This window comes from Leucoraja erinacea, chromosome 19 (assembly GCF_028641065.1).
Source record: "Leucoraja erinacea ecotype New England chromosome 19, Leri_hhj_1, whole genome shotgun sequence".
NCBI classification, from domain to species: domain Eukaryota; kingdom Metazoa; phylum Chordata; class Chondrichthyes; order Rajiformes; family Rajidae; genus Leucoraja; species Leucoraja erinaceus.
The window spans coordinates 28,848,993-28,993,171 of record NC_073395.1 but is presented as its reverse complement, the minus strand read 5'-3'; the positions used below and the strand labels follow the sequence as shown (position 1 = coordinate 28,993,171).

The following is a 144,179-nucleotide window of genomic DNA, read 5'->3' as shown; positions in this document are numbered from 1 at the left end:
CATCTCAATATTTCAGAAGCCAGAAGCTATTTAAAAATGCCAAGCTAAGAAGGTTCACAGGGCATTGCCAACAACCCTGTCATGAAAAAGGGTCCCGACCCAGGGCGTCACCCATCGTTTTTCTCCAGAGATGCTGCCTGACCCGCTGAGTTACTCCAGCACTTTGTGTCTTCCTTTAGCCAGGAATGTTGCTCTGTTCCACCGATCATAAAAGTTATTCAGAATGAGATGACTTCTGGTAGATAATGATCATTCCATTTTAGGCACGGGGGAAGAAATGTACCTGGATAAGACCAGCACAGGGGTGCAGTTAGTAGAGTGGTGCAGTTACTGCCTCATAGCGCCAGAAACCTGTGATCGATCCTGCTCTTGGGTGTTGTGTGCGTGCAGTTTGCATGGTCTCCCTGTGACCGCGTGGGTTTCCTGCAGGTTTCCTCCCACAATCAAAATATGTGCAGATTTGTATGGTTATTGGTCTCTGTAAATAGCCCCCAGTATGTAGGGAGCGGATGAGAAAGTTGGATAACATAGACCTGGTGTGAATGGGTGATTGATGGATGGGGTGGACTCGGTGGGCAAAAGGGCCAGTTTTCTAGCTTTATTTTTCAATTCAATCCAATCCATTCCTGGATGCCTTGATCACAAAACTGTCAGGAATGAGCTGATGCTCAGAAAGGCCAAGGCAAATCTCAAATTCATTTGAATACACACAGTCATAGGAGCAGGGAGATTCTACTGCAGTTGTACAGGGTCTTGGTGGAGTATTGCATACAGTTTTGGTCTCCTAATCTGAGGAAAGACATTCTTGCCATAGAGGGAGTACAGATAAGGTTCACCAGACTGATTCCTAGGATGTCAGGACTTTCATATGAAGAAAGACTGGATAGACTTGGCATGTACTCGCTAGAATTTAGAAGATTGAGGGCGGATCTTATAGAAACTTACAAAATTCTTAAGGGGTTGGACAGGCTAGATGCAGGAAGATTGTTCCCGATGTTGGGGAAGTCCAGAACAAGGAGTCACAGTTTAAAGATAAGGGGGAAATCTTTTAGGACCGAGATGAGAAAAACATTTTCCACACAGAGTGGTGAATCTCTGGAATTCTCTGCCACAGAAGGTAGTTGAGGCCAGTTCATTAGCTATATTTAAGAGGGAGTTAGATGTGGCCCTTGTGGCTAAAGGGGGTATGGAGAGATGGCAGGTACCGGATACTGAGTTGGATGATCAGCCATGATCATATTGAATGGCGGTGCAGGCTCGAAGGGCTGAATGGCCTACTCCTGCACCTAATTTCTATGTTTCTATGTCTATGTTTCTATGCATAATTTGGGAGCAAAATATAATTTTTGAATAGCAACGTGCTTCACTGTAAATAATTTGGTGAGGCTACAGTTACACCTCAGGATGGAATTAAAGCAGAACATGATGTTAATTGCAGAGCACCTGGAGAACATGTAGTTGTACCTACTAAATTTGCGCCATGGAAATGTGCGTGCGTTGAGATCCAATTTGGAAATTCAATCTGTCATACATTGTGTAATTAGTCCATGCATCTAAGACTTTAGATATCCAGCAGAGAAACAGACCCTTTTGGCCCATCGAGTCTGTGCCGACCAGTGATCACCCCGTACACTAGCACTATCCCACACACTGGGGATAATTTGTCATTTTACTGAAGCCAATTAACCTACAAACCTGTACGTCTTTGGAGTCTGGGAGGAAACCACAGCATTTGGTAAAAACCCATGTGATCACAGGTAGAATGTACTAACGCCGTACAAATGGTACCCGTGGTCAGGATCGAACCCAGGTCTCTGGCGCTGTAAGGCAGCAGTGGCAGCAGCAGCATTACCGCTGTGTCACTGTGCCGCACAAAAGCAAAACCTTGAGGAGAAACATTTACCACCAGGTCTTCCTACATGAAACAACACACAGGTAGAAAGATCTGAAATAGAGAGAAGCAGGGAGAATATAACAGATAAAGGAAGCAGTGTATGGTTAGAATCAATACCGCTTTGAGGATTAAATGGACAATATCCACAAAAGCAGAACTAACAAAATGGACAGGAGCCTGCTCCGGTAGTTGAACAACCTGGGAGAGGATCCTGCAATATTTGTCCAAGTTAGTGCCTACCACGACTTTGCTCAATCTGGTTTCAGACCATCTCTGATGTTTATGTGACCTTCATGTGGGACCTATGTCCATGTTCAACTCCTGACTTCACCCACAGCACCAACATCAATCTGAAGAAGGGTCCCGACCTGAAACGTCAGCTATTTTTTTTCTCCAGAGATGCTGCCTGACCCGCTGACTTACACCAGGATTTTGTGTCTAGCTTCGGTGTCTACCTGCATCTTACAGTTCCACTGGTCTGCCATTGCTGAAACGAGTTCTCAATATCCTTCCTAATCACTAGAGCCAAGATGTTTAGGCGCTAAAAAACTCTGAAATAGGCAGGCAAAAAGGCATAATAAAATTACAAAAAAGGCATGAAAAAGGCTTTTAGCGACAAAAAGGGATAAAAAGGCATGTATTTCCACCACCCAAAATATGATTAAAAATGATAATATAAAGGTATTCTACATAAAATGACCAAAGTTGCCTGGTTGCACATAATTATTAGCAATTTGTTCAAATTATCTGGTTTTAAACTGCCGTCTGTCAGACAGAATATGCTTCAGTTGTGAAAAACCTCTTCTACCTCAGCTGAGGTCACTGGTGCATACCCGAAACAAGCTACTGACTCTATATTCATGTCGATATCTTGTGCATTACAACTACCTTTGAGAACTTTAGCTATGTTTTGTATTTCTTCAAGATCTTTGTTAACTAAAATCACTCTCTCACACTCAGGAATTTTACTGATATCGTCAGTTACTTTGTTGAAAACCTGCAAGTTATTCGCATGTTTCTCAAGGGAAGGGATAGCTTGTGGGAAGTTTGCAAAATTGGAAGCAATAAACACAAGATCGCTGTGGAGGGACATTTTCTGCATGATTTCACTGACGATCCTGACTACAGCAGATTCTCTTTTTAAAAACAGTTGACGATTTATTTTATCTTTTCAAAATTTGCAGCATTGTAGAGTACAGCAGTGAGTCATGTACCCCACCAAGTCAAAATGGGCTGAGGAGGTAGCGGAATCGCAGATGCCATTTCCTTGAACAACTGCACATGTGACTGTGCTTTGAGGAAATTTTTCTTGATATTGGAAACTAGGCGATCGTCATTTGGAAATAAACTATTTCTTCTTCTTTCGTGTGGCGTGCACAGCCTAAAGTTGTTGGACAACTTGTTCTATTTGATCTTCCGTTTGTGCATGTCGAGTTGATTGCATTAGTCGAAATAGGGCGGACCACGTGAAGGTTGCAATCTTCCACCTCGAAACAAACTACGTATGTGCTTGACAACTCTATGAAGTCCTTGTGCTAAGCATGTCAAATCCAACATTTTGGTGAATAAAATTTTAAGAGCACAAGCAGCTTTTTTTCATGTACGGAGCTGCATCAGTCACAAACAGAAGAACATTCTCGTGTTTTATACCTTCTGGCCAAAGTACAGCAAGTGAAGATGTAAACAACTGAGCAATAGTTGAGCTGTTTGACTTCTCCAATACTTCCAATGTCAACAAATACTCCTTTGATGGTTGACCTGCCTCCAGTGTACCGATGACCACATGGGCAACATATCTCCCTACACCATCGGTTGTCTCGTCTATTGAGATCCATATTTTGGTGCTTGCAACTTCATCTCTAATTTTCTGCACAACATTGTTGAAGTCGCTGTCAACATAATTTTTCATTAATGATGACCAGCTTGGTATATGTTCCTCTGTGCATTTCTCTATAAAACCTCTGAGAGGCTTGTTTTCCAATTTCCACAGTGGAATTCCAGCATCAATGAATGCCTTGCACAGATCACTCGAAAACTCAGATTTGCGGCTGGAGCCAGCAGTAAATGTAGTGAGGAGACAAGCTTGGGTATTTCGCTTGTGTAGTCTACACCCCAACGGTATCAACATTGACTACTCTAATTTTAGATAGCCCTTGTCTTCTCCACCTCAACCTTCCGAGCTCTTCTTCTAGTCCTACTGTCTCCGCCTCTTCCTTTCTTTTTCCCACCCCCCCCACATCAGTCTGAAGAAGGGTCTCGACCCAAAACGTTGCCTATTCCTTCTCTCCATAGATGCTGCCTCACCTGCTGAGTTTCTCCAGCATTTTTTGTCTACCTTCGATTTTTCCAGCATCTTCTGTTCTTTCTTAAATAGATCTTGGAGAAGGCTGAACTAGCGTCAGTGACACGAACGAATGAACGACCGGTGGTGGTGCCCCCGATTTTGCCCTGGTGGTGGAAATTTTCTTGTAAGTTATACTATGTTAACACGTTAATAATAACTTATTAATATTAACGTGTTAACATAGAAAACGTCATTGTAATCAGCACTCTCTGAGATCTTAAAAAACTCTTAACAAGCCAAACTACAGTTAGTTTGCGAATCAGTTTTCAGACGCAGTCAGGATCCTTTAGAAATCTCTATCTGGAACTCTCTAAGCCCAGCCTTAATCTAATTCTATCCCACCACAAATCACATGAAACAATGTATTTAAGAAACAATTGTAGACATTGTACATCTTGCACATTATCATTATCTTATCTACTATCCCAGCAACTGCAATTTCCACAGCGTTGGAAAACTCTGTTTCTTTTCTAAGCTGTGGTGTGAAGTGCTCACTCAGTATCCTAGTCATGGCTCCTGCCACCATTGAGCTCATGTGCAAACCCTTATTAACCCATCACTCATCTGACAAACCTTTCACCACTAACATGCCAACAGTTTCCTGTTAATACTTGCAACTAATCTATTCTCACTCTGTCTTTGTCCCTTTCATTTCCTTTTTCCCCCATTTAGTTACTTTTTCACAGTCAGCCTGATATATCCATGTATTATTCACCTGATAGCGGTCAGATGCCTTATTTTCCTGCTTCCCCTAATTTCTTACTCCCAGTGTTGGCTTCTGTCTCATTCCCCCCCTAAGAAAAATATTTGGAATTGTATTAATACCATGTCCATTTATCGGGAACATGTTTCCTGCCTCTAGCGTGTCCAAACCCTTAATAATCTCATTGTTCCCGATGTTGGGGGAGTTGAGAACCAGGGGTCACTGTTTAAGAATAAGGGGTAAGTCATTTAGAATGAAGACGAGGAAACACCTTTTCACATAGAGAGTTGCAAGTATGTGGAATTCTCTGCAACAGAGGGTGGTGGAGGCCTGTTCTCTGGACACTTTCAAAGGAGAGCTACATAGGGCTCTTAAAGATAGCTGAGTCAGGGGATATGGGGAGAAGGCAAGAACGGGGTACTGATTGGGGATGATCAGCCATGATCGCATTGAATGGTGGTGCTGAATCGAAGGGCCGAATGGCCTACTGCACCTATTATCTATTGTCTATTATAAGGCACCTTTACAATTCTGTACACAGAGTTTTGATGTTTAATGCATTTGGATATGATCCCTTGGAAATTTGTTCTCCTTTGCCTAAATATTTCTAATCACCTCCTTAGCTAATCTAAACATAAGGAAGTTAACAGTGATTCTGCATAAAACACTTGAAACAACTGGAGTATACTGTCCATTGCTGGGCTCTGGAAGGTGGAAAGGAATAGAAAGTACAGGAGTCTGAACAGGTTTACTACAATGATGGCGCGGAGGAGAGATTTCAGTTCGATGGAAAGATCAAAGATTTGGCATCATTGTCCTTGGAGCAGACACGACTGAATTATTTAGTTTAGCCTATATGGCAAAGGGGTCCTGGAACTACCTCTCACTAGTCTAACAGAGGAATACAAGTGTTCTAAAGTAAGACTTCAGATGACACTGAGGGACTCTAGAGACAAGACCATCAGTGCTGTTGCGCCACCCCTAGTAACTGGCCGGAAGTGGACACCATCTGATGCAGTACAGCAAGCTTCATCAGCCCTGAGGCACAAAGACATCGTGGGGAAAGTCCAGCAGGGAAGAGGAGGCTTTGGCCTTACGACAAGTAAACCAACTTGGCGAAAGGCCACAACATCAGAGCGGAGGACATTGGTGGACGAGGAGGTGCGGCGACAGGAGGAGGCCGCAAGAAGTGCAAAGGCGGTCTCTCTTGCCAAACAGGGGCAATGGATGCAGTGGGAAGGTGTGGAGCGGAGGAAGATCAGCTGGAAAGAACTATGGGAAATGGAAGCAAGCAAGATCAGCTTCATCATCAGAGCGACTTATGATGTGCTTCCAACACCAAAGAACCTCCAGCAGTGGTACGGCGAGGATCCAACCTGTGCCCTCTGCCCAACTCCAGCAACCCTGAAACACATCATGGTAGGCTGCAAGACCAGCCTCACGCAAGGGAGATACACGTGGCGGCATAATCAGGTACTAAAAAGCCTGGCATCAGCCCTTGAGAACAGGCGGTGTGCGACCAACTCCTTGCCTCCGAGAGCAAGCAACCCCCCCCCGCCTAAGGGCAACAACCTTTGTCCGAGAAGGACAGAAAACATCTAAACATCCTTCCACCAGATCAGAAGAAGGAAACCTATGCAGGGCCCGTGACTGGAGGATGCTGGCGGACATCGGCCGACAACTAGTTTTTCCACCTGAAATTGCTTCCACCAACCTCAGGCCAGACTTGGTGTTCTGGTCCCCTTCACAGAAGACTGCTTACATCATAGAGCTCACAGTTCCATGGGAGAACTGTGTTGAGGAGGCCTATGAGCGTAAGAAGCTGCGCTACGCAGAGCTTGCAGCAGAGGCAACGCAGTGTGGCTGGAACACCAAAGTCTATCCAGTTGAAGTGGGATGCAGAGGATTTGTTGCGTCATCTACAATCAGACTGCTGAAGGAGCTTGGAATCCACGGTCAGGCTCTGCGGAAGACCATAAGATCACTCTCAGAGGCGGCTGAAAGAAGCAGCCGGTGGATTTGGCTCAAGCGGAAAGACCCATGCTGGGCCCCAAGTACGTCAGGGTGAATCTTTGGGATGGTTTGACACGGGACACGCGCTGAGGGCTGATCATCCTGCAGCGGGCCGCCCTTGTGGAGGGTGTATAGTGTTAAAAGGCCGAAACACCCAGTGATGCAAGGGTACATTACTGATGATGTGTCCTGTGCCCAACTATCCTGAAGGTTACCCAGGCCAAGATATGTGTATCCCCCCCCCGCCCCCCACCGATGTTGAGCGTCTACCACTCTCAACAATCAACGGATGTCGTGAAATGCTCCCCACTTATTGGCACAAGGGACTTTTAACATCTAGTCCTGTGTATTTGATTCTGTCATAGATTCACAGAGAGATACAGCATGGAAATAAGCCCTTCTGCCCATCAAGACCATGGTGTCCACCCATTTATACTAATCCTACATTAATCCCATTTTTGTTCTCTCCACAGTCCCATCAATTCCCCACCCCACCATGAGAAGGATAATATTCCGTGGCCAACCCCCAAGTCTCTGGCATGTTAGAAGAAACCAGAGTACTTGAATGAAACTCAGGCAGTCACAGCAAGAACATGCAAACTCCACACGGACAGCACCTATGGTCAGGATCGAACCCAGTTCTCTGGTGCTGCTATTCAATGGTCTACCAGCTGCGCCACTGTGCCACCCACAGTAACTAAGTTAACATTTTAAATGGTGTTGAATGACATGAAGGGTCTGGACGGGGTGGAAGATTGCAACCTTCACGTGGTCTGTTTCGACGAATGCAATCAACCCGGGGTGCACTATCAAATAAGATCAAATAGAACAAGTTGTCCTACAACTTTAGGCTGTGCACGCCATACACAAGACGGAGAAGACGAAGAAGGGTCTGGACAAAGAGAAAGAGTGTCCATTGGCAGAAGGGTGAAGAAGCCGAGAAAAGAGATTTAAGGTGGCAGGGCAAGAATGAAAGGGGATTTGATGAAAATAGTTTTCTTGCACAGTCAATGCTTATGAGCAGCAGCTCATTGTCAGAAGGAGAGGTGGAAATAGATCCAAATGTAACTTTCAAAAATAAATTAGGTTAAATTCTTGATAGTAAAACAAATTATGTGTAGGAAAGAACTGCAGAGGCTGGTTTAAATCGAACGTAGACACAAGTTGCTGGAGTAACTCAGCAGGATAGGCAGCATCTCTGGAGAGAAGGAATGGGTGACGTCTTGGGTCAAGACCCTTCTTCAGACTAAATATTATATATTTATGGTCTTATAATTCAATGGATTTTATTCCTCAGGTCCAAATTTAGTTTAGTGTAGAGATACAGTATGTAAACAGGCGCTTTGGCCCACTGATCCACGCCGACTAACAATCACCCATACACTAGTTCTACATTATCCCTATTTTGCACCTTACACATTTGGGGCAATTTACAGAAGCTAATTAACCTACAAACCTGCACGTCTTTGGAATGTGAGAGGAAACAGGAGCACTCAGGGAAAACCCATGCGGTCACAGGGGAATGTGCAGACTCCGTACAGACAGCACCGCTTGTCAGGATGGAAACCAGGTCTCTGGTGCTATAAGGTGGCAACTCCACTGCCACTTTCTCCTGGTCATTTCACTCTCCTTAAACAAAGTCGCTGCCTCTTATTACTATGTAGGTGTGTAAGGCTTTCAGAAATGAAATTGCCTACGCACTTTAGGAAAAATAATATGCTGGTCTACATTTTAAAAAAACAGGGGAATAGGAGCTGTCTGTATCGAAGGCTGGCATGCACTAAATGGGCCAAATTGATTCCTTCTATGGTTCTGTGATTCCATGATTACAACATTACCAAAGGTTTGTTGTAGATCTTGGTATGGTAATTCTATGTTATGGTACAGTGAAAAGCTTTTGTTGTATGCTAACCAGTCAGCGAAAAGACAATATATGATTCCAATCGAGCCGTCCACAGTGTACAGATACATGATAAAGGGAATAAGATGAATAACCTTTAGAGCAAGATAAAGTCCAGTAAAGTGGACTATGGGTGCTGTCTGTACGGAATTTGTATGTTCTCACCGTGACCGGCATGGGTTTTCTCTAAGATCTTCGGTTTCCTTCCACACTCCTAAGGCGTACAGGTTTGCATGTTAATTGGCTTCGGTATAAATGTAAAATTGTGTGCAGGATAGTGTTAATGTGCAGGGATCGCTGGTCGTAGAGGATTCGTTGGACCGAATGGCCTGTTTCCGCACGGTATCTCTAAACTAAACTAAATAGTGAAAAACTTCATTTTGCACACTATCCAAGTAAAAAAAAACATGATTTTAATCAAAACTATAAATGAGTACAACAGGTAGTGCAAAGAGAAAGGGAGCAATGCAGAATGTAGAGAAAGTGCACATAAAAAAGATAGCTGTTGGGTAGGTTGGAGTATGGGAATACGGTACTTCCCTTCATTTGGTGGAAATAAATTACTTGCCTCATTTTCTCCTTGGCTTCCTCAAAGCTTTCAGACAAAAAATAGGCTTCCTGGAAGGTGGTAATGAGACACTCCTGGGTACAGGTTGTCTTTGGATCAAATGGTTTGACGATCGCTTTGTCTGACAACGCATGCTGTGGGAGAAAGTCAATGAAAACTGATATCCTGTCATGCACTCCAACACACTGTACTGTAAGTAGGAGAAAAAAAACCCATCTTGCCTTTAGTTCCCCGATAGATGACAAAAGCCCAGCACCATAAGCACGCAGTTGTCCTTCTTGCTTACACAGTCCAAACTCAACAGTGAAGAAATAGCACTGTGGGACACATAAATAAGACATTACTAAACTTATTAACTCAATTATTTAAAAGGTTCTTGAATTGAATAAATGTTAAGCAATTACATGCAGAATTTATGATGGTGTTGCTGTGGGTCCAGGGTTTTAATTACGTATCAGTAATGATAGAGCAAGTAAACAGATGGGAGCAGCTGCCTCGTCAGAAGTACTTAGTTTAGATTTGTTTAGATTAGAGATACAATGCGGAAACAGGCCCTTCAGCCCACCAGGTCTGCACTGGCCAGCGATCCCAACCACAAATACTGTCCTACTAGGGACAACTTACAATTTTAACCAAGCCAATTAGCCTACAACCCTGTGTAGGAAGGAACTGCAGATGCTGGTTTAAATCGAAGATTTAAATTGAAGACCTGAGTCTGAAGAAGGGTCTCGACCCGAAACATTACCCATACCTTCAGAGATGTGGCCTGTCCCGCTGAGTTACTCCAGCATTTTGTGTCTAGCCTACAAACCTGTACGTCTTTGGAGTGTGGGAGGAAAACGGAGCACCGGGCAAACCCACACAGGACACAGTACAAACTCCGTACAGATAGTATCCGTAGTCAGGATCGAACCCGGGTCTCTGGCGCTGTAAGGCAGCAACTCTACCACTGCGCCACCGTGTCGCCCTCATTCTCTCCCATCTGAGGAACACAGTCTCATTACAGAGACCACACCAATCACAAGCAACATAACCATGAATTACCAGCACTGAATCTACTCATCAACAACTGTGATCATTACCAAGTTTTTTTAACAATTATTCACATTCACAAATGCAGAGCAATCAGAACTAAAAAGGCCAAGGTAATTTGTTCACAGACATGATTAATCAAGAGTAGTATTGCATTACTGTTATAAGGAAGCTGTCAGATGTGACAAATTAATTGATAGTTCTGATTATACCTGTAACAATCATGTAAGGACCCAGCAAAGATATAACAAAATGGATCATTTCAAGAGTGAAACATCACTAGTTGATTTTATTAAACGGGTACTTTTCAGAATGGCAGGCAGTGATTAGTGGGGTACCGCAAGGCTCAGTGCTGGGACCCCAGCTATTTACAATATATATTAATGATTTGGATGAGGGAATTGAATGCAACATCTCCAAGTTTGTGGATGACATGAAGCTAGGGGGCAGTGTAAGCTGTGAGGAGGATGCTAGGTGACTTGGATAGGCTGGGTGAGTGGGCAAATGCATGGCAGATGCAGTATAATGTGGATAAATGTGAGGTTATCCACTTTGGTGGCAAAAACAGGAAAGCAGACTATTATCTGAATGGTGGCCGATTAGGAAAAGGGGAGATGCAACGGGACCTGGATGTCATGGTACACCAGTCATTGAAAGTAGGCATGCAGGTGCAGCAGGCAGTGAAGAAAGCGAATGGTGTGTTAGCATTCATAGCAAAAGGATTTGAGTATAGGAGCAGGGAGGTTCTACTGCAGTTGTACGGGTTCTTGGTGAGACCACACCTGGAGTATTGCGTACAGTTTTGGTCTCCTAATCTGAGGAAAGACATTCTTGCCATAGAGGGAGTACAGAGAAGGTTCACCAGACTGATTCCTGGGATGTCAGGACTTTCATATGAAGAAAAGCTGGATAGACTTGGCTTGTATTCGCAAGAAGTTAGAAGATTGAGGGGGGATCTTATAGAAACTTACAACATTCTTAAGGGGTTGGACAGGCTAGATGCAGGAAGATTGGTCCCGATGTTGGGGAAGTCCAGAACAAGTGGTCACAGTTTAAGGATAAGGGGGAAATCTTTTTGGACTGAGATGAGAAAAACATTTTTCACACAGAGAGTGGTGAATCTCTGGAATTCTCTGCCACATAAGGTAGTTGAGGCCAGTGCATTGGCTATATTTAAGAGGGAGTTAGATGTGGCCCTTGTGGCTAAGGGGATCAGGGGGTATGGAGAGAAGGCAGGTACAGGATACTGAGTTGGATGATCAGCCATAATCATATTGAATGGCGGTGCAGGCTCGAAGGGCCGAATGGCCTACTCCTGCACCTATTTTCTATGTTTCTATCTTTCTATTAAGCATCATAACACATCCATATGTTTCAGTTTGATTATTGGGACATTCGTTGACTGATTGACTGAATGATACAGCATGGAAACAGGCCCTTCAGCCCACCAGGTCCAAGCCGACAATCGATCACCCACTCACAGTACTTCTGTACATTTGCTCCCACTCCCTACACACTTAGGGCAATTTACAGGGGCCAATTAACCCACACCCCTGAACATCCTTGTGAGGTGAGAGGAGGAAACTGGGGCACACAGAGGAAGCCCCAATGGTCACAGGTAGAACATGCAAACTCCATTCAGACAGTGCCCAAGGTCAGGTTCGAACCCAGGTCTCCTGCTCTGTGAGGCAGTAGCTCTACCAGCTGTGCCATTTTGCTGACCCGTTAGCTTATGTAAAATAATTCAGCAAGAATTGCTTCAGGTTTCCTATTAGCTGAGTGTCACAATTTGCTTCCCAAATTAGTAAGTGTTTCATATATGTATTCCACACAGCCAATGCTTGACATAACATTTGTTATAGCAACATTTGCTATTCTAAAGGTCATTAGGAGAGCTCAGACTCAAGTAAATGAATTCCTGTCTGAAAGTGTAGCTGCAGGCGAGAAATACACACAGTGGCAGAATATGCAATAGTGCATAAACTTCACACATGCTGAGGCAACGTTCCCAACTGAACATCAAGAAGGGGAAGTAAACGTTAGCCTTGTCTGAAAATACTAGTCACGTTAAAGAATGGAGTATTGCGTACAGTTTTGGTCTCCTAATCTGAGGAAAGACATTCTTGCCATAGAGGGAGTACAGAGAAGGTTCACCAGACTGATTCCTGGGATGTCAGGACTTTCATATGAAGAAAGACTGGATAGACTCGGTTTGTACTCGCTAGAATTTAGATGATTGTCTTATAGAAACTTACAAAATTCTTAAGGGGTTGGACAGTCTAGATGCAGGAAGATTGTTCCCGATATTGGGGAAGTCCAGAACAAGGGATCACAGTTTAAGGATAAGGGGGAAATCTTTTAGGACCGAGATGAGGAAAACTTTTTTCACACAGAGAGTGGTGAATCTCTGGAATTGTCTCCCGCAGAAGGTAGTTGAGGCCAGTTCATTGGCTATATTTAAGAGGGAGTTAGATGTGGCCCTTGTGGCTAAAGGGATCAGGGGGTATGGAGAGAAGGCAGGTACAGGATACTGAGTTGGATGATCAGCCATGATCATATTGAATGGTGTTGCAGGCTCGAAGGGCCGAATGGCCTACTCCTGCACCTATTTTCTATGTTTCTATGAATTTATAATGAATAATGTCTTTATAATGAATTCCTGTCTGAAAGTATAGCTGTAGACAGTGAGATGCACAAAGTACCAGAATATGCATAAACTTCACACAAGCTCTGAAAGGTGAATATTTTGGCAGGTTTTAGTCAAACTAGATCCAAATCCAAAATTACCTTCATGCTTGATGTAAAACAATTAGATGCAATGTGACGGAATATCATCTTAGCCCAGGCTGCTTCAACAACATGTCTTTCCTTGCTGCAGTATTGTTGGCACATTCTCAAACCCTCGTAACACCAGAACCTGGACAAACTCAGGTTTCCTTCACCTGAAATGTAGCAAAGCCAAGCCAATGCTCTACTGGTCCCATCGGAACCGCCGAGCCAGTCCACCCATGGATAAACAAGTGTGTGATTGCTACAGTGAACCCGGGTCAAACATTAAACTTCCCCCCAAATCACTCTTGACCCCATAACCTTTTCTCTATTCTTTAACAACGCAAAAAAAACTGCAAATATTGGAAATCGAGATTAGAAAAACAGCAATGTCTTGGAGTACTTGGAATGTCAGTCAGAATCTGCAGATGGTGAGCCCGAGTCATTTCAGGCCAAAGACTACTTTGGAACTGGCAATTAATGGAGATAGATTACAATGCAGAGGGGGGAAGGGGGAGAATTAAAAAAAAGTATGATCTGTGATAGGGTGAAAGGCAGAAGGAATTAAATGGCAACAAGGTTTTGGCACAAGGTGATAAAAGTCTAGCCAGGATGCGAACTCAGAAGGATTAAGTGAAATTTACAAAGGGATCCTGAAACTCAGGAATAGATACACAGGAACACTGGTTCCCTGAAATTGTTGGACCTGGTAGGTCTAGCTGGCAGCTTGTTTTATTGATTTAGTATCGGAGGTTGAGTGCAGAGGGGACAACATGGGACTGGGATGGATAATTAGATTAATTAGAAGCACATGAGCACACTTCTGAACAGAATAGAGGTTTTTGCAATGGGCTCATCCAACATATGTTTGGTCATTGACAAAAGCTTATTTTTGACTGTCCACACTGTCAAGATCACACACCATTGTTCACAGCGTTCTTCTCTGACCCTTTCGTGCCACCATATTGTAGCATTATTGCTGGTTCCATTTGCACAAGGTAACATTTCTTGTTCTTGCCCAAGTTATCTACAAGTTACTGGAGGCTGTTGGACAGAGGCCAGTGAGTGGAGGGGAGGTGACAAAAGTGCAGGCAAGGCCAAGGTGGAAAACGTTCAAATTCAACAGTTTGATTCACTGCAGAAAAGTGCAGATTCTACAGTTCCAATGAATAATACAGAACTGTATCTGGGAGTGGTGATTAATTCAACAAGCAAGCAGAGAAACCATTAAAACATCCCATCATGTTGCAGAACCAGCTTCAATTTTTGGCAAAACAGTGAAAAGAGGGTGCATGAAGGAACTGCAGATGCTGGTTCACACTGAAGATGGACACAAAATGCTGGAATAGCTCAGTGGGGCAGGCTGCATTTCTGGAGAGAAGGAATGGGTGACGTTTCGGGTCAAGACCCTTCTCAAGACTGAGAGTCAGGGGAGAGGGCAACAAAAGATGTTGAAGCACAAGGTATGAAAAACGAGAGCAAAGGGGACACATATCAAGGAAAATATAGAACAGATCATTGTTAGCTAGTGGAAGTTGACAACGAAGCATACAAAGTCAAATTTAATCAGGAGGGCAGTCAAACACGGCGGAAAACTTAGATGGGGGAGGGATAGAGAGAGAGGGAAAGCAAGGGTTATTTGAAGTCAATATTCATACCGCTGCGTTGTATGCTGCCCAAGCGAAATAAGAGGGGTTATAGCACAGCTGGTGGGCACATTAACACAAGATCGTTCCTTGTGTGGATTACCACATTAAACTTGCAGGGAATTCCAAAAACAAGCCAAATCTTACCGTGGCCAATTTCTGCACATCTTCATCTGATGCGGTCAGGGATACAAGGCCCAATTCTTGTGAAAACTCTGCAAAACTTGGTTCTGCCAGTAGGGGCACATGTCCCAGCAGCTCATGACAGGTATCCCTGCAACATACACGTTAAAAAGACAATTCTAACATTCACATGAAGAACAACCTGCATTGGCTAACCTAATCTGAGCCGAACATGCATCCTTGATCATCTACACTGTAATACAAAGGAACTGCAGATGCTGGTGTATACCAAAGATTGACACAAAAGGCTGGAGTAACTCAGAGGATCAGGCAACATCTCTGGAGAAAATAGATAGGTGGCGGTTCGGGTCAGGACCCTACTTCAGACTGATTGTGGGTGAGGGAGGGGGGGGAAACTAGAAGCAAGAGAAGACCAGGCCAAATCAGAGCGGGCAACAGATGACCACAGGGAGGGTGGTTCCCTCATAGACCAGTTGTTGGCTAGGGGCAATGTGATCCCAAGAAGGATACATCATTGCAAACTGTGGAAATGCTTACCTGACTTTTAGATTCAAGATTCAAGAGAGTTTGTTGTCATGTGTCCCAGATAGGACAATGAAATTCTTGCTTTGCTTCAGCACAACAGAATATAGTAGGCATGAATACAGAACAGATCAGTGGGTCCATATACCATTATATAAATATATACACACATGAATAAATAAACAGATAAAGTGTTGGGGGAACAGACCCAGCGGGTCTGCACTTGGTCTAGTGGGCTATTAATGTTCAAAGTTTTGTTTGAGTTGAGTTTAATAGCCTGATGGCTGTGGGGAAGTAGCTATTCCTGAACCTGGATGTTGCAGTCTTCAGGCTCCTGTACCTTCTACCTGAAGGTAGTGGGGAGATGAGTGTGTGGCCAGGATGGTGTGGGTCCTTGATGATGATGCCAGCCTTTTTGCGGCAGCGACTGCAATAGATCCCCTCGATGGTAGGGAGGTCAGAGCCAATGATGGGCCATGTTTACTACTTTTTGTAGTCTTTTCCGCTCCTGGGGGCTCAAGTTGCTGAACCAAGCCACGATGCAACCAGTCAGCATGCTCTCTACTGTGCACCTGTAGAAGTTAGAGAGAGTTAATGGAGGAAGAAGAACAAGGAGGACAGCGGGAGAGGGGCGATGGGAATATTTATATAAATTACCTAATATGAAAGGTCAATGTTCATGCCACTGGGCTGTTAGCTGGCCAAGCAAAATATGAGGTGCTGTTCCTCCAATTTGTGTTTGACCTCACTCTGGCAATGGAGGAGGCCTAGGACAGACTGGTCAGTATGGGGAATGGGAAGGGGAGTTGAAGTGGTTAGTAACTGGGAGATCCAGCACGCCTGACTGACTGACCCCAAGTGTTCAGCAAAATGGTCGCCAAGTCCATGCTTGGTCTCGCTGATGTACACGAGCACACATCGGGAACACCGAAGGCAGAAGATGAAGTTAGAGGAGGCGCATGAGAACCTCTGTCTAATCTGGAAGTACTGTCAGCATCCCTGGATGGAGTAAAGGGAGGAGGTGTAGGGACAGGTGTTGCAGGGGGAAGTACCTGGGGAGGGAGTGGTTTAGCTGGGAAGGGAAGAGAACCAAGGAGTTGCGGAGGGAGTGGTCTTTGTGAAAGGCAGAAAGGGTGGAGGTGGGAAGATGTGATTAGTGGTGGGATCACGTTGGAGGTGACGGAAATGCCGGAGGATGATATGTTGGTTCTGGGTGAAGGGGGAGCAAAAGCAGCACCACGGGACACAGAGGAGACACATGTGAGGGGACTATCTATGACAGAAAGGGGGTAAACCATGTTCACTAAAGAATCATATTTTATTAGCCAAGTACATGTTACAACATAGGAGGAATTTGATTAGTCATACAGTCATACCAATAAAAAGCAATAAAACATACAAAATACATTTTAAGATAAACATCCACCACAGTGACTCCTCCACATTCCTCACTGTGATAGAAGGCAAAAAAAAGTTCAATCTTCTTCCCTTCTTTGTTCTGTTGCGGTTGGGGGCCTCGAGCCTTCCGCCGATGGGATGATCTTGGCTACCGTAGCCGGCAGTGGTGCTCTCCGCATCGGGGCAATCAAGCTCCCACATCGGGAGGGATCTCAGCTACGCCGTGCCGGGCGATCAGATCCCGGGTCAGGGCTAGTCGAACCTGCTGCGACTTTGGAGCTTCCCGACATCAGTCTCTACCTGAGACTGCGAACTCCTCGATGGTGAAATCCGCAGGCCGCTTTTGGAGCGTCGATCCCAGGCAAGGAATCGCAGGCTCCGATGGTAAGTCCAAAGCCTCACTCAAAGTCAGTCTCGAGCAAGGCTGCCAGCTCCATGATGTTAGAATGAGGATATCTCGGATGCCCTTGTATGCAAAACCTCATGTTGGGAGCAGACTGTACACACCACACTGTAGTTGTGGAGGCAGCAGGAACTTTGTGTTCAATGGTTGCTCAGGAATGTAGAGGTGGTTTCAAATACTCAGACATTGCTTGCTCGATTGGGCTCACATGATGGTACTGAGGCACTCGATAATTGGTGATACTGACACAGTTTTAGGTTGCGGTGTTCCCGAAGGTGGGAGATTACATCCAATTCGCTGATTCCTCTCCATGGAATTTTTATTTAGACAAAAGAGAAATATGAAGAAGAAGAAAACAACAAGTGATTAAAACACCAACGTGCAGATTGTTTTCCTCCCTCCGAGTATAGAAGTTGGGATGTCATGTTGCAGTTATATAATACGCTGGTGAGGCCACATTTAGAGTATTGTGTTCAGTTCTGGGCACCATGTTATAGGAAAGATGTTATTAAGTTGGAAAGGGTGCTGAGATTTACAAGGATGTTGCCAGGACCCGAGGGTCAGAGCTATAGAGAGATATTGACCAGGCTGTGGCTCTATTCCTTGGGGTGCAGGTGGATGAGGACTGATTTTATAGAGGTTTATAAAGTCATGAGAAGACTGGGTGGACGCAAGGAGTCTCTTGCCCAGAGTGGGGGAATCGAGAACCAGAGGACATAGGTTTAAGGTGTCGGGGGAAAGATTTCATAGGAATCTGAGCGGTGACTTTTTCAAGTGGTGGGTGTATGGAACGAGCTGCTGGAGAAGGTAATTGAGGGAGGGATTATCACAACCTTTATGAAGCACAGGTACATGGATAGGACAGGTTTACAGTGATATGGGCCAAGCACATGCAAGTGGGCTAGTGTAAATGGGACATGTTGGTCAGTGTGGGCAACTCGGACCAGTTTCCACACTATGACTCTGCGCATTGATTCTGTTGCTTTTAATCCGAGGCTATTTTTCAGGTAAGAGGTTATTGGCCAGATTTACTTTCTCTATTGAGGCAAAGGGACGAGGACACAGAGAACGTACAGACCGATAATGGATCCGATAAGGAACTAAGTCACATCACCAATAAAGAACTATGCCGAATTCTGAACAAAACACAATGTGTTGGAGGAACTCAATACAGCATCTGTGGAGGGAATGGACAGGCAACATTTCAGTTCGGGACATTTCTTCAGATGGTCTTCATTCCATTCCCTGCACAGATGCAGCCTAGCTCGTTGAGTTCCTCAAGCACTTTGTGTCTTGCTCACGATTCCAGCATCTGCAGTTCCTTGTGTCTTCCAAGCAGAATTCTGGCCTGTTTAGCTTTTCCTAATAGTTGCGACCACTTTATTGAGAAACAACCTTATACTAGAGGCATTTAAGAGACTTTTGCGAGGGAACGGAAGGATATGGATTATGTGCAGGCAAATATGAGTTGGTCTTGGCATCATGTTCGGCACAGACATTGTGGGCCAAAGCTCTGTGTTTCTGCTGTACTGATTTATATTCTATGTTTTAGAAGCTACAGGATAAATGGGCAGAGAAGAAGAAACAATTCTGCCTGTTGGTGCTTTCTATCAATCTCTGCCCATTTCTCCCCAGCTTACTCACTGATTGTTGATCAATCCCTCCTCACCTGAATCTGCCTATCACTTGCTAATTCTTGCCACACCCCCTCCCCCACCTTTCTCTACCAGCTATCTCCCCTCTACACCCTCTTTAGACTAAGAGGGTCCCGATCCAAAACAACATCTCTCCATTTCCCTTCACAGATGCTGCCTGACCCGCTGAGTAGCTGAGTAGTCTCCATTCAAGCAACAGAAGCATGGGTAAAATTACTTGAAAGGTAATCTTCTGTGTTATCTATTTTATATATTACTAAATTGTATATATTACTAGTGATCTTGACCACTTCCTGGATATTGTTCTGTATATTGATTTTGGAAAAAACGCTTCCACTTACGACTGTGATTTTTGGCCATCTCACTCAGAGCCCCCCTCCGCTGCGCAGGACAAGAGGAATTTTCCCATCGATGAAAAATTAAAGAGTTATTAGCGTCTAAAAAATGTTGAGATTCTCTCTCCTGTCAATCACACCATGAAGGCCACGCCCCTTCTGGTGGGAGGGACTATAAAACTCAGAAGTGTGGGCGTGGCTCAGTCTCTGCAAGATGGAGGAGGGAGAGGTCACGACTCACTGTCTTTAGTGGCCTTGCACCCTGCTTGAAATGGTATGAAACTGCACTTGAATTTGGTGGCCTTGCACCCTGTTTGAAATGGAATTTCAAGAAATAGCCGCGAGTCAACTGCCAGCCCATCAGTTGTGATTGAGTGAGCTGCCAGCACAACAGGCTTGAGTGACTGAGCCACCAGCCCAATAATCCATTTGGCCGAAAAATGTCCATACTAGCCCTCTGGAAGTCAGTCCCTTCAGCCCACAACACCCATACTAGCACTCCAGAAAGCCGCACACCTCCCCCCATGCTAACCCATGCTAATCCATCTCCTTCCAAATTTCGACAATTGTTGTTTTTGTTCCATTGTGCCAATATAAGTTTCAGAATCTAGACACAAACTGCTTGAGCAACTCAGCGGTTCAGGCAGCATCTCTGGAGAAAAAGGATGGGTGACATTTCAGGTCAGTCTGAAGAAGGGTCCCGATGCGAAACGCCACCCATCCATTTTCTGCTCGACCCGCTAAGTTACTCCAGCACTTTGTGACTATCTTCGCTTATATACCAGCATCTGCAGTTCCTTTCTTGACACTACATGTCAGATTCTGTTGAACAAACATTAATCTGGAAAATATTCATGTCTAAAAATCGCTTATTGTGCAACAAACAGTAATAGCTCTATGATGTAATATCTAAAATACAGTGAAAGTTTCTTGAAGTGATTCCAGGTTGCAAAATCTCATGTACCTGACGATTGCATTAAATTAATCAGACTCTTTGAAAACTTAAATTAATCATTGCAAAGACAGAACTTAATGAACTATTCTTCAATAACCTCACTTAATCTTGCAAGAGTTACTAGAAAGACTTGTTCGAGGGTAGGTTAGTCAGGTAAACGGAAACTCACGGTTCTGGCGTGTAGAAAGGATCGGAGCCATGGCGCACGTACTGAGTGCAGTGGAAAACTCGAAATGCTAACCCCGCTAAAAAGTCTCTCGGTGACAAATATCCCGCCACCGGCCGCAGCAGAAAGCCTGATCGCTCTGCAACATTCAGATGTTAAACCGCTCCTTAAATTCAATCCATTAGCAGAAAGTCCACAAACAACCATTAATTAGTAAGGTAGACAGAAGTGCTGGAGAAACTCAGCGGGTGAGGCAGCATGCTGGTTGATGCTGCCTCACTAGCTGAGTTTCTTCAGCACTTCCATTTACCTTCAATTTTTTCAGCATCTGCAGTTCTTTCTTAAACATTAATTAGTAAGGTGTAGGAAGGAACTGCAGATGCTGGTTTAAACCGAAGAGACACAAAAAGTTGGAGTAACTCAGCGGGACAGGTAGCATCTCTGGAGAGGAGGAATGGGTGACCCTTCTTCAGACTAGTCAAGGGAAAGGGAAACGAGAGACAGCGATTTAGAGAGATATAGAACAAATGAATGCAAGATATGCAAGAAATTAACGATGATCAAGGAAACCGGTCATTGGTAGCTGTTTGCTAGGTGAGAACGAGAACTTGGTGCAACTTGGGTGGGGGAGGGATGGAGAGCGAAGGAATACCGGGGTTACTTGAAGTTAGAGAAATCAATATTCATTACCACTGGGTTGTAAGCTGCTCAAGCTTAATATGAGGTTCTGTTCCACCAATTTGCATTTAGCCTCACTTTGACAATGGAGGAGACCCAGGACAGAACCGTCAGTGTGGGAATGGGAAAGGGATTAAAGTGTTTGACAACTGGGAGATCAGGTAGGTCCAGGTGGACTGAGAGACGGTGTTCAGCAAAAACAACCGCCCATTAGTAAAGACCTATTTTTGAGATTGAACCTCAAAATATTGTGGCTGAGAATGAAAAATTGCACATTTACTTGAGATAATTTACAAATGTTGGGAAGAGTATTTGTTTCTGGGAGAAATAGTTTAATCTAGGTATTGTAAAAACTGTTTCTATCACTTTAATTCATGCTGCAAAGCATGTTACCTTAGTAACCACTGTACATCCTGGTGCAATGCAGTTTCCCTCTCCAACATGGGGATGGGTTTGGTTTGGGTTTTGCTGCAGAAACAGGCTGGGGTCAGGATTCAGTGAGTGGGCAGCAGATATCAAAAAGCACCTGCAAGTCATGCAACAACAGACCTCCTTACAAATTTGATTGGGTCTTGATTGTGTTTTTTGAAAGGGTGACTAAAAAGGTTCATGAGGGCAAGGACATCCATACACATACAATATGATAGAACCTTATTTATCCCAGGAGGGAAATTGATCTGCCAACAGTCATAAAAACACAAGATGCATGAAACAGGAAATTAAAGTGACCAGTGGAAATGCTTGGGGGATGTGCAAAGATTGGGGAGGGGGAGTCAGTCTCAGTCTACCCCACAACAGAAGAGGAGGAGTTATAAAGTTTGGTAGCCACAGGGAAGAAGGATCTCCTGTGGCGTTCTGCCCTGCATCTTGGTGGAGACAATAGACATTGTCTATACGGACTTCAGCAAGGTTTTTATAACGTTCTGAATGGTAGGCTACTCAGGAAGTTTAGATCGTGTGGGAGCCAACGAGAGCTAGCAAACTGAATACAGAATTGGCTTCATGGAAGGAAGCAGAGGATGGAAGGGTGTTTTTCAGACTGGAGTCCTGTGATGAGTGGTGTGCCTCAGGGATGGGTGCTTGGCCCTTTGCTCTTTATGATTTATATCAGCGATTTGGATGAGGGTGTACAAGGCACAATGAATAAGTTTGCAGGTTTCTTAAAAGTGGGTGGTATGGCAGATAGTGAATCTGGTTATCAAAAATCACAGCAAGCTCTTGATCAGCTGGGCAATTGAGCTGCGGAAGAGCTGATGGAATTTAATGCAGCTAAGTGTGACCTTGCGTTAAATGTTATTCCCTTATCATGTATCTATACACTGTAGATGGATTGATTGTAATCATGTATTGTCTTTCTGCTGACTGGTTAGCGTGCAACAAAAAGCTTTTCACTGTACTTCGGTACACGTGACAATAAACTAAACTGAATGTGTTGCATTTTGAGGAATCAAACCAAGGCAGGACCTTCACAGTGAATGGTAGGGCCCTAGCGTGTGTAGTAGAGCAGAACGATCGACGATTAAAGATACATTATTGTCTGAAACTGGCAACACAGGCGGCAAAGTAGCTTTCGGTACATTGACCTTCAACTGTCAGGTTAAATTGTATAGAATTTGGGACGGTTGTACAAGATGCTGGTGAGGCCACATTTGGTGTAATGTGCTCAGTTTTTATCACCATGCTACAGGAAGGATGTCACTGAGCTAGAAAGAGTGCAGAGAAGATTTACCAGAACCTGAGGGCTGAGCTATGGAGAGAGGATGCGCAGGATGGGACTTCATTCATTGGAGCACGGGAGAACGAGGGGTGATCTTTGGACATAGATTTAAGGTGAGAGGGGAAAGATATAATACAAACCCGAGTGGCAACCTTTTCATTAAGAGGGTAGTGGGTATATAGAATGGACTGCTAGAGGAGGTAATTGAGCCAGGTACTATAAAAACATTAAAAAGACACTTGGACAGGTATATGGATTGGAAAGGTTTCGAACGATATGGGCCAAACATAGGCAAATGGTGGGTTACACAAAAAAGCTGGAGAAACTCAGCGGGTGCAGCAGCATCTATGGAGCGAAGGAAATAGGCAACGTTTCGGGCCGAAAACTTGCTTTGATAGGGCATCTTAATCAGCATGAACAAGGTGGGCCGCAGTTTTTCTACTAGGTTTTTCCTAGTAGGACTCCAACACAACAACGTCATCACAGTGCAATTTGTTTTGGCTGGGAATTGCACACTGTTCTCCCGAGTGTCCGGGGGGGGGGGGGGGGGGGGTTCTCCTCCTGAATTAGTGAAGCTGACAAATACCTTTCAGAAATGCGGACACATCTTCCAGCTGTGGGATATTATCCACTCTGTAGCCACAATGCTTTGTGAGGAGAGGAAAATTCTTGAGGTACTCCCGGCAGGCGTGAGTGGGGTAAAGTTTTGTGAGCTCTCTGAACACCATTCCCCAAGTCCTGATTTCTTCCTCTGTGTATTCAACTCTGGGGATGGGCTGTCCACTAGAGGGCAGTAAACAGACATGTTAGTGAACCGAGTGATGCAACAGGGAGTCATTCCAAATCTCTCGTCAGGTTGAAAGTTTAATATCTGTTCACCCACCAGCTGACTATTATAACGTTGGATACATGCACTGGAAATTCATGACTTGATATTCCTCATTACCACCAACTAATGCATCTACATGAAGCACTGCTTCAGGAAGGCAGCATCTATTATCAAGGATCCCTTCCATCCAAGGAGTCTCTCACCCATGAAGTTCCACATCACAAAATTCAGCAATAGCTCCTCACCTATAACTATCAGCTTTGTGACCTGACCTGCCTGGTGGAATAAAACTGGGTGCAAAAAAAGTCTTTACCTTCCACTACCTGCAACCTCTAGCAACCACATTCAACTAGCATTGCAACCGGCTTTGACTAAAAAATTACCGATTTTTAAAACGGCAACCTATTTTTTGTCACAGCCGGTTTCGAATTTTTTGAAATAATCGCCGGAACATAGAAGAAACGGATCCCTACTTTTGACCATTAGGGAGACTGACAAAAACCTCCGGGAACCTCCGGGAACTGCACGGAAACCTTGGGTGGGGTGCAAAGTCTCCAGAGGTTTCCGTTCAGGTTTCCTAAGTGGGGCAGGGGCATTACACACCAGGCATTGCCATCATGATCAAAGCCACAGCGAGTGTGAGCACAGCGTTTAGACTGGAAGCAGCCACCGGAACCAGCTGAGGCTCTGTGGAAGGACCTCAGCATGAAAGCCTTCTGTTAGATTGTTTTCTTTTCATCGTAACTTTCAAGTGCAGAGCAGTGTGACCAATATCCAGGCATTTGTGTGGTATAATGAACTGCATACGTTTTATTCTTGGACAATTCAAGTGTTCTTATCTGTTCTACGGTGTGACACAAACATTTAATGTTATACGTTTATGTCATAAGTGCTGGGGATAGACACAAAAAGCTGGAGTAACTCAGCGGGACAGGTAGCATCTCTGACTGAAGAAGAGTCTTGACCTATTCCTTCTCTACAGAGATGCTAGCTGTCCTGCTGAGTTACTCCAGCTTTTTGTGTCTATCGTTGGTTTAAACCAGCACCTGCAGTTCCTTCCTGCACATAAATGCAGGGGAGTTTGGAGTGTATTTTCTATTGTTCATTCTTTGTTGTTGTCTACAAATGGAGGATCGCTAGCTGAAGGAACATTGCTGGTGCTGATTACATGGTGAAGTGGACAACAGCAGGAGATATAGGGGAAGGATCTACATTCAGATAAACTTGCAGCAGTCCCCAAAAAACTCTTTGCCTGAATTCTTTGGATGTTTTAGTTTCCGGAGACAAACACACACCATCACTTGCTCAGGGGGACATGAAAATCCACATGTATCACCAAGAAACCACTATATGTGAATTAAATTGATTTTCTTTTAATCAGGAGCACACATAACCTCAGCGACCCTCGTGGAATTATTCTTTACATAAGACCAAATGAGTTGTAAAAAGCCCAAAGCCTTCACTAGGGCATAGCAGCATTGATATTTGGCATTCCTATTTACCTGCCATCCAAAATCTCACAGCAGATCTACCCCACGGCTCTCTGGAACAACTGGAGAGTAGCAGGTTAAATGGATTCTCCCATAAACAGGAGACTGCCTCTTTGCTTGCAAGAATCCCCCTGTAGGCCATAGTAATAGCCTCTCATTAAAAAATGGCAAAACTGTCAAATAAATGAAAGGTAGACACAGAATGCTGGAGTAACTCAGCGGGACAGGCAGCATCTCTGGTGAGAAGGAATGGGTGGCGTTTCAGGTCGAGACCCTTCTTCACACATCTCTCACTGTCAAATAAATTATCTGTAAATCAGGACATAGCCATTGTAAATACTCTGAAACAAACAGGTCTACATACTTTTAAGTAAGTTCTGGCATACCAACACTTGACTTGATGGGCCGAATGGCCTAATTCTGCTCCTATCACTTATGATCTTATGACTTACATTTTGTAGTTCATGGCAACATCCACAAAATACTTTCTTCGTCTTCTGTAGACATTATCTTTAAAGCCCTGGGAACACAAAAGAATCGAAGCTCTTATTACAATGGCGTCAGTGAAAAACTAAAGTGCTTCATGTGGGGGGTGAATATGGCAGTGTAAATGCAACCCAAAACTCAGCATTGTAAATAGTATCATAGAACAGTCTGAAGAAGGGTCCCGACCCGAAATGTCATCCATTCCTTCTCTCCAGAGATGCTGCCTGTCCCACTGAGTTACTACAGCTTTTTGTGTCAATATTGGATATGGCATGCTTATCAGAGTAAAGAGTATTCCCACATTAAAGAAAACAGAGGTGGCTTTTTATTGCACAATGGCATAAATAAAAAGATATTTCTAGTCTCTCATATTTTAATTATCTTCAAGAAAGTCAAAATTTGGATTTCCAAATTCAGATACAGTGAACTGAATGGTAAAAATGGTAAGAATAGGCCTTTACATTTTAACATTTATATTTCCATTGTTCAATGTGTTGCTCTAACTATATGGGGCTTCAGTGGGATCACACAAAATTACAACAGACAGCTTTGGACTCATTTGGACAAAAGAATAGACTTGCCTTGAAGGCAGTGCAGATGGTGTTCAGAAAGTTGGCCTTTGGCTGAAGGTGATAAAGAACAAAGTGAATCGGGACAATATTCTCTGGCTTAAAATAATTAAAATGTTCTGAAACCTATGATTCTGGGTCTTGGATCATGTTGAGCCCAGGATGGGAGGGTGGATGCGAACAGGCTGATTCCTACCTCTAAAGGACACACAAGAGTCGGGAGGTCATGTTGGAGTTTTATATAGGTTTGGCTAGGCCACATTTGGACTATTGTGTTCAGATCCAGTCAGCACATTACAGGAAGGATGTGGAGGCTTTGGAGACGGTGCAGAAGAGATTTACCAGGATGTTGTCATGATTAGTGGGTATTAGCCATAAGGAGAGGTTGGAAAAACATAAATTGTTTTCTCTGAGAGGAATCCTCATATGAGTATATAAAAATATAAGACATAGATTGGGGACATTCAGAAATTCTTCCCCCCCCCCCCCCCCCCCCCCCGAGTGGAAATGGCAAATACGTGAGGGCATAGCATTGAGATCAGAGGGGAAACGTTGATAAAGGATGAGCTAGCCGTTTGTTTATTTGCACAGAGAATGGTGGGCTGCCAGGGGTAGTGGTGCAAGCTGATATGACATTTTCTTTCAAGCTGAATTTAAAAGGCTTTTAGATAGACAAATGAATGTGCAGGAAATAGAGTTGTGTGGAACACATGCAGGTAGATGAGATTTGTTCAATTTGACATCACATTCAGGGGCCAAAGGCCCTGTTTAGTTGCCGTTTTAGAGATACAGCATAGAAACAGGCCAATCGGCCCACCAAGACAATGCCGACACTAGTACTATCCTACACACTAGGGACAATATACACTAGCCAACTAACTAACAAACCTGCACATCTTTGGAATGGGTGGGGAAACCAAAGCAACCGGAGAAAAACCCACGAGGTCACAGGGAGAAAGTATAAACTCTGTGCAGACAGCACCCGTAGTCAGGATTGAACCTGGATCTCTGGCGCTGTAAGGCAGCAACTTTACCCCTGCTGTTCTGTTCCTGTGCTGCACAAACTGTGCTGTGTTATGTTCTATGTATTATGTTCTGACATTGCACTCTGCTCGTGCAATGGAAGTCCAGGCCCACAGTTTGCAAACCCATCTCTGACAGGGTACAACTGGGACCTCAATAGAATGTACTAATAATGCACACCAGAAGAAAAATTAGAAACAAGGAACTGCAGATGCTAATTTAACAAGGAAAGACATAAGCTTGTCAAGCAGCCATCCCCGAGAACATGGATAGGTGACGTTTGGGGTCTGGACCCTTCTTCAGAGATGACCTGCCATGCTTTGTACTGCCCCCTCCACTCTTCTAGCTTTCTTTCTCCCCACCCCTGAAATCAGTTCTATCCATGTTCTCCACAGATGCTGCCTATCGCGCTGAGTAACTCTAGTACTTTATCTTTTCATCGTGAAGTTTTCAGTTGTTGTATAATCCATGTCTCTGGAGCAAGGTTAGGAAATGAAGCTAGTGGGGATACAGTGGGATAGATTTAATTCTTCTCATTGCTGGTCAGCACTGATTGAAATTAACTAGCCTTATTTTGGTTTTTCTTTTACGTGGACTACTGGGGCAGCACGGTGGCACAGCGGTAGAGTTGCTGCCTTACAGCGCCAGAGTCCCGGGTTCGATCCTGACTATGGGTGCTGTGTTGGAGTTTGTATGTTCTCCCCATGATCACGTGGGTTTTCTCCGAATGCTCCGGTTTCCTCACACACTCCAAAGACGTGCAGGTTTGTAGGATAACGATAAAAATTGTCCATTGTTTATACGAGGATATTGCTCGTGTATGGTGATCATTGGTCGGCACAGACTCGGTGAACAGAAGGGCCTGTTTCCATGCTGTATATCTAAACTCTACAGACAATGTTAGACACTCAATGGAACCAAATTGGTAGTTGCCCCAAAGACTGATCTGTGAAATTAGCAGATCTTAAGTCAGTAATAGATTTTCAATGTTATTTTATTTTGGTTTTCCACAAGTACTCACTGGGTGGTCTGCATCAAGGTCAGAGCCATACATCAGGACTCTCTGGGAACTCTTGTCTAATTCAGAAATCTTTTTTGGAAACCAAAGAACTCCGCTCAGCTCTGGAAAATACATTGAAATGAAAATATTAGCACAGTTAATCCATCAGAATCATTCAATAACTTTCTAATTATGAAACTGTTCTTGCTTTGCAAGGCCATTTTACAAGTTGCAGATTTTGGCAGCTAGGTCAGCATTTATTGTCCATTGCCACTGCCAGGGAGATGTTGGTGATGAGCTACATTGAGCAGCAGTCCAAGTACTTCCAGAGTGATGTTGTATTGGCCACTCCAGGATTATGGACCAGCGACAATGGAGGAAGAGCAATGAATTTCTAATTCAGGAGTAGTGTATGACTTGTAGGGGAATAATGACAAATATTACCATGGTCTTCCTCTAATTTCTCCACATGGCACTCTGAGTCGGGAAAGGAACAAGATAACCAGTGGCACATCTCAAGAACCCACTGATGCCAATGTACTGGGCACCCTAGCAACTGATGCCAGTTTTGGTTGGTGTTACCACTCCCTGCAACTGGCACAAGAGATGCCCACTATCCACTGCAAAGGAAGCCATTCCTTACTGAACCATTGTTCCATGTGTCCTCCCATTAAATGTATCTGCAAGATTTTTTCTTTTGCAACATCAATAAGGCTCTCTTCTTAAACACTCAATGAGCCTCTGTTCTGACTACAATTACAAAGCAGCATGTATGTCATGAGTGGGAACAGAAACAATACGGCATTTGACCTTGGCTCGGTACAAGATCCTTCTACGGAGTCAGGTGAATTAAGTCCCTTCTTGTGTGAAGAAACAAGGAACTGCAGATGCTGATTTACAAATAAAAGACACAAAGTGCTGGAGTGACTCAACAGGTCAGGCAGCATGCCTGGAGAATATGGATAGGTGAGGTTTCTGGTTGGGACCCGTCTGCAGAGTGATTGTGTGAGGTGGGGGAGGGGAGAAAAAGTCAGTGGATATTTTTAAGGCAGCGACAGACAAATTCTTGATTGGAATGGGTGTAAGGCAGCGACAGACAAATTCTTGATTGGAATGGGTGTCGAAGGTTATGATGTTATGAGGGAAATAGGATTAGGAGGCAGAGATCAGCCATGATGGAATGGCGGAGTGGACTCGATGGGCCGATTGGCCTAATTCTACTCGTGAACTTGTTAACTTCTTCTAAGCAGGCATCCCTTGAGGGGATTTCATAGTGGCTTTGATTGCTGCTGAAATCACCATAAACATGTAGTCATTGATGAATAAAATGGTAAAATATCACATTGTAATGAAGAAGGGTTTCGGCCCGAAACGTTGCCTATTTCCTTCGCTCCATAGATGCTGCCACACCCGCTGAGTTTCTCCAGCATTTTTGTCTACCTTCGATTTTCCAGCATCTGCAGTTCCTTCTTAAACAATTAGTCTTAAGCACTGCTGATGGGAAAATGGTAACTGTGAACTGTTTGTTCTTTGGGTCAGGGGCGGAAATCCCGGGGGGGGGGGGGGGGGGGGGGGGGGGGGGGGGGGGGGGGGGATGGGGCCCTCCATGTTTCCAGAGGTGGGAGATGATTCCCCCCCCCCCCCATGTTTTGTGAAACATGTATTTTGCAATCAGTTCCCATCTGACTGTGCTCTGCAGAGTCATGGCCGTCTGCATGGTCAGCTAGCTCAGACTCTGAAAATATTTAGACCACTATGCTGCCCACTTACATTTGCCTTCCTTACAATCTTGGTAGAATCCACTTGTTGAATGGCCTCATTCAGTGTGATAACCATTATATGATTCTACGAGTGTGCAGGAAGGAACTGCAGATGCTGGTATATACCAAAGATAGACACAAAGTGCTGCAGTAATTCAGATGGTCAGGTAGCTTCTCTGGAGTTAAAGGATGGGTGATGTTTCGGGTCGGGACCCTTGTTCGAACAGGAGGAAACCTACATGGTCAGAGGGAGAATGGGCAAACTCCACACAGATGGCACCCGAAGTCAGGATTGAACCCGGGTCTCTGGCGCGTTGAGGCAGCAGCTCCAGTGGTTGAAGTCTGAAGAGGGGTCCCGACCAGAAACATCACCCATGATTCCACGACACTGGTGGCAAACTAACTTTCCAGAAACTGAATGATATGCATATAATAATGTAGCAATTCACGCTTTATAAAAGCTGTTTTTGATTGTTAGTAATTACATCCAATTTAACAGGTAATTTCTTCCAGCGATCCACAAGTCGACAACACACCTGCTCACAACTAAACCAGAGGACAAACAGGTGATGAGTGCTACTGAAAATTATACCAACAATGATGGTTTCTTCATTGGTTTGTTAGCTTTCTTTTATATGTGCCATTTATAATACTTGCCATTACGTTTTAACTCTTGAAATAAAATAGCCACCTGGATTCAATCACGATCAAATCAGTCTGCTACATTTCAGAAGGAAATCCACCTTAGGAAAAAGCTTCAATGCTTCTATCACAAAGCACCTGCATCTCGACTAGTGGGAGCTGAAGACTCGTTGGGAAATTAAAGGGCCTGTCCCACACATGATTCTTTTCAGCGACTGCTGGCACCCGTCACTAATTACCGTCCACAGGGCCCACGGTGTGTGTGTGTGTGTGTGTGTGTGGCTGAAGCCTCGTGTGTGTGTGCGCTCGCACATGCGCACGCTGCTACCAAGAAATTGTGTCCCCCGTCTCCCCCATGTTTTGATAGCGATTTCCGTGCCTGCTTTGGGTGCAGGTGATGATGTGTGCACAGATCACTTTCTATATACTGGAGCTCAAGGGGAACAGTGTGTAATCTCTCCATGATGGCCATCCTTTCAATTGATCATGAATGGGATAAAAGCTGTGACATTTTGGAAACAATGTGTACATGTTTTGGTCAGACCACATTTGGAGTATCATTTGCATTTCTGGTCACTGCACTATAGGATGGATGTGGAGTCTTTGGAGGGTGGGTAGAAGAGGTTCACCAGAATGTTGTGGAAGGAACTGCAGATGCTGGTTTAAACTGAAGATAGACACAAAATGCTGGAGTAACTCAGCGGGACAGGTGCCTGGAACTTGCTGCCCAGGGAGCTGGTGGAAGCAGATACAAGAATAACAAGACTTAACAACCATTTAGGTAGCCACATGAACAGGTAGGGAATAGAGGGATTATGGGTTAGTATCTCAGTCAGCGCAAAAACCTGATGGGGCGAAGGGCCTCTTGCTGTGTTGTACTGATCTGTACATCTGTACCTTTTCATATCTCTAATTTCCCACTCCCCTAACTCTCAATCTAACGAAGGATCTTGACCCAAAACGTCACCTGTTCCTTTTCTCCGGAGATGCTGCCTGACCCGCTGAGTTACTCCAACATTTTGTGTCCAACTTGCAGTTCCTTCCCACACTGAACTGTTCTATGTTCTATGTTTTATATTCTATTCACTTGACATAACTTATGAGGGGATAAATTAATCCATGTGGTCAACAATAGCAACTACTTTAAACGTTTGGATTTAAAGTAAGAGGATAATAATTTGATGCCCACTGCATCCGACAAAAAAATCCCCTTAGAGTAGACTATTTGGGGTGGGAATGCAGTGTGTGTTCACACTATTTGTACGTCAGACCAAAAAAAGGATGTTTAGTTCATGCTGTTGCCCCTTGCTGGCTGCCGAATGACAAAGATAGGTAACTTATTTGTGCCTAAGGTGCTTGGAGTAAAGAGAATGTTTGGAGGTAGCATGGACCTGACCATTGCTTCGCTGAATTGCAAAAGACCATATTGGCCAATGAGTTGATTTGCGCGAGTTGAAAATATGAAAGCTTTTGAAGATTGACTCTTTTTTTGTCAGTATATTTGGTAACATTTGAAAATACAAATTTGTTTTTCATTGAAAAGTGAAAAACTCTGAACAATCTAACCACTGAAATCTGAACTCAGCTCTGAAAGGTAAAGATACATGGTCCACGTTCTTCATAGTACCCGACTGCTTTGACTCACTTCCCCTGCTCACTTGACAATTACAAACACTAGACCGAAGATGTGACGTGTACCTTCCTCTTCCATCCAGTTACTGGTCAGTAGATTCAATGAAACAATGTTTGCCTGGGCCCTCAGTAACTGAATCAGTTCATTGAAATCTTCTTTAGTGCTGCTACAGTCGACAAATATCTCCACTTCAGAATCTCTCCTTTTTGACCTTCTGGACTCAATGTGAACAAGGCTGATGTGCTTCTCCTGAAGAAAGATAATTAAGTTCAACATTTAAAGTCTGCACATGACATTGTATCAACTTTAGAGCAAGGAAGACAATTAAATCAAGGAATACAGAAGCAATTCAGAATTTTAATCTTGTGCATTCTACACTTTCATCTTGCATTCTATAATTTCATTTTGTCAGTATTAATTCAATAGCAATTGCAGAGAAAATATAAAAATTTGACTGGATCTTAGGGGTATTTTTGATAGATTCAAGATAAGGACTTGGGCAGCATGGTGGCGCAGCGATAGAGTTGCTGCCTTACAGAGCCAGAGGCCCTGGTTTGATTCTGTCTACGGGTTCTGTCTGTACAGAGTTTGTATGTTCTCCCTGTGATGCGTGGGTTTTCTCTGGGAACTCCAGTTTCCTCCCATATTCCAAAGATGTACAGGGTTGTGGGCTTGATAAAATTGTAAATTGTCCCTAGTGTGTAGGATGGTGTTAGTATGCGGGGATCGCTGGACGGTGCGGACTCAGTGGGCCGAAGGGCCTGGTTACACGCTGTATACCAAAACTAAACTAAAAATAAGAAAGTTGAAGGGGGGAAGGACATCTTTGGTTGCCAGCAACAAGCCTGCACAAGAACATTGGACACTGGCTCTATTCACCAGTGCCCAGTCAGTTCCAAAGCTTCAGTGGGCAGGAGATGAGTCGCTAATATCACCCCAATCACTAACAATTGATCTCTCCCTGGAATTTTCAAATCTCAGTCACTTTAGTGCTGCACTGACAGCCAGATGTAATTACAGCATAAAATACGGAATTAGGCCATTCAGCCCATTCAGGTCTACTCCGCCATTCAATCATGTCTGATCTATCTTTCCCTCTCAACCCCTTGCTATTCAAGAATCTGTCAATCTCTACCTTTTAAAAAAAATCCAATGACTTGGCCTCCCAGCCTTCTGCGGCAATAAATTATACAGATGCACCACCCTCTGACTCAAGAAATTTGTCCTCATCTCCTTTCGAAGATATATTAGCCTTCAATAGGTCAATGTTACTCCTTCAGGGACTGTAATTTTCTGTATTGTCTTACTTGAAAGATTTGCAGGGCTTTCACCAGTCCACCAACTTCGTTTTTCAAAGCAAAAGCAAGTGTGGCTCTGGAAGTCTCATTCTTGCCATTTTCTTTGTCACCTTTCTTCTCTTCACATTTTTTAGTTATCTGCAAAATGTTTCAAACAACATTATTCAACGCTAAATGAAAGAGAAGTATTTTAGTTGTCACAAACATAAAAATCACTTAAGTATTCTTCCCGCGTACTTTGGGGATTGTAGAATTTCAGGATTTTCAGGATTCGGTTATATTAATATGAATATGAGCAAGTTACTGCTTACTTGAAGTGACCTTTTCCTGACTTTTTTGTGGCAAGAATGTTATTTGTAAATGATCAGCCAAACAATCTTTAATGGATCATGTTGAACAAAGACTGCTTTATATTCTGGGAAAATACAATGACATAATTTTACTTTAGTTTAGTTTATTGTCACGTGCATTGAGGTAAAGTGAAATGCTTTTGTTGCATGCTAACCAGCCAGCAAAAAGGCAATGCATGACTACAATCGAAGCATCCAGCGTCTCTATAGTACTAAAAGTCTGATCTTAACCACTTCCTGTTATTCTGTAATAACACTGAACACATGTCTACTAAACTCTGAATGGTTTTACTGACCTGTCAGTGCCCTTAATGTGGTTTGAAAATATGGTTTGGAAATATGGTTTGGAAATGATAAAGCTGTGTTGCTTTTCGTTTGGAAATGCTAAAGCTGTATTGCCTAATTAAAGTTGCCTTGCCCAATTAAAGTTGCCTTGCCCAATTAAAGTTGCCTTGCCCAATTAAAGTTGCCTTGCCTTCTATATAATTAAAAGTCTAATCTTGACCACTTCCTGTTTGTGCTTTGTAACCATATAACCATATAACATATAACAATTACAGCACGGAAACAGGCCATTTCGGCCCTACAAGTCCGTGCCGAACAATTATTTTCCCTTAGTCCCACCTGCCTGCACTCATACCATAACCATCCATTCCCTTCTCATCCATATGCCTATCCAATTTATTTTTAAATTATACCAACGAACCTGCCTCCACCACTTCCACTGGAAGCTCATTCCACACCGCTACCACTCTCTGAGTAAAGAAGTTCCCCCTTATGTTACCCCTAAACTTCTGTCCCTTAATTCTGAAGTCATGTCCTCTTGTTTGAATCTTCCCTATTCTCAAAGGGAAAAGCTTGTCCACATCAACTCTATTTATCCCTCTCATCATTTTAAAGACCTCTATCCAGTCCCCTCCTTAACCTTCTGTGCTCCAAAGAATAAAGACCTAACTTATTCAACCTTTCTCTGTAACTTAATTGTTGAAACCCAGGCAACATTCTAGTAAAGGCATAGATCATGCGAGTCTCAGCTTATATTGATTTTAGAAAAATCGCTACCACGTATGGCTGTGATTTTTGGCCATCTTACTCAGAGTCCCCCTCCGCTCATCAGGTGCCAAGGATTTTTCCCATCGAGAAATAAAAGAGTTATTTGTGTTTAAAAAGTGATGAGATTCTCTCTCCTGTCAATCACACCATGAAGGCCACGCCCCTTCTGGTGGGAGGGGGGAGGGACTATAAAACCCAGAAGTGTGGGCGTGGCTCAGTCTCTGCAAGATGGACGAGGGAGAGGTCACGAGCTTGAATTGGTATGAAATTGGAGAGGTCACCTGCTTGAAATGGTATGAAACTGCACTTGAATTTGGTGGCCTTGCATCCTGCTTGAAATGGAATTTCAAGGAATAGCCATGAGTCAACTGCCAGCCCACCAGCCGTGAGTGAGTGAGCTGCCAGCACAACAGGTTTGAGTGACTGAGCCGCCAGCCCAAGAATCCATTTGGCCCACAATGTCCATACTAGCCCTCTGAAAACCAGTCCCTTCAGCCCACAACACCCACACTAGCACTCCAGAAAGCCCCCCCCTTTGGCCACCAATATTGGAAATGTTGGAGAGGTGGAATATTGCCACTTGGTCTAGTACATGATAAAGGGGAATAACGTTTCATGTTTCATGAATCATTTCCAGTCCTACCACCCAGCCCGTATGCTGATATGCCTGCTATTAAAATTGAGGTTGAAGGTGTCAAGAAGTTATTGCTCAACATCAATACCACAAAAGCAATTGGACCAGATCAGATACAGAATCAAGCCCTCAAGATCGCAGCCGAAGAACTGGCTCCAGTTTTGCAGTTCATTTTCCAACAATCGCTTGACTCGGGTTATGTTCCGCTGGATTGGAGGAAGGCTAACATCACTCCTCTCTTTAAGAAGGGTTCAACCACCAACTCAGCGAATTATCGTCCTGTTTCATTAACAAGTACTTGCTGCAAATTGCTGGAGCATTTAATTAATAGTAATCTGATGCGACACGCGAGCAAACATAACATTCTTGTTGACTACCAACATGCATTTAGGAGGCATAGATCATGTGAGTCTCAGCTTATCCTGACAACAAATGACCTGGCCAAGCACCTTGATGGTAACGTCATCACGGATTTAGTTATGCTGGACTTTTCTAAAGCATTTGATGTAATCCCAAACCAGAGACTGCATCAGAAGCTTGACTTCTATGGTATTCATTCCAACACGAAATGATGCATTTCCAGTTTCCTGACAAAACGTCTTCAGTGTGTGTGTGTGAACGGAAAGAGCTCCAATTGGCATCCAGTGTTGAGTGGTACACCTCAGGGCACAGTACTTGGCCCACACCTATTTTTGCTTTACATAAATGACATCCATGAAAAAGTCGCAAGTACGACCAGACTTTTCGCTGATGATTGTTTGCTGTACTGTCCAATTAAGTCAGCTGATGATGAAGATGCTCTCCAAAAGGATCTCGATACTATGGTTGAGTGGTCACAACAATGGGGCATGCAATTCAACCCTTCCAAATGTGAAACTATGCGTGTCACCAGAAAGAGGAATCCAGGCGTCACATCCTACAATATACTTGGTGCCACCCTTGAAGAATCCAAACAAACCAAGTATCTTGGCATCAAATTGCAGAATGATCTGCGTTGGAATGGTCAGACTCATCATGCAACGGTGAAAGCAACAGGTGTCCTAAACTTTCTGAGGAGCAACTTTCATCATTGTTCAACTTCTGTCAAGGAGAAGCTGTACTTCACCCTCGTTAGACCTCATTTGGACTACGCAGTTGCAGCATGGGATCCATACACAAATAAAAAAATGTCTTCCATCGAACGTGTCCAAAGACAGGCAGCTCGATTTGTTACTAACACCTATGTGAGAGAAGCGAGTGTCACCAAACTTCTGAACTCTCTGGGGTGGAACACTCTCCAAGACAGACCTGAAGCTCACCGTTTGACCTGTTTTTACAAAATGTTAAATGGTCAGCTAGACATAGACTACAAGACCTACACCAAACCCAAACCAATTAGGAGCAGACAAGGGCATTCGATCCAATTTGTGATCCCAGCTACAAAGACAGATGTATACAGCAATTCGTTCTTCCCCCGCACAATTAAAGCATGGAATAATCTCCACCAAACTATAGTTACCCAAGATGCAACTACATTTAAAGTAGCTCTTTCTTCCCAATAACCCTTTCTGCCTCTCCCTTCACCACCTCCAGTTTAAATTCCATTTGGAATATTTTAGAGGACCAAGAAACCAAGAGCCAAGAATGCAAGGATTTAAGAGGGAATATGATTGAAGTATGTAACATAATGGGGTATAGAAAGGATAGAACAGAAAAGCTTTCTCCATGGACTTTAGACATACAGCATGGAAACAGGTCCTTCGGCCACTGAGTCCACGCCGACCAGCGATCACCCACTACACTAACATTATCCTACACGGTAGGAACAATTTACAATTTTACCAAATCCAATTAACCTACCAACCGGTATATCTTTGGAATGTGGGAGGAAACCAGAGCACCCAAAGAAAACCCACGCGGTCACAGGGAGAATGATCAAACTCCATGCAGACAGCACCCGTAGTCGGGATTGAACCCAGGTCTCTGGGGCTGTAAGGCAACAACTGTACTTCTCGCCACTGTGCCACCTCTGCATCAGTGGTAGATAAAAGTAGAGGACACAGATTTGGGGCAAAGGGTGAGATTTGGATGGGAGCTTCTATCACCAGAGAGTCGTATGTTCCTGGAATGCACTGGCTGAGAAAATGGTTGAAACCAGGTCGCTGAAGTGTCTAGACCAACTCTTGAATCAACGAGACATAGAAGGCTAAGGATAAACTGCTGGGATTAACAAAAATAATATTAATCCCACACCGATATCAAAAATGTGAGATTTCACAAGGAGCCAGTTGGCAACCTGAGATTTTAATATTTCTGACTGCAACAGCCTTGCTTCACAATTTGTAATTTAAATGACGAGGTCATCAATTATTGTCCCTCCCTTGTTACCCTTGTGGTGGTGGTGATGGTGAGCAGCCTTCCTGATCTGCAGTGTTGCTTCTGGTGAAAGTACTCCCACAGCACTGTTGGCTGGAGCGTTCCTGGGTTAATGACCCAGCGACAATGATAGAACAGTAATGTGTTCCACTGTGTGCAAGGAATGTGATAGAGAGGAACTTGTAGGGAATGGCTGTTCTTTACAAATGTGTCCCTTGTCCTGCCAAGTGGCTACAAGTTTGAGACGTGTAGCTTTGCCAAGTAACACTGCAATGCATTTTGCAGAAGTTGTGTAGATTTGTCCACCAGGGTCCTTCACTCTTCATTTATGGCTGGGATCCTTAGGAGGACTAATGAACACTTCCAATTTTCAGCTTCCCCATCTGTTTGGCTACAAACTAACATCTGCAACTTGTTAAACAACTTTGCTCCCTCTCACAAAGTTTAGATGCGTTTGCCAAAACAAAGCCTACATTAGACTGAAGTCTCTCTGACAGCAACAAGCCAAAATACAGCATGGTCATAAATCACTTAAAGTGCCATACAGACAGTAACTAACCAAAGCTTTGTCACAGCCTGCATATCAGTCGTCTTGTATTCTGTTGTTGTATTTCTTCTTTCTACAGAAAATCTTAAAACTTTTGCTACTACCATCTCTTAACTCTGAAGATGAGACCTGATCTGAAACGTCACCTATCCAATTTCTCCAGAGTGCAGCCTGACCTACTGAGTTACTCCCGCACTTTGTGATTATCCTTCGTATAAACCAGCATCTGCAGTTCCTTTTCATTATATTATACCTCATAATTCCATCCTTAGTTTAATTAGTGTAGTTAGATAACGTTAGTTTAGTTTAATTTAGTTTAGTAATAGTTTAGTTTATTGTCACGTGTACCGAGGTACAGTGAACTTTTTTTTATATTATCCAGTCAGCGGAAAGACTATACTTGTTAACAATCAATTTGCCCACGAATTACAGATACAGGATAAAGGGAATAACATTTAGTTCAAGATAAAGTCCAGTAAAGAAAGTCCGAGGGTCTCCAATGAGGTAGATGATAGGTCAGGATCGCTCTCTAGTTGACAATAGGGTAGTTCAGCTGCCTGGTAACAGCTGGGAAGATACTGACCCTAAATCTGGATGTGTGTGTTTCACACTTCTGTACCTCTTGTCTGATGGGAAATGGGAGAAGACAGATTAAATGTACTACAAAAACCTTTGACTTTTTCCTTCACTACAAATATCAATCAGAGATGATTTACTATGTTCTTTCTGCAGCTGTTCAGTACCTCCATGTGGTGCATTTATCTCAAAGACATAAATGCTTGACCAAGTTCCCCTGGCATCTCCATAAAAATCACACCCAATTCTATACCCTGCTGGGCTACCGATGTAATGGTTGCAGGGTTCTCAACAAATTTAAAGCAGTACGTTAATGTTAGGACACAGAGCAAGACACTTATTAATAACTGAGATGCAGAATTCTGTCTCTGACTATCGACTGAAATATATTTCTAATTATTAGAAACTGTTTGAAATGCACTAATGTCTAAATTTCAGTTCATTTCAGTCCAGTTTAGTTTATTGTCATGTGTACCGAGGTACAGTGAAAACTTGTGTTGCGTGCTAACCAGTCAGCGGAAAGACAATACATGATCACAATCAATCCATTTACAGTGTATAGATACATGATAAAGGAATAACATTTAAAGCAAGGTAAAGCCAGCAAAGTCCAATCAAGGATAGTCTGAGGTTCACCAATGAGGTAGATAATAGTTCAGCACTGCTCTCTGGTTGTGGTAGGATGATTCAGTTGCCTGATAACAGCTGGGAAGAAACTGACCCCAAATCTTGTGGTGTGTGTTTTCACACTTCTATACCTTTTGCCTGATGGGAGATGGGAGAAGCGAGAGTGGCCACTGTCCTTGATTATGCTGCTGGCCTCGCCGAGGCAGTGTGAACCAAATAATAATTGATAATTTACTAGAATGTTGCCTGGGTTTCAGCATTTACTAGAATGTTGCCTGGGTTTCAGCAACTAAGTTACAGAGAAAGGTTGAACAAGTTAGGGCTTTATTCTTTGGAGCGCAGAAGGTTAAGGGGGGACTTGATAGAGGTTTTTAAAATGATGAGAGGGATAGACAGAGTTGACGTGGAAAAGCTTTTCCCACTGAGAGTAGGGAAGATTCAAACAAGGGGACATGACATGACATGAGAATTAAGGGACTGAAGTTTAGGGGTAACATGAGGGGGAACTTCTTTACTCAGAGAGTGGTAACTGTGTGGAATGAGCTTCCAGTGAAGGTGGTGGAGGCAGGTTCGTTTTTATCATTTAAAAATAAATTGGATAGTTATATGGATGGGAAGGGAATGGAGGGTTATGGTCTGAGCGCAGGTATATGGGACTAGGGGAGATTATGTGTTCGGCACGGACTAGAAGGGTCGAGATGGCCTGTTTCCGTGCTGTAATTGTTATATGTGGTTATATGGTTATATATGGTTATATGATATGCACTTATTTATAACCTTTCATGTGTGCCCGCCACATATTACCAGATGCAAGCTGTGGTCAAGTATTCCTGAAGTTACACAACATACCTGTTCCTTAGCAAAATTAAAAAAATAATTCTGGATAATTTTCTGCAATTATAATTCACTGAACATTCAGGCAAAGCAACAATAATCTCAACCATAGTTGATGAATTACATACAATCTTGTTTCTAATAGATTATGACTTAACTAATTTTCACCTCTCTCTCTGTAAATATTATTCAGAACAGTGCCAATTATTTATGCCAAACCTCAGATTAAACATTAAATAACATAAATCTATCAGGTACGATTTTTGCTTGTTTGGTAACTCGTTCATTCCATCACAGATAAAAAGAATATTATAAAAATGTTATCAGCTGTAACGTGTGTAATGCAATGTTAACTCCACTTTAATTATTAGAAGTGTTCCTTTTCCTTTTCTGTTGATATGTGTGGATGTCTATTTCACATCCCCCTGCCGATCTCAATGTCACCCTATTACTGGTAAACCTGCTCTAAATCAAAGACTAGCAATTTCAATACTGGTGCCTGATTTGCTTTAGGATTAGTCACTAGTTTATTTGAGAAAAAGTACTGCGACACATCTTATTTTGCCGGAATCTTGAGCAAAAAACAAAGTGCTGGACGAGCTCAGAGGGGGTCAGAAAATGGACAGATGACATTTCGGGTTGGGTTGGGACCCTTCTTCGGTCTGAAGATTCGTCCTGACCCAAAATGCCGTCAGTCCATTTTCCCCACAAATGCTGCCTAATCCACTGAGAAAAAATACTGTTCAGTGAGCATTGGTGTGGTCCTAGCTACATTAATTTTTCGAAATCGGTCAAGCAAAAACGTACTTACTTTTACTCAAACATTTAATATGATTTTGCAACAAAGGACAAGTTTAACAATTCAACTATGAATCAATTAACTGACAGCAACCGAGGTGAACCAGTTGTTTGTGCTTTGATTTCAATGCATGAAATACCATGCCCACCATAACCAATTCTTACAGGTGCCAGTAGTGTCCTTCAAATAATTTGATATAAACAGATGAGAGATGATCAATTGAATTTGGCAATATCGCCACTCATGACACTCTCTCCCAGAATAACTTAAAAGTGAAAACAATTTATATGTGTAGGAAGGAACTGCAGATGCTGATTTACACCAAAGATAGACACAAAATGCTGGAGTAACTCAACGGAACAGACAGCATCTCTGGATAGAAGGAATGTGTGACATTTCAGGTGTAGACCCTTCTTCAGACGAGTCTGTCTACAGTCTGAAGAAGGGTCTCGACCCGAAACGTCACCCATTCCTTCTATAAAGAGAGTCTGCCAGTTCCGCTGAGTTACTCCAGCATTTTGTATCTAAAACAATTTAGATGTTCCAAATGGATCTCTCTCTGCTGCTATGTGATGAACCGCATTTTAAGAAATGGAAAATAAAAAGAGAATCAGGGCCGAAATTCAACAAAAAATTATTTCAGTCACCACAATAATATTAATTGATCACTCTTCTCAAAGTTTACTTTTGGTTTATGATTGCACAAGCCACCTACAATTAAATATCTAGAATTTAATGCATTAATTGACATGGAGTGGGATATATCCCCAGCTGGCCATGTATTCTCACCTGATTCCCTTCCAATAAGGCTGAGTCCAGCGACATTCCCCTCTTTGCCCAGTATTTGTTTCCGATCATCATCTTGGCAACGTGTTTGGGAAAACAGGATCACTAGTGTGGAAAACAAAAAGGGAGAGCGTGGTTCGGTGGGATCCGACTGGGCAATTCCTCTCTCTTTCAGTTCTGTGACTTTAAATAGGCTTCAGCGCTGATGGGGTGATAAGGGATGTGCTGTTCTGCGCGAAGCATCACGGAAACACAATCACGGCACTGCCACCCTCGCCTCCAGTCAATTGCGCAGAAAGGGTGCATTAATGAAGCAAATATGAAGGGTCGCTTTAACCCTGTATGGTGCACTCTGGAGATCAGATTGCAATGACACCTTTAAAGACATCAGGTCAAATTCAGTGACCCGCCTCTCAACACAGGCCTGGGAAGCAGATTTTATTTGGGCTGTTTGGTGCTGGAAGAAAAATAATGTATTGAGACTGGTGCTGGAAGATACTTTCTCAAACATGGGCTGTTGTGTAAGCGCCAAAACTTTACACGTGCCTCGGGTCCCGGGAACAGTTGTTTGCCTTGAGATGTTATTTCCACTTTGCAAGCTGAACTAATGCAAGATTTTCGACTGGTTTTACTTCACACTGCAGAATACTATTTGATATTTGGGGTTTCCCCTTGCAAACTGTGTAGTATAAAGAGGCATACTTTCTAAAAACGTCAACTATATTTTTTTATAAAAGCAGAACAATGTTTTTTTGTGCCAAGATTAATGCCACTTTTTTTTTTGCCCAGAGAATAAATGGAAGCTAAGTAGCAATGATTTAGAGATAGAATTATATGTCTACTTCTTAGCTGATACCAGACTCCGCGCCGTGGGATGATTCCGGCCACGTTTATCTTTCACTCCTGTCCACTCATTGATCCTGCCCCCATTAATCGGTCGCCAAATCCCTCCGTTTGATCATCAGTTGTTGTTTGAATGAAATAGCGCTCTGAAGATTTAAAATAAAAGGTAAAACCTATCAAAGACTTATACGGTGCCACCTCTGACAGCGAGCTCACGGTAATTCTATGTTACTTTTTTCTTCATTGCTCTTTTAGTTCGTGATCAGTATTGTTCAGTTATTGTATCGCTCTCCGGTTTCATTGTGTTCGGCTTATCTAACCCATCTCTATAGTTTTCGCTCGTTCTGCATCTTTTCTCGCGACTTTGACTGCAAGGGCGTCTTTCTTTCCCTTTATAAACTAAATTACCCCGATGGAGATCATTTTAAACCTAATTTGTTTGCATTGACAAAACATTCTGAAATTCATTCGATCTTTCGACTCAATAGTTTCAGTACCAATTGTTTGTAAGATAACAACACGCGTCGATGCAATTTGGAGAGTTCTGCAAGTTTTATACAACTACATATATATTCTCGCTATTTACAGACATTCTCCCTTCGACTTTGTGCCAGATAACCAGTTTAACAGAAAAAGACACAAAGTGCTGGAGTAACGGGTCAGGCAACACCTCTCTGAAGCGGGTCAGGCAACACCTCTGAAGAACATGGAAATGATTCAGTCTGAAGAAGGGTCCCGACCCGAAACATCACCTATCCATGTGCTCCAGAGATGCTACATGACCCGCTGAGTTACTCCAGCACTTTGTGTCTTGTTTTGTAAACACATATCTGCAGTTCCTTGTCCAACCCGTTTAATGGGATTTGTGTCGGCCACGGTAAGCAGTTTAGATGATTTGGGGAAACGGGAAATTCAGAAAAGGAGGATGTGAGTTATTAATCACAGCACTAATGAGTTCAAACTCCAAGAGAAAAAAAAAATGACTTCAAATGGGAATGGAGATTGGAGTTTGTTCGGCGCCATTGTTGATGTATCTTAAATTCAGGCCAAACTGCATAATCAGGAGTTTCAAAAATTAACTTCCTTCAATCCGGAATTATTGGATAACCGGCAATATAGATGTTATTTGTTTATTTGATCTTTATTTGATCTTAAATCAATTGTCTGCCATGCACTTTGAAATATATAGGAGTGATGTTTCAAATAATAATCCTTTAAAATTAAGGAGCAATAGTCGAAAACGTTTCAAACATGGACGATAAAAGTAAATGAATCAAACTGGATATATGAAATTCGAACTGAATTACACTCATGTCTCGACCCGAAACGTCACCTATTCCGCCTCCATAGATGCCGTCTGACCCGCTGAGTTACTCCAGCTTTTTGTGTCTATCTTCGGTTTAAACCAGCATCTGCAGTTCCTCCCTACGCTAATGTAGTTGGAATTAAGGGGAAATCAGTTTACCATAGTTACGTAGGTCCCTGTGTACGGGACAAATAATGGGGCAGCTGCTGGAAGTTTGGAAACAAGGGCTCATCTGGACAGTGGGGAGGATTGTCACTGTACTTTTTACCTTTGTCTTTGCTTTAAATCTAACAGCAGAGAGATTGGGTGGGGTGTGCCACATGATCGGAGAAATGTTTGGTTTGATATTACGCTTGGTTGACATTGTTGGGCGAATGACCCAACAGCTACAAGGGGAGTGACGCGCACAGAAGGCTGCAGAGAATAAAAACTTAAAGATGTGGTATTGTATCCAAGAATACAATGGGTTTTGTTGTACTGGTCCTTTCTCAGTCAATTGAAAATGAAAAAATGACAACAGTGGCGTTGCTCGCTCAGTGTCAACACTACATCCACGGGTAGCTCTTTCACTCTTCAGAAACTACCTTGTGGGTTTAGTGTCTTAAGGGATAAAGTATGTATGCTGTTGGTTCTAAGTAACAATTTGTCTTTGCCAATGGTTTTGGAGGGACATGATGGCATCGGTGTTGGTACATTTATAATGTGGCAGTGTTCCTGGCAGACCTGAGCCTCTGAAATCCACAGATGAGTCAAGAATGGATGTGAGAAATGGCAGCAGGCCTGATTTAGAAAAGGTATAGGGAAAGTATCGAGTCCAGGTTCATGCACTGTGAGCTCCCAATGTTATGTTGGAAGTGAATGGAAAAAAGAATGAATAGGCTGGGATGACATTATAGACCAGATTCAGGAATTTTGTGGACCATATCTTGGACATTTCTAGATTATATTAGAAAACACACATCCTTAATCCATTTCAGATATAAATGGATATTTAGTGAATTTTATATGTTCTTAAGAAAACAAAAACTAATTGTTAATGTTCAATCTTTTTTTGGTAATTATCATTCTGCTGTTTAGGGAGTTTGCTGTGCACGCATTGGCTGTAATATTTTATGAGCTCCAGGAGAGTGTAATTTCTACACTGCTTCATTAACTATAATGTGTTTTGATGTTTTCTCAGGTGTTACATATATTCATATTTTTTATTCTTAACCATGTGGATAAATGCTCAGTGTAATATTATTAGGGATGTTTAATTACATTGTGTAAGTCAAACTGCAATTCTGTTGCATGGACAGAGACAACGTGCTGGGGAAACTCAGCAGGTCAGGCAGTATCTCCGGAGAAAAAAGGAAGGTTTTGGGTCGGGACCGTTCAGAGTGAAAGTAAGGGTCCCAATCTGAAACGTCACCTATCGTTTTTCTGCTGAGATGCTGCCTAACCTGCTGTTACTCCAGCACTTTGTGTCTATCTTTGGTATCTACAGTCAACTGTTTCTACATACTGTTGCATAGAACTGTCTGTTTTTTGTCCTGGAACACAAATAACATAACCATTGATCTTACTTATTATAGGCTTCATTATATGACTTTAATGTCATGTTACTTTTAAAAGGCCAAAGATATACATCATTAATTAGGGATGGGGACATTCCTGGTTTAGGAAGACTGAAGAGGGATCAATGTAGGGTTCGGCAGCATTTAATTTGGTAAAAAAGGAGAGGACATTACTCCTGGAATGCAGCGCTGAGAAGAGGTGTGCGTAGTTGTGACTGAAAAACATTGGATATTCTGTCATCCAGAAGTACAGCAGAGGTATAGAACACCAAAGAGTCCAGCACAAGGACAGGCCCTTCGGCCCACCATGTCAGTGCCGAGCATGATGCCAAGACCATGATTTATCTACCTGCATATAATTCATATCCCTCCATTCCCCTGCATATCTATCCACAAGTATTTTAAATGCCACTAGCATATCTTTTCATCCACCAACCCTGGCAGCACATGCCAGGCACTCATCACCCTGTGCAATAAACACTTGCCCCGCACACCTCCGTTAATCTTTGCCCCCTCGCCCTCTATGCCCTCTGACAATTGGATTTACTTGTTCTGATTATAAAGAAAGCACATCAACGCCTCTACTTCATGAGAAGATTACAGAGATTTGGTATGTCAGGGAGGATTCACATAAACTTCTCCAAGTGTACAGCAGAGAGCATATTGACCGGTTGCATCACGGCCTGGTTCGGCAACTTGAATGCCCAGGAGCGAAGAAGACTGCGAAAAGACTGTAACCACTGCCCAGGCCATCGCCGGTTCTGACCTCCCCACCATCGAAGGGATTTACCGGAGTCACTGCCTCAAAAAGGCAGCCAGCATCATCAAAGACCAACACCACCCTGGCCACAAACTAGTTTCACCCCAGCCATCGGGAAGAAGGTACAGGAGCCTGAAAACTGTAATGGCCAGGTTCAGGAACAGCTTCTTCCCTACAGCCATTAGGCTATTAAACACTACAACCTCAAATAAGGTCTGAACAACATGACTATTATTGTTATTATCGTTTGTTTTTTGTGTGTAAGTACGTGTGTGAGTGTGTGTTTATATATGTATTTATGATCTATATATATATGTGTGTGTGTGTGTATATACACACACACTGAACTTATTTTTCTCTCTCGTTTTTTATATTGTTTACAGTGTACTATGTTTACATATTCTGTTTTGCTGCAGTAAGTAAGAATTTCATTGTTCTATCTGGAACATATGACAACAAAACACTCTTGACTCTTGACAGAAGACTCTCTGAGTATTTGGTGCAAATTATTATGTTAGGTTATTTGGGGCTGAAAAACATTCACATACAAATTCATTTGCTGGATATTTTAGCAGCACCTCCTGTTCCAAACTGATGGGAAAATATATAATCAGTCTAAGTGTTACACGTAGAAATAATTTTAATGCTATATATATTAGATTGATAATATCTTATCACCTGGATTTATTTGAATTGTAATATTTTGCAGAGGAAATTATAGGACATGGATCATCAGTCTCTGTATCAGTCCTGGATTAAAGTGAAAGAATGACGCATTTCACTGATAACTAACGGACATGATGTAAATATTAATGTTGAAGGAAAATTCTAGGTGTCGGTTTTGTACCAGAGAAAAATACATAGATGTTGTGCAAGCAACCACATAATTCTCCTAATCACCAGACCACTGTCCAATCTGACCCTTAATAAGCAAACATGTAGTGCGGAAGCATGGCGACCATGTTCTGGATTAATAATAAAAGGTCTCTTGTAATTATCCAAAGTTCAAATCCTATTATAACTGGGAAATTACATTCAATTAGTTTTATCTACCTGTATTTAAAAAAAAAAGGTTGGTGTCAATAACGGTATTGATTAAACTACTAGAGTGTTATGAAAAGGGAAATCTGACCACCTTACCTAGACTGGCCTTTATATCCCCAACTCTTGATCTGTGAGTACTTAATTCATCAAGTCTGAAAAAGGGTCCCATCCCAAAACGCCATCCATGTCTTTTCTCCAGCAATGCTGCCTGGCATGTTGAGTTATTCCAGCACTTGTGTCTATCTTTGATTCATCAAGACCTGAATTAAAATAGCCTTTGTTGTAGGGAGCTTCTGGGCCTTATGGCTCAATGGTGGACTAGCTGAAGGAGGTTGAACTTGGGTTTCTGTGGACACAACCAGAGAGCAGTGCTGAACTACTATCTACCTCTTGATGGTCCTCGAACTATCCTTGATCAGGCTTTGCTGGCTTTACCCTGTTATTTAAATGTTATTCCCTTATCATGAATCTATACCCTGTAAAAATAGATCGATTGTAACCATGTATTGTCTTTCTAAACCAACATGTAGAGGAACCAACGAGAGAGCAGGCTATTCTAGACTGGGTATTGAATAATGAGGAAGGGTTAGTTAGCAGTTTTGTTGTGCGTGGCCCCCTGGGCAAGAGTGACCATAATATGGTTGAGTTCTTCATTAGGATGGAGAGTGACATAGTTAATTCAGAAACAAGGGTTCTGAACTTGAAGAAAGGTAACTTTGAGGGTATGAGACATGAATTGGCCAAGATAGACTGGCAATTGATTCTTAAAGGGTTGACGGTGGATATGAAATGGGAGGCATTTAAAGACCGCATGGATGAACTACAACAATTGTTCATCCCAGTTTGGCAAAAGAATAAATCAGGGAAGGTAGTGCATCAGTGCATAACAAAGGAAATCAGGGATAGTATCAAAACAAAAGATGAAGCATACAAATTAGCCAGAAAAAGCAGCCTACCAGAGGACTGGGAGAAATTCAGAGTCCAGCAGAGGAGGACAAAGGGCTTAATTAGGAAAGGGAAAATAGATTATGAAAGAAAACTGGCAGGGAACATAAAAACTGACTGCAAAAGCTTTTATAGATATGTGAAGAGAAAAAGATTAGTTAAAACAAATGTAGGTCCCTAGCAGTCAGAAACAGATGAATTGATCATGGGGAACAAGGACATGGCAGACCAATTGAATAACTACTTTGGTTCTGTCTTCACTAAGGAAGACATAAATAATCTACCGGAAATAGCAGGGGACCGCAGGTCAAATGAGATGGAGGAACTGAGTGAAATCCAGGTTAGTCGGGAAGTGGTGTTAGGTAAATTGAATGGATTAAAGGCCGATAAATCCCCAGGGCCAGATAGGCTGCATCCCAGAGTGCTTATGGAAGTAGCCCTATAAATAGCGGATGCATTAGTGATCATTTTTCAAAACTCTTTAGATTCTGGAGTAGTACTTGAGGATTGGAGGGTAGCTAATGTAACCCCACTTTTTAAAAAGGGAGGGAGAGAGAAAACGGGGAATTACAGACCAGTTAGTCTAACATCGGTAGTGGGGAAAATGCTAGAGTCAGTTATTAAAGATGGGATAGCAGCACATTTGGAAAGTGGTGAAATCATTGGACAAAGTCAGCATGGATTTATGAAAGGTAACTCATGTCTGACGAATCTTATAGAATTTTTTGAGGATGTAACTAGTAGAGTGGATAGGGGAGAACCAGTGGATGTGTTATATCTGGACATTCAGAAGGCTTTCGACAAGGTCCCACATAAGAGATTAGTATGCAAACTTAAAGCACACGGTATTTGGGGTTCAGTATTGATGTGGATAGAGAACTGGCTGGCAGACAGGAAACAAAGAGTAGGAGTAAACAGGTCCTTTTCAGAATGGCAGGCAGTGACTAGTGGGGTACTGCAAGGCTCAGTGCTGGGACCCCAGCTATTTACAATATATATTAATGATTTGGATGAGGGAATTGAATGCAACAACTCCAAGTTTGCGGATGACACGAAGCTGGGGGGCAGTGTTAGCTGTGAGGAGGATGCTAGGAGGCTGCAAGGTGACTTGGATAGGTTGGGTGAGTGGGCAAATGCCTGGCAGATGCAGTATAATGTGGATACATGTGAGGTTATCCACTTTGGTGGCAAGAACAGGAAATTAGACTATTATCGAATGGTGGCCGATTAGGTAAAGGGGAGATGCAACGAGACCTGGGTGTCATGGTACACCAGTCATTGAAAGTAGGCATGCAGGTGCAGCAGGCAGTGAAGAAAGCGAATGGTATGTTAGTATTCATAGCAAAAGGATTTGAGTATAAGAGCAGGGAGGTTCTACTGCAGTTGTACAGGGTCTTGGTGAGACCACACCTGGAGTATTGCGTACAGTTTTGTTCTCCTAATCTGAGGAAAGACATTATTGCCATAGAGGGAGTACAGAGAAGGTTCACCAGACTGATTCCTGGGATGTCAGGACTTCCATATGAAGAAAGATGGGATAGACTCGGCTTGTACTCACTAGAATTTAGAAGATTGAAGGGGGATCTTATAGAAAATTACAAAATTCTTAAGGGGTTGGACAGGTTAGATGCAGGAAGATTGTTCCCGATGTTGGGGAAGTCTAGAACACGGGGTCACAGTTTAAGGATAAGGGGGGAGTCTTTTAGGACTGAGATGAGAAAAAACATTTTCACACGGTGAATCTGTGGAATTCTCTGCCACAGAAAGTAGTTGAAGCCAGTTCATTGGCTATATTTAAGAGGGTTAGATGTGGCCCTTGTGGCTAAAGGAATCGGGGGGTATGGAGAGAAGGCAGGTACGGGATACTGAGTTGTAAGATCAGCCATGATCATATTGAATGGCGGTGCAGGCTCGAAGGGCCGAATGGCCTACTCCTGCACCTATTTTCTATGTTTCTGCTGACTGGCTAGCACGCAACAAAAGCTTTTTACTTTATCTCGGTGCAGGTGACAATAAACAAAAGTGAAACTGCCTGCACCAGAGTTATGTATATGTTATGATTCTAATATTTTCTTTTATATATTCAACTATTTTATTTTGTGTCTGTTACAACTCTAGACAGTGGAGGGTATGTGTGGAGCCATTATACCATGGTCTCTGAGATAACTAAATGGATCAAGCAGTTGCAATCATGAGGACAAATTGCCACCTTCCGGACTCAATATCAAATTAAACAATTTAATGAGCTCGCTTTCTCTGTTTCTATCAAAGCTGGCTAATTCTGCTGTAGATTTTCTAGCTGTAGTAGCAACTAAGCTTGTCTCTCTCCTTCAACAGTGTCTAATGTGAAGGACATTTCCTGCAGCTCTGACCTGTATTTCGCAGCTTTCTACATGTTTCCTTGTTTTAACACTCTCTAACTGCCCTCATTAATTAATCACAATTATAACAGAAGATGCTTGACTCAGCAGATCAGACAACATCTGTGGAAAGAGAAACTCCTCATGTCAGAACTGTATCTTTGGTTTATACCAAAGATAGACATACAGTGCTGGAGTAACTCAGTGGGACAGGCAGCATATCTGGAGAAAAGGAGATAGGTGCCGTTTTGGATTGGAACCCTTCTGACCTGAAGAAGGGTCCCAATCTGAAACGTCACCCATCCTTTTTCTCCAGAGATACTGCCAGACCCACTGAGTTACTCCCACACTTTGTGTCAGAACTGCTTTGATGAAGGGTCCCAACCAGAAATGTTATTTGTTTCTCTTTCCATAGATGCTGTCGAACCTGCTGAGGTGTTCTATAATTTTAAAAAAAAAATTGATTTCCAGCATCTGCAGTTTTTGATGCTCATTAATCTATTAACGAGGTAGCTTCATCAACAACCTATCACAATATAAATCCTCACTCCACCCTTTCGGAAACATTCTCTCTGTTTTATCCATCCCTCTCTCATCATCTTTTCAACTTGCTAGCAATTTTTCCCAGTTTTGATGATGGGGGTCTTTAATCTGAAACAGTAAAAACACTATTTCTCTTTTCAGAAATGCTGCCTGACCTGTGTTGTTCTGGCATTTTTGTATTTATTTAGCTGATAATCATGAGGTGTCATGGATCCAAGCAGTAGAAATACATTCCCCATAACCCATAAACACCTAACATATACCTCATTTTATCATCAATCTTGAGGGCTGATCTTGAGGATTTAGAAAGGCTTATCAGAAGCAGCACATGTCCAGAATGTGTTCCCAGCCTGCTGAATCTACGGTGCAAGACGCATTCACATCCAATGAATCAAATCAAAGCTCTGCTGTTCTGCTATATCCAGTGGTGAAACGGCAAAGGGCAATTAAACAATGCGGAGGATGGTTTGTGAATACACCTACTCTGCTAAAGCTGCTGTGTCGCAATTGCAGGTTCGATCCCGACCTTGGGTGCTGTCTACGTGGAGTTTGCATGTTCTCCCCATCATCACATGGTTTTCCTCGAGGTGCTCTGGTTTCCTCCCACATACCAAAGATATGCGGGTTTGTGGGTCAATTTTCTGTAAATTGCCCCAAGTATGTAGGGAGTGGATGTGAAAATTGGATGACATGGGACTAGTGTACGCCGGCATGTACTCAGTGAGTCGAAGGGCATGTTTCCATCCTGTATCTCTAAACTGAACTAAACTAAGTGATGACAGAGCCCAGTAGGTGAATGCAAAAGACTAAAACATTTGCAACCATCTTCTGCCAGAAATGTTAAGATGAACCAGAGAGAGACAAGAGACTGCAGATGCTGGAATCTTGAGCTATACACAACGTACTGGAGTAAGGCAGCGTTAGGTAGCATCTGAAGGGTACCGACCCGGAATGTCATCTGGCCATTCGCTGCCTGAACTACTGAATGTACATTGTTTTTTTATGTTAAAGACAATCCTCGTCTTCCTCCAGGGATCTACACAGCAGAAGCCTGCAGCCCTGCAGCAGTGGCAAAATCGCCCCGCTGGTCTCCCAAACATATGCTCGTGAACACGGGCTGTAGTCGGGCGTTCGTGACCCTGGGGCGGACCAGTATTCTTATACATGGCTGCACAGCCATATTGGTTCTTGAGAAAACGTGGTAAACTGTCACCCTCAATTGCAGTCCTTGTGGTAAAGCCATCTTGTGGTGACTTCTGGAACTTTGATCCAACGATTTCACCCACCTTTAAACTCAAGCGATTATTGAGCTGAAGGTGCTATTCTCAGCAGAGATTAGTTGAGACCAAGAGTCACTTTTCACTCTAAATAAGATTAAAATGCAAAGTTTAGGAAAATTAGCAGCAATTCCAACAAAATCATAAAGCACAATCCAATCATAAATCATCACGTGTCGTTTTCCTGATTTTTATATTAACTTTGCCTTAATATTTTTTGTTTGTTCATTCCTATGTAAGTAACTTTCCTGGGTGGTATCAGGTTGTTGCTTATTTACAAGCCTAGACAGAGTGAAGAACCTTTGTTCCATACAACAATCTGTAAAGGATATATTTGGAATATTTGTACTCTTCTTTGGCAAGATCTGGCTCTGTGCCATTTTAAACACACGCTCTTCCACTAAAATGATGTTCCTGGGCAGTTATCAGAGCAGCCTTCACTGCGTTCAGCAGGCTGCTGTATCGTATTGCTGTATCGAATTGAATGGAGCTGTCAACTTAGTTTTGTGATAGTGTCGACCTCTAGAGGGAGCTATTGAATTAGTTCCAGATAATCACAAAACGCTAGAGTAACTCGCCAACATCCAGCATCTTGTGTCTATCTTCAGTGTAAACCAGCATCTGCACTTCCTTCCTACGGTCCTACCCGAACTAGTTCTAAGCAATTTTTGAAAATCTTGCCACCTGCAAGATTGGCACCAGCAACATGAAATTGCAGCAAATCCTAGCTGAGCAACATTAAGACAGTTCGCCAACATATATGCAATCGTGCTTTCTTTGGGAAATCTAGTTCAGAGGTTCAAAGCAAACATCCCCCTTCAATGAAATGCTTTACATTTTGAGATTGGGGGGGAAAAAAACCCTCAAATGAGTGTAAAGGAAATTCCTTCACAAATAAAAATCCAGGTGATCTACAGAACACGCTTGATCGCATGAGGGAAGGCATTGCAAATGTTCTCGATTTCCCCAAAAAGCACATCACATAATTATCCAAACTTAGCCCCGGAGGGAAATCTTTTTGTCAATGCTTTATGTCTGATTGTAACTTTTTGGAATTTCCTTGTTCATTTTGCTCATAGATATTTGGGATATTCAGCATTCTGGTAATGTCTATAATGATGAAAACATATTAGCCATTCTGGATCTTTTCTCAACTTAATTTCGACCAGTGACAAATTCTGCTGTTAATTTCCCCTAATATAAACTAAGCTAAATAATTAAAAAGTTGCAATGCCCAGTCCAGATTTAGGCTTGAGGCTAACAATGGTCAACTTTGTAAATTGTTGATGAACTCCGATGCATTAGATAAAGTGCCAGGTGCAACTCTCTTAAATGCAAACAATTAAAACAAATATTGAAAATGGTGTACTTTTAATGAATAAATAGGTATTCTATGTCATGGAAGTGAGAGATACCAGTTTTGTATTTATAAATTAGGAAGCAAAATCAACTGCCAAATCAAATGTAAATTATCAAAGTATATATAATGAAAATCTGAATAATATGTTCAGCAAAATGAATATAATTTTAATAGTTCATTTATTTTATTTTTATATGAAATCTCTATAACATAAGAAACAATAATTTGCTGTAAGATCAATGTTATTTTATATACATACCTGTATAGTACAAATAATAATGAATGTTACCCGAACCAGTATCTTCATGTGGGGAAACGAGTCTGTGACAAGGTTCTTGCTCCACAATGTTTAATAAAAAATTAATTTCCTTGTGAATGACAGGGAATATATCAGTTACTGGAATGCTGCACAATAAATCTTCTCAAACAGATTAAAAAAATTGAAAAATGACCAAATTTCACAAACAGGTGTACAAAATAAATGTGAGGTATAAATAGAAAGATGTTGCATTTTGTGTTAATTTCCTGGGAAACAGGAAATTAAATCTATAGTAGTCATCGGTCTCCCTATAATTGCCTTTACAAACTAAACAGACATCCTAGTCATTTATAAATGCTTTCCTTAAAAGTGAGGCAAACCATTGTATCAAAAATAGAATTCAAGCTTTGTGTATGATCATAGCATCTGCTAACTCATTGGTATAACACTGCATGTGCAATTACAGGATTTCAGATTGCTGGACGGATCCAAAATGTTAAATGTGTAGGAACAGCAGATGTTGGTTTACACCGAAGATACACACAAAATGCTGGAGTAACACAACAGGTCAGACAGCATCTCCGGAGGAAGGAAATATGTGACGTTTCAGATCATGACTCTTCTTCAGACTGAGAGTCAGGGGAGAGGGAAACTAGAAGTATGAAAAGATACAGGAAAAAAAAAATCCTTGGTCAATGGTACTGGCTCTAATTTGTTCTGTACCTTTTCATACCTCTGGATTCCTTCTCCCTTGACTTTCATTCTGAAGAAGTCTTAACCCGAAACACAACTTATTCCTTTTCTTCAGATTTGCTGTCTGGCCCGCAGTTACATTTGGATCGATATTTTGTGTCGATCCAAAATGTTAAATGATGTATTTCTGATCAAGTGATATACAGTGCCCTCCATAATGTTTGGGACAAAGATCCATTATTTATTTATTTACTTCTGTACTCCACAATTTGAGATTTGTAATAGAAAAAAATCACATGTGGTTAAAGTGCACATTGTCAGATTTTATTAAAGGCCATTTTTATACATTTTGGTTTCACCATGCAGAAATTACAGTTGTGTCTATACATAGTCACTTCCCACTACATTTCACGGCACCATAATGTTTTGGACACATGGCTTCACAGCCATTTATAATTGCTCAGGTGTGTCCTCCTTAATGCAGGTCTAAGAGACCTCTCAGCACCTAGTGTTTCCTCCAGTCTTTCCATCACCTTTGGAAACTTTTATTGCTGTTTATCAACATGAGGACCAAATGAAAGTCAAAGAAGCCTTGAGAAACACAAATAAAACTGTTAGAGACATCAGCCAAATCTTCGGTTATACCAAAATCAACTGTTTGGAACATCATGAAGAAAGAGAGCACTGATGAGCTTACTAATCATAAAGGAACTGGCAGGCCTCCACAGCTGATAACAGAAGAATTCTCTCTATATAATAATGAAAAATCCCCAAACACCTGTCCGACAGATAAGAAACAGTCTTCAGGAGTCAGGTGTGGATTTGTCAATGACCACTGTCCGCAGAAGACTTCATGAACAGAAATATTACAAGATGCAAACTACTGGTTAGCCACAAAAATAAGATGGCCAGGTTAGTTTGTCAAGAAGTACTTAAAAGAGCAACCACAGTTCTGGAAAAAGGTCTTGTGGACAGATGAGATGAAGATTAACAAATCAGAGTGATGGCAAGAGCAAAGTATAGAGGAGAGAAGGAACTGCCCAAGATCCAAAGCATACCACTTCATCTGTGAAACACGGTGGTGGGGGTGTTATGGCCTGGACATGTACGGCTGCTGAAAGTGCTGGCTTACTTATCTTCATTGATGATAGAACTGCTGATGGTAGTAGCATAAGGAATTCTGAAGTGTATAGACACATCCTATCTGCTCAGGTTCAAACAAATGCCTCAAATCTCATTGGCCGGTATTCATTCTACAGCAAGGCAATGATTCTAAACATACTGTTAAAGCAAATAAGGAGATTTTCAAAGCTAAAAAATTGTAAATTCTTGGGTGGCCAAGTCAATCACCTGATCTGAACTATATTGAGCATGCCTTTTATATGCTGTACTGAAAACTGAAGGGAACCAAGCATAAGCTAAAGATGGCTGCAATACAGGCCTGGCAGAGCATCACCAGAGAAGACACCAAGCAACTGGTGATGTCCATGAATCACAAACTTCAAGCAGTCATTGCAATGCAAAGGATATGCAACAAAATACTAAACATGACTTCTTTCATTTACATGACATTGCTGTGTCCCAAACATTATGGTGCCCTGAAATGGGGGGACTATGTAGAAACACTGCTGCAATTTCTACATGGTGAAACCAAAATGTATAAAAATGGCCTTTATTAAATTCTGACAATTTAACCACATGTGATTTTTTTCTATTACAAATCTCAAATTGTGGAGTACAGAGGCAATTAAATAAATTATGGGTCTTTGTCCCAAACATTATGGCGGGCACTGTAAATTATAGCATAGAAAAGTAAATTATCCAAAGATTTGTGCACATTCTCTGAAAGAGTGACCCATTCAATGCAAATATTTTATTTGCTATTGTGGTTCATACCCCACACCATTCAAAGAAACATACATTAGTACCAGTCGTCCATCTGTGATATTGTTTCAGGGTTTTATTCCTCGCCTCTTATTTTATTCTCTTGTAGTGCAGGGCCAACCTGCTGGGTACAACTTCCTGTTTTGCATTTTGCCAATCCCACAGTGTTTTGTTCATGTTCTCACCCTTTAACTGCTCCCATTCACTCTTTAGACTTCAGAGATACAGAGTGGAAACAGACCCTTCGGTCCATCGAGTCTGCGTCCACCTGCGATCACCCCGTCATACACTAGCACTATCTTACACACTAGCGACAATTTACAATTTACTGAAGCCAATTGACCGACAAATCTGTACGCCTTTGGAATGTGGGAGAAAACAGCAAACTCATACGGTCACAGGGAGACCGTTCAAACTCCGTACAGACAGCACCCGTAGTCAGGATGGAACCCGGGTCCCTGGTACTGTGAGGCAGCAGCTCGAACACTGCACCACTGTGCAGCCCTTATTTGTTCTAATTCAACTAATTGATCAGATCGCCATGTTTCAAGCTTATCCCAATGGCCATCCTGGTTTTATCTTATCAAAGACATCCCCAACCGTCCCTCTCCCTCCAGCTGAATGCATTTATTTTCTCTCCTCCCGAGTTCTGACAAAGGGTCTTTTTAACCTGAACATTAGCTGTTTCTCTTCCCACAGATGTGCATGACTGGCTGAGCATTTGCAGCATTTTGGTCGTATTTTCCACCTTTCCTACAGAGTGGTGACCAGAACTGTACACTTTACTCTAAGCACAGTCTAAGCATTAAAGTTGCACCAATTACTTTTATATTCTGCACCTCAACATATGAATGCAAGCAGGTCATATGAACTTGAATCCAAACATCCTTCTGTTCCTCAACATTTAATGACGTCCCACCAATTACTCTGTGTCCCACCACTAATTGAATTCCCCAAATTCATCACTTCATATTTGTCAGGATTAAATTCCATCTGGCAATGCCCCACAACTGTCCATATGATTTATAATCTGCTCTTGCCTTATACAATCTTCTTTGCTCTCCACACCGCTTATGTAATCCGCAAACCTACATCTATATTACTATCTGTGGACTGCTTTTGGCCCACTGTGCTGCGATTTCCGAGAGAACGCCTCCACCTACGGCCGTCATTTTTGGCCACCTCGCTCAGAGCCCACGTCTGCCTTCCTGGACCGGAGGATTTTTCCCATCGATGAAAAATCAGAGAGATATTGATGATTTAAAAAAAATCACCATTCTCTCTGCTGCCCCTGCTGGAGGGAGGGGGAGGGACCAGGAAGTGGTGTGCCTCACTCAGTCTCTGCAAGATGGAGGTCACGTCTCTCTGAGCTCTGAATAACACTGAACACATGTCTACTCAACTGTGAGTTACCTTAATGTGGTTTAAAAATGAAAATATGGTTGGTTTGAAGTAAAAAGGCACTGCCTGCAAATGGTTGTTTGGGGGGTTTGGGTTGAAGTAAAAAGTTGAAGTCTCCCCTCCTCTCTCTTCCCACCTCCCCCCCCCCCTCTCTCTCTCCCCCCTCTTTCTCCCTCCCCCCCTCTCCCCTAACCCCCCCCCCCCCCCACCCCCTACCCTGCTTCCCTCCACCCTCCCTGCTCCCCATCTCTCCCCCCCCCCCCCACACCCCCTCAGCACCCCCTATATCCCCCCCTCACTCAGCACCCCCTCTTCTCCCCCTCCCCCTCTCCCCTTTCTCACCCCCTCTCTCTCTCCCTCCTCCTCCCCCACCTTTCCCCCCTCATCCACCCTCCCTCTTCTCCTCCCCTCCACCCCCTTGCCCCTCTCTCTCAGTCTCTGCCTCTCCATCTGTCTCTCTGCCCCTCTCTCTCTCTGCCCTCACTCTCCCCCCCCCCCCCCCCCCCCCCCCTCTCTAGATGTGACTGCAAGTTGGGGGCTATGTGTCAGTAGATAGGGTGCTTATGGGGTAAAAGGAGCAAATTAATAATATTAATATAATATCAAGGGGAGTAATTAGCGTGTGTGTGGGGGGGGGGGGAGATAGTTAGTGTGTGTGACGCTGTATACCTCCCCTCCCCCTCACAACCGCACGTTGGGGGAACAGACCCAATGGGTCTGCAATTGGTCTAGTACTTCCTATATTCAGATCCAACTTTCATGCAATCTGCAAACCTACTAATACCTCCCACATTCACAGCCTTATCTTGAAGATAAAAAGATTCAAAACCTTAACTTGAAGACCATTCTGTAATTACATTGAAACATCCACCCCAAGTTTTATTAGCAAAAGCTAATAATCTCAGAAATATGACATCTATATTACTAAAAGTCTAATCGTGACCACTTCCTGTTCTGTATATTATTGTAGAAAAAACACTGTCACTTATGGCTGCGATTTTGGCCATCTTACTCAGTCCCCCTCTGCTGCGCAGGACAAAGGGATTTTTCCCATCGATGAAAAATAAAAGAATTATTAGTGTTTAAAAAAATGTTGAGATTCTCTCCTGAAGGCCACGCCCCTTCCGGACGGACTATAAAAACCGGAAGTGTTGAGTGCCTCAGTAAGTCTCTGCAAGATGAGGGAAGCGAGAGGGTCACGTCTCTCAGTCTAATTTGTGAATAACACTGAACACATGTCCACTAAACTGTGAGTGTGGTTTTACTGACCTTGAGTGCCCTTAATGTGGTTTGAAAATGAAAATATGGTTGGTTTGAAATCAAGCACAGCAAATGGTTGGTGGTGGTTGGTTTGGACTAAAGCACAACAAATGGTTGGTTGAGACTAAAGCACACAAAATGGTTGGTGGTGGTTGGCCTGGACTAAAGCACAGCAACTGGCCTTTGGGGGTGCTTCAAGCCGACAGCTCTGCCAGCAGCGTGCTAGTTCTTTCCGCTTTTTTTGTTTTTTTATTATGTCCTAATGTGTGTTTTTAACGTCTCTCTAGTGTGTCTTGTGTGGGGATGGTGTAGGGGGGTAAAAGGGAAACCGCTCCGGTCGTGTCCTCCACGGAGACGACTTTTTCCATGTCGCATTCCCCGTGGCCTAACAGCAAGGATTGGCGCGGCCTTTCCCGGAGATGCGCCCGGGGCTTCAGCTGCGGCCGCAGCGTGGATTCTTGTCGCGGAGTGAGTGAGCCCTCGCTGGGGGTCGCCGGAGAGGAGCACTCTGTTTGCTGGCCCGAGGCAGCCTGAAGCTCCAGCTAGCGCAGTGTCCCTCGTTGGAGACCCGGGAGAAGAGCTCCGACCACCGGCCTACTTCTACCGCGGGTGCGGCGTGGACTTACCATCAGGAGCGGGTGTCCCTCACCGGGAACCCGTGGAGAGGAGCTCCGACCACCGGCCCAGTGGTCTGCGGTGCTTCTGGCTGCAGCGTGGCGGGGTCGAGATCTTCCACCGCCGGCCTGTGGCCTACACCAACCTGAAGCCGCGGTCTCTGGTGGGGAGGCAATGATTCCGGACTTACCTGGACTTTTACTTGTCTACACATCTGGACGTCCGCAGCGGTGGCTGCGGATGGTTGAGGTCCCAACCATGGGGGAAATGGAGAAGGACTGGCCAAATTTTGTGCCTTCCACCACAGTGATGAATGGTGTGGTGGATTTTTGGGTTACATTTATATTGTGTTTTTGTGTGTTCTTTTTTTCATTGTACCGCTGCTGGCAAATTCATTTCACTTGCACTTTATGTGCAAGTGACGATTAAAACTGATTGATTGATTGATTGGTTGGTGGTGGTTGGCTTGGACTAAAGCAGCAAATAGCTGGTGGTGGTCGGTTTGGACTAAAGCCCGATTAAAAATCTAAACTTGACAACGTCCTGTTTGCACTGTATATTGATTTTGGATAAAACGCTACCACTTACGGCTGTGATTTTTGGCCATCTTACTTTGGCCATCTTACTCAGTGGGTGCAGAGGATTCTTCCCATCAGTGACAAATAAAAGTGTTATTAGTGTTTAAAAAATGCTGGGAATCTCTCTCCTGTCAATCATGCCATGAAGGCCACGTTCCTTCAGTGGGAGGGGGGGGGGAGGGATTATAAAACCTAGAAGTGTGGGTGTGGCTCAGTCTTTACAAGATGGGGCAGGGAGAGGTCACGACTCTGTCTGAGCTGTGAATCAACTGAACATACTGAATGTCTACCGAACTGTGAGTGTGTTGTTTATGTGTTTTGTGTGGTTGTAAGGTGGTTTCGCCCTGCTTGAAATGGTATGAAACTGCATTTGAATGTGGTGGCCTTGCACCCTGCTTGAAATGGCATGAAACTGCACTTGAGTTTGGTGGCCTTGCACCCTGCTTGAAGTGGCATGAAACTGTACTTGAGTTTGGTGGCCTTGCACCCTGCTTGAAGTGGTTGGAAACTGCACTTGAATTTGGTGGCCTTACACCCTGCTTGAAGTGGTGAGAAACTGCACTTGAATTTGGTGGCCTTGCACCCTGCTTGAAATGGTAGGAAGCTGCATTTGAATTTAGTGGCCTTGCACCCGGCTTGAAATGGAATTTCAAGGAATAGCTGTGAGTCAACTGCCAGCCCACCAGCCGTGAGTGAGCTGCCAGCACATCAGGCTTGAGTGACTGAGTTGCAACCCCAAGAATCCATTTGGCCCACAATGTCCATACTGGCCCTCAGGAAACCAGTCCCTTCAGCCCACAACACCCGTACTAGCACTCCAGAAAGGCCTCCCGTGTGACTGGGACCCAATGGGTCCCACATAGTCTAGTTATATTTAAAAGTTTCATCTTCATTATTCAATTGAAGGCCAACATTATAAACCTTTCATTGTAATTGTTTTCTTCCCATGTAAAAAAGACTATATTTAAAAGGCAAGAGATTTTTTTTCTGCAGTAACATGCAAACAGCACAAACAGAATATTTTTCAACTCATTCGCTCAACAAATTGGTGTTGTGAAAACAAACTACTTATTATATAGAGGAAAGTTATATATTACATTTTTATACATATTTTCAGAATACAAATTTTCAGGCTTTTTACAATGTTAGAAATTTTGCCACTGTACATTCTTAACACATTAAAAAGCATATGGTAAATCAAGTTATAGATTTATTCAATGTGCTTTATTGTACCATACATTAATGTATGGACCAGCAATGCTACAGCTTTAAAATTAAGCTTCTCAACAAATATTGTCAGCTGAAGAAAAGTATACAAATGTTTTGGGGGAACTTTTGAGTGGGTTGTTAGTTTACTAAGGATGCTGTTAATTGTAATTTGAGCAAGCTTTTTTTGGCAGAGGTGATCATCTCTACTACATGCAAAACCTTATTGGGATCCTGAAAGGTAATGCTGTCAATTAACTTCAGATCTTGCAAGTATATGGTAAATCAAATCATCCTCTGGCATTATTATTAACATTATAATATAAATGTTTGTTAATTGACACAGCATATAACACGGCAGTGACAAAAACAGTTAGGACATTCTTACACCACTGTAGATTAATTTAATCAGTCCAATTTTCAGTAATCACAGATCATTTTCTATACTCTTGTGAGCAATCACATTAGAACAATTAGAATAGCTAATTCCAAATCCAGAGGGCAGCACAAAACATCGCTTCATTACTTAAAATAATTAAATTGGTAGAGCTTTTGCAAAAAAATAAATGATAGCTTATTATCACCTAACCAGTACATTTGCTTGCCAAAAAGTCTCACTTCCCACAAAAACTGGTCACATGAAAATGCAAGTCATCACATAGGATGCCCTGTTATGGGTGGAATTAATCATCTGTGGATTGGACGAGCCAATTAAGATTTAATTTAATCTTGTATATTTTTTAATTCAATTAATTATGAATTTTAGTCTAATTATTTCTGAGAAAAAGAAAACCTTTAAAAAAATAAAACCATACACTAACTGGATAAACTTCCGTGAATCAACAAAATATTTTTTTATATCAATACAAAACAAATTCTTTGTTTTCCAGCATCCATGCAAGTGCTTGACATGGTCTGAAAAATGCATTACCCAATGAAGGCCATTATGGTTTAAGTAATTAGAAAAACGTATTTCCTCTACATTCATTTTAAACACTTGGAATTGCAATATGTCCTATCATTCTCTTACACCACATAACTAAACCCATTGATCAATCCAAATACTGATGTGTCACCGACAAGGACTTCAGCAAAAAGTAAACAAATTGTGGCATCTCATGGATTTCAAAAAGTTGCAGCCATTAGTTTCACTCAACAACTGTCATTTTGTGCCCATTTTGAGCAGTGTCTCTATACCCCGTTAAATCTTCACTCGCCTCTGTAAGGGAGGTTGCTGTTGCATTTGAATGGTTTGTCTTCCAGGGAGTTTTGGTAACTCTTGTTTCTGACACACCAGTTTCCAGATCTGGGGTTACGATAGTACTATCCTTCAGCCCAAGAATCTCAGCGACAGCCTGCGGCAATTCCTGTAGTGATAAAAAGATGAATTTAAAAAAGTCATGAGTTTTAATTTGAAGTTATTTCAATTTTATATAATATATGCTCATAGTATTAATGATTCAAAAATTTAACATGACTTTGACGACAATGATAACCTACAGGAAATTGAAATATGGTAATCTAAGGTTGCTATGGTAAATCTTTTCTCAAGAAATTTCGGCAGATTCTCTACACTAACTGATAAGGTCACATGACAACAGATAACCACGAGTTTGCAAATGTAATTGTTATTTGATTAAAATGGTTTCAATGAAAAGTATCAGAAGATCATTAATAACTGCCAATGAGTTACTTTTATTTTCAAAGTTTATCATGATCTAACTATGTAACACGAAAATATATTTAAGAAAAAGTCAAGAATATACAAGAATAATCCCAGAGCTTTGTCACTTTCAGCGCAATCATTGCAACAGTAAAGTTAAATTCATCTAAATGTATTACTAACCTTGCAATTTTTCATTTGGCTGTAAATTGCCTCTGCTTTACAAAGCACGTCATCTACATCCAATTTCAAGGACAGCTCATTGATGTGCTGAAGATAATAAAAATAAAATATCCTTTGTGCAATCTGGCAGGTTCAGTAGAGACACATTTGTCAGTTACTGGACCCGAGTCCAGAAAAACACATTCAAACACCTTCATGGTAGCTGGGAATTTAAATCCAGTTTAATACCCAATTGTTTGATATTTTAACATTACATAATGTTTGTAATGGCTCTCTGATGGCCTTCATTGAGGAAATATTCCATCCTCACCTGGAATGCCACTCACATGATCCCCCTCACTAAAGTGGTTGACTCTTAATTACTCTCTGAAATTACCAAACAAGCCACCAAATCCAAAGTCAACTTGGAAAAAGGAATGCATTTTGAACTTGCCAGTGACACCAGATACCAAATATATGACCAATGGATTAAGAAAGGTAAAATCAATACAATACCATTTAAATAAAGATCATGGCTGTAAACGACTTTAATATACTGATCAGAACCATATGAATAATGCATGGCTTTGCTCCTTAGAAACAAAGTAAATAGGTGCAGGAGTAGGCCATTTGGCCCCAAGCCAGCACCGCCATTCATTGTGATCATGGCTGATCATCCACAATCAGTACCCCGTTCCTGCCCTCACCATATCCCTTGATTCCGCTAGCCCCAAGAGCTCAATCTAACTCTCTTTTGAATGCATCCAGTGCATCGGCCTCCACTGCTTTCTGAGGCAGAGAATTCCACAAATTCACAACTCTCTGGGTGAAAAAGCTTTTCCTCATCTCAATTTTAAATGGCCTACCCCTTATTCTTGCCACGGGAACATGTTTCCTGCATCTAGCTTGTCCAATTCCTTAATAATTTGATACATGTCTATAAGATCACCTCTCATTCTTCTAAATTCCAATTAAAACAAGCCCAGTCATTCCATTCTTTCATCATATGGCAGTCCCGCCATCCCGGAAATTAACCTCGTGAACCTACACTGCAATCCCTCAATAGCAAGAATGTCCCTCCTCAAATTAGGAGACCAAAACTACACACAATACTCCAGATGTGGTTTCACTGGGGCCCTGTACAACTGCAGAAGGACCTCTTTGTTCCTATACTCAAATCCTCTCGTTATGAAGGCCAGCATGCCATTAGCTTTCTTCACTGCCTGCTGCACCTGCATGCTTACTTTCACTGTCTGATGTACAAGGACACCCAGATCTCGTTGTACTTTCTCTCTTCCTGATCTGACACCATTCAGATAATAATCTGCCTTCTTGTTCTTGCCACCAAAGTGGATAACCTCACATTTATCCACATTATACTGCATTTGCCATGCAATCGCACACTCACCCAACCTGTCCAAGTTACCCTGCATCCTCACACCCTCTTCACAGTTAGCACTGCCACCCAGCTGTGTCACCTGCAAATTTGCTAATGTTACTTTTAATTCCCTCATCTAAATCATTTATATTGTAAATAGCTGTGGTCCCAGCACCAAGCCTTCCGGTACCCCACTAGTCATTGCCTGCCATTCTGATAGGGACCCGTTAATTCCTACTCTGTTTCCTGTCTGTCAAACAATTTTCTATCCATGTCAATACCTTACCCCCAATACTATGTGCTCTAATTTTGTCCACTATCTCTGGCATGGGACCTTATCAAAGGCTTTCTGAAAGTCCAGATACACTACATCCACTGGCTCTCCCTTATCCATTTTACTTGTTACATCCTCACAAAATTCCAGAAGATTAGTCAAGCAAGATTTCCCCTTCATAAATCCATGCTGACTTGGACCGATCCTGTTGCTACTATCCAAATGTGCCGTTATTACATCTTTAATAATTGACTCCAGCATCTTCCCCACCACGGATGTCAGGCTAACTGGTCTATAATTCCCTGTTTTCTCTTTCCCTCCTTTCTTAAAAAGTGGGATAACATTAGCTATCCTCCAATCCACAAGAACTGATCCAGAATCTGTAGAACATTGGAAAATGATCACCAATGCGTCCACGGTTTCTAGAACCAGCTCCTTAAGTACCCTGGGATGCAGACCATGAGGCCCTGGGGATTTATCAGCCATCGGTCCCATCAGTCTACCCAACACCTTTTCCTGACTAATGTGAATTCCCTTCAGTTCCTCTGTCACCCTAGATCCTCTGTCCCCTAGTACTTCTGGGAGATTGTTTGTGTCTTTCTTAGTGAAGACAGAACCAAAGTACCTGGTCAACTCGTCTGCCATTTCATTGTTCCCCATAATAAAATCACCTGATTCTGTCTTCAAGGGACCCACATTTGTCTTAACTAATCATTTCCTCTTCACATACCTAAAGAAGCTTTTACCAACCTCCTTTATATTCATTGCTAACTTACCTTCGTACTTAATCTTTTCTCCCCACATTGCCTTTTTAGTTACCTTCTGTTGTTCTTTAAAGTACCCCAATTCTCTGGCTTCTCGCTCATCTTTGCTATGTTATACACTTCTCTTTTAGTTTTATACTGTCCTTGACTTTCCTTGTCAGCCACGGTCACCTCTTACTCCCCTTAGAATCTTTCTTCCTTAGTTTATAGTTCTCAAACAAATCCATACCTTTAGAATTTCATTAAAGCCGTAATGGTCTTCCATTATCTTCTGTTTTTCAGTATCTAGTATAGCACAGCATATCAGAAGATGAAAATTCTGACAAGGCAACCCAGTCCACATAACCTATAAAAATGCATAGAGAGTGTGGCTCAACATCTGATTAAAAACATAAGAAATAAAATTGACTCAATCCCCGAAAACTAAACTTAATAAAAAAATCTGCTGAAGTAAATAAGAAATGATGCATAGTCAGATCAAACAGTCCAACAGTGAAACATTGCATCGTTCACAGTTATCATAAAGCCCCTATTCAAGCTGGTTCTATTGCAGTTTACTTTTCAAGCTTTTGATGAAATTCTACAAAGTGTCCACAGATTAAGGATCAAATAGCTTTTGACGCCGGGTTGAAAACTACCAAAAGAGACGATGAAAGTGGAAAATATTTTGCTTAGAGATAGCAAAAAGAATGTTCTTTAAGGATCTCACAAATATTTTAGGAATGTCAATGTAATATATCATGCATGTTTTATACTAGTAGCATGATTCGATTCAAACAAATATATCTGCAGTAAAAAATAAACCGATTTCCATTGATGGTACATAATTAATGCATAGATTTAAAAATAACACTAACCTAACTCTATGATGGGCAACGTCCAGTACAAAACATATGTTGGAACAAGTTAATTGAGTTTTATAATGTAGCTCTCAATATTCACTACTGCACTGCAAAAAGCAGTTGAAAAATCAACAGATTAAAGAATCTTTTGTTCCTTCAGATAAAAATGGACTTAAAACAAAAAGTGTCCTCAACTTTCCTTTGAAAATAAATTGTAGATCAAAGTGCATTCATACATACAATTCACAAGAAATTATTCTAACCTCCCAAAGTCTAAGAGTATCTTGAAAGCTGAATTCCCTTTTGAACCGAATCAGAAGCCACCTGAAGCAGAAGTAGAGATATCCAGATTCTTGAGATTCTAGGAAAACAACTTACTCGTAAGTATCCTCTTATCTGGTTGAACAGCTTGATGTCAAAATTTATGTTGCACAGTGTTTTGTCTATATTTTTTTATATCAAATAACAAACTTAAATCACATTAAACTTATCAAAAAAAGCCTCATTTTTATGTATGGACTTTCATGTTCTCAAGATGCTCTAGAGAAAATGTGGCCAGTACTATTTTGCAAAGAAATTAGCAAATAATTTTGGAACAGAAACGTGTCACAAATAACAAGACAAAATGAATGGTGTTAATCTGTTCGGTTGAAATTATGCAAGGAATATCTCTCCTCTTCCTCAAATCATACTTAGCTATCCATCTGAGAAAATAACTGGGGCATCAGTTTAACTTTTTTTTTACAAATCAGGTGGTAGCAATAGATTCTATTCAAAAGGGGACTAGGTAAAATACAGGTAAACAATAGCAAGATATGGAGGAAGGGTTAAAAGTGTGCGATTAACCCGATTGCTCTTCATAGGAGCTAGCATGGTATCAATGGACCAAATGGCTTTGCTAACAGTGCTATTCTGTGATTCCTCTTTACATCCTCCAAAGTAAGTGCAAATAAAATTATCTTTAGGCTTATTAAAAAACAATGGTATAACTAAATAAAGAAGTTACATTCACAACATTAATATAATTTAAAAAAACAAGTTTTTTAATATACTCACATATATAAATATATGTGAGTATGTGTATATATACACACAATTAACTTTTTTGTCTCTTGTTTATCATATTATTTACAGTGTACTATGTTTACATATTCTGTTGTGCTGCAGCAAGTAAGAATTTAATTGTTCTATTTGGGATATATGATAATAAAACACAGTTTATACCACAGTCTGAAGGTAGACACAAAAAGCTGGAGCAACTCAGCAGGACAGGCAGCATCTCTAGAGAGAAGGAATGGGTGATGTTTCGGGTCGAGACCCTTCTTCAGACTGAAAGGCATGGGGAAGGGAAACGAGATACAAAAGATGATGAGGAGGGATAAAGAACAATGAATGGCAGCTATGAAAAAAAGTTACAATGATAAAGGAACAGGCCATTGTTGGCTGTTTGTTGGGTGGAAATAAGAAATGGTGTGACTTGGATGGGCGAGGGATAGAGAGAGGGAATGCCGGGGGTTTTAAGAGGTCTGAGTTTAAGAGGTTTGACTTTAGCTCCTTTCGATAAAAACATTAAAACATTATACTTACCAAGATAATTCCAGAACCCAAGATCCAGCAATTTAAGTAATGTACTCAGCTGTGATAGTTCTGTTTTCATGCCTTGCATTTGTTCCTCAAAGTTACAATGCTAGAGTAAAAGAAAAGGAAGTCCTTTGTTATAATTTAATAAATTACATTGATAATTTTCACTGAATTATGAATGGAAAAATGTATCCCCTACAAATTAACCAATTCTTGTGGATAACCACATACACCAAATGTTTTTTTAAAATTATGAATTAAAGAAATAAAAGATGATAAAAATTATACATTTAATTAAAAATGTCATTTAATTTACAAATTATATTAAAAATTCTGAAATTATTTTTTACTGTACATAAATAAAATGTTAATGCCAAATAGATAACACAACAAAATGCTCAGAAATACTTTCTCTGTGCAATGTCTGTATGCTGAGGGGAGGAATCTAGTCAAAAGCACATTTGGAGCTTAGCTGTTTTTAACAGAATACTAAAAGTATTCCAAGTCCTTCATGCTTCACATATCTATGCATAGAGGTACCTGGTATATATTGCACATTTTGATATGTTCCATTCATTTAGATGAAGCCTGCATGAGAACCAGTTTGGCTTAATCCTTTGCCGTAAAGTAGGCCACGTACATCCTTCAATTGATAGGTCCTCTCAAGAAATGCTCTAACAACCTTCCATAATGTGATTTTTTTTTTAAAGCTAAATACTTGTTGATTCCAGCAACACTTCCCCACTGTTATCTTTCTTTGTTGCACTATCTAACCGTGGCTCAAAAGCTACCTCAGCAAGACATCATGGCCCTGAACACTCACCCTCACTAGCTGATGCCCAAGCGCACTACTTGCCACTGATCCAACCCTTAAAGTTCTGAGTTCTCCTGAGTACTGAAGCTCTGGCCCTCTTTATCTACCCCAGTTAACAATTATCTCCCCTTTCCAGCCTCTTATGTTCCTTCCTTGGTATACCACTGAGAAAATGCCTTTGTGCATGTGATGTACAGTATGCATGGTCAGGCGTATAGGAAACAGTAACACTAATATCTCTGGACTCGCTACTATAATTTTGGGGAAGCACCAAGGTAATAACCCTCCACTGTTCACTATTTTGAGGTAACTTTTGAAACACAGAACTATTTCTAAACCTGGCATCTGTACTACATGCCTGATGAGCTTGAGTATTGTACATGCATTTCTGAGTTGCTCGGTTTCTTTTACTTCTGAGTTAAATGGTCCATTCATATTAATCTGGTGAGGAACATCCATTAAAAAAAGATGGATATTACACCTTCCTTAAGTTACTTTCTTTAAAAAAAACATTAACTTCGCGCGACTTTGAAGTCTTACCATTTGTTCAATAAAGGCTACAAAGCACCAAAAGGCATCCACTTCATTTTCCATAACATACAAAATAGGGGAAAGTAAATCACTCATTCCTTGGACATAGCCTAAAAATTAAAAAAAAAATGTATTTAGTATTAATAAAAAGACCTTCCTTAATTAGCAAATCCAACAGCTACTGACTATTTGAGAACTGTGACTTAAGTACGCATTTCATATCTATATAGCTTAATATTTCATTTAAATATGCAGCCACTGTTTCTGAGTCTTGCCTTTGCAATATTTTCATTTAAACACACTTCAAACATTGTAAACACTGAATAATTTGTGGTAGATAAATTAACTATATATCTTATTTTTAAAGCTAAAACTACTAACTTGATTTAAAAATATGTAAATAACAGTAAATAGAACCAAACAGTTATCACGGAACATGAAAGAGCTGGGGTTACTTAGCGGGTCAGGCAGCATCTCTGCAAAACATGGATTGGCAACGTTTCAGAATGGGACCCATCTTCAGACTGATTGTAATAAGGGGGAGAAAGCTGGAAGAGATGTGGGGGCAGGACAAAGCCAGGTTATCAGTCTGAAGAAAGATCCCGACCCGAAATGTCAACCTATCCATGTTCTCCAGAGACGCTGCCTGACCTGCAACTTACTTCGGCACTTTGAGTCTTTTCTGTAAACCAATATCTGCAGTTCTTTGTTTCGACTTATCAGAGAACATAATACTTACCAAGATCAAAATCATACATGCAGTAGGTCATTAAGATGTCATGCAATAGAATCAATCCAGGATTTTCTTGTCCTTCATAAAATGGATTTGTTCTATCTGTTCTGTTGACATCTTTCTCTAAAATATTTATTTTCCAAAAAAAGAATAATTACTTTTTTAAAACTACTTTCTGACATTAAGATACAATGAAAATATTTTGTATTTCAAATAAAGCACTTTCATATGTTGGCAAGATTTAAACAATATCTTTGTATTATTTTCAGCATTACTCTTATTATTCAGTGAATTACATTATCCATTTCCAAGATGAAATTATTTAATCAACAATGACAATATCACACTTTTAAAACCAAAGCACTGCAAAGGTTCTTATCAGAGATTTATGCACTGATATTTTAGCAAGGATCCAAATAAAACATCAAGGAACAAAACCAATTAAAGTGTTAAATAATTTCAGAAAGATACTTTCAGAAGCAAAATCATCACAGTTGAAAATGTTTGATTTACACGGATACAAATATATATAATTCAGAATTTGATAGTTATTGATTGAAAAAATGCTATTTCATTTAAACGTACCAGTAAACAACATGAATAGTCACGTAGAAATGTTTCTTTGTAGAATAAATGTCAGGAATGGATAAATTAACAAAACCAATACCTTAAGTGTGTTTTTACTCATAATGTTTGATTAAAAAATGTCTAGCTAGCTATGAAAATATGAAAAAAAAGTGTCATTAACTTGGCATGTGCTGTTGCTCTTAGAGGAAAGATTTGGAAGTGCACTGGGGAAATAATAGCCAATTCCAAAATGTCTTCTATGCCATTGATATTTCTGAGTCACAGTTAATACAGTTTATCTGGACTTCAATGCAATTACCCAGTTATGAAGATGAGTGTTCGTAATCAAAATATATAATTACATGAGAGGTAATTTCAGAAAAAAATTGCTTCACAAAATTATTGTCTTGTTATTCTTGGTGCTGATTATGCCTAGTGATTTGTTTTCCTTCTGTCTATCACTTCAGTCATTGTCCTCACTTGTCATTCAGGCAGGAAATTAAACACAATGTGATGAGAACGATCATCAGCAAAATGAATGCTTATTTTGATGACATCAGCAAGGTCAGTGAAGAATGAGATGAAGCTCAGGACCAAAGAAAGACAAGAATCTAACCACAGAAAGAAACAAATGGAAGATCACATCACTTGTAGATAAGCTATGGTAAGGAAAGATGCAAATCAACTGATTCAAGTGCATGGAGTTAGCTTCTGAAGTTTATAGCTTAGCAGAAGGAATTAAACCAGTGGATAGCACACCACGGCTGTTTTCATGAAAATAGACATCTATGATAATATAAAATCATATTGCCATAGTATCAACAGCTAAGTGGATAGTTATGTAGTTTGTTAATAAACTAGAAACCAATTTAGATTAAAATCAAGCACAAACTGAAATATAATATTTGAGGACTTTACTTGGTTCCTTCTCGGTTCCCGACATTTTGGCATCAAAACAAAACTGCTCAGGGATCAGAAGAATAACTTATTGCCATGGGAAAAGGAAACTTGCTGTCAAGGCACACAGTTGGAATACAGGATAGGAAGTGGTATTTGAATTTTATATTTGTTGTGCCATGATTAATGCAAGTGACTGTTAAGCAAATATTTAAATACTTTGTAATGCATATTACTAATTTGCATAAAAATTGTCACAGGTAAATATTTGCTTTTTCCAAATTTGCAAAGTTAATGAAAACAGATCAATCTACCTATAAGGCTCCTGTAGTCTTTTAATCGTGTATTTCTTTTCTCCTGTTCTTCGCTGACTGACTTCCACTGTAACTTCATCCTGAAGTATTCATCTCTACACACAACAAATAGCACAAGCAAAACTAAAATATGCCAATCGTTGCTTTTGTCACACCACAAAGACTTACCATTCATTTAAATTTGGAAAAAAAAATAATTTTAAATTTCATAGCTTTAATAAAAATATAATGCACAATCATCAGGCACCTGAACTCTGCACAACACTTGAACTCAGCAACTATGAACTTCTGTGTATTGTCTTTGGTTGCATTACAGACTATGTTTTTTTGCACGTATTACAGTTATTAATTTATTGATTTATTAAAAATGATTATACATTATCTGCATGCATTGCATTTACGGGCCTGTTAAGCTGCTGCAAGTAAGAATTTCAATATTCCATTGTCAGCACATATGACAAAGAAACACTCTTCACTTGAATAATTGACTAAAGCAGACAATTTTACTACATTGGAAAAAACAGAAATAAATTTTCTTGCATCAATTGGAAACTCTTCTCTGTAGCATTCACCTTTTCAAACAAAAAAACTTACATTTTTCTTTTGGTTAGCAGCCTCCTATCTTCTTTTGTACTATCCCATGGAAAAAAGTTTAGAAGAAATTTCCATGCCACTTTTCTAACTGTGTGGCAAAGTCCCTTGGAGAGAAATGTATTTTTAAAAAAAGGAACAAATTCACATGCAAATAAAGAGATTAGTTGTTTTCATAAAGTAATATTGGTATCCTTTTCTGATGGAATCCTGTAGGAAATCATTTATTCCCGCTGTTTGCTCTTTAGAGAGGTACAATTAAGATTAGAGATAAAATGATTTGCATCCGTCATGCTTAGCCACACTTCCCTCAATTTTCCAGTCTACCTAAACTTAGAACTGCTATTTAAAATTTTCTATGAAGTTTGTCAAAATTTCTATTTATTATACTCTACGAGTTATTTTTTGAAAACAGAGCCATAATATAAAAATCAAGTGGCTACAGATTAAAATGGAATCAGTTAACATTATTCATCAGAATCATCAGCATTGGTAGAGCTCTTTGTGTTTGACCAGAACAAAATTTATTGAAATCTGTTTTTTGTAAATCCTTCCCATGCAGAGTATCTAATTACTTAATACTCAAATGTGCAAGTTGGTTGCAGTAGATATATTTCACCATTTTGAAATGCAGATGAGTTATCAACATAAATGACCAAGAAATGTATACGATTTGGGTTTGAGAATGGTTAAGAAATGAAATATTGTTTCATAATCGAGCACTTTCCATTTCTGCTACTGATTTATCTCATGTTATGTAGCAAAAATAAAACTGCAGACCAATTAGCTTCAAGGTAATAAATGTTTCAGTTACCCCTTTGAATATTATTTTTTTCAGGCTATCTGGATCTTGAATTTTTTCATCAGTATCCATGTTCTGAGACCACCTATCAGCAGTAACTGGTTCACCTCTTTGAATTTCGGGCCTTGTGCCAAGGTCAATCTGAAACAGGTGAAAATAAAATGGATAATTTTCACTTAATCCTTTTCAAGACTCTCTCAAAGCAACAAATAACAAAAATAATATGCACATATGTTTCCTGCAAGTACTCCTGATATAATTTAGGAGAACTTACTCGTGTGATGACTTCAAAACCTGGTTCTTCTTGATGATTAATTTCCAGGCCTGAAATAGAGTCGTTGAGATCCATTTCAGAGGCAGGTCTTTGTTTGGGCGTTACTTCATAACCACGAAAAGCATCAAGAATGTAATTTGTAACTTTGGAGAAGCCTCCGAACGTTGCTATATATGGATCTTTCTTAAATTTCTGTAATAGTTAACACCATAATAAAAATCAGTTTCATATTTCATAGCATAAACATTTCTGATAAGGTACAATTAATATTTATTACGGGACAACCACAAAGGGGCACTGCTAAATCCTGGACAATCAAGATAAAGCGTCAACAATGCTGAAAAATTAAACTATTAGGGTCTCGACCCGAAACGTTGCCTATTTCCTTCACCTCACATGCTGCCTCACCCGCTGAGTTTCTCCAGCATTTTTGTCTACCTAGGATCAACACTATGTAGTTTGTTTTTTTTTTACTTGATTATGTATAGTTTATGCATACAATGCTAACATTGTGAAGAGTCTCCACTGTTACTGATTGAATGATATGTGCAGGCAGGGCACCCTTGTATTTTGGAAAATAAGACTTATATGGTGAACAGAGTGAGATCTTTAACATTGATGAAGAATGACATTAACAGGAAGTGTCCAATGGTAAGGGAATCCAAACTTAAGGACTATTAATGTATTAAAAATACGACATGGCATTTTCTCCCTGCATGGTTCAATGTTACAAAATTTTGAGATTTTAAAAATTAAGTCGCAATTTATCCCATCAGATAAAGCATAAAAAGAAGTTTAATTTGACACCTAATTTACTTTCATATCTCAAGTATTTAAAAAGTTATGGCCATTTTCATACTCGGAAATTAGCATCTTGTTCCCTATTGATTTTCTATGAACATAACAAAAAAGCTGTGATCGTGGACAGTCAAAAGCCCATAACTTTCTTAAAAAATAAGAGAACTGAATGAAATTTTCAGTTATCATAGATTGAAGCATTCTGAAACAAATGTAAATCAATCTTACTTGGATGACCTGAAATTAAAGCATATAATTAGTTAGTTACCCAATTGGAGCTAATTTCAAACTTCAATTACTAGATCTAAACATCTATCTATTTCTTAATAAATGATTAACATTTTTAAATAGCCCAAGTGTCCAAATAATATTCACAAATAATTTACAATAAAACATGATTTTTAAATCTCATTTACATTAATTCATAGGCCAAATGGAAGGAATTTAGTGTTCAATTGCAGTAAATTAAAGTCAATTTAAATCAGCTTTCTACTGGGTCCCTGTGAACGCGCTGGTTTAGAACGTTCACATTGCGCTAGATTTGTGTCCTCAAATGCCCAGAAAAATACTGCGGGATATAATGGGGCCAAATGAGCTACTCACAACTTTAAACTTTGTATAAAGGGATCTTAAGAAGCCCTTTTTAATGTAAAAATAAACAGCCTACCTTCTGTTGTCTGCTGTATGAGACCCTGCCGGTGGTCGGGGGTTTAGAGGTTAATTTTTAACCTACTATAACAATTATATAAAGCCTTTAAAACTAATAATAGCTAAAGCGACAGAATATTCCAGCGATTTTCCGTTAATAATTAACTAGGCTGAACATCCTCGATTTGAACAGCCTAGGGAAAATCGCGTTTTAAACACGCCCCCCTCTAAACGGCGCCAAAATCGCGCTCACGGGCTGGGACAGATTTTCAGCGACGCTTCAGGTAGGCTTTGCAACATACCTAGCATGGTTCCCATCAGGTATTTTTGTTGAATGTGGGAATTAAGCAGGAAAATGGATGAGTGTGTAATGCCATGATCTTGTTAAATGGAAGATCAACTAACTAAATCCTGTGCTTATATTTATGATATGTGAATGGTAATCATAGAAGATAAGATGCATACTTTGATTTTGAAAATGAACTAAATCATAAATATATTTGCCAGAATTTGAAAAGATTTGCAATGAGAAATATTTCTACATTTTTAATATCTACTATCATCACATTCTCATTCTCTCATGCACAGCTATTTTTATTTAAGCTGCAGATATTTTATTTAAGTGGCTACAACCATTGAATTATATATATTTATTTAATGGGGAATCTCTTACGAAACTGCTCATAGACTTTGATTTCGTCTATTACACAAAACATTCTATAAATGGAGTGATATCACATTTTCAACCAAACAGAATTTCAAATTATTCAATATTATCTATTTCTGTTTCACTTTATACAAGAAATACCCTGCATAAAAATCATTCTCCTAATCTTTCTCAAATAATTTGTGTTTTGTAATGAAATGTTAAAAGATAACATGCATGAATGCATGGTGCTGAATACTGAAAAATTTACTTTAAAGGTTTATTTATGCATACAATTACGTATAGATATAGGAGCCCACAATTAATATCTGGTGGTACCTAACAATTTCCCCAACTGTCTTTGGAAGGATTGGTCCAGTGCACAGTCGGACACAAGAATATTTTGCTGCAGAATATTTTATCATACAAATGAACAATCAGGCAGTCTTTTACAGCTAAGAAATAGAAGACAAATTATTCTTAAATGTGTAGATCTTGAAAATGTCATGTACTTACATGCACTAAACCAACTGCATTTTCTTCAAATAGGTTTTCAAAAGACTGAGAAAGTGCTTTGGTATTGTATGCAACCAGGAGTACTCGGGCGTCCTGTGGCGATCTAAGATTACAAAAATGTAGATCACAACGTAAAGGTTTGAGTTTAGTTGCAACTGCTGAGTTCATTTGATTTAATCACACATGTTGCTCTTTCAAATGCACAAAAATAAATCTTTAACATTTATGTTTAATTTTCGGATTGAAATAGCATTCTCGGTACAACCACATTATAACTGATGAGTTGACCAATACTTGGCATTCAATTATATTTCCACAATGCTAAGAATTGCTTTTGAATAACATCCTACAATGGTATTATTCTCCAGAGGGTCTAGTGGTGAGTTGTGGATGGCACAGGGTGTGCAGTTTAGGAGGCCCTATATGCAAATGACCAATGGCCAGTTGAGCTAGAGAGAGGTGGGACATGGCCCAATTCAAAATTTTCAGTTGTTTTTCTCAGCTTATTTACCATAAGTCTCTGAATTTTGGAGGATTTTTATTTGTTTCAATTTTTTTTCATTTAGAGATACAGCGTGGAAACAGGCCCTATGGCCCACCAGGTCCGGGCCGACCAGTGCTCCCCGATACATTAACACTAACCTACACACACTAGGGACAATTTACAATTATAACAAGCCAAATACCCAAATGGCATGTGGGAGGATACCAGAGCTCCAGGAGAAGACCCATGCAGGTTGTGGAGAGAACATACAAACTCCATACAGACAGCGCCCCTGGTCAGTATTGAACTCGGGTCTCTGCTGCTGGAATGCAGCAACTCTATCACTATGCCACCGTGCTATCCCCATTTGTTTTTTTAGGTTAACTAAAAATTTAAAGTATTCAACTTAAGCAAATGAATTTTATAAAAGTGAATCGCTGTTTCCTTTGCCTCTTAAAAACGTAGCACTCCAATTCTCTCTGAAATCAGTGGCATTTAAGCTTGTGCTTAAACTGAGATGATTCTGCAGCTATCAATAGATTTTGGATTTCCCTGTTTAACAGTGCATGTGCAGAAGCAGGCAATTGCTAACTCAAGCAACCAAAATTGTTTCAGTATCAATGGATGAATACCTACAAGTAGAGCTAGCAACTGTCAGCAAAAAAAATGGATGGAAAGCAAAATCTAACAGGTGAAATGTTGTGTTTAAACTATTTGGAACTTTTAGAAGTGTTTAATAAATCAGATTGGATGGGCAGTGAATATGAAAGTGGATTTTCTATTAATGCGGATTTTACAATTGCTCTGAAGACAACTGACCACAAAGATCCAGCTATTTTTATGGTGGATTTTAGCTTTCATGACACTGGTTACTGTCAGCTATTAGGAAATCTCAGTTATCCAGCAGCAACAAATTCATCAAGCAAAAAATGTGCTGGAGGAACTCAGCCGATCAGACCGCATCTGTGAAAGGAATGGACAGATGGTTTTGGGTTGGGACTTTTACTCAGACTATTGAAGGAGGGAGGGGAGAATGCTGGAAAAGAAAGATGAAGGTAGATCTAAGCTTGCCCAGTGATAGGTGGGTACAGGTGTGGGAGAGGGGGGGGGGGGGGGGTGATTACAGATGGTGTAGTAAGTGTGAAAGACGAAAACGGTAAGGAAAGGGGGGACAGGGAAATGTAAATTTGAAGGGAGGAATGTAGGTGGAAGGGACAAGGGGAGGGAGAAGAGGAGTGATGCAAGGGAAATGTGGGACTGACATGGAAGATGTGAAAGGAGGGGAAAGGAGCATGGTGACTAGGGTGTTATTACAGCAGATTTTTTGTAATTAATTTTTCTTCTTCTGATTCCAAATTGATTTGTTATTTTTGCCGTTTCTGTCTTTCAGTGTAGCATCATCATTTTGTGTGAAATAGAACATTGATCTCATCTCTGCTACATCCAATTCATGCACTTTGTTTATATAAATTGAACGATAGGATCTTTAATAACTGAAGAACGTCGACAAATCTGGAATATCAAAATGAAATAACTTGAAATAAGAAATTTAATATAGTAAGAAGGAAATCGAAACTGCACAAATTTGAAGTGGAAAAACCTATACATTCCCAAAGCTAGACACAAAATGCTGTATGGAAGGAATGGGTGACATTTTGAGTTGAGACCCCTTTTCAGACTGAAGGGCTTGACCTGAAACGTCACCCATTCCTTCTCTCCAGAGATGCTGCCTGTCCCGCTGAGTTACTCCAGCATTTTGGGTCTATCTTCAGTGATATTCGGCAATTCGGCGTCTAACTGATGATATAAAGAATCAAACAGATTCAACATGAAACCAAAACAAAAAACATTGGCAATAAATATTGTTTAACTACTATACTTCTATGGATAGGAATTCACAATTTGCAAGTTTACTAACCGCAGTAAATATATAATAAACTCAAGGTTGGAATTTGTGTTAAAAATGATTAGCAATTAGGGATTCAACATGTTGTTTCATATTCAAATTTGAAATACCTTCCCTCATTCCTTCTTTTTCTAAAGCAAAAGCATGAATCACTTGCAATTTTTTTGGGAAGGAGCGAGCCCAAAATAAGCCATCCACCCCTTCAATTTGATGTAAACTGAATGAGTTGTGAAGGTTGAAGCTACATATATGCTCAATGGCAGGGAGTGATAGAACTGACATGAGGAAAAATGTAATTGCCGTGTCACAGATTCACAGTAGGCACAGTGAAAAGCTTTGTTTTCCAACTATCCAATCAGATAATACTATACATAAAACCAATCAAGTCAAACTCAAGTACAGTCAAACTCAAGTACTCGAGCAAACTGGATGATACAGAGTGCAGAATGTAGTTCCCAGCATTATAGAGCAACAGTTCCATTGACAATGTCCAATGTCCGTAATAGGGTTGAGGTGAATCGGACGGTACCCATGCTTATGGAAGGACTGCTCAGAATACTGATAAGAGAGAGGAAGAAGCTGTTCCTGACTGGTGGCGTGTTCTTTCAAGCTTCTGTATCTACTGCCAGATAGGAGCAGGGAGAAGGCAGGAATGCTTGGGGTTGGACGGGTCCTTGATTATATTGGCCTCTTGATTATATTGGCTGCTTGATTGTATTGGCTGTTATTCATAGAGGACACAGGCATCAATAAGACACACAAGTGGTGTTTGCTAGCATTAAGTGAACTTTGAACATAGAAATTGATGAAATATTTCCTCTGAAATATGAATAGCTACATATTTTTCTAGTTAGTTTATTCTCTACAACAAAGATATTCCTCTTGTCCATGGGTAATTCAATTAACCTACTAAAAATATTTCCATCTAAACTATCTACTTTTTAAATTAAATTGCCAACTTTGGCTTGATTGCTGGATATTGGAAAATTAATGGCATCACTTCAAAGCAATTTAAATGCTGGAAAGTGGATATGGCGTAACCAAGAAAATTGTCCGAGGCAGCAGTCATATTGCATAAGCTGACTAAAACTAAGTTTCCAAAAGGAACTAATACCAGAATTCTATTATGAAAGGCCCTAGTTTAAAAAAAAAATGCTGGAGGAATTCAATAGAGTAGGCGGCATCTGTGGAGGGAAAGGGACAGATGATATTTTGTGTTGGGACTGGAACGTGGTTGTGCTGATGCTAAGTTTCTCCAACAGTTTGTTTTCTGCTCAAGATTCAATATCTGCCATCTCATGTATCGCCCTGGTCTCAAATCAGCTTTCCACCATTAAGATAAAACTAAACAGAGGTATTAGCCGATGCACATAGTTCTGCTTGAATTTAAACAGTATAGGGGAAAAGAACTGCTTCCATGTAACCACCTCACACAAATGAGACACAATTGTTTCATACGAAACAGCTACTATTTTAACCACAGGTGGCAATTCAAATTGATACTTATGCAGCAATACTCTATTAAGCTGCATAATACATAGGATTTAGTGTTTTTAGAAATGCAAAGAACTGTAGTGCTTGAGCAAAATACCAAGAGCTGGGCTAACTCAACGGGTCAGGCAACATCTGTGGAGGGAATGGAGGGACAGCATTTCAGGTCGGGAGCCTTTTTCAGACTGAAGAAGGATCCTGACCCAAAACATCCCCTATCCATTCTATCCACGGATACTGCCTGACCTACTGAATTATTCAAGCACATTGTGTTTTCTTATAGTATTTTTAGTTTGTAATAATAAAAAAAACTAAACATATTACTATTGAAAACACCTTTATGTTTGTTTAATCATGCGAGAAAAAATAACTGTTATTGCAAATCGAAACTCTCTAGTCCCTAACCCCCTTTCCCATGTTGACATAATTGCCTTTATGATTTGATTTTCTATAAAACATTTTTGGAACACAATTATTACATTGCAGCAGATCAACCTGTATTATGTAATACAGACAGCATCCTGATAATCCACACTCTACCTTTTGCAACTATGATGACGCAAGGCATCAGAGGTTTCCTCTTTACCACCTACTATCCTCTGGAATCTATTTTCTTGGAGCAGAACTCAAAGTAAGAAAGGCAGAGCTTCAATGTGCATTACCAAAAATGCTGTGGCAGCAGCAATGACAGAGTCAGTTAAGGTTTGAAGGATATAATTGATTTAATCTTTTCCCTGTACGGAGAACCCGACCTTTTCTTTGTCGGGTCTCCGTTGTCGTTGGGGCCGAGCACCATGGGCGGCCTCCAACCAGAACGACCTGGGGCTCCAGTCGCGGAGCCTGCGGACTTACCCACCATCACGGAGCTGGCCGAGTTCGGAGCGGGAGGAGCTGTGGTGGCGCGCTGCTGCGACCCGACCCCGGAGATTCGGAGGCTCCAACCGCAGGTCTGGTGGACAGTGACACCGGGAGCCCACGGGTCCCTGCTGGGAGACCGCTTTTCGGGGCTTCCGCAACGGCGACTTTTCCCGCCTGAGTTGCGGAGTTGAAAATTACCTGGAGCGGGACCTTACGTCATCGCCCGGCGCGGCTTTAACAGCCGTGGGACTTTCTAGCGCTCACCTGGGGCTCCAACACCAAGACCCGGAGCGCGGCCTTGCATCACCCGGCGCGGCTTTAATGGCCGCGGGACACTTACCATCGCCCGCCGGGGACTTTGACTCTGACATCGGGAGGAGTGCAGGGGAGAGATAAGACTTTGCCTTCCATCACAGTGAGGAGGAGATTCACTATGATGGATGTTTGTGTAAATCGTGTTGTGTCTTGGTTCTTTTTCTTGTGTGTATGACTGCAGAAACCAAATTTTGTTTGAACCTCAAGAGGTTCAAATGATAACAAATAATTTGTATTGTATTGTATTGTAATTGTATTGTATTAAAGCCCTGCATTCCAGAACGAGCTTTATCGCTGCCAAAATCATCCAGTTCAGTTGCAACACCAGTATGTGTACAATGTGAAAAATTGCACAGGTAAATCCTGTTCATGAAAAAGCACAACCAATCCAATTCTACTAATTACCCCTCAATCAGCTCAAGCACAGCAACGACAGAACTGTCGATGACACCAGGAAGCCCTACTCACCCAGTTTGGGTTTCACAATGACCACTCGACTCCAGACATCTTCAAAGCCTTGATCCAAACATGGACCAAAGAGCTGAATTCCTGAAGTGAAATGGGAGTGACTATCATTGATATCAAGGCCAAAGTGAGCCCTGGTAAAAATAATGTCAATGAGTATCATGGATGAAATGCTCCAGTGGTTGGAATTAAACCTCGCACAAAAGATGATGATTTTGACTATTGTTGGTCATTCGTCCTTAGAACATCACTTGTGAGAGATCATCTAGCCAATGTCCTAAGCCATCCATCATCAGCTCATTCATCATTGACGTTCCTTCAGAAGGTCAAAAGTGACGATGTTTACTAATGGTCGTATGACTACAATGATTGCACTGCTCCTCAGCAAATGAAGCAGTCAATGTCTGTATGCAGCAGGATCTAGAGAACATTTAGGCACGGCTGCGAAAAGCGGCAAATAACAAAAAATGCCAGCCAATGGCTACCCCAGCAAGTGGGGTTCTAACTACTTACCCTTGACATGCAGAAGCATTACCATTGTCAAGTTCTCAGCCATTAACAATCTAAAGAGGATGAGATTGAGGGTGGTGCAGGGAAATCATCATGAACCAGCTACATACAGGGCCATCCAAAATGTTTGGGATAAAGACCCATCATTTATTTATTTGCCTCTGTACTCCACAATTTGAGATTTGTAATATATGAAAAAAACACATGTGGTTAAAGTGCACATTGTCCGATTTTAATAAAGGCCATTTTTATACATTTTTGTTTCACCATGTAAAAATTACAGCAGTGTTTTTACATGGTCCCCCCATTTCAGGGCCCCATAATGTTTGGGACACAGCAATGTCATGTAAATGAAAGTAGTCATGTTTAGTATTTTGTTGCATATCCTTTGCATGCAATGACTGCTTGAAGTCTGTGATTCATGGACATCACCAGTTGCTGGGTGTCTTCTCTGATGATGCTCTGCCAAGCTGGTATTGCAGCCATCTTTAGCTTATGCTTGTTTTGGGGGAAGTCTCTTCAGCATATAAAAGTATGCTCAATTGGGTTCAGATCGGGTGATTGACTTGGCCACTCAAGAGTTGACCATTTTTATGCTTTGAAAAACTCCTTTGTTCCTTTAGCAGTATGTTTGGGATCATTGGTACACAAAAATGCTGGAGAAACTCAGCGGGTGCAGCAGCATCTATGGAGCGAAGAAAATAGGCAACGTTTCGGACCGAAACCCTTCTGGGATCATTGTCTTGCTGTAGAATGAACCGCCAGCCAATGAGTTTTGAGGCATTTGTTTGAATTTGAGCAGATAGGATGTGTCTATACATTTCAGAATTGATTATGCTACGACCATCAGCAGTTGTATCATCAATGACGATAAGTGAGCCAGTACCTTCAGCAGCCGAACATGCCCAGGCCGTAACACCCCCATCGCTGTGTTTCACAGATGAGGTGGTATGCTTTAGATCTTGGGCAGTTCCTTCTCTCCCACATACTTTACTCTTGCCATCACTCTGATATAAGTTAATCTTCATCTCATCTGTCCACAAGACCTTTTTCCAGAACTGTGGTTGCTCTTTCAAGTACTTCTTGGCAAACTGTAACCTGGCCATCCTATTTTTGTGGCTAACCAGTGGTTTGCATCTTGCAGTATAGCCTCTGTATTTCTGTTCATGAAGTCTTCTGCGGACAGTGATCATTGACAAATCCACAAAGGACTCCTGAAGAGTGTTTCTGAACTGTCGGACGAGTGTTTGGGGATTTTTCTTTATTATAGAGATTTCTTCTGACATTAGCTGTGGAGGTCTTCCTTGGCCTGCCAGTCCCTTTGTGATTAGTAAGCTCACCAGTGCTCTTCTTAATTATGTTCCAAACAGTTGATTTAGATAAGCCTAAGGTTTGGCTGATGTCTCTAAGTTTTATTCTTGTTTTTCAGACTCATAATGGCTTATCTTAGACCTACATTAAGGAGGCATTTAAACACAACTGAGTAATTACAAACATCTGTGAAGCCATGTGTCCCAAATATTATGGTGCCCTGAAATGGGGGGGACTATGTATAAACACAGCTGTAATTTCTACATAGTGAAAAATACCCTTTAATAAAATCTGACAAGGTGCACTTTAACCACATGTGATTTTTCCTATTACAAATCTCAAATTGTGGAGTACAGAGGCAAATAAATAAACGATGAGTCTTTGTCCCAAACATTATGTTGGGCACTGTAAATACTATGGCTCCAACAGCAAGTCTGAGAGTGTGTATCTGGCAGACATAACTTACTTCCTAATGCTACAGCATTTTCTCACCATCTACAAGCCATACAAGGAGCATGATGAAATACTCACCGTTTTCTTGGATGAATTAGAGCTGCAACAACATTTAACAAACTCAACAACATTCAGAACAAAACAGCCGGCTTGATTGACAACCGCAACACTAAACATCCATTCTCTCCACCACCAAGGCACCATGTCCACACTGTACATGCATTGCAGTGATTTGCCAAGGTGACTACAAAGAGACTCCCTCTAAACCGACAATCCATACTCCAAGAAAGACAGGGCAGAAAGTGCATTGAATTATTCCCACCTGCAGGTTATGCAGGTTATACCATTTTAACATCTTCATCATTCGGTCTAAACACTGGAATTCACTACTGAACAGTGCACTGGAAGTGCCTTCACAAATACACCCATTCTACCATTCAGAAGGGAGTTTTTGCATTTGAACCTAGCAATGAAGGAAGAACAGTTCAAAGCTGGTCACCAACACGTTCTCTAGGACTCATGGTTACCTTTTGTCTTTATCTGTACTGTAATACAATATTCTAAGAAATCAAATATAGTATACTGCTAATGAATGACTATGGCATACTGTATGATTAGTATAAAATAACTCTAGAAAAAACTTTGAATAGAGTTTTCATACTTTAAAACTTTTTTTTCTTCAGGGCAGACCAAGAAATAATTCAGTCAGTAATATGGAAAATAAACTAAAATAGTAGAAACATTATATGAAATGCTATAACATATAGTAAACATGCATGCATCTAAAACTTGGTTATTTTTGGGTTTGCAACTTTTCATTACTTACTCACTAAGAAGAATATATCTCTTAAGACACTGGAGTAAATCTGTGCTGCCCCCATGATGAAAATGAAGAGCTGGTAGAAAGGTATTATCCCAAAGGCAAAATACCATATATGACCAGCCCATGTCTTCTGTATTTATTTTGATGGATTGCAGATCAGGCAGACTGAAGGAGAAGGCCCATTTACTTCTTTTACTCATGGTATACACCGAATCATCTGAAAACGGGAAACAGACCATATGAATCAAACATAAAAGGAAACAGCGGCAGATGTTGGAAATGTTAAATAAAAATGGAAAACAATGTAAATACTCTTATAGCATAAACGTGTGATGAAATGTTACCAACCTAAGCTTTCCCTCACCATAGATGTTACACAAGTGCAGGTCAAAACTTAAAATGGATCCGAGTCACACAGGTTTTTGTGCTTGAATCCAGAAAAAGCTATTTCTTTCCTGCTTGGAAAACAATATTCATTAAAATATGCCAACCAATGTTAATTCTCTCTAGCTATTTGATTCCAAGTCCAATGTATATTTTATATAATTTGAACGTAGAACTATTCTGAGAAACTATTTTCAAAATGCTTTTTGTTGTCTTGTGTTATTCCCTGCCCGATGCCAATTAGAACATTCTAAAATATACTTTTATATAATTTACAAGACCAAGGGGGTCTCATACACACTAACCACCCCCCACACACACGGGGGACGGAGGGGGGAGGGGGGGAGAGGGGGAGGGAGGGGGGAGAGGAGTTGTAGGGAGTGGGGAGGAAGAGGGGACGGGGGGGGGGGGGGGGGACAGAGGAGGAGTGGGGCAGAGAGAGAGGAAGGGGGGAGAGAGGAGGGGGAAGAGAGGAGGGGGAAGAGAGGGGGGGGGAAGAGAGGAGGGGGAAGAGAGGAGGGGGGAGAGAGGAGGGGGGGGAGAGGAGGGGGGGAAGGGGGGGGGGGGGGGGAGGAGAGGGGGAGGGAGGGGGAGCAGAGAGGGGGGGGTGAGAGAGATAGAGGGGGGGGAGGGAGGGGGAGGTGGGAGAGGAGGAGAGGGAGGGGGAAGGGGGGAGGGAGGGGGGACTGGGGAGAGGGGGAAGGGGGGGAGAGGGAAGGGGGGAGAGGGGAAGGGGGGGAGAGGGGAGGGGAGAGGGGGGAAAGGGGGGAGAGGGGAAGGGGGGGGAGGGGAAAGGGGGGAGGGGGGGGAGGGGGGGGGGGGGGGGAGGGGGAGGGGGGGAGAGAGGAAGGGGGGAGAGAGGAAGGGGGGGGGGGTTGGAGGAGGGGAGGGTTGGTGGAAGGGGGGGAGGGAGGAAGGGGGGGGAGGGAGGAAAGGGGGGAGGGAGGAAAGGGGGGAGGGAGAAAGGGGGGAGGGAGGAAAGGGGGGAGAGGGGAAGGGGGGGGAGGAAGGGGGGGGGAGGGAAGGAGGGGAGGGAGAGGGGAAGGGGGGGGAGAGGGGAAGGGGGGAGGGGAAGGGGGGGAAAGGGGAAGTGATTGGGGAAATGGGGAAGGGGGGGAGAGGGGAAGGGGGGAGAGGGAAGGGGGGGGAGAGAGGAAGGGGGGGGAGAGAGGAAGGGGGGTTGAAGGAAGGGGGGGTTGGAGGAAGGGGGGGGTTGGAGGAAGGGGGGGAGAGAGGAAGGAGGGGGGGGGAGGGAGGAAGGGGGGGGGGAGAGAGGTTTTTATAGTCACTCCCCCTCCCTCCAGCAGGGGCAGCAGAGAGAATGGGGAATTTTGTAAAAACATCAATATCGCCGTCATTTTTCATCGACGGGAAAAATCCTCGGCACACATGCGGCGGAGAGGGACTCTGAGCAAGGTGACCAAAAATGACGGCCATAGGTGGCGGCGTTCTCTCGGAAATCGCAGCACAGAAGGCCAAAAGCGGTCAAGAACAGATTTAGTAATATAGATAGATTCTAGTATTTGTTCGTGTTTTCTAAAAGTACTTAAGATTCTTTATATGAAAGGCTTTCAATCTGAAACATTAACTCTGTCTCTTGCCACAGAATCTGCTGGATCTTTCCAGCTCGTTTGAATTTCAGATTTCTAGCATGGATAGGTTTTTATTTATTTTCAGCACCTTATGCGACCTTTATAGATTGAATTGAGTTGACCCACAAATTGAATCTTGTAACTAGCGCTCAACTAATTTAATAATCCCTTCTAAAATGTCTAAAGAGGTTGTTGTGCAAAATTAAAATACATTGGATTTGGGGTAACAAATTGGCTGGGACTGAAAAATGACAGGCACGAAAGACTATCCCTTTCCTTCCATAAATGCTGTTCAATCCATACACTTACTTCAGCAGGTTTTTTTTTACAATGTTTTGAAGTTTGCTAATGGCATAAAATCAGGTGGGATTATTAAATGTGAGAAAGGTGCAGAGAAACTTCAAGGTGATTTAGACCAGTGATTCCCAACCTGGGGCCATGGCAACTATCAGGGGGCCCCCAGAAAAATTTGGGGATTTAGGGGGCTACAGGTTCAATGAAGGGGGCCACTTTTTTCCGCTAATAATGTCAGGGGGGGCCACAGAAAAATTTAAGAGCCCATGAGCCAAAAGAGGTTGGGAACCACTGATTTAGACTAATTGAGTGTGTGGGCAAATACATGATGGATGCAGTAGTAATGAGGAATATCAACCATGGTAGGGAAAACAAAAGGAAGAGTATTATTTAAATGGTGACAGGTGGAAAATGTTAATGTGCATGGAGAGGTGGGTGTCCTTTACACCTTTCACTAAAAACAAACATGCAGGTGATGCAAACAGTGAAATAATATAGTATGTTGGGCTCCATTGCAAGACGTTTGGAGTGAAGGACTACTACAGTCATAAAGGGCTTTGGTGGGACACCTTATCGAAGTAAGGATATACTTGCCTTGCAGGGATTGCAACAGATATTCACCAGATTGGGTCTGGGGATGGCGTCGTCATACAAGGCAAAATTGGACGGACTAGTTTAGAAGAGAGGAACTCATGAAAATTCAGTGCCGAATTGGATATTTTCTTTGGCAGGAGTAGATGTAGAACCGTTACAATACACTGTAGGATATTAAGGATTGAAATGAGAATTCTATAGCCTGGAAGACTGTGGAGGCTAAAATTGCTCAATATAGTTAAGAAGGAGATTGATAATTTGCCCCAGTGTTAGAACTTTGCATTGTGTAAACATTTTACATACCATCACCATTCATAAAGGATTTTTTTTTGAAGGAAACTGTATTTAGCATATCCCATTCAGCTTCACAACTAATTTGATGCATGGTATTTCTGGACGATTTTTCCTTCGGGGACTGTGTCCATTCAACAACTGAACTGGAATCCTAAAGGAAAAGAATTGCAATGAACTCAAAATATATCAGTTTCTATTCCTTTTAATTATCTCATAAAAATGTTCACAGAAATATACATAAATATTTCCTTTGTCATAACGCAATTCAGTAAACCCGAGTTTTGACGGACCTCCTTATAATGGATTTCTACAGTGGATAGATCTGGCAATACCACCCCTTGCTCGCAAGATGCACCAGCAAGCCCTTCATCACCAGCTGCTGTGGCTGTTGTTGTGGCTCATGCTGCAGACCCTAGCCCTGACAGCACGCTCTTGTTCACTATAGGGCTCCCACCCCTCACCGGATGCCACTACTTCCTGACGCTTTCGCTTTGTCCACTCCATTACTGCCTCTTCCTCTTTCTGTCGCTCTGTCCACTCCACCACTGCCTCCTCCACTACCGCCTCGTCATCCTTCTCCCCCACAGTCGCCGACATATTCCACCTTGGAAGATGTTGCCGACTGCAGGGGGATGAGGCAGCGGTGGAGCAGACAAAATGACAGTGAAAGGAAGAAGCAGCAGCCGGTGAGTAGGGAGGGAGCCCTATGGTGACCACACGTGTCCTGCCAATGGCAGCTGCCTGATGAAAGGGTTGCCAGAACCAGGAATTACAGCATGAGCCTCAACAACAACGTGGCAGCTGGTTCAGGGCTTGCTGGTGCAAACCAGCAGCATCCACACATACACAAAGAGCTGGAGTAACTCAGCAGATTGAATCAGTCAGAAGATGTGTAAAAACCGGAAACGTCACCTTTCCATATTCTCCAGAGATGCTGCTGACCTGCAGTTACTCCAGCATTTTGTGTCCTTTTGTGTATTAACAAACATCTATAGTTTATTGTTTCCATTGAATACAATTATAATACTTTTCTTAGCTATAGTGGACATTGATTAATAACGGACACCATCTCCACACCCTCCCCTTATATTCCACTATAACGAGGGTTTAATGTTTTAATGAAATTATGAGCGGACGCACCAACGGCCTTCGCACAAAATATTTTTAAACATAAAATATGCATCAATTATTGGTGTGTAATTTGATGTACAATTAATTTTTAAACATCAGAAAACTAGGAAATTATTTTTGAAGCTGTTGCACTTGAACCAAGGGTCTCGACCCTAAACGTCACCCATTCCTTCTCTCCAGAGATGCTGCCTGACCCGCATTTTGTGTCTACCTTTGATTTAAATCAGCATCTGCAGTTGTTTCCTGCACACTTTAATAACAATCCTATGTTTTACATTTTCAATGTGCTCGCAACAGAAAATATACACTAATCATTTTTGGCCCTAATTTTAGCTGAAATTGGAGATGTTCCCCACTTCCAGGAGGCCATCACCACTCCTTCCTTGAAGAAAAATGGGCTTTTTAAATGTGTAGGAAAGAACAGCAGATGCTGGTTTAAATCGAAGGTAGACACAAAATGCTGGAGTAATTCAGCGGGACAGGAGATGCTGCCTGTCCCGCTGAGTTACTCCAGCATTTGTCATTGTCTAACAGAATATGCAAGCCCTGTCTGGAGCTGCTCTAAACATGCACGCAAGGTGGACTCTTCATTGAACACAGTCTGCAGGAAAACCACAGGATGCCTGAAGCCGACAAAGGTTGAACAATGGCCCACCTACTGACTTATGGTGGAGAGACATGCACTGCGGACGATCTCCACACAGGCACAGATGTGGCACTGGCTGTGGCAAAGCAATGGCAGAACATCGTCTGAGACACGAACGAAAGAACTCCAGCATTTTGTGTCTACCTATGCTTTTTGAATCTCGGGTCCAGAGAAGCAATTCTGATCTCTACATAGGCCGATGTGTGGTTATATTCCTGAAGCAATGTGGTTAACTCTAAAGTGCCCCATGAAATGACCCAACTAAACCCTTAGTGCAGAAGTTCAGGTTGGGCAAAGGTCTGGCTGTGAGTCACTACTTGTGAATTGATATAAAAACTCTGGTTAATATGATTCTTAACAAAATGGAGTTATTAAAGATTGAGAAAGAGAGATCCTATTCTGCAAGATAGATATATTATTGAAAAGTGTGGAAGGATCACAAATAACACATCAATTACTTTTTAATCACTGTACAAATATCATTTAGATCAAGGCACATATACAGACAGAAATTAGCTGAATTAATTACTTTATGGCATAAACTATCCTGTGAAATATACTGCAAATATAATCAGACTCAACACTGAAGCAGTATGCAAATTCTGTTTGTGTAAAGACTATCATAAACAAACTAAATTGAAGTATTTTACTTGGTTATGTTCTATATTACCTTTCCTGCAAAAAAAATATTTGATGAATCCAGGGAGTCATCCACCGGTGTCCAATCCACCACAGCTCCTGAACCCTGCAAACAGAAACGATCATTAGGCATCCACTTGTGAATGTGTTTCCAGCAAGAAAAGAGCATTTTAGATTTGAATAATAATATAGGATTGATCAATTATCAGTTGCATGCCTGAAATGATAAGCAATTAATTCAGCAGTTAATTATGTTGTGTATCTCATGCATGGATTTTATAATATGGTAATCATAAGGTCATAAATGATAGGAGCAGAATTAGGCCACTTGGCCCATCAAGTCTACTCTGCCAGTCAATCATGGCTGATCTATCTCTCCCACCTAACCCGATTCTCCTGCCTTCTCCCCATATCCCACGACACCCGTACTATCAATAATGAAACAATCATAGAGGAATGTTTTTTGTAATTTAATCAACCAATAAGTAAATCTGTCAAATGTTGAGAGAAATTATAAGTAGGTTTTCAAGATAAGTAGGTCAAATGTCCACATGTATTGCTCTTGGGTGAGGATGCTATGTTAATTTCTGGCACCGCCTCAATTTTTAAATTATTTATATTGTTCACATTCCTTGTCCCTCCTTTTCTTTGCAACTTCCTTCAGCCTTTCAACATTCAGAATTCTGTACAGATCCAACTCTGACTTCTGTGAATCACAAATGTTCAACATCCCACCATTAGCACTGCTATTATGCTAAACTTAAGCTATACTCATACAATTTTAATTACTTGCCATAACATTTTTATTGTTAATACACTGTTGAAGAAAATAAAACTTTCATTTGGCAAATTTCGAATCTCTGCTTAGCATGGGTGCTCTGTTTAGTTTAATATAGAGATATAGTGCGGAAACAGACTATCATAAACAAACTAAAGTTGGACCACGTCGACCAACAATCACCGGTACACTTTATCCAACAAATTAGGGACAATTTAACATCTTACCAAAGCCAATTAACCTACAAACCAGTACATTTCTGGAGATTGTGGGGAAAACAGAGCAACGTACAAACTCCAAACAGAGAGCACCAGTAGTTGGGATTGAACCCATGTCTCTGCCGCTGTAAGCCAGCAAGTTTATTGCTGTGCCACTGTGCTACTCTTTTTTTTGTCGCATGTTTAAGGGTTATGGGTGTGGAATTCAAAAGAAGGATTGACAGACAATCCAAGTAAATTTGCAGCAAAACAGAAATTTTCTGATGGTAAAAAAAACTGGGCACAATTAGCAGAGCATGCCAAACAGTCCAAAGAAACAGAATGCAGGTATGTCAGGGTTTAGAGATGGATCGCATCTGCCTGCACATGATACACATCCCTCTATTCCTTGCATTAAATTAAATAGAAAGATTAGATTACATACATTTTTAAATACTAATTTTTTAATATTAATTAAAATGAATAATCAAAATTCCAGTTATTATTTAAAAAAAACTTTTGTGAATTAAATGTTCTATTTAATTGTGGAAGAAATTATTATTTACATAGCTCTCTGTTCTAAGAAGGATATTTAATATAATAACAACATTGGATATTTCATTATAAATGGTGAAATAACAGATATAAACTGCCTGCGATATACTTCCTCTTGAAGACCACTTACTTCCTGTACCATTTCCTTTTTGTCGTTTCGGTCACTGTAAGACTTAAAAATAAACACTTAAATTCTCACGGTAACCATATTTTTAGCGAGTCTTCTGAACTAGCTCCTCTAGATAGTTATTAGTACAATTCTCCAAAAGATACAGTTAGTATACAAACTTAAAGCACAAGGCATTGGGGGTTCAGTATTGATGTGGATAGAGAACTGGCTGGCAAACAGGAAACAAAGAGTAGGAGTAAACGGGTCCTTTTCACAATGGCAGGCAGTGACTAGTGGGGTACCGCAAGGCTCAGTGCTGGGACCCCAGCTATTTACAATATATATTAATGATCTGGATGAGGGAATTGAAGGCAATAACTCCAAGTTTGCGGATGGCACTAAGCTGGGGGGTAGTGTTAGCTGTGAGGAGGATGCTAGGAGACTGCAAGGTGACTTGGATAGGCTGGGTGAGTGGGCAAATGTTTGGCAGATGCAGTATAATGTGGATAAATGTGAGGTTATCCATTTTGGTGGCAAAAACGGGAAAGCAGCCTATTAGCTAAATGGTGGCCGATTGGGAAAGGGGGAGATGCAGCGAGACCTGGGTGTCATGGTACACCAGTCATTGAAGGTAGGCATGCAGGTGCAGCAGGCAGTAAAGAAAGCGAATGGTATGTTAGCTTTCATTGCAAAAGGATTTGAGTATAGGAGCAGGGAGGTTCTACTGCAGTTGTACAGGGTCTTGGTGAGACCACACCTGGAGTATTGCGTATAGTTTTGGTCTCCAAATCTGAGGAAGGACATTATTGCCATAGAGGGAGTGCAGAGACGGTTCACCAGACTGATTCCTGGGATGTCAGGACTGTCTTATGAAGAAAGACTGGATAGACTTGGTTTATACTCTCTAGAATTTAGTAGATTGAGAGGGGATCTTATAGAAACTTACAAAATTCTTAAGGGGTTGGACAGGCTAGATGCAAGAAGATTGTTCCCAATGTTAGGGAAGTCCAGGACAAGGGGTCACAGCTTAAGGATAAGGGGGAAATCCTTTAAAACCGAGATGAGAAGAACTTTTTTCACACAGAGAGTGGTGAATCTCTGGAACTCTCTGCCACCGAGGGTAGTTGAGGCCAGTTCATTGGCTATATTCAAGAGGGAGTTAGATGTGGCCCTTGTGGCTAAGGGGATCAGGGGGTATGGAGAGAAGGCAGGTACGGGATACTGAGTTGGATGATCAGCCATGATCATATTGAATGGCGGTGCAGGCTCGAAGGGCCGAATGGCCTACTCCTGCACCTAATTTCTATGTTTCTATGTTTCTATACCAAAATCAAGCTTGAAATTGATTGACACCAACTGCCTCTTTATTCAGTCATCTCTCACCCGTGCAACTTTGTCCTGACTACATTTATATCATTCTGAACAAAATGGCTTGCACATGATTCATGCATTTCATAACTTTGTCCTGTTTTCACCTAGGGTTATCTCGAAGCAATGATATCCCCAATTAAATACTTTCAACTTGTAGAGCTATAATATAGGAAATATGGAAAGATTATACGATGCCTAAATGATCAACTTGCTTTCTTTTTCAAGGTTCTTCAAAGTTCTCAACATATCCCTGCACAAAATTTCCCCGCTGAGTTACTCCAGTATTTCGTGTCTATGCAATAGAATGCACAGGCTAATTGTGAAAAATACCAGTGTAATGCCAATACGCTGCTGCAGAAATCTATGCTCGGTCTCTCATGTGCATATTTCCATGCAACCTATTGGGGCGCCAGAGTGGTGCAGCGGTAGAGTCTTACAGCGCCAGGGACCAAGGTTCAATCCTGACTACTATCTACTTGGAGTTTGTACATTCTCCCTGTGACTGCCTGGGTTTTCGCTGAGTATTCTGGTTTCCTCCCACATTCCAAAAACGTGCAGGTTTGAAGGTTAATTGGCTTTTGTAAATTGTCCCTTGTGTGCAGGATAGAACTAGTGTACGGGTGATATCTGGTCAGCAAAGACCTGGTGGGCCAAAGGGCCTGTTTCCACACTGTATCTTTAAACTAAACTGAGCAAACTCCTACTACAAATGAAGGAAGTTTTGCAATTTATTTTCAAAACGTTAAAGCAATACATTCCCTGCATGGTTTCAGGTCACCCTGGCACATACACTGAATCGACAAAAGTTGGATTAAATCTTAGGGGGTAATGTTTCCTTTTGCTGAAAAATTACCACATATTTTACGACAAAGGCTCCATTCTGGAGCAGAACATTAATTAAGCAACTGAGTACATGATAAAGTGTTCTATCTCCATGGAACTATTTAAAAGGTGATATCTTCCTATTGAAATACTTGGTGAATTTTCCCAAGAAGCTGTCTATACAGACTTATCAAGCCAGGAATCACCCTCAGATTGGTGTACATGACAATGGCCAATGTCAATCATTTTATCAAGAAAAAACCACAATCATTACAGGTCAATTACAGTTAAAGTTGGCAACAGAATAAACTCTGAAATACAATCTCAACTCAGATTTCAACAGCTTTCTATACTTTGTGCACGTTATACAGTAAAATTAGACTAGGTTCTTGATTATTTAGCTTTCATTAAATCTTCAGCCAGAAAGAAAATGATAAAACAAAAAAATGTGATTTATAAAAAATTGTTTGTCTCATATATCTGATTGGAATTTTTGAAGAGGTGATCTAGAAGAATGATGGGTGCAGTGCAGTGACACTGCCTGCGTGAACTTTAACAAGTCCAAGCTGGACACAAAATGCTGGAGTAACTCAGCAGAACAGGCAGCATCTCTGGAGAAAAGGAATGAGTGACGTTTTGGGTCGAGACCATTCGGCTGATGTCATGGGAGTGGGTGGGACAGAGATAAAATATAGTCGGAGACAGTAAGACTGGTGGGAGAACTGGGAAGGGGGAGGGGCTGGAGAGAGAGGGAAAGCGAGGGCTATTTGAAGTGAGAGAAGTCAATGTTCATACCTCTGGGGTGTAAGCTACCCAGGCAAAATATGAGGTGCTGTTCCTCCAATTTGCGCTGGGCCTCAGTCTGACAATGGAGATGGCCCAGGACAGAAACCTCAGATTGGGAATGGGAGGAGTAGTTAAAGTGCTGAGCAACCGGGAGATCAGGTAGGTTGATCATTGTGGAGGTGTTCATTGAAACGATCGCCGAGCCTGCGCTTGGTCTCCCCGTTGTATATGAGTTGACACCTGGAACATCGGATACAGTAGATGAGGTTGGAGGAGGTGCAAGTGAACCTCATCTGAAAAAACTGCCGGGGTCCTTGGATGGAGTCGAGTTGGGAGGTAAAGTGACAGGTGTTGCATCTCCTGCAGTTGCAGAGGAAAGTACCTGGGGAGGGGGTAGTTTGGGTGGGAAGGAACGAGTTTACAGGGAGTTGCGGAGGGAACGTTCTCCGCGGAAAGCAGAAAGGGGTGGCGATGGGAAGGTGTGGCCAGTAGTGAGATCCCGTTGGATGTGACGAAAATGTTGGAGGATTATATGCTGTATGCGACGGCTGATGGGGTGGAAGGTGAGGACAAGGGGGACTCTGCCCTTGTTACGATTGGGGAGAGGGGGAGCAAGAGCGGAGCTGCGGGATATCGAGGAGTTCATAGTGAGAGCTTCATCTATAAAGGAAGTGGGGAACCCCCGTTTCCTAAAGAATGAGGACATCTCCGATGCCCTGGTATTGAAAACCTCATCTGAGGTGCAGATGCGGCGTAGACGCAGGAATTGGGAGTAGGGGATAGTCTTTACAGGAAGCATGGTGGGAAGAAGTGTAGTCTAGATAGCTATGGCGATCAGTGTGTTTGTAGTAGCAGTCTGTCAATAGTCTGTCTCCTGTGGTGGAGACGGTGAGATCCAGAAACGGTAGGGAGATGTCGGAGATGGTCCAAGTGAATTTGAGTGCAGGATGGAAATTGGTCATGAAGTTGAAAAAGTCAGTGAGTTCTGTATGGGTGCAGGAGGGAGCACCGCTGCAGTTGTCAATGTAGCAGAGGTAGGGTTCGGGGATAGGGCCAGTATACGCCTGGAACAGTGATTGTTCGACGTACCCTACAAAGAGGCAGAGACTTTAACAGGTCCAAATGTTTGTCATAGAAAAACAAATTTATTAGCTAAAGTACCTTATCAATCAACCTCAGAATCCCAGGAAGTGTAGCTTGTTCAACATTTCTCTCAGCGTATGAATGAATGAATACGCCATCTTGTTCAAATACAACCTAGAGGAACAAAGGTAAAACAGAACTTTAAAGGTTCAAAGGTTCTTTAATAAAGAACCAATTGGTGTAGTGAAGTGTGTATTGCCATTGCAGCACATAAAAAAGAAAACATAACAATAATAAAGAAATTTAACATAAAAAACATCTCCCCACAATGAGGGTTGGCACAAAGTCCAATCCCCATCCCCATGTCCGCACATAGTTGGGCCTATTGAGGCCTCTGCAGTGGCTTTTACGGAGGCCCGATGTTCCAGGCCGTTCTTGTCGGATGATGGTGCTCCGGCTTCGGGAGAATCCTGACATGGGCTTGGGAAACCTGGAACGGCCGCTTCCTTACCGGGGCATCCGAAGCCAACAGGCCGCGCTGGATGGAGCTCCACCACTGGCGATCTCGGCAAGAGATCCCAGGCTCCCGATGTTAAAGTCAGCGCCGCCGCCCGCAGCTGGCCGCTCCACAGTCCCGCAGCTCCGCGATGTTCATTGGTGGTCTTCAGCACACCGGAGTTCCAGCGCGACGACCCGGGCAAGGCATCGCCCACTCCGCCGCCGAAGCCGAGGTTCTGGGCGGTCCCCTCAGGGAACGCTGCTCCAGGCTCGCTGGTAGGCCGCGAGGACGGGTCAAAGGTGCAGCCCGGAGAAAAGCCGCCTCTCCGACCAAGTAGGGACCCTGAAAAGCAGTTTCCCCCTACCCCCCCCCCTCACATAAAAAAGACTAGAATTCCGAAAAACAAAAACTCAACTAACTAAAAATTTAAAAAGATGAATAAACGGACAGCTGCAGGCTTGGCAGCCATACCCATACAGGACAGCGCCCCCTGTAGTGAATGATTAAAAAAACAACATATCAATAGCAGTCATTTAATTCGCTTTTACAAATATCCAAATTATGCTTTATGTTCCAACTATAACAAAATTGAGGTCAAATTGCATTAAACTTACATCAACGTCAGCTTGTTTTAGTGATAGCAACCTCAACTGTGATTTGGTCATTGGGATTTCAGTTGAGATAGAACATAGAACATAGAAAATAGGTACAGGTCAGCCATTCGGCCCTTCCAGCCAGCATCATGATAGCTTATCAGTACCTCGTTTTGGCTTTTTCCCATATCCCTCGATTCCCTTAGACCTAAGAGCTAAATCTAACTCTCTCTTGAACACATCCAATGAATTGGCCTCCACTGCCTTCTGTGGGAGAGAATTCCACAGATTCACAACTCTCTGGGTGGAAAAGGTGGTTCTTCAACTCAGTCCTAAATGACCTACCCCTTATTCTTAAACTGTGACCCTGCTTCTGGACTCCCCCAACATCGGGACCATTTTTCCTGCATCTACCCTGTCCAATCCTCTGATAATTTTATGTTTCCCTGTATATAAGATCCTCTCTCATCCTTCTAAATGCCAGTGAATACAAGCACATTCGACCCATTCTTTCATCACACATCAGTCCCGCCATCCTGGGAATTAACCTGGTGAACCTACGCTGCACTCCCTCAAAAGCAATAATGTCTTTCCTCAAATTGGGAGACCAAAACTGCACACAATATTCCAGGTGCGGTCTCATCAGGGCCCTGTACAACTGCATTAGGACCTCCTTGCTCCTAAACTGAAATCCTCTTGCAATGAATGCTTTATTCACTGCCTGCTGTACCTGCACGCTTACTTTCAATGACTTATGTACGAGCACATCCAGGTCTCGTTGCACCTCCCCTTCTCCTAATCTGACACCATTCAGATAATAATCTGCCTTCCTGTTCTTGCCACCAAAGTGGATAACCTTACATTTATCCACATTATACTGAAACTGCCATGCCTCTGTCCACTTGTCCAACCCATCCAAGTCACCCTGCAGCTTCATAGCAAGCTCCTCGTAGCTCACACTGCCACCCAGCTTTGTGTCATCCGCAAATTTAGAGATGTTACATTTAATTCCCTCATTTAAATCGTTAATATTAAACAAATCTGCTTGGATGTACATTTTGATGAAGCATACACAAGAATTCTTCTGGCAATCTGTCCCCCATTTAACTTATTAACTGACATAAGTAAACTAGAATAACTGATTATTCATCTTCCTGTTGCTTATGGGAGCTTACTTAAAGTCACGTTTTAACCAAAGAATAAATGTGGCTGCATTTCAAACTAATTACTTGTCTTTGAAACACTCTGGAAAATCTCAAGGGTACATCTAAAGTAGTTATATATATGCAAACAATTTGGGAATGTGGACCATCTGTTTAACATAGTATGGGTATTGACACAGGGGTGTATGGGAATTGAGCCCCAGTGAATTTAAAGGAAATATGGTAATAGTGCCAGGTACTAAACCATTGGAATTTCTGAACAATGGGATAATATTTTTACATTGTAGAGAAGAGGGGAAGGGAGGAGGCTGAGAGAAAAAAGGAAAATAATCTGTGTGTGCATCATAACGGAGGTTGGCTTTGATTAAATGTCAATCATCTAAACCACATTAAAACATCCCCAATCAAATCATCTTCAGCTGCTCTACTCCAGAAAAAGTCAGAAATGGGTATTTTAGATCATAGTCAGCGTTAATTTTCTTTCACATCACCTAAGCGGGTAACCTGTGTTGTGTACAGCAATCCGCAGGTAATATTCACAAAAAATGCAAACAACACACTTTGCCAGGCAATAATCATCTCTGACAAGAGGTGGTCTAACTACCTGTCTTTAGCACTAAATGACATCACCATTCCCAAATTTCTCTGCAATTTTTACCTATAATTTCCATTATCACAGAAGGTCCAAACATGAGCAATTTCCCTGGATATCAAGGCCACTTTTGGGGAATAAGGGATCAGAAAATCAACTGGACCAGCCACATAAACAGCAGTTTCTAGGACAAGCATCCCGATGAGGAAACATATCAGCATTCCTTTATTGTTACTGGTCAAAACCATGCAAATCCCTGTTTAAATGCAACCTGAAAGTTCATTTTGCAATTGAACTGCAACAATTAAAGACCATCCCGTTGTCACCTGCACAAGGAAAATTAAGAATGGACAATAAATGCTAACCATGCGAGTGTTGCACAGAAAATTTGAATGCATCAGAGGGAATTTTGGTCTGCAAATGAAAATTCAACTAGTTTTCATGGGCCGAACTGTGAAGTCAGGATTACGTGTGTTCTAAATGTTAGTATTTTAAAGGGTCTGACACATCTAGGGCATGATTTCATTACTGCAAAACATAATGGTTAAAAAAAGATTCCCGTTTCACAATGTTCAAGTCACATTTGTTCACTAAATTATGCTCACATCTGTAACAGCAACCTGTTCATAATAGTTTCTGATAGCACTATCCTAAGAAGATTTAACTTACACAAATTCTCCTTTGCTCACAACAATGTTGCACAAATGCTCTCACTGACTTTCAACTTTGTATCTTATTAATCTATTCCTTTATGAAAAAATGGCAATTTAAATATCTAGAAATTCACTGTCAAGGAAATGTTTTCCTTGCCTGGCACATTCTAATGTATTGCAATCAATATTCATCATCATTCACTAATTCTGTGATACTTTAATTCAATATTTGTCCTTGTTATTCAAGGAATATTAACTTACAAAACACTTTTTTACAGTTACTATTCTGTTGAGTATTCCTGCTACTTTGAGCTTTTATGTCAAACAAATAGGCAAAGATGGAGTGTGCTGGAGTGTGTATGTTCCCCTTGTGATTGCCTGAGTTTTGTATCATTCCATTAATATTTCTGGTGTTTTTGGCATGTGAGAATTTCCAGGTTGTACACCATTTACCCATTTAACATAACGTCCAGCTGAATTGCAATACATATATTCAAAATCATAACACTACAATGAAACTGTATTTGTTTCTTTCAGTGAAGTTTTGCAGTGAACGGACTGGGGCCCTTTGGTTTCTCTCACAGGTTTTACACCTCCAATAGGGAGGTTGCACGGCAGTCGAGGTCACGACCCGTACTGTTGCTACGCAATGCCTTCTGGAGTATACGTGGTGGGCCAATCTTCTGTCCCAGCTAGACTCCACGCTGACTGGTTCCACATTCGCCGACCCCGGGCCGTCTGTCCTCGCTGCTGGGGGGAGGGGGGGAGATCGGGGTGGGGCCGGGCGGGTTTGGGGTGCCGGTGCAGTGCAGTGCAGTCAGTGACTCTGGGTGGGCGGAGGGACCAGACTATCCCCGACTCTGCTGCAGCTGACGGGGACGTTGCCGGGTGGTTGGGGGGGGGGGGGGGGTGGGTGGGTAGGGTGCCGGTGCAGCGCGGTCAAGGACTTTGAGTGGGCAGAGGGACCAGACTGTCCCCAACTCTGCTGCAGCTGATGGGTACGTTGCCGGGTTTTCGTCCCCGTGTGTCCGCTCCACCCGGCCTCGTGTGTGGCCGCTGCCGACTCACAGCCCGTGACAGTGCGGCCCACAGGGGGAGACGGAGAGGAGGGCGGCACTGGCTGGACAGCGCTGACCACGGGGGGAGAGTGGGGGCTGCCCCGAGGGATGCACTCATTCGGCCACTTACACATTGGTGCTTCGGGTTCAGAGCAAAGATACTAGAGCATTTGGTTCAGAGCGCTCAGTCACCCGCCACAATTATTTACAGCGCAAAAATTGACTATTTCGTCGTTTTTTAACAGGGAAGAAAGTACGCGTTTCGTGAGTTACTAGTGTATGCGGGAGGCTGTCATGTCCTCCAGAAGGATTGAGCTACTCCATGCGTCACGCCCTTTGACCCGATGACCTTACGTGTAACCCCCCTATACATGCTGCGTCAAAGGCACACAAATTGCAAATGCTTAATAGAAACATAGAAAATAGTTGCAGGAGTAGGCCATTCGGCCCTTCGAGCCTGCACCGCCATTCAATATGATCATGGCTGATCATCCAACTCAGTATCCTGTGCCTGCCTTCTCTCCCTTTAGCCACAAGGGCCACATCTAACTCCCTCTTAAATATATCCAATAAACTGGCCTCAACTACCTTCTGTGACAGAGAATTCCACAGATTCACCACTCTCTGTGTAAAAAATGATTTTCTCATCTCGGTCTTAAAAGACTTCCCCCTTATCCTTAAACTGTGACCCCTTGTTCTGGACTTCCCCAACATTGGGAATAATCTTCCTGCATCTAGCCTGTCCAACCCCTTAAGAATTTTGTAAGTTTCCATAAGACCCCACCTCAATCTTCTAAACTCTAGAGAGTACAAGCCAAGTCTATCCAGTCTTTCTTCCTATGAAAGTCCTGCCATCCCAGGAATCAGTCTGGTGAACCTTCTCTGTACTCCCTCTATGGCAAGAATGTCTTTCCTCAGATTAGGAGACCAAAACTGCATGCAATACTCCAGGTGTGGTTTCACCAAGACCCTGTACAACTACAGTAGAACCTCCCTGCTCTTATACTCAAATCCTTTTGCTATGAATGCTAACATACCATTTGCTTTCTTTACTGCCTGCTGCACCTGCATGCCTACTTTCAATGACTGGTGTACCATGACACCCAGGTCTCGTTGCATCTCCCTTTTTCCTAATCGGCCACCATTCAGATAATAGTCTACTTTCCTGTTTTTGCCACCAAAGTGGATAACCTCACACTTGTCTACATTATACTGCATTTGCCCACTAACTCAACCTATCCAAGTCACCTTGCAGCCTCCTAGCATCCTCCTCACAGCTAACACTGCCCCCCAGCTTCGTGTCATCCGCAAACTTGGAGATGTTGCATTCAATTCCCTCATCCAGATCATTAATATATATTGTAAATAGCTGGGGTCCCAGCACTGAGCCTTGCGGTACCCCACTAGTCACTGCCTGCCATTCTGAAAAGGACCCGTTTACTCCTACTCTTTGCTTCCTGTCTACCAGCCAGTTCTCTATCCACATCAATACTGAACCCCCAATACCGTGTGCTTTAAGTTTGCATACTAATCTCTTATGTGGGACCTTGTCGAAAGCCTTCTGAAAGTCCAGATATAACACATCCACTGGTTCTCCCTTATCCACTCTACTAGTTACATCCTCGAAAAATTCGATAAGATTCGTCAGACATGATTTACCTTTCATAAATCCATGCTCATTTTGTCCAATGAATTCGCCACTTTCCAAATGTCCCATCTTTAATAACTGACTAGCATTTTCCCCACTACCAATGCTAGACTAACTGGTCTGTAATTCCCAGTTTTCTCTCTCCCTCCCTTTTTAAAAAGTGGGGTTACATTAGCTACCCTCCAATCCTCAGGAACTACTCTAGAATCTAAAGAGTTTTGAAAAATTATTGCTAATGCATCCACTATTTCTGGGGCTACTTCCTTAAGTACTATGGGATGCAACTTATCTGTCCCTGGGGATTTATCGGCCTTCAATCCATTCAATTTACCCAACACCACTTCCCGGCTAACCTGGATTTCACTCAGTTCCACCATCTCATTTGACCCCCAGTCCCCTGCTATTTCCGGCAGATTTTTTTATGTCTTCCTCAGTGAAGACAGAACCAAAGTTATTCAATTGGTCTGCCATGTCTTTGTTCCCCATGATCAATTTGCCTGTATCTGACTGCAAGGGACCTACATTTGTTTTATCTAATCTAATGTACACCCAAACATCCACAGGCTCAACCATGTTCTTCAACAACTTGTAAAAAGAGCTCAAAAACTTCAAGGAGCATTAGCAAATGAAATATATTACAGCTGTCAGAAGAATATTAGGACAAATAATAATTAAAACAAGTATAAGTGAGTGCAAGCAGGCAGAAAATAAATATAGAAAGGCAGAGGCAAGGGAGAGGATTCCACAGAATAGTTTCTGGACAACTGAATGCATAATAGCTAACAGTGAAGTGATTAAAATCATAAAGGGCAAGAAGCCAAAACTGTATTAGCCCAGAATTATGAGAAATGTAGAAAACATTAAAGGCAGTTAAGAGTCTGGTGGTGGGATGGGATGTTTAACTGCCATGGATGGATGTGGAGATATGTATTTTTCATCAGGCCATTCAGTGGGCATGGAACAAGGTGTAACATAACATAGATTCATTAGAGTTCACAGGAAATAAATTGACTGAAAACTCGTGTAATGAGGGCCAACAACTTGCTACTTGCTACTAAGTCAGTCTGGATATACTTACTACCACACGTCTTGTACAATGCCGATGGAAATTCAACTGATCTGCCCTTTCTCCTCCCTGAAGTGTGTCGTACTTGTTCTATACCATATCTCATTTACATTTCTCATTTTCTATTTCACTCACACTGTTACTATTGGTAGCACACAGTATTAAGTGTTTTCTCCTATTTGCTATGATAACATAGATAGTAGGCTATTCATGCTATATAAGGTATGCAGAAAGATGGAAACTGGCTAATACAACATTCCAACAGTCAAGTTGGACAGCACTGTAGCAGTTGGTGGAGCTGCTGCCTCACAGCACCAAGGACCCAGGTTATTTCCTGTCCTCAGTTGCTGTGTGTGGAATTTGCATGTTCTCCCTGTGACCGTGTGGGTTTCCTCCTGGTGCTCCGGTTTCCTCCCACATCCCAAAAACCCATGTGTTTGTCGATTAATTGGTCTCACTAAATTGCCCCTGGCATGTAGGGATTGGGTGCTAACATAGAGCTAGTGTGAATGGGTGATCAATAGTCGCTGTGCACTCGGTGGGCCGTGGCATTGATGGTGCCCGATTGGCAAATGTTTCAGATCATTGGACATTACTCCGATAATACAAAAACATTTGTAATTCAATTATTTTTAAGATGTTATACAGTAGTGTAATAAATTCAAAGTGAAGTAACTATGTTTAAAGGGAACTTGGAAAGAATAACCAATTAGTTCAAAATGTGCAGAGGAAGGGAGATCCTGGTAGGTTTAGAAGGAGCGTGGGAACAGAGTCCTAGTGAATGTACAGGTAACATAGGAAGAGGACCCCTGTGAATTCAAAGGCAGGTGGGACAAGAGCTATGGCCAGTTTGAAAGGAGCATTGGAACAGTGAGTTTAAAGGCAGTGCTGCAAATATCATCCATGTTGACTCTGCAATATTGTATTATTAGTTTCCAGCCGCTATGCTACACTTCATAATAGATTTTACCAATTGCGCAACTTCTGATTTAAGGTTAACTATTTTCTCTCCTTAAATAGTAATGGTACATATGATGGCTTCCCATCACAATAAATCATTCCCCAATCTATGGAAATTTGGGAAGAGTCCAAAATCAGTCTGGTTTCATTTTCATACAGCGATCAAATGAAGGCTCAAGAAGGTTTACCTCAGAGATCCAACCACAACTCATGCGCTCTCCTGTACTTTCCCAACATGAATATTACACAGCTTTAATATGCTTCACGAAAACAAATTCAAGTGCGACATATCAACTGCCCACACAAGATTCTACTGTGAAATGGTGATGCAAGAGAATACATATGCTGGAACCTTGAGCAATAAACAAAGTGCTGGAACAACCAGACAGCATATGCGGAGGGAAATTAACAGGCAACGTTTCACAGAAGTTGGCTGACCTGCTGAGCTCCTCCAGCACATTGTGTTTGTTTTTCACGGAAAATTACAGCACTTTGGGAAGTAATCCTCCAGTCCCATTCACAAGATAGTCAATTGTTAGTTGCAGCAGCATAACAGGCCTGTAAACACATTCCGCACAGTCAACCCGCAATATACCCAGTCTGATAAAGGGTCCCGACTCTAAATGTCACCTATTCCTTTTCTCCAGAGACGCTGCCTGACCTGCTGAGTTACTCCAGCATTTTGTGCCTATATTTCTTGATTAGAACAGATGTCAATGGTTATGAGGAGAAAGCAGGATTATGGGATTTGGAGAGAAAGAGATAGATTAGCCATGATTGATTGACGGAGTAGGCTTGATGGGCTGAATGGCCTAATTCTGCTCCTATCACATGATCTTCAGTGTAAACCGGCATCTGCAGTTCCTTCTTACGTGTAGATTATATTTAATACACATTTAAAAAAACTTAATAATCCCAAGACTAGTGCACTAAATGAATAACCTCAAGCTGGTTGCAGGGAGATGGGGGGGAGTTGCAGGGAGGAGGGGGGGGCTGCAGGGAGGAAGGGGGGGCTGCAGGGAGGATGGGGGGAGCTGGGAGGAAGGAGGGGGGGGGGGGCTGCAGGGAGGAAGGGGGGGGGGCTGCAGTGAGGGAGGAAGGGGGGAGCTGCAGGGAGGAAGGGGGGGGCTGCAGGGAGGAAGGGGGGGCTGCAGGGAGGAGGGGGGGGAGCTGCAGGGAGGAAGGGGGAGCTGCAGGGAGGAAGGGGGGGGGCTGCAGTGAGGGAGGAAGGGGGGGGGCTGCAGTGAGGGAGGAAGGGGGGGCTGCAGGGAGGAAGGGGGGGGGGCTGCAGGGAGGAAGGGGGGGGCTGCAGGGGGCTGCAGGGGGGGAGCTGCAGGGAGGAGGGGGGGGGGGGGCTGCAGGGAGGAAGGGGGGGCTGCTGCAGGGAGGGGGGGGGCTGCAGGGAGGGAGGGGGGGAGCTGCAGGGAGGAAGGGGGGGGCTGCAGGGAGGAAGGGGGGGGGGGGCTGCTGCAGGGAGGAAGGGGGGGGGGGCTGCAGGGAGGAAGGGGGGGGGGGGCTGCAGGGAGGAAGGGGGGGGGGCTGCAGGGAGGGGGGGGGGGGGGCTGCAGGGAGGAAGGGGGGGGGGGGCTGCAGGGAGGAAGGGGGGGGGGGCTGCAGGGAGGAAGGGGGGGGCTGCAGGGAGGAAGGGGGGGGCTGCAGGGAGGAAGGGGGAGCTGCAGGGAGGCTGCAGGGGGGGGCTGCAGGGAGGAAGGGGGGGGGCTGCAGGGAGGAAGGGGGAGAGTTGTCTTGCACTCGTGGTATTTCCACTGACAACTTGTCAACAGTGACCCGCTTCCCAGTCCAGCCTCGGCGTGGACTCTTTAAAGGCACAAGACCCTCCTCCCCGCTTCCAGATAAACCGAGACGCGGCCGGTGCGCGGGAAGGGCCGGAGGCGGAGAGAAAACGAGGGCAACGCAAACACTACCTTGGCCGCCGCTGCCATGATGCCGCTTCTGGTGACGTCACCCGCTCACGTGCTTCGGCCGGGGAAAACAGTCGAGCTGCGCGCGCACCCGGCGACCGGACGGGCCCGTGGGAGGGGCGGGGCCATGGGAGGGGGCGGGTCGCAACCGGGGGCGTGGCCATAGTGAGGGGGTGGGGCTCTACCCTCCGCCAGAGATGATATGATCTTTGGCCAGCACCGCCGGCGCCCTCTGCAGACCGGTCGACGCAATTGTCGATGAGTTCGTAGTATTCGTTTGTTGAAGAAGGGTTTCGGCCCGAAACGTTGCCTATTTCCTTCGCTCCATAGATGCTGCTGCACCTGCACCCGCTGAGTTTCTCCAACATTCTTGTCTACCTGCAATTGTCGATGAGCAAAGATTATAGAGGAGCAAAGAGACCATAGGTTTTGAGTGACCAAAATGTACACCATACGCAGGAGTTTAGAAGAACCTCATTGAAACTTAGAGAGGCCTGTAGAGAGTGGATGCGGAGAGGATGATTCCACTGACTAAACTAAACAGAAGTCTGCCAGTCCAGAAATGAGTTGAAGATGGAGGCCCAAAGGCCAAAATCCAGAGGTTTAGTCATGACTTAGCTATATTTAAGATGGAGTTAGACGTGGCCCTTGTGGCTAAAGGGATCAGAGGGTATGGAGAGAAGGCAGGTACAGGATACTGAGTTGGATGATCAGCCATGATCATATCGAATGGCGGTGCAGGCTCGAAGGGCCGAATGGCCTACTCCTGCACCTATTCTCTATGTTTCTATGATTTTATTCAGTACCAGACTAAGTGGGACCCGTTGGGCCCCCAATGCATCCCATTCCCCAATGCAATATTCCACCATGGTGTGGGAGAGGGGGTGGTGTTTGGGGAGGAGGGGAAGGGTGTGGAGGGTGGCGTGGTGTTGGGGGGGATGGGGGAACGGACGGGGGGAGGTGTGTAGGAGGGGAAGGGTGGAAGGAGTGTGTGTGGGGAGGAGGGTGAGGGGGAAAGGGGAGTGTGGGGTGGAGGGTGTGTGTGTGTGTGGGGGGGGGAGGGGGAAGGAACGCACTGAGCAGCCACCGGCCGCGGCACCACACAGCAACTTACCCGACTCCACTCTTGCGTCGGTGAACAGCATCCTAAAGTAGGATGAAACTGGTCCTTAATTATGCTGGCGGCCTTGCTGAGGCAGCATGAAGTGTAGATGCCGTCAATGGTCTGAGGAATATCAATTTCTGGTCTTGGATGGAGTTGTTCCCAAACAAGGCTGTGATGCCTCCCGATACAATGGTTTCTACAATGCATCTGTAGATGTTGATGAGAACTGTAATGGTCATGTCAAACTTCCTGAGCCATCTAAGGAAGAGGCATTGGTGTGCTTTCTTGGTCATAGCTTCGATGTGGCTTGTCCAGGACAAATAGCTGGTGATAGCCGAGGAATAAATCAAAGCGAATGGTATGTTAGCTTTCATTGCAAAAGGATTTGAGTATAGGAGCAGAGAGGTTCTACTGCAGTTGTACAGAGTCTTGGTGAGACCACACCTGGAGTATTGCGTACAGTTTTGGTCTCCAAATCTGAGGAAGGACATTATTGCCATAGAGGGAGTGCAGAGACGTTTCACCAGACTGATTCCTGGGATGTCAGGACTGTCTTATGAAGAAAGACTGGATAGACTTGGTTTATACTCTCTAGAATTTAGAAGATTGAGAGGGGATCTTATAGAAACTTACAAAATTCTTAAGGGGTTGGACAGGCTAGATGCAGGAAGATTGTTCCCGATGTTAGGGAAGTCCAGGACAAGGGGTCACAGCTTAAGGATAAAGGGGAAATCCTTTAAAACCGAGATGAGAAGAACTTTTTTCACGCAGTGTGGTGAATCTCTGGAACTCTCTGCCACAGAGGGTAGTTGAGGCCAGTTCATTGGCTATATTTAAGAGGGAGTTAGATGTGGCCCTTGTGGCTAAGGGGATCAGGGGGTATGGAGAGAAGGCAGGTACGGGATACTGAGTTGGATGATCAGCCATGATCATATTGAATGGCGGTGCAGGCTCGAAGGGCCGAATGGCCTACTCCTGCACCTAATTTCTATGTTTCTATGTCTATGTTTCTATGACCCTTTGCAGAACATTGACTCTGTTTCTCTCCCCACAGATTGGCCTGACCATTATTTCCAGCATTTTTTTTTAAATGAAGCAATGATATTTTCAATTGCAGGAAAGGGAGGGGTGGAGAGAACAAAGGGAATGTTTTTGATTGGGTTGAGATCAAGAAGGATCTCTTAAGAGACAGGCACAATGGTGCAGCTGAAAGGAGCTAAATCTCAAAGACGTGTGGATTTGTAGGTTAATTGATCTCTGTAAATTGCCCCTAGTGTATAGAGAGTGGATACAGAGGTGGGGTAACAGAACTTGTGTGAACAGGTGATCGACATTCTATGTGAACTCTGTGGTCCAAAGGGTTTGTTTCCATGTTGTATAATTCAATGGACCTCGACGGAAACAGTGATGTTTCGAACTGAGGGGGTGAATTCGTGATAGTTGCAAATGAACTGGGGTGATTTTAAATAGATGCATGGGGATAGGATTAAAAAAATTACTAGAACTATGAAATACAGAACATAGCAGCTGCTGGAAATCTGAAATAAAGAATGCTGAAAAAACTGTTTCATGACCTTTTAGCAGAACTAGCCAGTTCCAAGCCAAACTCAAAGAATGGCTACGGTTAATTACGTGTTCAGTTAATGGTTATAACATTTGTCATCAGAGGACGAGATACTGTGCCTTCAGGTTATGCAGGACTTTGCGTAATGTGTAGAAAGGCAACAGCAGTGTGGTCAGTGGGATGGCGCAAGCACCCACTGACTAATATAGAGGTTTAACAAATGCAGCTCCTCTCCCACCCTTTGCCTGGCTGAACACACTGTTGTATAGAGCAAGTTATAAAATCATGAGGGCAATAGTGATTGCAGTGTATTTCACCAAGGGCAAGGGAATCAAAAACAGATGACATGTTTTTTTTTTAAAAGGACATGGTGAGCTGAAGGTCTGCAGTTTGCTTCTGTACTGTTCTATGTTCTAATCATGAACATTAACTTGGGGGAACAAGAAACTACAAATGCTGATGCCAAACATTAACTATTTTTATAACTCTTCCTGACGTGTTGGGGATTTCCAGCATCCTATTTCAGATTACCAGCAAGTGCGGCATTCTCCATCTCGCAGTCCATTCTTCACATTCAGTCCCCTTCTTCGTTCACCTATTTATGTCACCCATACACAAGCAACTTGTATTTAATAAACAGGAAGTGCAGTAGTTTGTATGGTGGACATGATTATCTATTCGTAAAGAAAATGATTGCTTCTCTCAGTTTGACAGAGACCATATTCTTGTGACAAGCGACACCTTAACTTGAATTAAATCAAAGCTTATGGGCTACCACAACCCAGGGATGTCAGGATGATTAAAAAAAAAAAGACACAAAGTGCTGGAGTAATCAAAATCAAAGCTAAACCGTCACCTAACCATGTTCTCCAGAGATGTTACGTGACTTACTGAATTACTGTAGCACTTTTGTCTTCTTTGGAATAAACTGGTTTACATCTTTCACACCTTCCATTCTCTGTACCCTTCCATAAACCCGCATCTGCAGTTCCTTCCTACACTATTCTTATAAAGTTGTTTTATTTGATTTCCACTTTTTTAGGTATCCATGTTCATTTACATTCTACATCCGATGAAGATATAAATCTCTCTCATGATGTAATCAGTTTGTTAAAATTATCCACTGGGAAGTCACAGATTTACAATTATTAGTTCTACCTGAAAAGTGCAACACAATTGAACTAAGCGGCTGTAATAATTGGCTTAAGCTTAGATTGATTCAATTAAAACTTGCTTTATATCCACCATGGTACATTGCATAGACATAAAGACAAAGTGCTGGAGTAACTCAATAGGTTAGGCAGCATCTCTGGAGATGGAAAGGTAATATTTCAGGTCGGGACTCTTTTCCACACTGAAGGGTCCCAACTCGAAACATCACCTATCCATATTCTCCAGAGATACGGGCTGAGCCGCCAAATTACTCCAGCACTTTGGTACATCCCATTCCATTTCTGCTCAAAGGGTTACCCAATCACAATTCCTTTAACTTAATAAATTATGGAAACATGGAGCAGTGTTTTATAACAGATGATTCATTAGTGCATTTATTACATTGCTTTAGATTTACAAATAAGAAATTTTGCATGTACACTTTTAAAATTATATTCAAATAAAACAATGAAGTTTCTCTCCACAGATACCACGCATAAAATATTTATTCTTCTAATTGCAGTTGAATTTTCAAAGCTTAATTTGACAAAAACTTCTTTCCAATTAGTATACAGAAGTAAATACGCTTCCTGTTCTGCTCCAAGGACAATTTTGTGCACTAATTCAAATTTATTGGACCAGCTGTATATACTTTTGATAAAAACGAAGGTCCAGGTTTCTTCATAAATATTAACAGCAAGACTAACGGCACTTGTACTTAATGTTTTATTATTTTCAGCAACTTTAGGCAAGAACAGTTGAAGCCATGACAGAGATGTCACTAGCTGATTATAGGATTGCCAATAAAGAGGTCTTGCAAATGGCAAATTCCATCAGTAATGTTGTTGTGCCATGGTGTAAAATGACATTCACTGAAATGGTATCACTTTATCTGCATCAGCTATAAATGCTATGAATAGCATGAATTCACTATCTCACACATCATCTACAAACTAATCTCGTCAAAAGGTTAACACTCGTCATTTCAGGCATAAAATCAGAACCCACTCTCTATCATTAAGCGTACAGGCTTTCAACAAGCTGATGTCCAGCTAGTCGTTGGAATTTCCAATTTGCTGGGATTGATGTGGGCACTGCCTTGATTATCTAATTATGAGATATCTTAATTATCTACACGTTATTGTGATGCTGTTGTCAGGGATAGTTTTAGCAGAAGGCAAATGTGAATCTCACCAAGTTACCGACACAATGTTGACTTTGAAGCGTGCTCCTGGCCGGATCACCAGGGAATTGGGGTGAAAATCCCACAGTTGGATTTAAGGATATACATGGTTCAAACCATGGGTAAAATCACCTCACTCCTACTTAGATCCATGTATTCTGTGACTAAAGGCATGACTCCTGCAAGGCCAGGCATAGAGATGAGTTGCAGAAAAGAAGCAGGCTAGCATTTTCCCAGGTGCTTTTCAGCGAAACAGCACAGGAATTTTAAGATGTAATAAGATCTTAGATCATTTCTATTCTAGGGCTTCAGGGGATGGCTATACCATTTTTAGAACAATTGGTCAATGATTTTTAGATTAAGTTGGACATACTTGGGTTCTTGATCCCAATCAACACCAATTATAACCTTCTCCAAAAGTATACTTCAAAACTGTAACATCATTCTTTTTGCAATTGTTGCAGGTTTTTTTTACAAAATGTAACAGTTATTATTCTCCATTTAGAAGCTTTCCTTTTTCTTTCTTTCTTAAATTCAGAACAGCGATGAATTTATTCCATTCTAATTTACACCTTTCTCTGCCATTTTTGTTCATTTAGCAATCCTCTGATCTGTTGCTTGCCTGCTTCATTCAGGTCCCAGGTGCCAAATTTCTTCTCACTGTACATAACTCATTTCCATCAACTGACCATGCAAAAAATTAACATCCAAGTGTGCTAGGATAAAATCTGGACCATTATTTAAACATATATCAGTCCTTTCCATTGAGGTTTTCAGAATAAACAAACTTACATATACAAGTTTTGTATACTGGATAAAATATTCAATATGAAATTCGCTATGCATATTTTCACCATATTAAGGATTAACACAATGTGAAGGATGTTGTGCAATACGCTACTCAAACAGAAATCTGACTGCACATTGTGTTCAAATTAGCCAAATGTATACTGTTCAACACATACATAAGTTATTAAATAATAAAGATCTGATTTTAAAAGGACAATATAATTGGAGCTTCTACATACTATGACGCTTCATGCAAATTATACAGCTTTTCATTAAAAAAACAATTTGAAATAAATTTAATGACAAAGGCCGTTGATCGTTTCTGTCCACACAAGTGTAAAACAGGCAAAAACCAAATCTTCCAGTCACACATTCCACTTGTTTAGCACTTTTAGTCCTTTAAAGATGAGTTATTTTAAAACATTTAACATTCTGCTGATAAATGTGAAGTGGTACATGGCAGTCTTCATTTCAAAAACAAAGCTCAACAGTTTTGGTCAGTTAGGAACAGCATCCACCACTACTCTGTTGTTGTGGTTCATCGTCAACTATTTGTACACCCCGCCGTGTGCCTGCAGATTGACCATTGCCATTTCCTTTTGCCTTCTCATCTGCTTGAGCCGTTTCTATCATTCCTAAATAGGGAACAAAAATAGGTCTCAATTCAGTACACAAGAGACATTGCCGCACTTACAAATGGATACAGTTTAGAATTCTGACACCTAGATGTTAATATCAAGAGGATGGTGTGAAAGTAATTCACTGTGATAATGCAGCCGGGCATGATGCCTTTGTTATAGGGAAAGATTACATTAAATAAAGGTCTGTCATGAGAACAAGCAGCACATTTATAGACCTTCAAAATTGAGCGATTTGATGGAGAAATAATAAGCATACCATAAACACAAGAAGAGAATGATGTTAGCAATTTATTTGTTTGCAATTATGGCTTCAAATTCTCTGCTCCAAAAAGGGAGTAAAGCAGCAAAAGGAAAAGGACAGATGGAGCTCAGACTGTAAGCAGTAAACAGAAACATGATACAATTTCCAAATGCATGCATAAGACATTGGAAAGGATTATAAACATTCAAAACTTCTAGTCAGAACTTGATGCCAAAAAAACTGTGTCCTGCTGTTGAAAATCTGCTCTCCAAGGCCACGTCAAACCCAACTGGCACGACTTTATGTAGCAGCAAGGACTTGTATGACAAATGGGTATATTTTGAGAAGTTGGGGGTGTCAAGGAAAAATCTTAATAAAGCCTGTCCAACACATCTGAAAACACTGACAGCCAGATTTTGTTTGACAACTAGTAAAACAATGTTTTGAAATATCTAGCATTTCAAAATATTCACAAATTTAAGGCAATAAAAAAATACAAAGAATGACAAAAACATTAAATTAATACATGTGTAAATTAACTAGTGCTCACCTCAGCCCCCTTGTGATTATTCCTCTCCATTCAAAGCATATCTAGCCTAATGTTTAGTGGGTGAATTCCCAAACACTGGATTCAATTATGATATCAGCACCAGAAGGCAGTTAGAAAATGACTGAAATAATGGCCAGCAAGTCTGGGACATTTGCACTTGAATTGGAAACGTGAACTTTGAGATACACAGAAATACCAATTGCCCAATGTAAGCCACTCCACACTTCCCAAACAGCCAGACTCTCTGTAGCTAAGGAAATCTAAGTGAAAAAAAAAAATCACACCCATCCACTCCTGACTATTTTAGAAGTACTTTCAGAAAATTTGTCTTAAGTTATGAAGTGTGTTCACTTTATAAAAGCTATTTTGTTTCTTGGAAATAAGAAACAGGAAAGTAATAATTTGAAAGAGATTTCATTAAAGATATGAAACAATAACTCTAACAGGCCTTTGGTAATCACTAATTAGCAATCAACAAAACTTCACTCACTTTTACAAAGATCAAGGAATAGTTCTTCAATTCCTTTGTTGAGCTTCGCTGATGTATGAAAGTGTTTTGCTCCAACAGATTCTGCATACCTGCACAAATATAAGTCAGCTAAAGTCAAAACATTTACAATGATTTGTAAATACAGATAATATGATCAGTGTCATTACAGGATTGATGGAATTTGTCAAATACTTACATCTCTGCTTCTTCAACAGCGACATGTCGATCCTTTTCAAGATCTAATTTATTACCTGTTTAAAAAAAACATTAAAGGGTATCACCATAGGTACGATACTGTTTGAACGCAAAATACTGCAAATGTGTAATCCTTGAAATAAAACAGAAAATGTTGGAAGGACTCGGGTGTGTTTTATGAGTAAAAATGTTAACATTTCAAATCAACAACCATCCATTAGAACCACAGAAAGATCAGAACAATCCTGGTCTTTTCTCTCCAAAGTCGCTGCTGATTTGCCAAGTATATGTAGTATTTTCCATGTTGTTTTAATTTTTCTATCAAGTTACAATTTACAAAAGATTCCAGTATACTGGTTAATCATGGGCAGTGATCCAAAATTAACCGAGTCCTGTAATTCTGAATGACATAACATTCTGGCATTTATGTCATTCCATAAGTCCATTAATTTCTTCAATTAAAGTCAAAAGCAACTGTTCTTACTAACAAATCATCTAAAGCATTACACCTGTATACGAGTAAACAAAATAAAATAGATATTTAAAGCTCTGTCCCACTGTACGAGTTCATTCAAAGAGTTCTCCCGAGTTTGCCCCGATTCGAACTCGGAGATTTACAGTAATGGCCGCCTGTCGGTACTCGGAGCTCTCGCGGACATTTTTCAACATATTGAAAAATCTTCACGAGTCTTCCCGAGCTTACCGCGTTTCCAGAGTACCTGCCGTTAGCGTTACGAGCCGCTAAGAGACGTCCCTGAGCTCCGACGTACACGCTACGTTCATTCTCCGTGCTTACCACGAGTTTGATTTTATTTTAAACTCCGGAGAGCGCTTGAATGAACTCGTATAGTGGGACAGGGCCACGAGAACATCACAATTTTGATTGTTCTGCCAATTATAACAACTATGACCTTCTTAACAAAGCAGTGATTAACTAATTCAATATGGTGAACACAATATTTGTCACAGTATAACAAACCCCAATGAAGATGAATAGATGCTAACATTTGAAACACTATCGCTGTAGTGACTCTTATCAACAACAAATCAGATTACATTGTTGCATTTTCTCATGGTTCAATTATTTTCTCACCAAATATTTAACAACTCTGTCTGATCATTGAATGAGGCAAATAATTTCATGTCTCAAAGGAAGAGGGTGCCTGCCTTTGTTTTAATGGTGAAAATTGTTTTAATGACAATTTTCAACAGTTACCTTCTTTATTTATCATCTCCCCATCTAGCGTTGCCCTTTGTTTTGGATCATGAGAATATTTCATTACCTCTCTTTGCAACAACAAATTACAGGTGCACAACCTTTTATCCGAAAGCCTTGGGACCAGACACTTGTTGGATTTCGGACATTTTCGGATTTCAGAATGGAAGATTTTTAGCGTAGATTAGGTAGGTAGCGCGGGCGGCTTGAAAAGTCTGGAGCAGCTGCCTCCTCCCCGGAGACCGGGAGAATCATTGCATAAATGTTAGTCAGTTAGTTTGGAGGGATTTTATGTGGTGGTGGTGGTGGTGGTGTAGGGGTGAAGGGGGAAACTTTAATTCTTAGTCCCCTACCTACATGGTCGGCGACTCCCAACCTCGCGGAGCTGGGGGCTCCGTCCGGCCGCGGATGGTGCCGGTTGTAGCTCCGACCCCGGCAACTCTACCCCTGGCTGCGAGGCGCTCCAAATCCAGCGCGGCCCACGGCCGGACGTCCCAGCTCCGAGAATGTCGGGAGTCGGCGGCGTCGCAGTGCTGGGATACCAGCGGGGGAGCGGGCAATGCCTTACCGGGTCGCCGTGTGGCAAGCTCCGGAGCGCTGTGGCCGCCTTCTTCCAACATTCGCGGAGCGTCGCTGGATTTGGAGCCGCAGAGCTGGGGGCACCACTGGCCGCGGGCGGCGCCGGTTGGAGCTCCGACCCCGGCAACTCTACCCCTGGCTGCGCGGCTCCAAATCCAGCGACGCTCCGCGATGTTGTGTGTCGGCGGCCACAGCGCTCCGGAGCTTGCCGCACGGCGACCCGGTAAGGCATTGCCCGCACCCCGCTGGTATCCCAGCACTGCGACGCCGCCGACTCCCGACATTCGCGGAGCTGGGGCGTCCGGCCGCGGGCCGCGCTGGATTTGGAGCGCCTCGCAGCCAGGGGTAGAGTTGCCAGGGTCGGAGCTACAACCGGCGCCCCACCAGCCACAGCGCTGCGGAGCTTACTGCACAGCGACCCGGTAAGGCATTGACCGCTCCCCGCCTCTCCGACCAGGTAGGGGACTAAGAAATAAAGTTTACCCCTTCACCCCCCTTCACATAAAAGCCCTCCAAACTAACTGACTAACATTTAAGCAATGATTTACAGACGTTTAAGCGTCTCCCGGTCTCCAGGGAGGAGGCAGCCGCTACAGTAGTACAGACCTGGGGTGACCGTGGGTCGTTTTGGGTCAAGTTTGGCGCCAAACGCGAGCTTTGGTGCGCAGACGACATCTGGAAAAAATGGCCGGTTTTCGGAGCTTTTCGGTTTCTGGAACTCCGGATAAAAGGTTGTGCACCTGTAGTATCGTTTTTTCTAACTAAGATGAAATGTGCAAAAGCAGTTGGGAAAACTCGCTGAACGATGTGCAAGCATTTTATTTTCCATCAGCAACATGTTGTGACATGAAACAGCATTTACAGCTAATAGCACATCCAACAAGTAGTGCCATTGTACTGTTCCACTACCGTCACATCTAAATTGCATCTGACTGTTGGTCTGACTGACCTACACCATGTCAATTATTCTACTCATTCCATTTACAAATTGGACATTAAAACTACTAGTTATAAATCAATGGTGAATTAAATCAATAGGCTATTACATGGCTTCCAAGCTCAGTTTGTGTTAACCCTAGAAAATAAACATAACTGGAAACTTACAATAGAACATTTATAGGAATTGTCATTGAGCCACGTTGAGTCAATTCACGCTAATGAAAGAAAACTGTGTTTGGCCATTCACATGAGAGGAAGATTAGACTTGTATTGTTCAGCTGTAAACCCAATACATTTGTCACAAAGCTACAATGCAAGGCTCCAAGCAGTCCAATGAGGTTAAGAGGGACAGATAGATCATCCATGATTGAATAGCGCTGTTGACTTGATGAGCCAAATGGTCTAATTCTGCTCCTATCACTTACATCAGCTCCTATCACTCACTATTCTACATCGATCAGGTGTGGCATTGGATCAGAGATGCTCTTCATTTGGATGAAGATTTTTCAGTGTGGTATTTTTATTGATTTTTAAATGTTTCGATTAGTTTTTAAAATATAAAATTTGATTACAATAATTTTACTAGATTTAACACTTCTGAATATTACATTTTTAGATAGTCATAAAAGTCCCTCAGCTTTGACAAAAGGCTGGCAAAAGATAGTTGTGAAGCTTTGTTCCCTTGCTTTATCTCCAGGAGAAGGCAGGGCCTGCAGTATGACATCTGAGGCCTACTCTTTGCCGAGACTTCATGGTACCTTCCCGTCTAAAGCGCAGGTTCAAAGACAACAAAATCTATGTACATCGGCAAATGTGAGCAGGTATGGACCACAGATGGAAGACTGAGTTTCAATATAAGCTGGCCCATTACATTTTTCTGCTGAATGTATTCTTCCAAGGCATGTAATTTCAAGTAATGTTGTATAATTATGATAATTGTGACAAATTATGGGAGCAAAGGACATAACTGCCCCAATTATATAAAATAGGAATATTCATTACTATAGTACTAAAAATAAATCAAAGTCCTATTTTTTGCCTCACAGCGCCAGATACCTGGGTTTAATCCTGAGCTCAGGTGCTCTGTGTGGAGTTTGCATGTTCTCCCTGTGGCCGCGTGAGTTTCCTTTGAATACTCCGTCTTCCTCCCATGTCCCAAAGATTGCAGGTTTATGGGTTAAATAGCTTCTGTACACAAGCTCTAGGTCATCCCACTTTCACATCCTTCCCTAGTGTGTAGGATTAAAAAATGGGATAAGCTAGAGCTTGTGTACGGGCAATTGATGGTTGGCACGAACTGAGAATTCCAAAGCTTTGGGCTACAATATAGCTATGAATTGCAGAGCAATTAAAATCAGCAATGTGCAAGAAGCCTAATCAAATAGTGAAAATACCCTGGAGAGTTGGAGGCCTGGGAGAGTGTACAGAGGTAAGAAAAGATTAGATTATTATAAAATAGAGATAGGCACTGGGGGCATGATGGATTTTAAATGAATACATTGTTTAATCAAGAGCCTCATGGCTCAGCCAGTACAGAAAGTTAAAATTAAATTGACAATCTTTTACAAAGGATGCTTTTCTCGTAGCTAAAATACTTACAGTAATATCGTCCTCAAGTGCTTCTTTGAAAACAACAAAAAATAGTTCATACTTGCACTTGCAAATATTTTGGCATTAAAGTTTTAATAGGATTTTTATACTCCCCTTAACAGAAGATCCATTTTTAATATGTAGAAATATTAAAAGTAAAAAATAAGAGGGAAAGGATTTGACATCAACATTCAGCATGAGATCCAATTAAAGTATTTTTGATTTGGGGGTAGTGAGATATAAGAATTAAATAAAGCAAAATTTAACCTTGCATTGGATTAATGCGTTTAGTCTGCAAAAACAACACAGGATTCAAACTATGAAACCATCTGCAAGAACTATGCAGACCCCATTTCAATTTGGTGATTTACTGGCATAATTCAAGAACACCCCATATTTACATTTAATGCTACATTTATATTCAACCCAAGAACAAATGTATTAGAATATTGAAGATTTACTTCCTGAATACCCGACACTTACCTACAATACATAAAGAAATGTCATTTCCCAACATTTTCCGCAATTCTTTCACCCAACTTTTCACCTGGGAATAGAGAATTTTGTACATATTAGTATATAGTTTAAGCATCTATTCAAAGTTTCAGCATGAATTCTGTAAGAAGACATGATATGGGAAAATAATAGGTTTATCAAAACAACCCCTTCAGGAGGGGTAGAAGCATTTCATTGGTTTCGTCTCTTTTGGTGAGCTGTTAATTAATTTGCAAAACAAAAACAAATCTGATTTTTCACAGACTTCCATGGTAAATTATGAAACAGACATAAAAATGGTTACAACCAGCAATAATTCACAGTATCTTTTAAAAATTAAACCTCTCGGATTTTCGATCCATTGAGAATTTTCAAAATCCTTGCTTCTAATTCAGTAATGTCACATACTATTTGTATAACACCTTAGAGAGACGCACATGATTACCTGTCACACAATTTGAATCAAAGAACAAGTGTTGAAGAATGCCAATGCAGTAATGTAATTGTGCAAGAAAAGTGTTATAAATGCCTGGCAATGGTTTAGTTTAGAGATACAGTGGGGAAACAGGCCCATCAGCCCACTGGGTCCGTGCCGACCAGCGATCCCCGCACACTAACACTATTATACACAGTCACTAGGGACAAATTTTACATTTACCAAGCCAATTAACCAACAAACCTGTACGTCTATGGAGTGTGGGGGGACGGGGAGAACGTACAAACTCCGTACAGACAGTACCCGTAGTCAGGATCAAACCTGGGTCTCCGGCGCTGCATTCACTGTAAGGCAGCAGCTCTACCGCTGCACCACTGTATTCACTTTATTTTTATTGTGATTGTATTGGAAGACCAGAAGCTTTAGTCACACAACACGGAAACAGGTACTTCAGTCCAACTCAGCCATGTCAACCAAGAAGCCACATCGAAGCTAGTCCCATTTGCCCACGTTTAGCTTATATTTTTCTCTAAACTTGTGTAAATGACTTTTAAATGTTATTAAATCTGCATCAGCTACTTCCTCTGGCAGCTCGTTCCATTTACCCACCACCCTAACGAAAATGTTGCCCTTTCAGGTTGCTATAGAATCCTTGCCCTCTAATTTTTGATTCTCCGACCCTGGGAAAAATACTTTCTGCATTCACCTGATCACTCTCAAGATTTTATACACTCTACAAGATCGCCCCTTAGAAACATAGAAAATAGGTGGAGGAGGCCATTTGGCCCTTCGAGCCGGCATCGCCATTCATTGTGATCATGGCTGATCGTCCCCTATCAATAACCCGTGCCTGCCTTCTCCCCAAATTCCTTGACTCCACTAGCCCCTAGAACTCTAGCTAACTCTCTCTTAAATCCATCCAGTGACTTAGCCTCCACTGCCCTCTGTCGCAGGAAATTCCATAAATTCACAACTCTCTGGGTGAAAAAGTTTTTTCTCACCTCAGTCTTAAATGACCTTCCCTTTATTCTAAGACGGTGGCCGCTGGTTCTGGACTCGCCCAACATTGGGAAAGTTTTTCCTGAATCTAGCTTGTCGAGTCCTTTTATAATTTTATATGTTTCTATAAGATCACCCCTCATCCTTCTAAACTCCAGTGAATACAAGCCTAGTCTTTTCAATCTTTCCTCATATGACAGTCCCGCCACCCCAGGGATCAATCTCGTGAACCTAGCTGAACTGCCTCAATCACAAGGATGTCCTTCCTCAAATTAGGAGACCAAAACTGTACACAATACTCCAGATGTGGTCTCACCAGAGCCCTATACAGCTGCAGAAGAACTCACCAGAGCCCTATACAGCTGCAGAAGAACCTCTTTACTCCTATACTGAAATCCTCTTGTTATGAAGGCCAACATTCCATTAGCTTTCTTCACTGCCTGCTGTACCTGTAAGCCAACTTTCAGTGACCGGTGTACAAGAACGCCCAGGTCTCGCTGCACCACTATATATATATATATATATATATATATATATATATATATATATATATATATATATATATATATATATATATATATATATATATATATATAGGCACTCCACTCGCCCCTGCCTGCCATTCTGTTAAAGGACCCGTTCACTCCTACTCTTTGCTTCCTCACTGCCAACCAATTTTCTATTCACGTCAACACCCTACCCCCAATACCATGTGCTCTAATTTTAGTCACCAGTCTCGCGTGCGGTACCTTATCAAAGGCTTTCTGAAAGTCTAGATACACTACATCCACTGGCACCCCTTCATCCATTTTACTTGTCACATCCTCAAAAAATTCCAGTAGATTAGTCAAACATGATTTCCCTTTCATAAATCCGTTGACTTGGACCAATCCTTTTACTGCTATCCAAATGCCCCATTATTACCTCTTTAATAATTGACTCCAGCATCTTTCCCACCACTGAAGTCGGGCTAACTGGTCTGTAATTCCCTGTTTTCTCTCTCTCGCTCCTTTCTCGAAAAGTGGGATAACATTAGCTATCCTCCAATCCACAGGAACTGATCCCGAATCTTTTTTATTTTTTTATTTTTTTTTAATTTTATTTTATTTATTAGAAGTGAGTACAATGCATTGGTACAAAAACGATGTTAACATTCTGTACAACTTCCCTTTTTTTTTTAAAAGAGAGAAGTGAGAAAAGAGAGAGGAAAAAGAGGTTGTGAGAAGTGAGGAGTAGATTAATGAGCGTGGGTGAAAAACCAATAAGGAAAAAGTGAAAGAAAAGGATTAAGTGAAGAAGGAAAGCAGGAGGGAGATTTCCATTACCACAGTGAGATGTTTTTTTTTTTTTAATATTCTAAGTCTTCTTTCACCCATACCTGAAACTGTTGGTTTTCATGATACTATGTCACCACATGAATCCAAGAAATCAATAAATGGGGACCAACTCCTTAAGAATAGGTCTTGTTTGTCTATTAGGAGGAGTCTCATTTCTTCCAAATGTGCTGTGTCCAGCATATTACTGATCCACATTTTAAATGTTGGTATATTAGCATTTTTCCAAAATTTAAGTATGTTTTTTTCCTGTTATTAACCCATAATTGAAAAATGAGTTTTGGTGTGTATTTAATTTGTTCCCATCTCTACTTACTCCAAATATAATCATTTCAGTGTTAGGTTCCATTTTTGTCTTAAATAGCTTTGAGAACATATCAAATATATCACACCAAAATTTATAAAGTTTTGAACAAGAGACAAATGAGTGCGTAATATTGGCATTTTGAGAAAGACATTTATCACAAATGGGAGAAATATTTGGATAAAATTTATTCAACCTAGTTTTGGAATAATATAATCTATGTAATATTTTAAATTGAATTAAGTTATGTCTAGCATTGATCGAACACTTATGTATATGTATCAAATATTTTTCCCATGTTTCTTTTGAGATTATCATTAATTCTTTTTCCCAGTCTTCTCTACTTGCCTCTGTTGATGGTAATTCTATATTTAAAATACTGTTATACAAGTATGATATTAATTTTGTTGACTCCGCATTGATATTCATTACTTCTTCCAGTGGGTCTAAAATTATACTTTGGAATTTTGGTATATATTTCTTCATAAAGTCACATACCTGTGGGTATTTAAAATATTGATTGTTATTCAATTTAAATTTTGATTTAGTTGTTGAAATGATCCCGAATCTATTGAACATTGGAAAATGATCACTAGTGTGTCCACTATTTCTAGAACCACCTCCCTGAGGACCCTGGAATGCAGACCATCAGGTCCAGGGAATTTATCATCCTTCAGTCCCATTAGCCTACCCAATACTATTTCTCGCCTAATGAAAATGTCTTTCAGTTCCTCTACCCCCTTAGATCCTCTGTCCTCCAGTACATCTTGGAGATTGTTTGCGTCTTTCTACGTGAAGACAGATTCGAAGTATCTATTCAACACTTCTGCTATTTCCTTATTGCCCTTAATAATTTCACCCATGTATGCCTTCAAGGGACCCACATTTGACTTTGCTACCCTTTTTCCCCTTAACATATCTATAGAAGCTTTTACTATCCTTCTTTATATTCCTGGCCAGCTTCCCTTCGTACTTCATCTTTTCAGCCTGTATTGCCCGTTTTGTTTCCTTCAGTTGTCCTATGAAAGTTTCCCAATGGCGTCCGGCTACTCTCTGTTGTGTTATACATTTTTTCGTTTAGTTTTATTCTATCCCTAACTTCTCTTGTCAGCCACGGTTGCCTCCTACTCCCCTTAGAATCTTTCTTCCTTTATGGAATGAAATGATCCTGCGTCTTCCGGATTATGCCCAGAAATTCCTGCCATTGCTGTTCCACCGTCATTCCTGCTAGGATCCCTTTCCAGTCTACCTTGGCCAGCTCCCCTCTTATGCCTTCATAGTCCCCTTTGTTCAACTGCATCACTGACACTTCAGATTTAACGTTCTCCTTCTCAAATTGCAGATTAAAACTAATCATATTATGATCATTACCTCCAAGTGGTTCCTTTACCTCGAGTTCTCTTATCATATCTGGTTCATTGGACAACACTAAATCCAGAATTGCCTTTTCTCTGGTCGGCTCCATTACAAGCTGCTCTAAGAATCCATCTTGGAGGCATTCTATAAACTCTCTTTCTTGGGGTCCTGAACCAACTTGATTTTCCCAGTCTATCTGCATATTGAAACCCCCCATCACCACAATGGCATTACCTTTGTTACACGCCAGTTTTAACTCCTGCTGCAACTTACACCCTACATCCGGGCTACTATTTGGGGGTCTGTAGATAACACCAATTAGTGTCTTCTTGCCTTTGCAATTCCTCAACTCAATCCACATTGACTCTACCTCATCAGTCCCTATGTCTTCCCTCGCAAGGGACTGAATTCCATCCCTCACCAGCAGAGCTACCCCCCCCCCCCCCCCCCCCGCCTCCTCTTCCCACCTGCCTGTCCTTTCTATAGGATGCATAACCCTGAATATTATGTTCCCAGGCCCGATCCTCCTCCAGCCACGTCTCAGTAATCCCCACAATGTCATATCTACCAACCTCTAACTGAGCCTCAAGCTCATCTACTTTACTTCTTATACTTCGCGCATTCATATACAATACTTTTCATTCCTTACGCATCTCACCTTTCACATCGATCCCTATTACACTTGGTCATACTCTCCTATCCCGTTGTGAGCTTCCTTTACCGTTAATTCTGGGGTCATTAACCATCTTTTTATTCTCTTTCCCTTTAACTCCGTCCTTGACTATCCCATTTGACATAGTCTCCGGCACTCCAGGGAATAAACTCTTTGCTGCCTGACTTCTCCCAATAGCTCCGGCATTCAGATCATAACAACCTTGTAAATGTTCTCTGGGCTCTTTTCATCTTACTGTCAATTTTCCTAACAGGATGAACAAAACTGAACACAATATTCCAGACAGACTCACCAATCTCTTGTCCAGCTATAACATAATGTCCCAACTTCTATACCTAATTCCCTGACTGATGAAGCCCAGTGTGTCAATACCTTTACCACCCTTTCAATGTACTTGCACTCCCAGATCCCTCTGTTATACAATGCCCAGGGCCTTACCATCCCACTGCAAAGGTCCTGCGCTAATTTAAATACCCAAAATGCAACATTTCACACTTACCCGAATTAAACTCCATTTGCCTTTGCTCGGCCCATTTGCCAAGATGATCAAGATCTCACTGTGATACTTGATAATCATCACTGACAATAACACCCATTTTAGTGTTATCTGCAAACTTACTAAACATGCCTTGTACATTCTCATCAAAATTGTTGATATAAATGACAACACAATACAATACAATATTATTGTCATTTGAGCCCCAGTGAGGCTCAAACGAAATTCTGTTTCCACAGCCATACAAACAAAGACAACTTCCTAGACATACACACAATTTAATTCACACAAACATCCATCCATGATGGAAGGCAAAGTCTTTTCTCTCCCCTGTTCTCCATGTCTCTCCCGGTATCCAAGCCCCAGGTGGGCGATGATAAGTCCCACGGCCATTTTAGGCCGTGCCGGGCGATTTACGGCCCCGCTCCCGGTCTAAATGTCACAAAGTTGGAGCCCCCGGCAGGCGCTGGAATGTCCCACGGCCATGAAGCCGCGCTGGGCGATGTTCGACCCCGCTCCGGGTCGTTCCAACCCCGCGACACGGGCTGGAGAAGTCGCGTTGCGGGAGCTCCGGGAAGCGGTCTCTCTCTCCCCCCGGACCCGCGAGCTCCCGATGTCCCAGTTCACCGGACCTGTGGCTGCGTTGCTGGAGCCTCCGAGCCCCAGGAGTCGAGTCGCAGCAGCGAGTCACCACCGCTCCCCACGCTCCGAGGCCGGCCAGCCCCACGATGGTGAGTAGTCCGCAGCTCCGCAGCTCCGCAGTCTCCCGAGCCCCCGGGTCGTTCAGGTTGGAGGCCGCTCCACGGTGCTAGGCCCCAACGACAACGGAGACCGACAGGGAAAGGTCGGGTCTCCCGAACAGGGAAGAGATTTTTAACTGCCTGACTCATTTCATTTTTTTTTTTGAAGCTAGTTCTGTATCCAATTAGCCAACTCTTCTTGGATCTCATGCAATTTGATTATTTGTACCCTTAAGAGTTAAAACATTGACTTCACATTTAAACTGAAAACCTGAAAGAAATAATTATTGCATTTTTCTTCACAATTATTGCAATTTGATTACAGTCACTTGATTAAATATAGGACAGCATACAACTTTAGTCAAGTGCTCACCTTTTGAAACGAGTCTTCATCGGTGATATCATACACTAATATGGCTCCATTGGAATCTCTGTAATAAATCGGACCCAAAGCATGGAACCTCTCCTGGCCTGCTGTGTCCTTGTTTGAAAATAAGGTTTTTGGAATACATTTTATTTCCAAAGCAAAGAAACAATATTTTGTTTATGTTCTAAGTAACTTAAATCTAGCCCCCCCCCCCCCCCCCCCCCCAAACCAGCTTGCATCTGCCCCCTCTATCTTGCTGTTACACCCCGCTATCAGGCACCCCCGTTCCACAGATTACACATAAATCCCCCCCCCCCCCCCCCCCCCCCCCCCCCCCCCCCCCCCCCCCCCCCCCCCCCCCCCCCCCCCCCCCCCCCCCCCCCCCCCCCCCCCCCCCCCCCCCCCCCCCCCCCCCCATGAATAAAGATAATAATTTATATACAGTTTATACAGTTAACGCTTTGTTCGCCTTTTCTTTATACCAAGTGATCTTTGACAAATCCCACGATTCCTTATCCTTTTCAGAATACGAAATCACTTATTGAGAGAAAAATAGTATACAGTGCCCTCCAAAATTTATCATCATTTATTTATTTGCCTGTACTCCACAATTTGGGATTCGTAATAGAGAAAAAAAAAATCACATGTGGTTAAAGTGCACATTGTCAGATTTTAATAAAGGCCATTTTTATACATTTTGGTTTCAACATGTAGAAATTGCAGCAGTGTTTATACATAGTGCAGGGCTCTCGCTTAACTTTTTACCCCTGTTGCCATCCGGGCAACCTTGGCAGCTTTTTAGGTTGCCAAATGACAGTTTAAGTGGTCATTTAAGATGGCTTGCATGACGTGTGCTCGGACGAAGTGCGTAGTTACCAGTCGGAATTATGCTCAATGAAGCATTCACATATTATTTCTGCTTCAAATAAAGTCACAAACTAACATATTCACCAATCAAAACATGATATATACCACAATGACATGCAGCAAAATTATAATACAGTATCTCAACTCTTTTTACACATTGCAATAAATGCAATTTTTATTATTTCTTTCCACTTCCAAACAAAAATGTGGTTGGATTATCAGCGTATGATCAACCTGTGTCAATAAATCCTGGACCTTGATAACATATATGCTTAACCATGCACACTACAGATTGATGCAAGCATGCTTTCTATGAAGGACCGAAAATTATCATGACATGGCCATAGCATGGGTCGTTATTGGTACAGAAACACTCTCGCTTCCCACATAATTTATGCACAACAAAATATACAGGTTTCAAGGAATTTTCTAAAGGCATTTTACGATAATAGCTGTTAAAACTGACCATACCCATCTGACAGGTTAACCATTACACTAACTAACAAGAGATGGCCAAAGGACATAAATGCAGCAAATGTTCTTTTGGTAATATATTTAAAGGTGTCAAGACACCACATTACCAGACATTCAGATTAGATGTATGTGTTGTGAACAGCAATGAAGATACCCAGTTTGTAAGCAACTTTTTGTTTTAAGGGGGAATGGAGAAGGGGGAGGTGGGTCGTTCCCTCACGGTCCCGGGTCAGCGCTCCCGCCCCTTCACGCACACAGGCCCGGCTCCACCCCTCTCTCTCCCCGGGGTGATGCGGCGGACAATTCACCGGGGGTCGGAGCAATGTTTACAAACATCGGCCTCAGCTCACACCCGTCCGCCCGGATCCCGGCATCCGCTCCCGCAGTCGGCCCTCTCCTTCCCTCCCTTCTCTTCATTCCCATCTTCCTCACTTTTCCCTTCTCTCATTCGCTCCATCCCTTCTTTCTCTCCTTCCATCCCTCCTTTCTCAACTTCCCTCCCTCCTGTCCTTCCTCTCTTCTCTCCCTCCCACACACATAACGGACAGACAACTAACACACACAACACGCAAAGAAGTTAGGATGGGGTAGAAGCCCAAAGGGTAGGATGGGGCTGAAGCCCAAAATTTAATGCCTGGACTGGTTTTTCACCAATGGTTATTAGTTTTCCAGGATCTATTTAATTAAATCACTTATTTTTTTCATTTCAGTCACTAAAACAAGTGGTATTATAACTAAGTACTTTTCAGAAGTGATCTACACATTTTGTTTGTTACTTGTAGGCTTGCAATTTTATATTAAAATGTAGCTTAGATCTGTTTGGTCCATTAAGTCACATGCACTTTAAGCGCACATTTTGATTACTTTCCATTCTACCATAGAGATATAAAAGTCTATAATAGACTTTAATTATATTTCTATGAATCTACAGACCTTGGCTGGGAACCTGGGGCCCACCAAAATTGTTCCCAAGTGGGCCCTGCCACTCCTGAGGCCGGCCCTGTTTGGGATCATTGTCTTGCTGTAGAATGAACTGCCAGCCAATGAGTTTTGAGGCATTTGTTTGAATTTGAGCAGATAAGATGTGTCTATACACTTCAGAATTCATTATGCTACTACCATCAGCAGTTGTATCAATGAAGATGAGCGAGCCAGTACCTTCAGCAGCCATACATGCCCAGGCCATAACACCCCCACCACCGTGTTTCATAGATGAGGTGGTATGCTTTGGATCTTGGGCAGTTCCTTCTCTCTTACCATCACTCTGATATGTTAATCTTCGTCTTAACCACAAGACCTTTTTCCAGAACTGTGGTTGCACCTGATTCTTGAAGAGTGTTTCTGATCTGACATACAGGTGTTTGGGTTTTTTTCTTTATTATACAGAGAATTCTTCTGTCATCAGCTATGGAGGGGTCTTCCTTGGCAATTAGTCTCACTAGTGTTCTCTTTCTTCTCAATGATGTTCCAAATAGTTGATTTTGGTAAGCCTAAGGTTTGGCTGATGTCTCTAACAGTTTTATTTTTGTTTCTCAGTCTCATAATGGGTTCTTTGACTTTCATTGGCACAACTTTGGTCCTCATGTTGATAAACAGCAATAAAAATTTCCAAAGGTGATAGAAAGACTGGAGGAAAGACTAGGTGCTGAGAGCTCTTATACCTGCTTTAAGGAGGCAATTAAACACACCTGAGCAATTACAAACTGTGAAGCCATGTGTCCCAAACATTATGGTGCCGTGAAATGCAGGGGGGGGGGGGGGGGACTATGATAAACACAGCTGTAATTTCTACATGGTGAAACCAAAATGTATAAAAATACCCTTTAATAAAATCTGACAATGTGCACTTTAACCACATGTGATTTTTTTCTATTACAAATCTCAAATTGCGGAGTACAGAGCTAAATAAATAAATGATGGGTCTTTGTCCCAAACATTATGGAGGGCACTGTAGATGGTGAAGGTTAGAAGTCACACAATGAAACATGTTTTCAAGGCTTGCAACATCTTGAAATATTAAAAAATACATGCAATTCCAAGATTCTGTACCGGTTCAACAAGTTTAAAAAAATGGCTTGGGCAAGTCTTGGCAGAATAAGAGTTACTGGAAAAGATGTTATAGCTTTGATCTTGGAGATCAAGTTCTTGGATCACTTTCTGAATTCAAAATCCAACTGCACATTGTAATAGAAAGGACTAAAAAAGAGTTTAGTTGGGTAACATGAGCTTTTTTCAGATAAACAACGGACAAACCAGAAATAAGAATAATGAAGGTAAGGTTTCTAGGAGCTGTGAATTAACATTTTGGGAAGGAGGGAGCAGAAATTGGCTAAATCCCAAGGCTGTAGTCATGCAGTAATTGAAGCAAAAAAAACCGATTAGTTCATACCCTAGAATAGAACATCTCATCCGCGAACAGCTTGGAACAAAAGATGGATATGCAATCACAAACAACAACAAAAATAAATAAATAAATGGACTGCCTTTTCGCTGAGCACATTGCACCATCAGAAAACTCTGGACAGTCTTAAAACCAGCACAGCTTTTGTAGAATTTAAGCTGTGATTGTAGCATCACAAAGCAATTCTGCTTTGCAATGACCAGTTATCATCGAAACTCAAATAAAAGTTTGACACCAGATTGAAGGTAAACGGGATTCTCAATAAGCAAATTTCACTCTTCAATGGAATTAGTTCATTTGATTTGTCACTCAGTAAATGTATTCTTGGAACAAAACAGAATTCATTTTGCACCGAGATTCAAGTTAATTGGGTCACAAATATTTTATATAAGACATGGGTACTTACCCAAATTGCAATATTTACTCTTTTGCCTCCAATGTTCAGTTTTTTGGTCAAGAATGATGCCTAAGAATAAACAGAGGGCTTGTGATATTACAAAGTAGAGACATTGTCTTAGCACTTATTAAATAATGTCAAAGGGAAGAAAACAACATTTAATTAAAACAAAACAGAGCATATTTGTTTTTCAGAGTGAGCAGTTCTTTAAACAATAAATTGATTTCATTCACTTCAACGACAACAAAACTAAGCTTGTAAGAGAAAGAAAAAAAAATCACTGCAAGGAGATGGTTAGTTAACTGATCCAGTTCGGCTCCTGATAATATCTTTTCAATAATAATAATAATCATATTTTATTAAAGGTCTGTAAAATAATTTTCACTCAAAATGCTTGACTACATTTCACTGTGACAAGCATTATGTCCTCAGGGAGATACTTCGTACTTTGTATGTATTGTGCATTAGCCTATTATTGCCTCGGTAAAGATTTGTTGAATTCCAATACTGGGTTCCTTAATTTTTGTTCTACAGTTTAAAATGAAAATTCAACCTCAGCAGCTGTGCACATTGACCTTCATTGGCATCCAGCGCAACTAGGCCTAACTTTCAAATTATTCTGTGGCATCACCATAGCTTCCTCCAGCTTGATAGACTTCTTATTCTTCTGATTTTGAATGCATGCATTCCCAATTTTCATCGCTTCATCGTCGCCCATGTTTTCAGCTGCCTGGGCACTAAGCTCCTTCCTTAAACAATAACCCTTCTATACTTTGAATTTATTCAAAACTATGTACAATCATTTAAATTTATTTCCTTAATGAAGCTATTAATCACCTGCTTGAACATTATTATTAGTAGCACAGAATAAGCATTTCTGATCATAATCCTGTGATGTGCCTTGAGATATTGCACTATATAATAGACACAGATTAAATGAAAGTTGGTGCTGATTGCAATGCTGCTCATGAAAGTACATTTTTTGTGCACCCATTCCATAGATGGAATCAAACATTTGGCTTCAGATCTGCTCAAAAAAAGATTATTGGTAAAATTTTGCAATTTAGACCACAGTGTATTTTTAAATGATTTTGGACCTGTGTGAAGGTGGCAATGATGCCAAATAATTACTCAATTTTTTCCCCAAGTGAAAAAAAAACAATGGCAACTATTTTCCTTTGGCATAAAAGCATGACATTTAAGTTAATTTAAGTCATTTATGTCTCTTTATTTTTCATGCACAAAACTATTAAAATGCATCTTTTTTTTAAATGTTATAATCCACACCTGCAGAAACCAGGCATTTGCCAACACAAGTTATTGTACAAGCTATTGCCAACCGGGAACAGGAAGTTTTATTTTAGCATCACATTTACATATTCAACTTAAGTAAAAACCGTTTGCCGAAACATGCTACGTATTTAAATCTGAAAGGACGTACAGTAACATATTATTGTTAAACTTATGGAACCAACATTCAGAGACCAAGATTGTTGATCCTATAAAATAAGTTAGAACCCCATTGTGGCAGCTGGGAAATTCAAATTTGAGGAATTAAATTTAACTTCTGTTAAGGGCCTGTCACTTAGGCAATTTTCTAGGCGACTAGGCTGTCGCCTGTATGGTCATGAGTGGTCTCCTCAGTCACCAAAAGAGTCGTAGCGTTTTTTTCTGGTCGCCGCTGGATTTTGAAATGTTCAAAAAATTTCAGAGAGTCAGTGACCGTGGGCTTCACGTAGCTCGTCTTCTCCTGACGTCGTTGCTGTTATAGTTCAAAGTCAAAAGTCAAAGTAGCTTTTATTGTCATTCAGACCTTTCGGTCTGAACGAAATTTCGTTGCCTTGCAGTCATACATATAATAAAAATGACAAAAACACACAATTAACACAAATTTAACATCCACCATAGTGAGTTTGTCGCCAGGATGGCGTAGGTTGTCACCGATGCTGACTTTGGTGGATATCATTGTCGTAGGCGCCGGCAGTGCCAAAAAAAAATCGCCTAAGTGGGACAGGCCCATTAATCCAGTTGCCGGTTTTTCGGCGACCTGCTGCGACTATGACAGTCGCCAAAAAAAAATCACCTAGTGGGACAGGCCCTTTAATAATCATGACAATAAAATGAGCGGATTGTTGTAAAATCCTATTAGCTCATTAAGGAAATCTGCCATCCTTACAAGACCCCAGACCTCAGATTTTCTTCTTGAAAATCAAATTGCAGATGCCAAAAACTCATAATAGCAGAAAATACTAGAAACACTCATCAAATCAGGTAGCACCTATGGAAAGAGTTTGTAAATGGTTTAGGTCAGAGATTTTGTCAGAATGGAATTGCCTGACCAGATCTGACAAAGGGTCGTCAACATGAAACATTATGGGTGAATTCAATTCAATTCAATTTATTTGTCATTTGGACCCCTTGAGGTCCAAACGAAATGACGTTTCTGCAGCCATACATTACAAACAAATAGACCCAAGCCACAACATAATTTACATAAGCATCCATCACATTGCTGTGATGGAAGGCCAAAAACACGTATCTCTCCACTGCACTCTCACCCCTCGATGTCAGAGTCAAAGTCAAAGCCCCCGGCTGGCGATGGCGATTGTCCCGCGGCCATTAAAGCCACGCCGGGTGATGCAAGGTTGCACACCGGGTTCTTGATGTTAGAGCCCCTGGTGTGCGCTCGCAGAGTCCCGCAGCCATTCCAAGCCGCGCAGGGCGGTGATGTCAGGCCCCGCTCCAGGATCTCTTCAACCCCGTAACTCGGGCGGGAGAAGTCGCCGTTGCGGGAGCCCTGAAAAGCGGTCTCCCTCCAGGGACCCGCGGGCTCCCGGTGCCGCCGTCCGCCAGACCCGCAGTTGCAGCCTCCGAATCTCCGGAGGTCGGGCCGCAGCAGTGCTCCACCATCGCTCCACCCGCTCTGAACTCGGCCAGCTCCGCGACGGTGAGGTGAGTCGTCGGCACCAGAGCCCCCGGTCTTCCTGTTGGAGGCCGCTCCTCTCGTGCAGTCCCAACGACAACGGAGACCCGACAAAGAAAAGGTCGGGTCTCCCGTGCAGGGAGAGATTTAATAGTTACCCCTTCCCTCCCAACCCACCCCCACCCCCACACACACACCCCAACAAAAAAATAACAAAAACTACATAAAAACATAGACAAAAAATAATAAAAACGCAGACGGGCTGCAGAGGCCGCTGCTGACGAGTGCCGCGCCGCCGAATCTTAATTGTTCTCAAAAATAGTCTATTAAACCATTTTATTCAGGCAGTGAGTTGGGATGGGGAAATTAAGGCTGTCCTTGAAGACAATTTCTAAGACCCACTAATAGGGGGGTTGCACGGAAGGTCACTGGGTCATAGGGCTCGACGCACGGAGCCGCTAAATCCAACTGGAAGACATCTGTCACTTCCGGTATATGTTATTAATGCTAGAAACGCGTACTTTCCTACCTGTTAAAAACCGGCAAAATGTTTAATTTTTGCGTTGAAAAAAATTGTGGGAGTCGGGGTAAGTGTGAGAGACATGTGCCCAACTTCAGAATTCCAAAAGTGAAGCGAAATGAAGGTATAGTGAAGCGAGAACTGAAGGGACTACAGCAGCTAAAGTGCTTGGTAAACATTGAAAATATTGGGAATTATCTCGTTTGCTCACTGCATTTCATCAAGTAAGGCATTGTGTTTTTTCTTGATTCCTTTGGTATCTAAAAATTCTCAGAAGTGATAAATCTGGCTGTAAATTTTTCTTCAGGTGCGTTTTCATTTTGTATGTAAAAACCCACGAGAACCATGGGCGATTTAAAAAAATTACATCCAGATTTATCACGTCTGAAACTTTTTAGATGCCAAAGGAATCAAGAAAAAACACAAATAATGCCTTACTTGATGAAATGCAGTGAGCAAACGGCCAATGTTCCCCACGTCCCTTCAGCCCTCTTTTCTATCTACCATAATTTCTCCTCACTTTTGGAATTCTGAAGTTTGCTAAATGTCTCTCACGCTTATCCCGATTTCCATAATTATTTACAGCGCAAAAATGGACAATTTCAGCGGTGGGGTTTTAACGGGCCCGCTACGCTGGAAACAATGGTAAGTGCCTACCTGTAGTTCATCGCGTGTAATCCATTTGGAGTAGCGTAGCAACAGTACGGGTCATGGGTCGTGACCCGACTGCCGTGAAACCTCCATATACAACATTTTAATTGTATTCAATATCAGCAGCAGAGCCTGAATACACTTTGGACCTACGTAAAGGTCCAAAGAAATTGAATGCTAAGAATAAAAAGCTCAATTTATAACTTCGGCATTACATTTACATATGCCTCTGGCAGTCTTTACAGACTGCATTCGTTTTGAAACAATCATATGCAAAATTAAAGTTAATGAGTTGCACATTTATAGTCCGCAAAGGTGTAAAATTATAACCAGTATTTTAGAGGATGAACAGTGGGTTCATTTGAAGCATCCAGTTCAACCCTCGAATATTATTCACACATCCTAAGTCAAAGCTTCACGGACCCGAGTACGATTACAAAATCACCCAACCCAAAGTCACGTGAAACTTATTTTATTACACGAAGTGATGCAAGAGGATCTTGCTTTCAAACAGCGATTAATATCAATGATGAGGGACAGCAAGTTGCTTGAGTTTTGCGACTGGAATCAAGTTGTAAGCTTTTCATTTCCTTTTTCCTACGGGCCTTAAACGCCCCACCCTCATTTCGTAAGGATTAGAGGAGGTAGTCTCAGTGTGAGTAATTTACTAACTTTCACAACTCTCTGAAATGTTAAATATGATATAAACTAAAAGACAATATGAAACAGCGAACCACAGATTCTGGCTCGAGCCTGAAATAACACTTCCGGAGCAAATATATAGGACCAAAATATATTAAAACATGCAACCCAAAGTCAGCGCGGTAATATATCATTAAATAAAATATTTCTTTACAATACAACCATATCAGACACCACCCAAGTGGGCAATCACTGTTTTGCTGGCATTGATATTCTGGCAAAAGAGCTTTGCGGGTATTTATAAGTTTTAAGTCAAGAGGAGGAGGCACACGACTAGCATACTTGTCGTATTTACATGTAGTTGTGTCTGAGCTGGAGGAGGAAACTGAAGATCAGAGCCTGGACGACATTTAGCAGCAGGCCTTGGCTTAGCAGGCGCCTCAATCGTCAGTTCCTCTTTAACCAGGCAGTGATCCAAAGCAAGGGGGTGGGGAGGGAAAGAACGACAGACCAAAGGACGAACCTGGAGCGTAGTAATGTGCTTGTCGTTGAATTTGTTCTCACAGTATCTCAGCACCAGGGATGTCTTCCCCACGCAGCCTTCTCCGAGCAGGACAACTTTGAACGAGTAGGTTTTGCCGCCCCCGGCACTGCCACTCGCCATGATCAGGAGGAAAGTGAAGCCGAGCAAGCTTCGAGTCCAATTACATGTGACCGGGCAGGGGTGTGGCGGCGAGAGAGGGGAGGGGGCGAGGGGGAAAGTCGGCGGCTCAGCCGGTCGAGCGGTCACAGTAAACAAGCCGCCCTCCTCGTCTAATGGCGTCTCCTTCCTCCTGCGTCAGCTCTGTGGGGCTCGTCATCTGATCGACAGGCGGGAGGCGGGGTCTGTCCCGGGCCAGTGGGACATGGGGTTACAATGCAAGTGTTTTATTGTAATACTAGACCAAGTGGGACCCGTTGGGTCCCGTCCCCTCAACGCGCGGTTGCGAGGGGCGGCCTTTGGCGTCTCACACACACACTAACCACCCCCCCCCACACACACTAACCCCCTCACACACACTAATCCCCCCCCCACACACACACACACACTTTAACCACCATCCCCCACACACACACACTAACCCCCTCACACAGACTACCCCCCCCCCCACACACACACACACACATTAACCACCACCCCCACACACTACTGTGATGCCACGCCCCCCCCCCTACACACACACAACACACTAACCCCCCCCCCCCCCCTGATATATTAATATTATTCATTCGCTCCATTTACACCATTTCCCGTCCTATTCACTCACGCATAACCCCCAACTGTGCAGGCGCGGCTAGATTTGGGGGGGGGGGGGGGTAGAGAGGGTGAGGGGGTAGAGATTGAGGGGTGGGGGCGTGGCATCACAAGGGAGGGCTGGGCGCAATACTCCGGGGGGGGGGGGGGGGGGGGGCAGAGAGAGCAGGGCTCAGAATTAGCGGTTGCCCGGGTGCCATTGACCACTCAAAGTGCAGCCGGGCAACCTTTGTGCCGACTCATTTTGCCCGGCTTGGCAATCAAATGCTGATTTATACCGATAGACACATAAATCTGGAGTAACTCCGCGGGCCAGGCAGCATCTCTGGAGAATAGGAACGTGACGTTTCGTGTCGGCGGCGGCGGCTGTATTCGTCTAGTATCTTTGATTGGCGCAAAGATACTAGGTGCGTGGTGGCGAAGGATCGGAGCGAATGACGAGCGGCAACAGCGGCTCCATCGCCTCCTCCTCCCGCACCCCGCCCGGCGGAAGGAACCTCCCTCTCCCTCCTCCCGGCCTGCGGGAGGGGTTGTGAAAGCGCCGTTGGCGGATTTGCAAGCAGCGGCGCGCGATCGCCCTGATAACGGCCACTGCTTGCAAATCCGCCAACAGCGCTTTCACAACCCCTCCCGCACGCCGACGCCGGGAGGAGGGGGAGGCGGAGGCCTCCTTCCGCCATCTGAAGCAGCTGCACGACAGAGCTATAGGATCTTTGAGCTGCACCGCTCGGCCCCGCACCTTCCTTTCGGCTGGCGGCGGCGAGGATGCGGCGGCACTTTGGCGTTGAACAGTGACGGCTAAGATAGATACAAGATACATTACAAGATACATTTAATTGTCATTTGGACCCCTTGAGGTCCAAACGAAATGCCATTTCTGCAGCCATACATTACAAACACATAGACCCAAGACACAACATAATTTACATAAACATCCATCACATCGCTGTGATGGAAGGCCAAATAAACTTATCTCTCCACTGCACTCTCCCCCCCCATGTCAGAGTCAAAGTCAAAGCCCCCGGCTGGCGATGGCGATTGTCCCGCGGCCATTAAAGCCACGCCGGGTGGTGCAAGGTCGCACACCGGGTCTTGGTGTTAGAGCCCCCGGCGTGCGCTCGCAGAGTCCCGCGGCCATTTCAAGCCGCGCGGGGCAGTGATGTAGGCCCCGCTCCAGGAGCTCTTCAACCCCGCAACTCGGTCAGGGGAAGTCGCCGTTGCGAGAGCCCTGAAAAGCGGTCTCCCTCCAGGGAGCCGCGGGATCCCGGTGCCGCCGTCCACAGACCTGCCGTTGGAGCCTACAACTCTCCGGTCGGGCCGCAGCAGCAGTAGCAGCAGCAGCAGCAGCGCTCCTCCACCGCTCCACCCGCTCCGGACTCGGCCAGCCCCGCGATGGCGACGGTGAGTTGTAGCACCAGAGTCCCCGGCTTCTTCCTGTTGGAGGCCGCTTCTCGTTGCGGCCCCAACGACAACGGAAACCCGACGAGAAAAGGTCGGGTCTCCCGTGCAGGGAGAGATTTAAAAAGTTTCCCCCCCCCCCACCCCACCCCCACCCCCACCCACCCACACACACACCCCAACAAAAAATAACAAAAAACTACATTAAAACACAGACAGAAAAATAATAAAACGTGGACAGACTGCAGAGGCCGCTGCTGACCAGTCGCGCCGCCCACCGGCTAAGGCAGCGGGGCGATGTTGTCCGAGGAGTGCTGACCTTCCTTCCTCCCAACTCCTCTGCACCTTCCACCCCACCCTCTCTCTCTCTCTTGTACGCCCCCCTCCACCCCTTTTATCCCGGGACCACTCCTCTCCATCCCGCATTGATCCCCATTCCCTCCTCCTCTATTCAGTCCTCATTGACATCCCCTGTGCTCCCCTACCCATCTACCCCCCCCCCCCCCCTAATCTATTCGTCACCCTACCCACCTCGCATTGATTCTCCTGCCATCCATCCTACACTGGTCCCCCAATTCATCCTGTACTGACCCCCCTCCCATCCATCCTGCACTTCTCCCCCATTCATATTGCACTGATCCTCCCATTCATCTCGTACTGATCCATCCTCCATTTACCCTGCACCAATCCCACCATCCATCCTGTAGTGATCTCCCCATTTATCTTTTACTGATTCTCCATTCATCTTTTACTGATCCTCCAGTCATCCTGTTCTGATCCCCTCATTCATCCTGTACTGATCCCCTCATTCATCTCGTACTGATCCCCCATTCATCCTGTACTGATCCGCCCATTCATCCTGTACTGATCCCTACATGCATCCTGTACTGATCCCCATTCATCCTATACTGATCCCCTCATTCATCCTGTAGTGATCCCCCATTTATTCTGCACAGACCCTCCGATCCACAGTCCCCAATTCCAACCCCCCCCTCCAATTCATCCTGTACTGATCCCCCGACCCCCCCCCCCCCCCCCCCCCAATCCATCCTGTACTGATCCCCCCCATTCAAGAAGAATATGGGGAACAGTTTGAAGAAGGGTCTTGACCCGAAACGTTACATATTTCCTTAGCTCCATAGAAGCTGCCTCACCCGCTGATTTTCTCCAGCATTTTTGTCTACCCCCATTCATCCGGTACTGATCTCCCCCATTCAACTGACCCCCCCAGTCAACACCACTGACATCTCCCCTCACAATTTTACCTACTCCAACCAACACGTACTAATTCACCTGCCTCAATCCATCCATTCCGCACTGATTGCCTTCTCAAACCCCCCACCGCCATCTATCCACCCCGCACTGATTCACACACCCCCTGACCCTATTGTGCTTCATGGTCTTCAGAGCGAACATTGACTATGTTTGATAACGGAATGCAATCAAATGTGTTTTAATTCCCAATGTTATTATTTGTTTTGACACCTTTAAACATATTACCAAAAGAACATTTACTGCAGTTATGTCCTTTGGCCATCTCTTGTCAGTTAGTGTAATGTTTAATCTGTGAGATGGGTATAGTCGGTGTTAACAGCTATTATCATAAAATGCCTTTAAAAATTTCCTTGCAACCTGTATATTTTGTTATGGATAAATTATGTGGGAAGCCAGAGTGTTTCTGTGCCAATAGCAATAACGACCCATGCTATGGCCATGTCATGGTAATTTTCAGTTCTTCACATAAAACATGCTTGCATCAATTGCAATGTGTATAAAGAGTTGAGATATTGTATTATAATTTTGCTGCATGTCATTGCAGTATATATAATGTCTTGATTGGTGAATATGTTTAGTTTGTGACTTTATTTGAAGCAGAAATAATATGCGAATGTAGACAAAAGTGCTGGAGAAACTCAGCGGATGCAGCAGCATCTATGGAGCAAGGGAAATGGGCAACGTTTCGGGCCGAAACCCTTCTTCAGACTGATGGGTTTCGGCCTGAAACGTTACCTATTTCCTTTGCTCCATAGGTGCTGCTGCACCTGCTGAGTTTCTCCAGCACTTTTGTCTACCTTCGATTTTCCAGCATCTGCAGTTCCTTCTTGAACATAATATGTGAATGCTTTATTGAGCATAATTCCACTGGTAACTACGCACATCGTCCAAGCACATTATCACACGGTTCATGCAAACCGTCTTAAATGACCACCTAAACTGTCATTTGGCAACCTAAAAAACTGTCTAGGTTGCCCAGCTGGCAACAGGAAAAAAAGTTAAGCGGGAGCCCTGGGGGGGGGGGGGGGGCATAGAGGGAGGGGGGGGGGGGGGGGCAGAGAGAGAGAGAGGGGGGCAGGGGGGGGCAGGAGAGAGAGAGAGGGGGGGGGGGGCAGAGAGGGAGGGACCACTCTCCATACAAGAAGAATGAGTGACAGCGAAAATGAAGAAAGCTCCGAGCAATCTGAGGACGGTCAAAAGCAGCGGAGGGTCGGCCGATCGTGGCTTCCACGAGGGGAAGCCCACCCACCCACATGACAGATGATCCGGCGGGGGAGACGGAGAGGAGGGTGTCCCCCGTGACGGCCAGAGATCGCCAGGTGGGATTGGGATCACCAGCGAGGAAAACGTCATGATTCCCAGAGTCCCGGCAATCGACGAAGCAATCGCAGGTCTCCATAGACGGCCTCTCACAGAGGGAGTAATGACCGTCACATCCGACCTTCTCATCGCGCTGCCCCACACCCGCGCAGCGATAACTACCGCCGCCATGTTCTACAACTTCAAGGAGCCCAGCGGAGCGTGCAGCACGACCTGAGCAGCTAAGTGACAAATTTAAAGAAGTGGCAGTTAAGAAGCCAAGATGTACAGCAGACATAACAGGGGTGACGTCACTCACAGCGCAAGCAGAGAAGGCAGTCAGATCCATTGTGACGTCATCAGCTAGAGCATCTCGTTTATTTTGTAAGTTATTTGAGATTTGTGAACATTTTCATAAATAACTCGAGAAACAATGCATGAAATTTTCAGATAAGACGATTTTTGACATCATGGCGTAAATCTATCGGAATATGTAAAAATTTCAGTTAGCGCGTCGTGTTTTTGAAATGTGAAACCCACACAAACATCACACAAATAAATACACATCCAAGATCAGAGTTTTATAAGTATAGAAATGCCCCAGATAGAACAATTAAATACTTACTTGCAGCAGCACAACCAAATATGTAGACATAGGACACTGTAAACAATATAATAAACGAGAAATAGGTTCAGTGAATATTTACACGCATACCCATATATAAGTATACATTAGTAGACACAAAACGCTGGAGTAACTCAGCGAGACAGGCAGCATCTCTGGAGAGAATGAATGGGTGACGTTTCAGGTCAAGACCCTTCATCAGACATATATATATATATAATACCCACCCTGGCTAATTAACAGTGAAGAGTGCACCTACACATAACAAAATTTAACAAACCAGCCCTTAGTCTGGCAGAACCTGCAAGTCTGTAAAGTATGATAAAAAAAGGTTGCCATTTGTGAAAAAAATTACCAGTACATCTTCTCATTGTATATTTAATTTCTCAAGTTTAAGAAAATACACTACGTCTTTGAGCCACCGTGACACAGAGGGTGGGTTAGGGGATTTCCACTGTAGGAGTAGGCGACGTCTGGTTATTAAAGATGTAAAATTAATAATTTCATTTTGCTCAGAGTTTAATCGACCCGACTCATCCGGGGCCCCAAAAATGGCAATCAAGGGACAGGGCTGTGGAGGTATTCCCATTACGGTAGAAATTATATTAGTAACCAGAAAATATACCTCTCTATTCAACGCAAACTTCCCTCCTTTAGTTACTACATTAAACGCTCTTATTCAATTCTGGAAAACACTCCCGATGTCTCGAATAGGCAGAATAAATGCTATAATGATGATCTTCCTTCCACAAATTCTGTATTTATTCCAATCAATACCGATATATCTTCCTAAAATTTTTTTCCAAAAAACTTGATTCTCTGATTACAAACTTTATTTGGGATTATAAAACACATAGAATTCATAAACGGCATATATGTAAACCCAAAAAAACTGGTGGATTGACTCGGCCCAACCTCTTATACTATTACTGGGCAACAAATATTAAAAATGTAATCTGCTGGCTGGACAATTCAGGCCAACAGGTAGATTGGTTAATAATGGAGTGATGGAAAAATTTATGTAACTATTTCCTTGTGTATTCTATCTGTGTCTGCACAATATTGTTTACCGAAACTGCCTAGGGCACAAGTAATTGACAGGTCTCGGTCAAGAGATTAAGAGTCTATCACAGAACTTGCAGAACGGCTAATCTTGCTCCGGTGTAACTTTCCACAGCTAAATGTTATTTCCTTTGAATTCCGAGTGTCCTTGTTCATTGCCATTTGTCTGGATGCTTTTTTGTCTAAATCAATGTATAAAAGAGATGGTTTTCAGCATTAGCTCAGAGAAGACTGCCACGGACACTTGGGCTCTGTGTGACTCTCTCTCTCAATAAAGTCCGTTCAGATTCTACCTCCGTTTTTGTAATGGTCTTTTTTGGAAAATTTCTAACATGGAGAGAGAGGATTGTTCGCCTTTTAATATAGGCGCGATTCTTCTCTCTCCAATAAATTTGAAGAACACACTATGTGATAAAAATCCGATTATTCACAGCACTCTACGAATCTGGAGTCAAGTGAAATCAACTTTTAAACTAAGAAATTTATCTCTTCTTTCACCAATAGCCAATAACCCTCCGTGCAAGCCATCTATTATAGATAAAACGTTTACATATTGGGTAAAATTAGGAATCAAAAAACTTGGAGATCTTTATGAGATGGGAACTCTTCTCTCATTTCAAGAATTACAGTCAAAATATCACCTGAAAGGTAATCAATATTTCAGATATCTTCAAATTCGAGACTATATGAAAACATATACCCAAGACTGCCAAACTTTGTTGCCAGATACACTAGACGAATGTATGAATAGAAATTCGGTGTCAAACAAGTTAACATCATATTTGTATAACACCCTTTTAAATATAGAAATCCCATCGTCAGAAGCAATTAGAAGAGCCTGGGAAGAGGAACTAGGCCTAAAAATTCTAAAAGACAGATGGGAAGAAAACCTTTTATATATACACAATTGTTCGATTAACGTTAGACATTCGTTAATTCAATTTAAAATACTGCATAGACTCTACTATTCAAAGTCTAAACTGAATAAGATCTTTCCAAATGTATCTCCTATTTGTGATAAATGCCTCCTTCAGGAAGCAACTATAACACATTCCTTCGCCTCTTGCATAAAATTACATAATTTTTGGAGAGGAATTTTTGAAATTCTCTCAAAAACACTAAAAACAAAATTGGACCCCGACACGGAATTGATTATTCCAGGTACGTCAGAAGCCAGCTCTGAGCTATCATTATTTCAAAGACATTTCCTCAATTATGGCCTGATAACTGCGAAAAAACTAATACTCAAGTTTTGGAAACCAACAACAATAAAAATGTGGATATCAAATATGTTTGAAACATTACATCTGGAAGAGATGAGATTCCTCCTAGCCGGTAAAGCAGACCAATTCCAAAAGACGTGGTCTATGTTTCTGGACCTATTACAAGTCTGCAATAGTCAGGGATGTAACGGGAGGTAAAACAACAAAAAACAAACTTGTTCTGTCCCCTTTCTGCTATATGTTATAATAAGCGATTGTTTCTATTTCTCTCTTTCTTTTTAGGGCATATTTTCTCAACTTCCTTCTCTAACTTCTTTCCTAGGGGCTTTCTTTTCAACACTCTTGCACTTGGACTCTCTTGCACTTTCTTACATTCTACCTTTTTCTTAAAGCTCAAAAAAATGAAGCGGTACAAAAAATGTATTAAGATATATGGGTTATGCAGGATTGTAATTTACCGTACTTCTAATAAAAATAAAATTAAAAAAAAAAAAAAAGTTTTGGAAACATACTTCTGTCCCTACTCTTAAATGTGGATTACAAACTTGTCTGAGACGCTATATCTTGAAAATATTAGACTTGTCTTAACAGAAAAACCAGAGCATTTTTCGAAGACATGGACACCATTCATTGATTTATTACAAGGATAGTATGGTGCAACACTATTTTGGAGTTAAATCTAATTACGGGTTGGGTGGGGACGGATGCGAGGCAGGTATATCATCACTTTTGTTTTCTTTCTGTTTTTGTCTTTTTATTTCTCTTCCTTATTTCTTTAACTTACTCACTCTTTGGCTACACCACTGTGGTAGTCTTGGGGTTCTATCCTTG

General features: G+C 42.2%; 3 protein-coding genes across 3 annotated transcripts in view; all 3 read right to left on the bottom strand.

The window, feature by feature from the left end:
• LOC129706437 (tryptophan 5-hydroxylase 2-like) overlaps positions 1 to 42,788 on the bottom strand; it is a 46,888-nt gene extending 4,100 nt beyond the window's left edge. Inside the window, exons 1-10 of the mRNA XM_055650743.1 lie at positions 42,137 to 42,788; positions 33,582 to 33,710; positions 32,340 to 32,523; positions 28,261 to 28,361; positions 25,614 to 25,681; positions 23,429 to 23,625; positions 20,451 to 20,586; positions 15,017 to 15,143; positions 9,644 to 9,739; positions 9,423 to 9,556 (exon numbers count right to left, since the gene is read on the bottom strand). Of these exons, the coding sequence (XP_055506718.1) occupies positions 9,423 to 9,556; positions 9,644 to 9,739; positions 15,017 to 15,143; positions 20,451 to 20,586; positions 23,429 to 23,625; positions 25,614 to 25,681; positions 28,261 to 28,361; positions 32,340 to 32,523; positions 33,582 to 33,710; positions 42,137 to 42,208 (1,244 nt within the window). The 5' untranslated portion in view covers positions 42,209 to 42,788. The remainder of the gene's footprint in view (positions 1 to 9,422; positions 9,557 to 9,643; positions 9,740 to 15,016; positions 15,144 to 20,450; positions 20,587 to 23,428; positions 23,626 to 25,613; positions 25,682 to 28,260; positions 28,362 to 32,339; positions 32,524 to 33,581; positions 33,711 to 42,136) is intronic.
• An 18,992-nt stretch (positions 42,789 to 61,780) lies between these two features.
• Positions 61,781 to 106,967, bottom strand: tbc1d15 (TBC1 domain family, member 15). Its single transcript, XM_055650742.1, has 17 exons — positions 106,867 to 106,967; positions 96,788 to 96,883; positions 91,040 to 91,114; positions 88,602 to 88,743; positions 85,438 to 85,651; positions 76,819 to 76,921; positions 74,211 to 74,402; positions 73,949 to 74,077; positions 73,138 to 73,241; positions 72,544 to 72,638; positions 70,772 to 70,888; positions 70,042 to 70,142; positions 68,694 to 68,793; positions 67,370 to 67,467; positions 66,494 to 66,610; positions 63,870 to 63,956; positions 61,781 to 63,390 (listed from the first exon to the last, which is right to left on the bottom strand). The coding sequence occupies exons 1-17, from the start codon at positions 106,882 to 106,884 to the stop codon at positions 63,172 to 63,174; spliced, it is 2,007 nt and encodes a 668-aa protein (XP_055506717.1). The 5' UTR covers positions 106,885 to 106,967; the 3' UTR covers positions 61,781 to 63,171.
• A 4,084-nt stretch (positions 106,968 to 111,051) lies between these two features.
• Positions 111,052 to 136,002, bottom strand: LOC129706435 (ras-related protein Rab-21). Its single transcript, XM_055650741.1, has 7 exons — positions 135,696 to 136,002; positions 130,446 to 130,505; positions 126,304 to 126,411; positions 119,581 to 119,644; positions 114,775 to 114,829; positions 114,579 to 114,667; positions 111,052 to 113,291 (listed from the first exon to the last, which is right to left on the bottom strand). The coding sequence occupies exons 1-7, from the start codon at positions 135,834 to 135,836 to the stop codon at positions 113,158 to 113,160; spliced, it is 651 nt and encodes a 216-aa protein (XP_055506716.1). The 5' UTR covers positions 135,837 to 136,002; the 3' UTR covers positions 111,052 to 113,157.
• Between the last annotated feature and the right edge of the window lie 8,177 nt (positions 136,003 to 144,179).

Excerpts from the sequence above, each read along its gene's own strand:
- LOC129706435 (XM_055650741.1), bottom strand. The coding sequence starts at position 135,836 with ATGGCGAGTGGCAGTGCCGGGGGCGGCAAAACCTACTCGTTCAAAGTT. Across the intron at positions 114,830-119,580 it reads CATTTCTTTATGTATTGTAG|GTAATAAATTAGATCTTGAA; the intron begins GTAAGTGTCGGG and ends TTTTTTAAACAG. Across the intron at positions 114,668-114,774 it reads GCTGTTGAAGAAGCAGAGAT|GTATGCAGAATCTGTTGGAG; the intron begins GTAAGTATTTGA and ends ATATTTGTGCAG.
- tbc1d15 (XM_055650742.1), bottom strand. Across the intron at positions 88,744-91,039 it reads ATATTTTTTTTGCAGGAAAG|GATTCCAGTTCAGTTGTTGA; the intron begins GTAATATAGAAC and ends CTTTTCCTTTAG. Across the intron at positions 67,468-68,693 it reads TGGGTTCTGGAATTATCTTG|AATCTCAAGAATCTGGATAT; the intron begins GTAAGTATAATG and ends TTGTTTTCCTAG.